The sequence below is a fragment of the Nerophis ophidion genome, linkage group LG11, assembly GCF_033978795.1.
Source record: "Nerophis ophidion isolate RoL-2023_Sa linkage group LG11, RoL_Noph_v1.0, whole genome shotgun sequence".
NCBI classification, from domain to species: domain Eukaryota; kingdom Metazoa; phylum Chordata; class Actinopteri; order Syngnathiformes; family Syngnathidae; genus Nerophis; species Nerophis ophidion.
The window spans coordinates 35,051,829-35,196,007 of record NC_084621.1 but is presented as its reverse complement, the minus strand read 5'-3'; the positions used below and the strand labels follow the sequence as shown (position 1 = coordinate 35,196,007).

At 41.6% G+C, this 144,179-nt stretch overlaps 2 protein-coding genes and 3 long non-coding RNA genes across 5 annotated transcripts; 1 reads left to right on the top strand and 4 right to left on the bottom strand.

Annotated features, from left to right (window-relative positions):
* Positions 1-26,036: 26,036 nt before the first annotated feature.
* Positions 26,037-52,948, bottom strand: LOC133561980 (metalloreductase STEAP4-like). The gene is made up of 10 exons (XM_061915740.1): positions 52,566-52,948; positions 50,373-50,480; positions 39,719-39,789; positions 39,555-39,642; positions 34,553-34,831; positions 34,384-34,478; positions 34,196-34,306; positions 32,843-32,885; positions 32,603-32,767; positions 26,037-26,754 (listed from the first exon to the last, which is right to left on the bottom strand). Exons 1-10 carry the CDS (start codon positions 52,779-52,781, stop codon positions 26,503-26,505), a joined length of 1,428 nt encoding a protein of 475 aa, XP_061771724.1. The 5' UTR covers positions 52,782-52,948; the 3' UTR covers positions 26,037-26,502.
* Positions 52,949-61,097: 8,149 nt separating this feature from the next.
* Positions 61,098-62,746, bottom strand: LOC133561419 (uncharacterized). Its single transcript, XR_009808688.1, has 3 exons — positions 62,435-62,746; positions 62,188-62,332; positions 61,098-62,099 (listed from the first exon to the last, which is right to left on the bottom strand). It is a non-coding gene; the product is annotated as an uncharacterized LOC133561419 (long non-coding RNA).
* Positions 62,747-79,682: 16,936 nt separating this feature from the next.
* Positions 79,683-105,909, bottom strand: LOC133561418 (uncharacterized). Its single transcript, XR_009808687.1, has 3 exons — positions 105,818-105,909; positions 80,004-80,164; positions 79,683-79,908 (listed from the first exon to the last, which is right to left on the bottom strand). It is a non-coding gene; the product is annotated as an uncharacterized LOC133561418 (long non-coding RNA).
* A 5,190-nt stretch (positions 105,910-111,099) lies between these two features.
* On the top strand, positions 111,100-111,818 carry LOC133561417 (sterile alpha motif domain-containing protein 1-like). The gene is made up of 2 exons (XM_061914713.1): positions 111,100-111,460; positions 111,538-111,818. Exons 1-2 carry the CDS (start codon positions 111,107-111,109, stop codon positions 111,598-111,600), a joined length of 417 nt encoding a protein of 138 aa, XP_061770697.1. The 5' UTR covers positions 111,100-111,106; the 3' UTR covers positions 111,601-111,818.
* A 13,912-nt stretch (positions 111,819-125,730) lies between these two features.
* On the bottom strand, positions 125,731-127,195 carry LOC133561416 (uncharacterized). The gene is made up of 2 exons (XR_009808686.1): positions 127,062-127,195; positions 125,731-126,985 (listed from the first exon to the last, which is right to left on the bottom strand). It is a non-coding gene; the product is annotated as an uncharacterized LOC133561416 (long non-coding RNA).
* Between the last annotated feature and the right edge of the window lie 16,984 nt (positions 127,196-144,179).

Sequence of the window (144,179 nt, the reverse complement as noted above, 5' to 3'; positions counted from 1 at the left end):
AGTGAGATCCCACGATAGTTGGAACACACCGTCCGGTTCTCCTTCTTAAAAAGAGGAACCACCACCCTGGTCTGCCAGTCCAGAGGTACCGCCCCTGATGTCCACGCAAAGTTGCAGAGTCTTGTCAACCAAGACAGCCCCACAGCATCTAAAGCCCTAAGGAACTCCGGGCGGATCTCATCTACCCCCGGGGCCTTGCCACCGAGGAGCTTTTTAACTACCTCGGAAACCTCAGCCCCAGAAATAAGAGAGCCCACCACAGAGTCCCCAGGCACTGCTTCCTCATAGGAAGATGTGTTGGTAGGATCGAGGAGGTCTTTGAGGTATTCCCTCCACCTGTCCACAACATCCGCAGTCGAGGTCAGCAGAACACCATCCCCACCATACACGGTGTTGACACTGCACTGCTTCCCTTTCCTGAAGCGGTGGCTGATGGTCCAGAATCGCTTCGAAGCTGTCCAGAAGTCGTTTTCCATGGCTTCCCCGAAATCTTCCAATGTCCGAGTTTTTGCCACCGCGACTGCTGAAGCCCCACACCGCTTGGCCCGTCGGTACCTGTCTGCTGCCTCCGGAGTTCTCTGAGCCAAAAGAGCCCGATAGGACTCTTTTTTCAGCTTGACGGCATCACTCACCGCTGGTGTCCACCAGCGAGGTCTAGGATTACCGCCACGACAGGCACCAACCACCTTGCGGCCACAGCTCCAATCAGCCGCCTCGACAACAGAGGTACGTCCATCGTCCACTCGGACTCAACGTCCAGCGCCTCCCTCGTGACATGTTCAAAGTTTTTCTGGAGGTGGGAATTGAAACTCTCTCTGACAGGAGACTCTGCCTGACATTCCAAGCAAACTCTAACAATGCGTTTGGGCCTGCCAGGTCTGTCCGGCATCCCCCCCACCATCGCAGCCAACTCACCACCAGGTGGTGATCGGTAGAAAGCTCCACCCCTCTCTTCACCCGAGTGTCCAAAACAAGAGACCGCAGATCTGATGACACAACTACAAAGTTGATCATTGAACTGCGGCTTAAGGTGTCTTGGTGCCAAGTGCCAAAATGGACACCCTTATGTTTGAACATGGTGTTTGTTATGGACAATCTGTGACGAGCACAAAAGTCCAATAACAAAACAGCACTTGGGTTCAGATCCGGGCGGCCATTCTTCCCAATCACGCCTCTCCAGGTTTCACTGTCGTTGCCAACATAAGCGTTGAAGTCCCTCAGTCAAACGAGGGAATCACTCGGGGTAGCACTCTCGAGTACTCCCTCGAGTGAATCCAAAAAGTGTGGGTACTCTGAGCTACTGTTTGGCGTGTAAGCACAAACAACAGTTGGGAACCCTCCCCCCACCCGAACGCAGAGGGAGGCTACCCTCTCGTCCACCGGGTGAACTCCAACATGCAGGCTTTGAGTCGGGGGGGCAACAAGAATTTCCACCCCAGCCCGTCGTCTCTCACTGCCAGCAACGCCAGAGTGGAAGAGAGTCCAGCCCCTCTCAAGAGAACTGGTTCCAGAGCCCTTGCTGTGCGTCAAAGTGAGTCCGACTATATCTAGCTGCAACTTCTCCACTTCGCGCACTAGCTCCAGCTCCTTCCCACCCAGCAAGGTGACGTTCCACGTCCCAAGAGCTAGCTTATGTAGCCGAGGTTCGAACCGCCAAGTGCCTTGCCTTCAGCTTCCGCCCAGCTCACATCGCACCCGACCTTTATGGCCCCTGCTATGGGTGGTGAGCCCATTGGAGGGGGGACCCACGTTGCCTCTTCGGGCTGTGCCCGGCCGGGCCCCATGGGTACAGGCCTGGCCACCAGGCGCTTGCCATTGTGACCCACCTCCGGGCCTGGCTCCAGAAGGGGGCCCCGGTGACCCGCGTCCGAGCGAGGGGAATATGGGTCCTTTGTTAGTCTTCTTCATAGAGGTATTCGAGCTGCTATTTGTCTGATCCCTCACCAAGGAATAGTTTGCCTTGGGAGACCATACCAGGGGGCATGTCAGTGGGTTCTGGAAAGAGGTGAAAACTTTGAACCGAGGCAGTATGCCAATGCCATGCACAATTGAGGGTGTAGCAGGAGCTGATAACATAGCTGTGAAATGGAGGCAGCACTGTTCTGCACTTTTTAATTGTGTTAAAAGTGAGCCCTTTGATATAGGCAGCATCCACAACTGTGAGGCTGTTGGAGTCACTGTAAGTGAGGAGCTGCAAGCAATATCCCAGCTAGCTGATAATAAAGCCCTGATCACATAACTGCACAACACCTGAACATGCGAGCCCCAGAGTAGCAGTCCTGCTTTCATCTGTTTTACAGGCCTGATGTCTCACGGGCTGCTGCCTGACTCCACGATGGCTGTCATTCTGGTGCCGGTCATCAAGGACAAGGCAGGTAAGGTGGGAAGCATGGATATTTACAGGACTATTGCACTTGCAAGCATACTAGGATCATTGGGACACGCAAATTCCTCTACCACGTTAGGGTGGCAGCTCAGAGAGGCGTTTCTAAAGTTATAGAGATAATTTTATTAGACCGCTTAAGCGCTTTTCTTACCACTGCTGACAGTTTGTTTTTTAAACTAAGCATGGTACTGACCTTTGTATCTATGCTATGAAAGAAGTGATTGATACGTATAAAGGTAAGAAATCCTCTTTTTTAGTTGGCTCTATTGACGCGTCGAAAGCCTTTGATAGAGTCAACAATCAGAAACAGTTTTTCAAACTGAAAGAGAGGGGCGTGCCTGATAGTATCATCAGAATTTTGTCATATTGGTATACTAATCAGAGCATGCAGATCAGATGGGGAGATAAATGCTCAGCAAAATTTAAGGTTGGGAGCCGGGTCCGCCAGGGGGGAGTTCTCTCCCCTGCCCTCTTCAATCTGTATATGAATGACCTATCTGTCCAGCTTAAAACCTGTAGAACAGGATGTGTACTTGGTAATACTGTGGTTATTCATCTGATGTCTGCGGATGATTTAGCCATCCTATATCCAAGCAGTGCTTGCTTTCAACAGCTGCTAAATATATGTACAGATTATGGTTTAAAATATGATGTGGAAAATGATGCAAAGAAGGGTGTCATCATGATATGTAGAAGAAGAGAAAACAAGGATCTCTCTTTTCCTTCATTCTATCTGTCAGGACAGGTGGTAAGTGTGTGTGATAAAACTAATTATCTGGGCCAAATCATTAATGATCTATAGGGTGATGATGATGACCTATACATACAGCGACGTATGCTGTATACCCAAACCAACATGCTGAGAAAGAAATGCTATTTATGTACTAATGATGTAAAGATCAACTTATTCAGAGCCTATTGCACTCCTTTGTATACTGCCCCCCTGTGGGTAAAGTATAAGCAGAAAAGCTTTCAGAAGCTGCAGGTTGCTTATAATGATAATATGAGGCTGCTGCTGTGAATTCCAAGAAGCGCCAGTGCAAGCCAGATGTTTGTTAGTGACGGGGTGCCCACTTTCTCAGCGCAACCTTATGTATAAGTTTATGTGTTGGGCATCTGAGTTTCTGAAAAAGACATAATCACTGTGTTAACGAACCCTGGCTGCAGTTCTGTTGGATACTCATCTGGACAGTGGAACCATTGGCACACATGTTGGACTTCATGTTAGTTTTTTTGTTTTTATGATTTATTCTTTTGTTTTTTATTGTTTTGTATTGTTTTTTTTTTATATGTTTAATGGATCTTAAGGTCTGCAAACGATTGATGATGATGATGATGATATTTCAGGCTCCATTCAATTGGTGGCAACCAGAGAACCGTAGCAGGTCTTCATCCATGTCAGAGGAGTGGTCCACCCTGGGTCACGACTTGGAACAGTTAGCACCTCCGCCAGACTGGCATCTCTCCAGGAATTGCCCGTGGCCCCCTTGTATCCTCACCATGCAGGACAAGAAGCCGGAAAAAGAGAATCAGCAGGTTAATTGGTCTAAAACAGAGTATATTTAAATGCTGGAGTATATGGATGAGTTTAAGGTGGGAGTTAAATTATTTTACTGAGGTAACATCTCTCTAACTTGTAACAAGAGTCTTGTTGCATTTTTGTCATTGCACCCCTGCTTTTTCTTGTTTTGTGCACGCTCTCCATTTGTTTTCTTTCTCTTCTCAGTTGCCATGGCACTATGGGAGGGTAAGAGGAGCTGAGCTTACCCATAGGCAATCACCACCAGGCTTCTTAAGGTGATTGCGCTCACCCGGTGGTGTTGAATCTTTCTCTGGTGTTACCTCGCTGTCAAGCCACATGTCTGTTCCTTGTCTACTGCTGCCAGCTTAAAGTAGTCCCTGCATATTTTCAGTTTAGTATTACAAAATGACTTTTTTGTGCTCAGCCGCTTCCTTACCTTCCTCTGGGTACCTTTGTGTTGTACTTTGTTTGTACTATTGTTTTCATGGCACAGGATGCTCTATCCTGTGCCATTGTTTTTTGTACTACCTCCCAAACTCTGGATTAAAACTTGATGTACTCCGCACTGCCTTTTCCTCTTTGCACTTGAGTTCCTGCTTAGACACAACATAACAGAGAGATCCAACCAACAAGATAATTCCTGGAAGATGGACCCCCCTCTGAAACTGCCCCTCTTAAAGACATCCTCCAGAAACAGGCAGCGTGTCTCCACCATCAAGAGACGCAGTATGCATAGGTGGGAGCCGCAATCATTCATTTGGCTGCTCGCCAAGAGGCTCGAATGTCTGTGTTTTGAATCACCTTTATTTTTTTGTCCATGTCAAGCCAGCACACCTGATTCTCATTAATTAGTTCTATTTAGTTGCACCTGGGTCCCTCCTTCTGTGCTGGATCTACACGCCGTCTGCAATTTTCACATCCTTGGCGTCACGCTACAAACAGCGCTCACCAAGTCCTGACAGAAATGATCCAGCCACTGAGTGACCCCAAAGAGATTTCTACGGCCCAGCGACTTGACAAGATTTTGGCTCTGATGCCCACATTGAAGCGTTCTCCAGCTTTTCCTCAGGCTCCCTCCCACCCATCCCTGTCATCTGTTGGCCTCTGAGGGTATAGGGGCTGTCTGGCATCCGTCCCTTGAGGGGGGGCTAAAGTAACTGTGCAACTGGCGAGCCATAGCAACTTCCTGCTCCAATGAGGTCATCAATGACGCCGCTACCATGCTTCCCTGATTGGATAACCTTATCAGCAACATTGCTACCAGCAAGCTTTTGTGCTTCTGTGAGGTCGTCCACGATTTTACCATGTTTCCCCGCTGGGAAGACCTCAACGACGTCGCTACCAGTACTACCTTCTACTCCAGTGAATTTGTCCACAATGCAGACACCGTTTTGTTCTATCTTGCAGACGCTGCCATCCTCTCCAGTGGGTGTGCAGACACCGCCATCCTCTCCAGGGGGCCAGCTGCTGTTGCCACCCGCAACTCCAGCGGGTCTGCAGCCGCCATCCTCTTCGGTGGGTCTGCCGCAGTCACCACCCGCAACTCCAGTGGGTCTGCCGCTGTCACCACCCGCAGCTCCAGTGGGTCTGCCGCTGTCACCACCCGCAGCTACAGTGGGTCGGCCGCAGTTGCCACCAGCAACTCCAGTAGGTCCGGTGCTGAAGCACTCGTCTGGTGCTCACCATCCTCGCCTGCTGCAGAAACACCCTTACAGCGCTCGCCAAACTCGCCTGCTGTAAAAGCACCCGTCTGGCTTTCGCCTGTTGTATAAGCGCCCATGTAGCATTTATCTTCCTCCTCGTCGGCCGCAAGGGTGGCCAGTACATGGACATTATCTGCGCCGACAGCAGCACTGCCTGGGACCTGGCCGTAGAAGCTTGGGAAAACAAGGCACCCTGATAAATCTTAATATTTACTATGCTATAACAATCTACAAGGTTAATGTAATCCGCTTTTCCTTCCTCCCGTCCATTTATCTGTCTTCTTTTGCAATTCAGGTTTTCGTTACATGTATGTATTGTTGCATATGAAACAATTGTATTGTTAATAATAAAGTTAATTATTATTATTATCCATGATCAGTTTTGTTATTTATATCTCATTTGTATTGTTCTATTTGTAGTGCAATAATTCATTGTCATTTCTGTGTTATTACTATCTACTTCAATAACTGGTTATTTGCTATCCTTTTTTGTATCGTTTGTACATATCGTAATTGTTTATGTTGTTGTTGTCTCTCTGTCGTATCCCCATCTTGTCCATGCAATTTCCCCCGCTGTCTTCCTTTTTTCTCCATTCCATCCCCTCCTGCGCAATCCAGCTGCGCCAAACATTAAACAAATCCATTTATTGAAGTCAAATACAAATAAGGCAACAAGAGTAGTATCTCACACTTGTCTTTTGTAAATCACGTTTTTACCGGAAATATGGGCATCTACATCAATAGTATGATTTGCCTGAGTAGCTTGAGCAGGACATGTTTGGAAAAAAAAAAAAAGAAGCACAGTTCACCCCTGTCATGTCTGTGCTCCAGCCAGTCAACAGCATTACCTTTGACGTACTGTCACGACTCGAGCGTTTCTCCGGTAAAACGGGTGATGTTCGCCCGTTTCCTGTCCAGTGCTCACTACATTTTGAACTTCATCACGCCGCATTTCTTACGGACTGCGCCAGAGTGGCTTTTGCCATGTCGCACCTGACTGGCAGAGCAGCGGCGTTGCCCACAGACGAGTAGACTCTTTCACTTTTTTTTTTTTTTGAGCACTGGAGCAGATCTTCCAGTGAAACCTCGCACCTCAGATATGAAGTAGCTCACTCATTTCTTCGGCTTCGTCAGGGAGGATGCAGCATGTACAATTGTGGGATTGAGTTTCGCACCTTGACAGCGGAGTGTGACTGGAACCCCGCCGCTCTTTTGGACATATTTTTTCAGGCACTTGATCAACACATCAAGGTTCACATGGTATCAGTCAAGCTCCTATTGGACATCGATGATCTCATTTCTCTCCCCGTCAGAATTGACAAGCGGCTCAATGAGCAGGAGGAGTACCGGAGCCGGCCGCGGATCAGTGCGGGAAACCAGCTTACCACGCCCCTCCCTCGACAGGTTTCCACTGAACCACCCACAAAGCCGTTATTGGATGAACTCATGCAGCTCGGCAGCAATCGACTTGCGTAAGCTGAGAGAAGTCGCCTCCTTTGCCTGCCTCTTCTCCAGGAGAGCTTCAGCTCCGAGGTACAATTTCCGGGTTAATGTCAGTGCTTGATATACATGTGTTCATTGACTCTGAAGCAGATTATTGTTTTCTAGATGGAAATTTTGTGAAGGTCAACAATATAACTGTGTCTACATTAACAGTCCCCAAAGCGATCCAATCACTGGATGGGTGCCATCTGGCCTGTGTAAAACTACAATCTGAGGCCCTCACTGTTTCTGGTATTCATGTAGAGCAGGGGCGCTTACACTTTTTCTGCAGGTGAGCTACTTTTCAATTGACCAAGTCGAGGAGATCTACCTCATTCCCATTTATAATTTATATTCATTTATTTATTTATGAAAGAGACATTTTTGTTAACAAGTTAATGGTGTTTAATAATAATACAAGCATGTTTAACACACATAGATTCCTTTCTTTCATGAAGACAAGAATATAAGTTGGTGTATTTGATTCTGATGACTTGCATTGATTGGAATTAGACAGTGGTGCTGATAACGTCCGCATTTTCAAATGGAGGAAAAAAAAAGTCCTCCTTTCTGTCCAATACCACATGAAAGTGGTTGGATTTGGCATCTCATTTGTCCAACTTGCATACTCGTTTTTAAACACTTTGTTGTGAGAGTAGCATATGTGTGTGGCCCTTTAATGTCTGGCAGCAGGTGAGTGACGTCAGTGAGTGTGCGGGTGGGCAAGCAAGTGAGAAAGCGGTCGCTGAGGGCGGGGGGGAAATACATTGGCATCAAACTCCGTAGCTTGCTAGCTTGTGCACGCTAGCTTTCTGAGACTCTTATTTTGTTAGAACAGGCAGGATGAAACAGGTCTTTTATGGTGAAGACAGGAACTGTGCAGTCGGTCTTTAGAGTTTTGACAGTAGGTACGGAGTCTCTAGAAATAAAATGTGTTTCTCTGCGTCCGCCCTGTTAGTGATTTTTTTCTTAAATATGAGCTCGCAGCAGCCAGCGTCATCTCACAAGATCCTCGGGTGCCGAGAATGTCAAACAACTGACGAAAGTGAAGTCTTGGTATGATTGATGATTGCTCATTTTTATGTATATTTTTTAATGCCTGGCTTGAGATCGACTGACACACCCTCCGAGATCGACCAGTCGATCGCGATCGACGTAATGCCCACCCCTGATGTAGAGGAAGTCAGTTTTTTTTGTTATTCCATCCCACACCCCGTCGGTAGTTCTTAGACTTACCAGGCTTGGTTCACAAAACCCTATCATCGACTAGCACAAACTCACTATCACTAATTGGAACGCTTTCTGCCACTGCTTTTTGCTGCACTCCTACCCTCGGTGAAATCAAAGCTGAAAATATTGACTTTTCTATTGTTATCTCGGTGTTGTGATCTCCGTGAGGTGTTTAGTAAAGACCGTGCCACGTCCCTTCTGCCACACAGAGCATAAGACTATAGTATTGAGGGTGCTGCATTGCCAGCGTCACGCCTGTATTAACTTGTCCTTCAGTGGCTGTTGGAGAATAAATGATCCGTAAAGGAAGAAATGTGTACGTTTCATGTTGCGTTTGTGCCTTTTTGGGGGTTTGTAGTGATCAAGGACATTTTAGACCCGATCCAGCAAACATTTAAGCAGTGGTCGACAAGCCCACTCCTAGCTTCTGCAGCGATTTATTGGCCTTACTAATTTATATCATTGGTTCATTGCCTTTGACTAATACCTCATCGACTATGACTTCGTTTTTGTTTTTTCTACACTCAAATAATTATTTAATTCTGCTCCTGTTTTGGCTCATCCTGATACTGTTTCTACCTTTTATTGTCGAGGTTGACACTTCAGACTCCAGTGTGGGCGAGCTGCACCCCTGCACCTTCTTCTCCCATCGCCTGACAACAGCAGAAATCGGGATCTACTGGCCGTTGTGTTGACTGCAGGAATGGAGGCACTTGCTATTTACCATCTACACTGACTACAACCTGACCAACTGACCACTTACCACCGCTCTGCCCAAAGGATGAACCCAAAACAAGCATGGTGTCTCTCTGACATATCGCCCAGTATCCCGGAAAGGCAAGTCTAACACCCTGTCTAGATTGCACCCCCCAGAAACTGTTGTTCCATGTTTGCATTATTCTCGGAGGTCTTCCGTGGAGTGTGGAGAAGAAAGTGAAAGAAGCACTTAAACGTTCCCCAGCACCCACCGCCTGTCCGGCAAGTCGGCTGTTTTACATCTGAACTTAGTTCAAAAGAGCTATCCTGGCCGCACAACTCTAAGCCGGCTTGCCATCCAGGAGTAAATCATACTGTTTTTATTTGGTGCAGCGTTTTTGGTGGCCTTCCATGAGAAGGGATGCAAGAGAATTTGTGTCTGCTTGCTCTGTCTGTGGCCAAAATAAGCCGTCTCATCAGGCTCTTGCTGGACTTTTTAGGCCGTTGCACATCCCCTCTCGTCCTTGGTACCTGTAAGAAATCACCACCAGGCTTCTTAAGCTATTGCGTCCACCTGGTGGTGTGTGATCTTTGTCTGGTGTTACCTTTCTGTCAAGTCAAATGCCTTCTCCTTGTCTAGTTCTGCCAGCTTTAAGTATGTTCTGTATATTTTCTACAGAGTATTAAAAAATTACTTTTTGTGCTGGGCCTCTTCCTTGCCTTCCTCTAGGCACCTTTGTTTTGTACTTGGATTGATACTTTGTTTTTTTTTTCCGTGGCAAAGTCTACTCCCTCCTCTCAGAGCATTCACCGATCCCAACTGGACTGTTTGGTTAATATTGGAAGATGTTTCGCCGCTCAACCGAGTAGGCTTCATCAGTTCCTTGTCATTGATTGGTCAGATCTAGTCAGACTAGAGCTGAAAAATCTAAGTCTAAGGCAAAGGTCTTCTAAAACAAACCAAACAGTCCATTTGTGATCGATTGAATGCCCTGAGATGACAATGACCTGGATGAATGATAACATTCATAGACACACTACTCCCTCCTGTGCCATCGTTTTTGTACCACCTCCCGAGCTCTGGGTTAAAACTTCTTGTACTCTGATCTGCCTTCTCCTCTTTGCTCCTGGGTTCCCGCTTGGACACAACCTAACAAGTCTTTAATAAAAGAAAAAGTGGATTTAAATGTTAATTTAGTTTTTTCATGCATATGTATTTTGGATTGTTTTCTGCAGGTCAAAGTATAATTATTCTCTGTTAAAAGTACTTTTGTTTAGGTATCTGAAACAGATTTATGAGTTATTCAACATTTTTTATACTAACAATCGCTTCTGTTTTCAAACTGGTTTCGATTCGGTCTTCATTCGACCTTTTGGAACAGGTTACTAACAAAATGTCAGGTATTTCTACAAAATATTTTCTCTTCAGTAGTTTTCCTCCTGTAGGAGGTGCCAAAAATCAATATAAATTGTCATGATCCATTGACCGGATCATGTTTTTTTCACTTTAAGACTCTCTTTGTTTTGTTTCAGGATCCCTGGGTTTGTTTGTTCTAAGTTTCCATGGGTGCTGATTAGTTTCATCTGCCTCTAATTAGTGTTCGGGATGCTCACCTGCTCCCAGGCACTAATCAGAGAGCTAGTTATTGCTTCTTTGCCCGTGTTTCCTATGCTAAGCTTTTCCGTTAGCTTTGCCATAGCTTCCCGTGCAATCGGCACGCTGTTCTTTTTTTTTATATCCCTGACTGATTTATGGACAATAAAGCATTGTCTTACCTGCACACTAAATCTGGAGTTCCATCTGCATCCTGGGAAAGCGATCCGGCATAACCATGCGTCCCAAATGTGACAGTAAATATACTGGTCAGAAAATCCATTGATTATTACTACTGTAAAGTGTTAAGCCAACACAAACTTCTAAATTGGGACAATATGATCAAATCTCTGTTTGCTGTTTAAAATCCTCAATGGGCTTTCTTCACCACCACTCTCACAGTTTATTAACATCAGATCAGCTACAGGCCCGGTCACCTGGGGAGCAGTTAAGGTGGATTGTTTTGTCTCTCTCAGAAGGAGCAGCTGAGGCCAATCCTCCGTCTGTGTTACAGTAGTGCATCAGTGGAACTCCATCCCCACCAGCATTAGAGAGTCAACATCTCTCAATAATTTTAAAATTATTTTAAAGAAATGGCTGATCAATAACCTGCACTGTTCACATTAATGTCTGCTATTATCGATCTTGTCCGTTGTTTCAGCATATGAGCTCAAATGTGTGTGTATGTAAGGAGCTGATTGTAACTGTTGGTCTGCTGTCCATGTGTATCTACGTGCATGTGAATAGTTTTCTTTAGAATTGTGCGTTCATTGTTTTAGGGGAGGGCAAGGGGAGCGGCATGTTTCTTTTAGCGTGACAATATAACATCTGTTCTGGTACCAAGAATGAAAATGATTAGCCTTGTGGCGAAATGTGGTAATTTACAGAAATGTTCATTAATGTACACTGTCTCTGTTAAATACATAAATAAATAAAATGCATCCGCTTGAGAAAACAAATGGATAATTATTGTATCATTATTATAATAATAAATGTTATAGTTACCATTGTTATTAATATTATGATTATATATTTTAATATTTTGTTATTTTGTGGGGGCTTTCAGTTTGTATTGTTACTTTTGCTATTTTATACACTCATATTTGTTTTTTTTACCCTGTGAAGCACAGGGTAAAAAAACATAATTAAAAAAAGCGTGAATAAAAATGTATTATTAAACGTAAATAATACAGGATTAATAATACCAGTATTATTAAGCGTAAATACGATGTATTATTGTTAAAAAGTATAAAATGTGTTAATATTATTACAAGTATCATTAAGTTGTTATGGTCAGCACGTTCCACCAGGGGTTAGTGCGTGTGCGTCACAATACGAAGGTCCTGGGTTCAATCCTTGGCTCGGGGTCTTCCTGTATGGAGTTTGCATGTTCTCCCCGTGTATGCGTGGGTTCTCTCCGGGTACTCCGGCTTCTTCCCGCCTCCAAAGACATGCACCTGGGGATAGGTTGATTGGCAACACTAAATTGGCCCTAGTGTGTGAATGTGAGTGTGAATGTTGTCTGTCTATCTGTTTTGGCCCTGCGATGAGGTGGCGACTTGTCCAGGGTGTACGCCGCCTTCCGCCCGAATGCAGCTGAGATAGGCTCCAGCATTCCCCGCGACCTCGAAAGGGACACACGGTAAAAAATGGATGGATGGAAGTTGTTATATTTATAAGCACATGCCCTACAATTTCAGTCTTGTCTTTCAGTATTTGATGGGGGGAAAAAAAATTATGCAAAATATTCTCTCTCACATTGAATTATAGTATATTATTACACTGAAAAAAATAACTCATAAGATTTACTTAAAAAATTATTGTATTTGCACGCAAATGATTTAAGTAAAATGTAATGCTGCAATATCAAGTAACACTCACTTGCCAGTATCAAGTAAATTCTACTTACCATATAACATAACAGTTGTGAAGATATTAAGTAACAGTTACTTAATTACATCCAAGTTTTGAGTTATATTTATTTAAACAAATTAAGTAAAGTCTACTTCTTTTTCATCAGCAAGAACATCATTTCACTCAAAATTTTAAGTACATTTTGTATACCAAATTTCCTTGAATAGCCGTCGGAGCGCTAATCATTTTAAAACCTCTTTTAACTCCTGCGCTTATCAATGGCGTGCAGGAATTAAAAAAGTGATATTGGAAGAACTTCGACTAAATATTATACTGCGGCTGCGGCACGGTGGTTGGGGATCACTGCTCTTCAACTTGTCATCGCTCCTTATTCTACAACATGCTGTCAATGTACTGAAAGAACGTGTCATCGCTCCATATTCTACAACATGCTGTCAATGTACCGAAAGAACGCAAGCGTTTCGCTGGTTCTAATACGAGATTGCAAAGCATACTTAGTCAACAGCCATACCTTTTACACTGACGGTTGTGATATAAACAACTTTAAGATTCTTACTAATATGCGCCACACTCTGTGAACCCACACCACACACATTTCTGATAAACATCGATTCTGTAACACATTATAAACGCAAGATAAGAATTACCCATAATGCCACCTTGCAGTGCTCTGTGAAGTGATCCTAACGGCCGGAGCAGAGCCAGTCGGCCTGAGCCTGTTGTGCTGTGCGCATGCATCGTTGTGCATTCGTTTCAAAACACGAGATTTTCAGAGTAAAGTTTATGTAATATTTGTAGGTTTATGTACGTACAACTATTAAACATTTAAATAGTATGAGAAAACATAAGTAAAACTTAACTCTTCCCCCATAATTCATGTATTATGTTAATAAAATGTTTAATTTTACTTAAGAAACTGTAGTTCCTACTGAATGTTAAAAATATTAGGTATAAATTATGACAGTTACTCTAATAGAGTTTACAGCTCCGAAAAGTCAATTTTTTCAGTGTAGTTTTCTCAAATTTAAATATATTTGCTCTAGACCAGGTTTCCCAAACGTTCGTCTTCCTGTAATATCCAATTTAGACAGTTCATTCCTCGCTGGGATGCTAACATTCATGCATGAAACTGCTTAATGCAAATATATCTACCACTCCTGCTTTTTAGGTTATTTCCTAAAAACTTGCACAGTCCTTCCTGGTGCGGCTAAAAAAATGTATTTGTAAATGTCCAGTCAGTTGATGTCCTCCTGCAATGGAGGATTCCATCCACTTCTCTCACCCCTGATGGAATGATGATGACGCAATAGCATAAAAAGAAGAACATGCTCTGCCGGTAGATGAAACTTGATGACGAATCAGATGGAGATTAGGACCCTTATTAGGGAGTTGTTGTTCACGGACAGGATGTGAAGGAGTCACGATAACAAGAAAGGCGCTTTAATACAATTCCATTACTTTTTAATTGGAAATGCATTACACAGTGGGAATGCCAACACCAAAAGCATTCACAATCAAGTCTTTGAGTGTGATTGCAGGAAAGTGGATAACAACACTTTGATTGCAGGCCATGTGAAAAACAAAAAGCTCAGACACAAAAGGAGTGGCAGACATTATGCAAACTAAACGTGAATCAATATTGAGAAAATGCAGAGAATGAAGCTGCAGCTAAAACCTTGAGGTTCATCTGTATTCATAGAACATGCTGTTAAAATGCATGTGTAACCCTGCTCATTACTTACATTGATGTATTTGTATAAAGCCTCTTAATCTCCCTGCATTCCAACACATACCCTTTTTTTTAGCAGGGGGGGTGGGGGGAACAGACACCACAGATATTCTCCTCTTGTCTGTGCTGTGATGACAAATCTCATGTAGAAGCAGGCATTATGCACCGGGTGACAGCCACATGTTCAATCCCCCTATCGCTTCTTACTCACAAGATGTGATGCAGCGTAAATAATAAAAAAAAATGTGGCGGGCACATCACAGCGGTGACTGATAAGAAAATGGACCACTTGTTGTTAGGTACAATTCATAGGGCAGCCGGCTTTGATAGGCTGAGTGAAAGGGCCGCCACGTCATACAGCTGAGTTCGCGGTGGGAATGACTTTGCCAATACAAAAACAACATGAAGCCGCGCTTTTTCTGCTGCGAATTTCTTTTGGAGTATATTTGGCTGAACAAAATTTGATCTACTGTGTATATACCACTGGTCGGCCGACCAAAATGTTGAAAGAGCCATATTGGACCAAAAAAACAAATCTGTCTGGAGCCGAAAAAAATTGAACGCTTTCTACAGCCATCCAGCCATCCATTTTCTACCACTTTTCCCTTTCACATAAGCCTTATAAATAAGGCAACACATATTGAGGCGGTAGGCCTATATGAATCCCCTGTCGGCTGGTCTTCCAGCAACATGTGCCTACTAGTAATTTGTGAATCGATTCTAAAATATCGATACCGCCGATACCAGATCTTATGCTACAATATCGATTCTCAAATCAAAATGTCGATATTTTTTCTACTTTAGTTATTTGAGATAATGTACATCACTAACAGCAACGTAGTGTAAAGTATCAATCAATCAATCAATGTTTACTTATATAGCCCTAAATCACTAGTGTCTCAAAGGGCTGCACAAACCACTACGACATCCTCGGTAGGCCCACATAAGGCCAGGGAAAACTCACACCCAGTGGGACGTCGGTGACAATGATGACTATGAGAACCTTGGAGAGGAGGAAAGCAATGGATGTCGAGCGGGTCTAACATGATACTGTGAAAGTTCAATCCATAATGGATCTAACACAGTTGCGAGAGTCCAGTCCAAAGCGGATCCAACACAGCAGCGAGAGTCCCGTTCACAGCGGAGCCAGCAGGAAACCATCCCAAGCGGATGCGGATCAGCAGCGCAGAGATGTCCCCAGCCGATATACAGGCAAGCAGTACATGGCCACCGGATCGGACCGGACCCCCTCCACAAGGGAGAGTGGGACATAGAAGAAAAAGAAAAGAAACGGCAGATCAACTGGTCTAAAAAGGGAGTCTATTTAAAGTAACTTGGAAACATAGGATCTTGTCTAAATTAAACATGATTGGTGGGAACTACTTTGCCTTCCTCCTAAATACGTAATCTGCATGCAAGAAAACCACTGCCGTATTTTCTGGACCACAGGGCCCCCCGGATTAGAAGGCGCACTGCCAATGAGCGGCTCTATCCAGGTCTTTTTTCATACAAAAGGCGCACGGGATTATAAAACGCATTATTGGGGTCATATTATAACCCAACCATCCATCCATTTTCTACCGCTTGTCCCGTTCGGGGTCACAGGGATGCTGGAGTCTGTTGATCTCAGCTGCATTCAGGCGGAAGGTGGTTTACATCCTGGACAAGTCGCCACCTCATCACGGGGCCAACACAGATAGACAGACACAATTCACACTCACATTCACACACTAGGGACCATTTAGTGTTACCAAACAACCTATCCCCAGGTGCATGTCTTTGGAAGTGGGAGGAAGCCGGAGTACCCGGAGGGAACCCACGCAGTCAAGGGGAGAACATGCAAACTCCACACAGAAAGATATCGGGCGCTGGATCGAACCCAGGACCTTCGTATTGTGAGGCAGATGCACTAACCTCTGCCCCACTGTGCTCCCCGTCATATTAGAATTTTTTTCTAAATGTAAAATACTTCCTTGTGGTCTACATAACATGTAATGGTGGTTCTTTGGTCAAAATGTTGCATAGATTACGTTTTACAGATCATCTTCAAGACGCTTTCTGACAGTCGCTTAAGGATGCGCCGTTTTGTGGACGGTCTTATTTACGTGGCTCACCTTCGGCAGCGTCTTCTCCCCGTCATCTTTGTTGTAGCGGTGTGACATGTAAGGACAGGAGTAGAAGAAGTGTCCAAAGATGGAGCTAACTGTTTTAATAACATTTAGACTTTAGCATCTTCTCATTCGTGGCTCACGAGTGCAACAACACCGGATATGTGTCCCGTGAAAAAACATCCGACCGGAACTCTCTGATAACTAAAGCTCCGTGGGTGAATTATGTAAACCCACTACACTGGTAGTTTTAGCACTTTCATAGCGAGATATAACTTAGAACCTTCCGTTTCTTTATATTAGAAAATGGCAACAGCGGAGGATGAATGTCCCATAAGAAGAAAATATTGAAAAAGAAGGAGCCTATCGACTATGTCAGTTGTTCTCAAATGGGGGTACGCGTACCCCTGGGGGTACTTGAAGGTATGCTAAGGGGTAAGTGAGATTTAAAAAAAAACATTCTAAAAATAGCAACAATTCAAAAAATCCTTTATGAATATATTTATTGAATAATACTTCAACAAAATATGAATGTAAGTTCATAAACTGTAAAAAAAAAATGCAACAATGCAATATTCAGTGTTGACAGCTAGATTTTTTGTGGACATGTTCCATAAATATTGATGCTAAATATGTATTTTTTTGTGAAGAAATGTTTAGAATTAAGTTCATGAATCCAGATGGATCTCTATTACAATCCCAAAATAGGGCACTTAAAGTTGATGATTACTTCTATGTGTAAAAATCTTTATTTAGAATTTAATCACTAGTTTATTTTTCAACAAGTTTTTAGTGATTTTTAAATCTTTTTTTCCAAATAGTTCAAGAAAGACCACTACAAATGAGCAATATTTTGCACTGTTATACAATTTAATAAATCAGAAACTGATGACAGAGTGCTGTATTTCACTTGTTTATGTCTTTTTTTCAAACAAAAATGCTTTGCTCTGATTAGGGGGTACTTGATTTAAAAAAATGTTCACAAGGGGTACATCACTGAAAAAAGGTTGAGAACCACTGGACTACGTCATCGGCACGGACGACAGTGCCGGACGCGTGCACATTTTCAGGATTTATACAGATCTCAAATACACATCAGCAGGTACCAGCCGGTAAGAAATGTTGGTTTTGCATACTATTGTGAAACAAAACGCCAGATTATGTGTCTGCTAAAGGGTGCTATTTTGCGATTCTTTTAAACACACCGTAGTAATACTTTAATCTCTGACTACGGTAGCCGTAATGGGTCGACAGTCCATCAAGCAGTTCGACTTCAAAGTCATACTAAAACATTTTGACACATTTTTGAGATCCGTGTGTAATGTTCTATATTTTCAATTGAACGTTTAAAGCAGGGGTCTCAAACTCAATTTACCTGGGGGCCACTGGATGCAGAAACTGGGTGACGCTGGGCCGCAAGAAATGATTTCTTAAGAAAATCTAACATTCACTTTTTAATGAATTCTTCTTTTTTGAATGGCTTTCCCGTCCTAGCAAAATACTTGCAGACTCTCGCGATTTTTCCGGGAATAGCCCGAATATCAGTACCCCTCCCATCAATCTCCCAAGGCAATCATACTCCCTGTTTTCACCCGAACAACAATAGCAAGGGCGTGTGTTGTGATGGCACTGCCTTTAGCGTCCTCTACTACCTGCCGTCTCGTCAACTTTTCCACCATACAAACAGTGTGCAGACCTAGTCACATATTGTATGAGGCTTCTGAAAACCCACGGAAGTGACTGCAAGACATACTTGTTCAACAGCCATACAGGTCACACTGAGGGTGGCCGTCTAGACAACTTTAACACTGTTACAAATATGCGCCACACTGTGAACCCACACCAAACAAGATTGACAAACCCATTTTGGGAGAACATCCAAAACACAACATAAACACAAAAGAACAAATACCCAGAATTCAATGCAGCCCTAACTCTTCCGGGCTACAATAGGGGGCGGGGCGGGGGTGTAAATTGTAGCCTGGAAGAGGGCTGCATGGGATTCGGGGTATTTTTTCTGTTGTGTTTATGTTCTGTTACGATGCGGATGTTCTCCCAAAATGTGTGTTGTCATTCTTGTTTGGTGTGGGTTCACAGTGTGGCACATATTTGTCACAGTGTTAAAGTTGTCTAGACGGCCACCCTCAGTGTGACCTGTATGGCTGTTGAACAAGTATGTCTTGCAGTCGCTTACTGCGACCATGAAAATTGACTACAACATGTGGCTGGCCGGCACGCTGTTTGTTCAGGTTGAAGAGGACGTTTAAGGCAGTGCCTTCACGGTGCTTTCTTACTATTGCTGTTAAGGTGAAATTCAAGAGGATCATTATCCTAGGAGGGGCACTGACATTGGGAGTCTCCCGTTAAAACTGAGGATATAAAAGTATGGCACTATAAAGCGCCATTCATGTAAAACTTGCGGGCCGCACCAACATTAAAATTTTCACATCAAGGTGCGGGCTGCAAAATTACGTCTCGCGGGCCGCGTGTTTGAGACCCTTGATTTAAAGTTTTGGTGTCGTTTACTGGCATCTTATTGCAATGTACACATATCTCTTATGTGTGACTACCATCTACTGGCCACACTTATCATTAAACCATGTAACAAATTAAATTGCTTCGAGGTCGGAAGGCACAACCTGAATTATTCTATACATTAGGCGTACCGGGTTATAAGGCGCACTGTCGATTTTTGAGGAAATGAAAGGTTTTTATATAAATTTTATTTTTAATAGTCCAAAAATACTGTAAAATGAGTCACTCATTATTTGCTTTTCCCTGTGATTTTTTCCCCTTTTTTTTAGCGTTTGAAGGTAATTCCCAAAGACCAGCAACACTTGAAGTACATTAATTTTTAAATTTTATCAGACACTTTAGGTATATTTACACAAAGTATCGGACTGGTATTTCCGATACCTGCCTGAAATTATGTGGTATCAGATCGGAAAGAAAATCTGTATCCCACATCACTTTAGCACCAACATTAAAATTTTCACATCACGCAGCGGGCTCCAGAGAGGTGCTGAGAGGTCAGCCATTCAGGGCCACATCCTCCTGCCTCCTCCTGTGCAGCGAGACCAATGGGAGAAACTTCCCGCCAACGCTGACAAAGTGGCCGTTACAGACAAGCCTGACCCACAAAGTTTCCTGATGAAACAGCTGGCAGTGCATGGCGTGGCCACAGACCCGCTGCGGACAATAACAGTCGAGGCAAGCAAACCAAACCTCAATTTTGTTTTCATCTGACATCACATGGACAAATATAAGACCTTCTGGGGGAAAGTTCTGTGGTCAGATTAAATAAAAAATGAGCTGTTTGGCTACAATACCAAGCAATATGTTTGGAGCAGAAAAGTTGAGGCCTTTGATCCAAGGAACGCCAAGCATGATGGTGGTAGTATTTTGCTCTGGGCCTGTTTTGCTGCCAATGGAACTGGTGCTTTACATAGAGTAAATGGGACAATGAAAAAGGAGGATTACCTCCAAATTCTTCAGGACAACTTAAAATCATCAGCCCAGAGGTTGGGTCTCGGGTGCAGTTGGACAATGACCCCAAATATACGTCAAAAGTGGATAAGGAATGGCTAAATTAGGCTAGAATTAAGGTTTTAGAATAGCCTTCCCAAAGTCCTGACTTAAACATCTGGACAATGCTAAAGAAACAGGTCCATGTCAGAAAACCAACACATTTAGCTGAACTGCACCAATTTTGTCAAGAGGAGGGTCACAAATTCAACCAGAAGCTTTTCAGAAGCTTATGGATGGCTACCAAAAGCGCCTTATTGCAGTGAAACTTGTCAAGGGACAAGGAACCAAATATTAACATTGCTGTACGTATACTTTTGACCCAGCACATTTGGTCACATTTTCAGTAGACCCATAATAAATTAAAAAAGAACCATACTTCATGAATGGTTTTTGTGACAAACAAGTATGTGCTTCAATCACTCTATCACAAAAAAACAAGAGTTGTACAAATTATTGGAAATTCAAGACAGCCATGGCCTTATCTTCTTTACAAGTGTATGTAAACATTTGACCACTGTTATGATCCGCTGCTCGGATCATTTCATATTAGTGTTTTGTTCCATTTTTGTTTTATAGTCTGCCAATGTTTGCCTTGGTTCCTAGTTTAGTCTGTTACCATGGTTGCTCATTAGTTTTTACCTGCCCCTTGTTTTCCACGCACACCTGTTCCTCTTGATGACTGCCCTATTTAAGCCTGCCCCTTTTGTTTTTTCGTCCTCGGTTCCTAATTTTCTCTCAAGCAACAAGTGACAACTGTTTTCCATGCTCTTACTGGCTAGCGTTTACGCTACGCTTTATTTATTCCTAGTTCTCATGTTAGTTGTTTTGTTATCCCTTTTTGTGCCTTTGTGCCAAGTGTTAGTGTATCTGTTTGTTTGCCTAGCTTCCATACTAGCGCCTTTTGTTTGCCTTTTCTGCCTAGCACCAGTATTTTTGTTCTTAGCCTTTTATTAGTTAAATAAATCCTTTATCTCTTACCTTACGCTGGGTTCTTGCCCGACACATCCACGGAAGAACAAATCTGGCATCGCTATGCCCACCAAGTCTCACAGTAGGAACTGAGCATTGAAAGGTTTTTTCGCGTCGGAAATCAACAAGGACGTCTTCGACGAAGGAACGTGAATGGTGCTTCGAGCGATGGAGGCTGGAACACGCCGCTGTACGCCAGGTGACGACATGATGTGGGGCCCTGGTGGTTTCCTGGTCCCGATCGATTCCACCTGGTATGGTTATGTCCCCTCGCTAGCCGCTCGCACTAGTCAGCGAAGGCGGAAGACCCAGAAAAGGGCTCCGCTTCGCGACAGAGATACTCCCACTCCACGACGTCTCCCTCCTGAACACAGCCAGCAGCCCAGGATTCCCCTCCTCAATTGTTTGGTGATCCCATCATACACTTCACCATTCACAGACTGGGCTAACAGTCACCTGGAGTCCGGCGCGGATGACGTCATTTCGGTAACGCCCCCCGGTGACGTTACATAATAATTTTTTTTTAAAGATTCTAACTCTCAGCCAGTTTTTAATGACTTGGACGTTAATAATAACATCAAATACTTTCAGTACATTTTCATTGAGTGTAGGTCATGTCAACAACATTCACCTGCATTTTCGACCCCCCCCCCGAAGGTCTCAAGCCCTGCCCAAGTCAGTGTTTTTTTTCCTCTGTTTCTAAAGGAAATTTTGGACAATCCAGAGAGGAAGAGTCTACCCACCTCCTGACCTCCCTCCACCCACCCTTAAGGACAATCTCAGACCACAGGGAGCGTGTTTGGGATCCGCTTCATGAGGGGGAGCTAGGGCTGGGAGCTGTGCTACTGAGGTAACACAGCTGCGCCCAGCCAAGCCGCAACCTCCAAGGAGGCCACCTTTACCGGATTTTCGGCCAGTCAAACCGCAACCTCCTTCTGGACCTCCTCCACCGGTTTTCTGGCCTGTCAAGCCGAAACCACCCGCTAGACCTCCTCCACCGCTTTTCCGGCCCTCCAAGCCTAGACCACCCGCTAGACCTCCTCCACAGGTTTTTTGACCCGCTAAGCCACAGCCCCCTATGCGCACTCCTCCACCAGTGTTTCGGCCTGTCAAACCGCGGCCCGCTAGGCCACCTCCACCTGCACCACGGCTAGCTGCACCATGGCTAGCACCTGTAGCTAGTCTGATTCCTAGCCCTAGTATAGGCCTGGTTTTCACACCAGTACCTGACTCAAGCCTGGTTCTCACACCAGCACCTGACTCAAGCCTGGTTCTCACACCAGCACCTGTCCCTCACCTGGTTCTCACACCAGCACCTGACCTTAGCCTGGTTCTCACACCAGCACCTGACCCTTACCTGGTTCTCACACCAGCACCTGACACTTGCCTGGTTCTTACACCAGCACCTGAACCTCCTGGTTCTCACACCAGCACCTGACCTTTTCCTGGTTCTCACACCAGCACCCGACCCTTGCCTGGATCTCACTCCAGCACCTGACCCTTGCCTGGTTCTCACACCAGCACCTGACCCTTGCCTGGATCTCACACCAGCACCTGACCCAAAGCTGGATCACACTCCAGCAACTGTCTCTAGGCTGGATCTCACTTCAAGTTTTTGTTTTTGGGACATCTGGGATCTGACCTTTTAGGAGGGGATCTTGTTATGATCCGCTGCTCGGATCATTCCATATTCGTGTTTTGTTCCATTTTTATATTATAGTCTGACAATGTTTGCCTTAGTTCCTTGTTTAGTCTGTTACCATGGTTGCTCATTAGTTTTCACCTGCCCCTTGTTTTCCACGCACACCTGTATCTCTTGATGTCTGCCTTATTTAAGCCTGCCCCTTTTGTTATTTCGTCCTCGGTTCTTAATTTGCTCTCATGCAACAAGTGACGACTGTTTTCCATGCTCTTACTCGCTAGCTTTCACGCTACGCTTTATTTATTCCTAGTTCTCATGCTATGGGTTTTGTTTTCCCTTGTTGTGCCATTTGTGCCAAGTGTTAGTGTATCTGTTTGTTTCCCTAGCTTCCATGTTAGCGCCTTTTGTTTGCCTTTTCTGCCTAGCGCCAGTATTTTGTTCTTAGCCTTTTATTAGTTAAATAAATCCTTTATTTCTTATTTATATATATATATATATAATTATATGTATATATATATAGAATAGAATAGAATGAACTTTATCCTCATTATATTTGCATATAACGAGATTAAAGACTCCAACTTAAGGTGCGGTAATGGGAACAAATATGGGGTGAAATAAATGACATAAGAGGTAAAAAGGAAAAACTAACAATTGAAATAAACAGACTACTATCCAATAAAAATAATAAGCAATCCTGTACAATATACAAAACGCTATAGAAGTACAAAATACAAAATACTGTACAATATACAGAGCAAGACAGGAGTACCGAAGTAATAAATAACAATCGGTGTCGGACGTATTGCACTCGAAGGGTAATATTGCACAGTAGGGTATTAGGGCATTATATTGTATAGAGGTGAGTTATTATTATTACAAGTTAGAGTTCAACATGGTGACAGCTTTGGGAAAGAAGCTGTCTCTGAGCCTGTTTGTTCTGGCTCTGATGCACCTGAAGCGCCTGCCTGATGGTAGCAAGTCGAACAGGTGGAAGCCAGGGTGTGTGCTGTCCTTGGTAATGTTTTTTGTTCTGTTGAGGCAACGGGAGTTGTGTAAGTCCTTCAGGGAGGGCAGGGGACAGCCGATGATTTTTTGTGCAGACTTTATGACCCTCTGAATCGCCTGTTTGTCTGCTTCAGTGCAGCTGGCGACCACAATGTTATGCAGTACGTCAGCAGGCTCTCGACAGCCGAGCGATAGAAGGTCACCATCAGCTGCCTCTCCAGTCTGTTCTTCCTCAGCACCCTCAGGAAATGGAGTTTCCGCTGGGCCTTCCGGATGACCGCAGTTGTATTTTGGGTCCAGGACAGGTCAGCAGATATGAGGGTGCCGAGGAACTTGAAGGAGCTGACTCTCTCCACCTCCTCACCGTTGATGTAGAGGGGGGTGGGGTCTGCAGTGTTTTTCCTGAAGTCAAAGATGAGTTCCTTGGTTTTTGTGGTGTTCAGTGCCAAATTATTCACTGAACACCACGCTGATAGTTTCAGGACCTCATCTCTGTATGCAGACTCATCCCCCCATGTAATGGGACCCACCACCGTTGTGTCATCGGCGAACTTGATGATGGTGTTCTCCGAGTGGGCTGGACTACAGTCATGGGTGTAGAGGGAGTACAGCAAAGGGCTCAGCACACAGCCCTGTGGGGAGCCTATGCTGAGTGTGCGAGGGGAGGAGAGATGGGGGCCACATTTTACTGTCTGAGGTCGGTTGGTCAGGAAGTCCTTAATGCAAAGACAGGTGGGTGAGGGTAGGCCTAAGTCCAGCATTATAAAATAAATACTTGAATTTCAGTGTTCATTTATTTACACATATACACACACATAACACTCATCTACTCATTGTTGAGTTAAGGGTTGAAATGTCCATCTTTGTTCTATTCTCTGTCACTATTTTTCTAACCATATGCATGCACAGCTAGACTCTCTGGCAGAGAAGTAGTCTAGCAAAACTCCTAGCCATAATGGACAACACCTCCCACCCACTATACTCGGACCTTGTTCAGTGGAAGGCTCAGACTCCCAAAATGTAACACGGAACGACACAGGAGGTCCTTCATACCGACAGCCATCAGACTGTATAATGCATATGTTCCTTGACTGCACTTAAATGTAGAATATATTTATTTTATTCATATATTATATATTTGTGGAGAGACGGAGCCGAGGAGCCGACAGCAGGGTCGGACAAATGCCGGTCCTACCCGCAATGGCGGCCAGGAGGCGGGGCGTGCGGCGGAGAGAAGAGGCGGGACGCACTCTGAGCGACGCTCCAGCCAGCCAAGACAGGTGCGTTCACCACACACCTGCGCTCAATCTGCTCATCTGTTGTTGCAGCATAAAAGAGGGGAAGGAGGAACGATCGGGGAGGAGTAGGCGAGGACACGACGGCAAACAGACAACGAGCAAGACGATTGAAGACGAGAGAGAGAGTGAGTGAGTGAGAGAGAGAGAGAGAGAAAGAGAGATGACGACCCCCCGCAACGGACGCAAACGCCGGACGCCGAAAGGCGTGCAGCGGCGGCAAGCAGGAAGAGCCCGCGCGCTGAAAAGTGACGCGATCGGATGGCCAGAACAAGACAGGTTTTATGAAATAATAAACACCAGTCAAACCTGCTATGATGCGTCTTGTGTCCAGTGTCACGGCAACCCACACGGTGACGGCGGCTGGGAGTCCCCCACAATATTATATATATAATATATTATATATATTATATTATGTATTATTATCATTGTTTATTATGAGCGAACTGTGGTGCTGAATTTAATAAAGTACATTCTATTCTACATTCTATTCTATTCTATGTACAGTAGATGGCAGTATTGTCCTGTTTAAGAGTGTCACAAGTTCACAACATTGGAGCTTACGTCAGACAAACTGCTTTACGGTAGACCAAAATGTGACTGCTGTTGTTTAATGAAACTGCCTAACAATAAACTCACATAAGAAACCAAGAACTCGCCCTCGATCATTTTACAGTTATAACGTCATTGGGCAGGCTCGCTCGTTATACTGTGGGAAAGCGGACGTGAAAACAGACTGTCGACACGTCACTCAGGTCCGCCTGGATTTCGGCAGATATTCGGGAGAAAATTTGTCCCCGGAGGTTTTCGGGAGAGGCGCTGGATTTCGGGAGTCTTTCGGAAAATCCGGGAGCGTTGGCAAGTATGCTGTATATATATATATATATATATATATATATATATATATATATATATATATATATATATATATATGTATATATATATATTTTTTTTTTAATCTTTTACCCCCGAGGAGATGCAATAATGATTATAATTATGATACTAATTTATCATTTTGATGATAATTATCCAACTGGGATATGGTACTGGTACGGAACTGCACCAATTTTAGTTCATTTTCAAAATAACATTTAAAAATGAGCTGACTGATAAGTGTGTTGTCCTGGGGTTTTTTTCTTGTATGTGTTTTAAAAAACTAGACTCAGTGTATGTTTTAATGTGTGTAAACATACCGAGTGTGTTGATGTGTGTGTGTAATATTCGGTCCCTGCCTGACCTTATGAGACAAATTGCTAAAGACAACCAAGGTTCAATTGTACATCATTATTTTATTATTTTACCCTTTCAAAAGCTACTGAGTAAAGAGTGACTGGTGCCATAGCTTGTAAGATACTGTCATCACGACTGTGATCACGACAAACTAAAAGCAGCACTAGATTATTTGTGTATTAATACATTCAGTTTACAGTAAAATCACAATGACAAAAACAACATATTTTTGGCACTAAAATGTCATCTACTGGTTCTAATGGGGTGCTATAGCTTGTAAGATACTGTCATCACGACTGTGGTCACGACAAACTAAAAGCAGTACTAGATTATTTGTGTATTAATTCATTCAGTTTACAGTAAAATCACAATAGAAAAAACAACATATTTTTGGCACTGAAATGTCATTTACTGGTTCTAATGGGGCACTGCCCCTAGTATAAAATATGTTTTCAATAGACACAGTAATTCCAACTAAGAACTGTAAGTGTTTTGTTCATGTTTTCTACGCCAAAAGGGTTTTTTCCTCGTCCAGGTCGGTCCTTTCCCAGCCACGGCGGATGCGGTTGATGCTGCGATCCACGCAAGGCAGGAGGAGCAGCAGCTTCAGCGTCAGCACCACAGTGGGCACCAGCAGACTGAGCATGTAGCCCGCCGGAGTGTACCACTTGTACATGGAGGGGTAAAGGAACCTGTCCCAGCCGTACAGGTAGGTGTGGAGGGTGCAGAGGAGCAAAGTCATGTGACCCAGCTTTGACTAGAAAACAAGGAAGTGGGATGTCACCAACTCAGAAACATATATATATATATATATATATATATTTTTTTTTTTTTTTTTTTTTTTTTTTTATTTCATTATTTTTTTTAATTAGTGGTTCAATAGGCTACTAAGTAGGGACGGGTACCGAATCCGGTACTTTTTTGGCACCAAACAAATCCCGCCGGTTCTACCAGGCACCGATCCATGTCAAATCTATTGGTTTCATGTTACTGTACCTGAGTTGCGCGTAACGGCACGCCAGGTTGCGAACTCTTTGCACTTTGGCACTTGGTGATCACTAAAGCACCACTGAGAGCGGACTCAGCCAAACTATCCTTAGGTAATGTTGCAGTTTTTAATGCCAACAAAGATATTGTCCCAAAAAAGGCTCAAATGTAAGTAAAGTAAGGCTCAACTTTTCCAAAAATGTGCTAGTTTGATGCTAATATACATTTGCTTTACTATTAAAATGCTACTGATTAGCATTAGTGATTTTACATGGCAATTTCAACACTTCCGAATGTGTTATTGAAAAATTCAACTGAAGTAGAAGTCACAATCAAACAGCTGGTGCGTAATAAGTATAATACTTACAATAATAACACTTTTTAGGACACAACAAAAGACTAGACAGCAAAGAGTAAACAATAGATACAATAATCAACTATACTCTACTGCCATCTGACATCTTTGACTTGCAACTGTAATTGAGACTCAGAAATGTCACAATAAATAATTTGTTTAATTTTAAATTTTGCAATAAAAATGTAATTTTGTTACGAATGTATAGAATATATACTTACAGTATATATATAAAAAAAAGTTATATTTTGTTAACACACAAAAGTACCTAAAATTGGTACTGTTGCGTTCCGGTATTTATACCCAGGTGGCAGGAATTGGTACCATATTGGTTCAAATGTGAATGTTACACATACTAAGTATGATGCACTTTTTTTTTTCAAGACACCCATCCATCCATCCATTTTCTAACGCTTGTCCCTTTTGGGGTCGTAAGGGGTGCTGGATCCTACCTCAGCTGGACGAGTTGCCACCTCATCGCAGTTTTTCAAGAGACATATTTTAATATTTGATTTATACAATTCCCTTTTAATATATCATACGTGTAGCCGCATACAGATCCGCCCATAGCTAAATTGGGGCCTTAAGCAGAATGTCTCTTCGAGCTTCCCCATTACAAGATTTTTTCACTCTTCGGATGTTCATGTTGTTGTTCCTTTCAGTTTGCTTCTCTCCTTCAGAAATGCTATTTTGTATTTCTTGTTGGTGAACGTTATGATGATGATGATGCTAGAGTTGTAGTGTTGTGTCATTTCTTCATACAGCGGGATCCCAAACCCACCTCCACCCTCTTTGGTTGCAGAAAGACAACCACCTGATGCTACTGTGTGCTGAAGCTACTGTACATCTGGGTGTCATGCGCAGACCTGTCGCAATCAAATCTTTAACGAGTGTGCTTTGCTCCATCGCATCCATTCTACAATTTATCCCAGTGGTTCTCAAATGGGGGTACGCGTACCCCTGGGGGTACTTGAATGTATGCCAAGTGGTACATGAGATTATTTTTAAATATTCTAAAAATAGCAACAATTCAAAAATCCTTTATAAATATATTTATTGAATAATACTTCAACAAAATATGAATGTAAGTTCATAAAGTGTGAAAAAAATACAACAATGCAATATTCAGTGTTGACAGCTAGATTTTTTGTGGACATGTTCCATACATATTGATGTTAAAGATGTCTTTTTTTTAAAGAAAAGTTTAGAATTAAGTTCATGAATCCAGATGGATCTCTATTACAATCCCAAAATAGGGCACTTTAAGTTGATGATCACTTCTATGTGTAGAAATCTTTATTTATAATTGAATCACTTGTTTTTTTTTTCAACAAGTTTTTAATTATTTGTATATATTTTTTTCCAAATAGTTCAAGAAAGACCACTACAAATGAGCAATATTTTGCACTGTTATACAATTTAATAAATCAGAAACTGATGACATAGTGCTTTATTTTACTTTTTAACTCTTTTTTTCAACCAAAAATGCTTTGCTCTGTTTAGGGGGTACTTGAATTAAAAAAATGTTCACAGGGGGTACATCACTGAAAAAAGGTTGAAAACCACTGCTTTATCCACTCCCTTCTTCATTTTAAGGGCCTGACCCAAAGCGAGGTTCTTCTCTCTCATATCATTGATGCCATGATGCAGTGTTTTCCTACTTAAAACAATTTAAAATAACAACAAAAAAGTGAAGTACCGTATTTTGCGGGGTATAAGCCGCCCCTGCCAAAAATGCATAATAAAGAAGGAAAAACAAACATATATAAGTCGCACTGGAGTAGAAGTCGCATTTTGGGGGGAAATTTATTTGATAAAATCCAACACCAAGAATAGACATTTGAAAGGCAATTTAAAATAAATAAAGAATAGTGAACAACAGACTGAATAAGTGTACGTTATATGACACATAAATAACCAACTGAGAAGGTGCCTGGTATGTTAACCTAACATATTATGGTAAGAGTCATTCAAATAATAATAACTTATAGAACATGCTATACGTTTACCAAACAATCTACGTCTAGTCTCTTACGTGAATGAGCTAAATAATATCATTTGATATTTTACGGTAATGTGTTAATAATTTCACACATAAGTCGCTCCTGAGTATAAGTCAAACCCCCGGCCAAACTATGAAAAAAAATGTGACTTATAGTCCGAAAAATACTGTACATAAATAAATAATGAATAACCTGACAGAAACATTGCATCGTGGTTAAATAAATACAATATTTAGTAGATTAAGGAATAACTTAGTAGATAATGGAATTAAGTATAGTGTTTTATGTCCAAGCCAGTAACCAAGGGTAATCTATTCCCCGGATTTTATATTTGATGAATAACTTAACATTTAAACTGTTCTAATTTTTGCTGGAGTAAAAGTAAAGAAAGGCTGTGGAATGAGAGCATGAGCTTCATACTGTATGACCCAGTTACATTTATGAATGATTTGCTTCTCATATAGTGGGTCTGATTATGTTTGTAATGCATTAAGATACAGGAAAAGGTCCACCAGGGTAAGAAAATGCAGCCAACTGCACTTTATAAATATTAGTTCTAATTAAAGGCATGTGGAAATTTGTTTATCAACCCTACGCCTGTAATGTAAAGTCCTCATTACTCACAGCCCATTTAAAAAAAAATCTGCAGTTTATTATTATATTATACATCCCTGGTTTTCCACACCAAGCGCAATTAGTGTCAGTACACAACACATTTTTACCGCACAATAGTGAAGTATTATTACCTGCAGGCAAACTTTTCAAGCGGATACCAAGTGTGCCTTTTCAATTATTTCAAGCACGGATGATTTTGGGGAATCATCAGTCGAGTTGCGGCTTTTTTTTTTTTTTTTTTTTAAGGTGTGAGCCTGCGTCCAAGCTGGCTCATCTAGCGTCGCAGTAATGTGACTGAAACATCCAACAATGTGCTAGTTTGTTTTCACATTCAGTGCCTTTGTGCTGCAACGACTGCCAACTCTGTGGGCTACACAAGGCTGGGAAGTATTTCGCATTTCAAAATAAAATGCCAGTATAAATGGTAAAGAAATGGGCTTGATTTCACTTAAGTGGCCTTACTGACAATCTTCTGGTCAATCAAAAATCGATTAGAACTTTTCATACTGACGTGGTAGCACAAATAATGATAATAGACAAACACCCACATAGCCTTTGGAGCTGACGGCTAGAATCAAAAAGCTGTCAAGAAGACAAAACTGTCTAAAGTAAAGAATTGATTTTAAAAACCCTGGAGGCCGCCAACACAGAAACTAAAGGAATCAAAGATTTAACAAAAAAAAAGGTCATAAAAAGTAATAACTTGAACCGTCTGAAATACTAAAAGATATCAAAAACACTTTATTTAAAAAACAGATGTCACAGATCAGTGGCAATACAATAAAACCAAAAATATGTTTAATGAATAGTAAAGTTGAGGAAATATACCAAAAATACCATAGGGTTGTAAACGTATTTATCCCAGCCAATCGGGAAGTAATTATACAATCTTTAGTGCAGACAAACGATATTTTAAACAAAAAATCATATTAATCACCTTATTACAATTTTGATTATTCACGATTAATCACAGTAAATTACCTGCTTGCATCATTCAAATTCACTTAAAAAAGACCCCAGCGTTTTGATATAAACACAATTTTGTCAGAATGACATTTTATTTTACATTTCACTTGAATGCACATCATTTATTTGCTAAAAACCTATTAACAGATGTATCTAACGTCATTCCAATCATCTCTGCATTGATATATGCACTGACCTGATCACTGGCCCTACAACTACCTCTGCAGCCTTTCAGGTAAACATTCACAGTCAGGGTAAAGGAGCGCCCGCGATCAAAATAAACTGTCGCTAATTTACGCCAATACATGATTAATGCGATATTTTTTTGAGATTAATCGCTTGCATAAAGCTGTAATAATTTAAAAGACATGTTGTTGTTTTTTTGTTGGACCTTTGGTTATTTTTTTTTTTTAAATACCGCGTGTTTAAATATGTACAGTGTATATATATGTAATATTACAATGTTACTATATTATTAATATTTACTTCAAATTCATTCAAATTAAAATAAAATAAAAAATAATACTGTATATATATATTTTTTTATTTTTATTTTTATTTTTTATTTTATTTATTTTTTTTAAATATAATAAGCGGTAGAAAATGGATGGATATATATGAATAAATAGTATAAAGAACAAGGAAACACACTAAGGAATTGAATGTGGGAAACACAATTAAGATATCCAAGTGTTTTTTTTTTTACTTTGGCCCAAATGTAAAAAAACAAAAAACAAAAAAAACAACCTAAGTATTAACAAGAAAAAAATGCCAACAGCCTTTAAATACTCAACTTGAATGAGGGAAAAACTAAATAAAGGACATAAAATATTAAATTGATCACTTTTTCACTTATGAAAGAAATTGGAAAAAATATTATTCAAAATGTATTTTAAAAAATAACAACAAAGACAAAATGTAATATATATATAAAAATATATATGTTTGGTTATCTATCAAATGTGGACAAAATAATTACTATGAAATCGAAGGGCTGTTTTTTTTTTATTAATAATAACATGCTTTAACAAGTTAAATATCAACCAGTGTGTTTGAAGGAAATGTTAATAATATAGTAACATTGTGATATTAAATATATTAGACATATATTAGACATATTTTAACACATTTTAAAAATCACCAAATGTGCCAAAAAAAAAGAAAAAAAATTGTAGTTAGTGTCTTTTAAAGCTCTAATTTGTGCATGAGTCTGTGTGTTTGATAAAGTGTAACTATGTTTTCTTAATGAGAAAATCTTACAACTGACCTGAGCTCTTCAGCTCAGGTCATAATATAGGATTGTGTCATTACACAGACACACACACACGCACACACAAACACACACACACACACACACACACACGCACACACACGCATACACGCTGCCACAGACAGTTGCATAATGACAAGTCTGTTGGTGGGCTTGTGAGTGAAATAACATCTTGAACGCTTCAGTGGTAAAAATCCTGGTTCAGTTCTGACTGGCAGTGTTGAAGATACACAGGATGCAGGGATTTTGCCCAAGGCTTGCGCAATGTGTCTACACTCAGTACACTGGACCTTTGTATTCAGAGTCAACAAACACACACACACACACACACTCACACACAAACACACACACACACACACACACACACACACACACACACACACACAAACAAACAATACTGAGTGACTACCTGTATGAAGCTGAATTCCCTCCAGCTGAGAGCGTTGCTAACTGACGGGAGCGATGTTATTCCTAGTAAGACGTACAGGCCGAACCCCAGAATGCCCACAGAGTAGTAAGAGTCACTTCTCCAGGCTATAGTGTTGTCGAACTCTGACGTTTGGTTCATCCGGATCTTATTAAGACAACAGCACAAAACAGGGGTGTTGTAATTTTTACTTCAACGTAACTAAATATCAACATTTATTACCTTTGTGACAATGAGGTCCGAAATCCTGTATCTCACATAATATCTGTAAAAGTTAGGAAGGCTAAGTCATTCAACTCTGTCAAGATAATGCACAGGCAACATGTATACATAGATTGTATTTAGACGTATTTGTTTTCTTCCTCACACAATGAATGTGACCTCATTCAGTAACAAAAAAGTTACATGAATCAAAATCACATGATCACACTTGGAGAAGAATAATGTATTTAATACTGGCCCCTTTCCATGCTTTCATAGTGTGTTGCCAATTTATAATAGGGATAAGAAAGATTGAAGAATGTGAAATAACACATTGACACTTTTTCCAGTGAGGAAAAAAGTAAGAAACAAGAAATACGAATAAAGAACCAAGTGTTAAAAAATGATGAACATAAAATAGAAAATAAGATTTAAATCAAAATGTGTGTATATATATATATATATATATATATCTATGTATATATATAACACAACGTAACCAAATTTAATTTAATGTGGAAGAACAATTAAGATATTCAAGTGTTTTTTTTTACACTTGCACAAATGTAAAAAATAAATATAACTTAACCATCAATAAGTAAAGAATGGCAACAGCGTTTGAATACTCAACTTGGATGAGGGAAAAAACTAAATAAAGAACATAAAATAATAAATAGATCGCTTTTTCACTTATGAAAGAAACTATAAAAAAAATGCTATTCAAAATATATTTAAAAAAAAAAAAGACAAAATTCAATAACTATTCAAAACAATATTTCGTTGTCTATCAAATGTGGACAACATAATTAGTACGAAATTGAAGGGCTGTTTTAGAGGGTTCCTTCAGGGAGATTTAAATTCCAGCAGCAGTGTACAGAGTTGAGATCAATTTAAAAAGTAAAAAGTAAATAATGAGGGTATAAATAGAAACAAAATAGAAACATATTACAATAAGAATTAAAACTAAAAAGCAACAATGGGAAGAAAAATATAACAATAAAATGAGAATTTTAATATATATTACTATATATTATATTATATATTATATGAAAGATATTAACATTTTTTGAAAATGTTAAATGTTAAAAGATAAGAATAGTGTGAAACAAACAAAGAGCCTTTTTTAGTGTTTAAAAGGAAGGATGTATACAAAGAACACAACACAAAAAAAGTGAATTAAAAAAAGGGAAACATTTCAAAATAAGACAAAGGAAACAAATTATACTTAAATAAATACTTAAATATCATGACACCAAATCAACGTGTGTTTTTGTTTTTTTCCCTCAAACCTAACAACAATAATAAACGTCAATATAAAGTGGCGAGACCTTTCCAATATTTTAATATGAAAATGTGAATCCATTTATGAATCACCTTATTGGGATGATGAGAGTGTAGAGCACATGCAGAAAGGCCAAGGCGAGTGCCAACAGTCCCAACTGCTTCCTGCACAGCATCCATCGGTCCAGCCAATCCGGGAAGCGCCTGGAACAGCCACACACACATGCACCTGTATACTTTTTTCTAATTATAACACCCTACAGATATAATGTCTCACTCACCTGTACTTAGTTCCTCTGTACAGCTGAAGGAAGGCAGCGATAACACCGGGCAGGTAACACAAGGACAACATGATGAGTGACACGATGGGAAACACCTGGAAGATACACACTTCAGTTACAAGTTGGTCCACATGACCATGGACTTTGTTTTTAATGTGCAATACTTCACCTTGTTGGCCAGGGACACCATGATTCTGAAAGAGACGTCCTTCCCTTGATCCACATAGGCGTAGACGACGTCTCTGATAAGCAGATAGAAGAAGAAGAAGGCCAAGAGGCCGACGGTGATCTGGAGGGGCAGCCTCCACTCTGGGAAGAGTTGCAGAGGAATGTCCTCCAGCTCTCTGGCTGCAGACAGAGACCCCCTGTCCAGAACTGTGAGACCCATCTTGGTGGCCACCTCTGCAACCGCCTGCTTTGCCTCTACACTGTTCCCACACAGGTAGACCTGAAATCATTCATTTATAATAAATGGGTAATGCTTCATTTGAACAACTATGTACAACATTTTGTTGCAAGGCAAGCTGGGAATCCCGGATGACTCCCAGTGATGCTAGAGTAAAATAGCAAGTTTATTAATACACTGTTTGGATGTAAATAAAGTAATAATAAAAAACATATATAGAATATTATACAATACAACATATTAGTATATATTATATCCTGTATATATACTACGTACATATTACATATGTTATATTTTATATTGCTACCATGGTACATTTTTAGTCTACTTTATACCTGCATTATCCTTTGCATCCTTACCCTTTTCATCCTTTGTAACTAAGCTACTGTGTGGAACAGTTTCCCTTGTGGATCAATAACGGTTGTTTAAGTCTCAGTCTAAAGCTTTTTTGAAGATTTTTTATTTAATTTTAGACCAAATCCTTTCTTAAAATCATTGCACACAAAACATATTCAAAATATTATAATTTAACAAAACTGAGTATTTGCCAGCCATTTTTCAATCACACTGTATAGAAAAAAATAATTTTATTTGAAAAAAAAAACGCACCTGATCACCACATCAATTAAAACAGAATTTGACTGCTTACATGTTTTGTTGTGTTTCTTAGCTTTTGACAATTAATTGAACCAGGATCTCAAAAATACACTAATGTGACTCAGTTTGAGAAACAGTACCATCATTTGTTCACAAAGTATATATATGAAGCAAATGCTGAGAACTATCTGTCTGATATCATCCATCTTTAATGTATTCACTTATCATTATTTGATAAATACTACCGTACTGCCTGATATTATTCACCCTGAATGTATTCGCATATTACTAAATATAAATATCACCAGTGTTTCTTTTTAATGTATTCATTTATTATTACTTATTATCATATACCCAAAATAATTTAGGTATTATTACTTAATAAATAATATCATATTATCTGATTACCTTTCCCCTAAATGTATTATTTTATTAATATTTAATAAACACTACCACAATTTATCATAAATCTATTTATTTAATATTTATTGAATATGACTAGTTTTAATATTATCTACTATAAATTGATTAATTTATTTAATAAATACTAATACAATCCATCCATCCATCCATTTTCTACCGCTTATTCCCGTTGGGGTGGCAGAGGGCGCTGGTGCCTATCTCAGCTACAATCGAGCGGAAGGCAGTGTACACCCTGGACAAGTCGCCACCTCATCACAGGGCCAACACAGATAGACAGACAACATTCACACACTAGGGCCCATTTAGTGTTGCCAATCAACCTATCCCCAGGTGCATGTCTTTGGAGGTGGGAGGAAGCTGGAGTACCCGGAGGGAACCCACGCATTCACGGGGAGAACATGCAAACTCCACACAGAAAGATCCCGAGCCCAGCATTGAACCCTGACTACTCAGGACCTTCGTATTGTGAGGCAGATGCACTAACCCCTATTCCACCGTGAAGCCCTACTAATATAATGTCTGATATAATTTATCCTGAATGTATTTATTTATTAATGAATATTACCAGTGTATGATATTATTAAGCCTGCATTGATACATTTATTTGTAATTAATAAATACTATTGTCAGGACTGATTTAATTTTCCTGAATGTAATAGTTTATTGTTTAATGAATGTCATCAGTGTCTGATATATCCATTCATCCATCCATTCTCTACCGCTTATTCCCTTTTGGGTTCGCGGGGGGTGCTGGCGCCTATCTCAGCTACATTCGGGCGGAAGGCGGGGTACAGTATAATTTACCCTAAATGTATTACAAACCCTGTTTCCATATGAGTTGGGAAATTGTGTTAAATGTAAATATAAACGGAATACAATGATTTACAAATCCTTTTCAACCCATATTCAATTGAATGCACTACAAAGACAAGATATTTGATGTTCAAACTCATAAACTTCATTTTTTTTTTTGCAAATAATAATTAACTTAGGATTTCATGGCTGCAACATGTGCCAAAGTAGTTGGGAAAGGTCATGTTCACCACTGTGTTACATCACCTTTTCTTTTAACAAAACTCAATAAACGTTTGGGAACTGAGGAAACTAATTGTTGATGCTTTGAAAGTTGAATTATTTTTCATTTTTGTTTTATGTGGAGCTTTAGTCGTTCAACAGTCCAGGGTCTCCGCTGTCGTATTTTACACTACATAATGCGACACCCCTTTTAGATGGAAGACAGGTCTGGACTGCAGGCAGGCCAGTCTAGTACCTGCACTCTTTTACTACGAAGCCACACTGTTGTAACACGTAGCTTGGCATTTTCTTGCTGAAATAAGCAGGGGCATCCATGATAACGTTGCTTGGATGACAACATATGTTGCTCCAAAACCTGTATGTGCTTTTCAGCATTAATGGTGCCTTCACAGATGTGTAAGTTACCCATGCCTTGGGCACTAATACACCCCCATACCATCACACATGCTGACTATTCGTCTTTGCGCCTGGAACAAATCGGATGGCTCTTTTCCTCTTTGATCCGGAGGACACAACATCCACAGTTTCCCCCCAAAAATTTAAATGTGGACTAGTCAGACCACAAAACACTTTTTTACTTTGCATCAGTCCATCTTAGATGAGCTTAGGCCCAGCGAAGCTGGCGGTGTTTTTGGGTGTTGTTGATAAATGGCTTTCGCTTTGCATAGTAGAGCTTTAACTTGCACTTACAGATGTAGCGACAAACTGTATTTAGTGACAGTGGTTTTCTGAAGTGTTCCTGAGCCCATGTGGTGATATCCTTTAGCGATTGATGTCGGTTTTTGATACGGTGCCGTCTGAGGGTTCAAAGGTCAGAGTCATTCAATGTTGGTTTCCGGCCATGCCGCTTATGTGAAGTGATTTCTCCAGATTCTCTGAACATTTGATGATATTATGGACCACAGATGTTGAAATCCCTAAATTTCTTGCAATTGCACTTTGAGAAATGTTGTTCTTAAACTGTTTGACTATTTACTCATGCAGTTGTGGACAAAGGGGTGTACCTCGCCCCATCCTTTCTTGTGAAAGACTAAGCATTTTTTGGGAAGCTGTTTTTATACCCAATCATGGCACCCACCTGTTCCCAATTAGCCTGCACACCTGTGGAATGTCCAAATAAGTTTTTGATGAGCATTCCTCAACTTTATCAGTATTTATTGCCACCTTTCCCAACTTCTTTGTCAGGTGTTGCTGGCATCAAATTCTAAAGTTTATGATTATTTGCAAAAAAAAAAAGTTTTCTTCAGTTTGAACATCAAATATGTTGTATTTGTAGCATATTCAACTGAATATGGGTTGAAAATTATTTGCAACTTATTGTATTCCGTTTATATTTACATCTAACACAATTTCCCAACTCATATGGAAACGGGATTTGTAGTATTACCTAATAAATACTACCATAATATATTATATATCTTTTATCCTGAAATCATTTAGTTGTTATTATTTATTGAATATTGCCAGTTTCTGAAATAATTTAATCAATGTTTTCATTTATTATTACTTAACAAAACTACCATGATGTTTAGTATTATTGACCCTAAATGTATTCATTATTATTACTTAATTAATACTAAGTACTAAAAACTAAATACTATGTCTGATACCACACATCCTGAATTCAACAATTTAGAAATATCTAATGAGTACCACATTGTCTAAAAATGTACCCTGATTTTTATTTGTTATCTATTAAGGTAACATTTATGATATATTCTGTATTATTTACTCTCCTAATTAATGTTTATACCAGTTTGGATAATATAGATTGTATTGGAGAAAGAAAGTAATGCAACTTATATTGTTTTTAGTCACTAAGTGTTGTCCTGTTTTGGACTCCTCTATGTATTCCTAGCATTCCAAAAAATATAATTATCAGTCTAAAACAGTTCCTGTTATTTATGAAATATATCAAAACTGAGGAATATACTTTTTGTAAATGCAGATTTTTGATATCAGCCCTTTTATCGGATCTCATTTGGCATTTGCGTGGTTGCCAGTGTGTAATATTCTGTGATTTAATTATGAAAATACATTTTTGTCTCTTGGGAGTACATACAATTAAAATACTTGACAAATCTTCAAGGAGGAAAATGTTCTTATTTTGTTGAAGAAAGCCAATAAATTAACAACAATTGGTCAACGGTGTTCCAAATATACCAACACACACACACACACACACACACACGCAAACACACACACACAGACACGCACATATGTGCTTTCACAGTCCTATGGGAATGTTCAAACGATTGGACTAAAACAACAAACGCCAACATATGCTGCCATTTCGTAGTACAGAGCGAGAAAGCGAAACGTGGTCTTGGACGGTCAGATCCAAGAGTGACTTTGAGTTAATTGATTCAAGGATACATCAGACGTGGCCCTCGCAGCAAAGACTCCTCAGATTTGGCCGCTGTCGCGTGGAATTGGTTTGATCCAAACTTCAAAACAAGTTAATAATACAATTTGGACGGAGATTCTTTCCAGTTCGACACAGACCATTATTTTTAACTTGTTGGTCAGCACCCCGCCTCTGCGTGAACACATCACACCTTGCCAATGGCTTTTCACTACGCTCTGACCTTGGAATATTATTGGATTAAAATCCGATAAACTGCGTTAACTCAACTTGGTTACCATTCTATCATAGCGGAGAAAATCAGTTTGTGGTAAGCACTTTTCCAAAGCAGAGGGTGCCTTGTACCTGTCTACTGGCATCCGAGGGTCCATTCTGCAGAGTCCAGGCAGACAAGGTGTTAAAGCCTTTCACCACTTGACATCCAGGAAGCAGTCTGGAAAGCAAACATTGCTGGCCATCCAAACATAAGACGGCCTTGTGTTAAAGTTGCATGCTTCGGCGGTGCTCACCTCTGCAGATATGCAGCGTTGGCCTCCGGGTATAGATTCTTCTCAGGGTTATTGCTGACATCCACCAGCACCTTTGGGCCAAGGGTAGGTTGGGAAAATAAGCAAATAAAAAGAGCTACAATTCATAAAATATGACACAACCTTAGGGTAGAAAAGGCACGTGCAGTCGCAAATGTAAGTTTGTATCCTTCTAGTTAATAGGTTGCTATTTGTTACATTGGCGGACATCACTTACACAATTCAACATGTCCGAAAAAGAAGTACGCAGAAGCAGACCCTATTTAGTCTTGACCGTGTTTTTTAGTTTGCATATGTCCACTCTTACACCATACTTGCCAACCTTGAGACCTCTGAATTCGGGAGATTGAGGGGGGGGTTTGAGGTGGGCAGGGCGGGCCGGGGGGCGTTGTTAAGGGGGGAAGAGTATATTTATAGCTAGAATTCACTGAAATTCAAGTATTTATTAATTTATTGTGTATATATATATATATATATATATATATATATATATATATATATATATATATATATATATATATATATGTATATATATACATATTGTCATGTCCTGGTGATCATGTTTAGTTTGGCTATGTTCTGTTTGATTTTTGGATTTTTTCAGTTCCTGTTTTTTCACTTCCTGCTTTGTTTCCATGACAACCCATTAATTTTCCCCTGTCCTCATGTCACGCACCTGATTCATTTGGACTCATGCACCTGTTGTCAATCACCACATCACTATTTAAGCCTGCAGTTGCCAGGCAGTGAGCCTGGCGACATCTCCCTCTATACACCCTTGTTATTCATGCTGATGATCCATGGTGCTCTTTTTCATGCTCTTTTCTCGTTCCAAGTAAGTTTTCTTTATACATGCCATAGTTTGCAAGTTTTGTTTTATGTCCGTAGTTCTGCCTTTGTGCGAATTTTTGTTCATACCCTTTGTTTTTGTAGTACTTTTGAGTGTTAAAATTAAAAGATTTCATTACCTTCACGCCATGTCCTATCCAGTCGCTTCACACCTCGGGAAAACAATCCACACCATAGTCCTAGTCTTGACACACATACAGTATATATATTTGTGTGTGTGTGTATGTTTACACACATGCACACTCCTCTCTACTCATTGTTGTATTTGAAAGTGCAATGCTTTGCAGCCAGTAGCAAATCATTTGAAGGAGCATAGGTATGGGCAGCATTAGTGACATTTATTTTCAAGGAAAGGAGTGGGTTTAGGGTTGAATTGTCCATCCTCGTTCTTTTCTCTGTCACTATCTTTTTTTGGACATTACTACTTGCCGTAGTTCTTAATCAATGCACGATGGGATTCCGGATGTTGTGTGTAAGTATATTAATGTGCCGACTGGAATAAACACACGCTGAGAAATAGCTCTGTGCCTGGCTACTTTATGGGTTATAGATAAACCTATGGATAACGGAGACATACATAATAGTCTCCTTCTTGTTGTGTGTGCAGTTGTGCACTCTCCAGAAGCCGTAGATGTTATAACGTGACGCTGTTTATATATGGAGGAAAAGTGGACGTGACGACAGGCTGTCCTTACTCAGGTCCGGCTGGAAATCGGGAGAAATTCGGGAGAATGGTTGTCCTGGGAGATTTTTGGGAGAGGCACTGAAATTCGGGAGTCTCCCAGAAAATTCGGGAGGGTTGGCAAGTATGTCTTACATTTCAATGTACGCTAGGTACGCAGAGCCAAATGAACTCGCAGCACAAGGGTCACATCAGCACCCAAATAGGCTTGATGAAACCCTTCAAACTAAGGTTGCTCATGTGTGCAGTACTCCCGCCACCCCACAGGGGGTAACCGCAAGGTATATGTGTCACAATGAAGCAGCAGTGGGGTGAGTAGAGGAAGACTATTTGTTAAAACAAAAGACGGCACTATCGTCCCTGGAAAAAAATCTAATTAGATCACGAAAATCTGACTTTTAACAGCAGTAATTGTTTACCATAAATTAATTAACGTGGACCCCGACTTAAACAAGTGGAAAAACGTATTCGGGTGTTACCATTTAGTGTCAATTGTGTGGAATATGTACTGTACTGTGCAATCTACTAATAAATGTCTCAATCAATCAATCCTGTCGGACTGATTAAGCGATGGACACACTGTCCCTTACAAGCAGCAACAACAGAGAAATCCACATGTTAGCTTCATTACAAACCTTGGTAAAATCTTTATAAGTAGATATTGTGCATTATGATATTTACTTTGTTTTGTATTGAAATTGTTGACTTGTGATGTCTTGTTGTGGTCGTGTTGTTGTTTCTTGACTGAGTAACTCTCTGGCAAGAAAAGCTTGTTTAATACAATTAGCGCTAAATTAGATGTCGATGTTGTTTAATTTTTATGTATGTAAACATCTGTAATTTATTGTGTGAATGTATTTACACATAACCTATTTTTATGAAATGTACACAATAGACATTATGTATGTCAAACACACAATAGATGTTATACTATTGTAAAATGTATTTTATGTTTATGCTTTCAGTTTTACAAACCTACATGAAGAAAGATGTGTAAAGAAATTGAACTGAGGAAGGAAAATAATTCAAAAGAAGGAACATCAGTCCTTAACAAAACATCTAGAGCTTCTGTTTCTTCTTGATGTTGACTATCTGTCTCACTGCACATGCTGGAAGTATGTAGCGAGGGCAGAATAATGAACAACTAAGTAAGTAAATACAGTCTCAAAAATAATATAACCCTTTGAGGCATATTCTGACCAAAAAAATCCACATTTCGATGTCGGGCCCCTGAGCCTTTGGGCCCTATTCATTATGTAGTTGAGTAGCTCTGATGTACACTGTGTACTTAACTCCTGGGGGCGCACATTTTGACAATGTCAATGCACACTTGACAATAACAATATTTACCCATGTCCTCTTCTTCTCTTTTTATTAATTGGACATCGAACACGCTGAAGTAAGTCTGATCTGTAAAACGGCACTGATTGAGAGGGGTTTTGCTTCATCCCTGCACACTCGCCATTTGTGGTGTGTTGCGTACAACATCCAGATACTGGCGGTGCACGGAATGTTGCCCTATTCCTCAATGTGAACACAATTGTGCACCTTAAGTGCAATATGCAAATTGTAAGTATGGAAGTGCACGATTAGGATGACACAACCCACTACATTTCTACCCACAGCCATAAGACTCTACCACAACCTAATTTAAAGACTTGAATCTTTTTTTTTTCTTGCCATTGAAATATAATGCAATATGAGTCTTAGGATGACAGTGTTTTTATAATCTGTACATAGAGCAATTGTTTAATGTGCAATATGTATTTAATACTTTATACAGTAACAACTAGGGTTGTTATTATTGTTATTACTCATTTTAGCTTTTTATTGTCTTTTATTAGGTTTAACTTCTTTTCATTGTATGTAAAATCTCCATTGTATCTACAAAATGTCCCCATTGTAGGATGACCGAAGTCTATCCTTTCCTATCCTAAATGCAGACATGCAAACAAAATAGAAACTAAACAAAAAGAGTGTTAGATTTACAAATATTTCATGTGTGTACATTTGGAAACTATTACCGGTAAATGCAATTTGCAATGGAGGTTGAATCACTTGAAGTGCAATAATATTTTATAGTTAAACTTGAAAATTTGTTTTTGTTTCCCAAATACAAGGATGTCGTTTTTTCATAGGAAGGTGCACTTTCAGCATTTTCAATATTTGTAATGATTTATCTGAACATAATGCACTAGCTGATGAAACATGAAACAAAATAAATGGGTTATTTTAAATAAACAAAAAAATGGTACTGAAGCCATTAACTATGGCTGCAACAAATAATTATTTTAATAGTAGACTACTCAACGATTATTTCTTTGATAAATAGACTAGTCAAACGATTATTGTTTATAATGTACTGTATACCTTTGAGTATGACTATGAATCTGTGACTTGATTTTAACTAGTTATTGTAAATTCCTTTGTAACCAAAGAAACATAAATGTGAAGACTCTTCTTCGGCATGGTAATGCCGGTGTAGTTTTCCCGTGGATGCATCGAAGCAGAACACAGCAAAGGTAAGATATAAGGTATTTATTTAATAACAAAAGGCTATGAACAAAAACACTGATGTAAAGAGAAAAGGTAAACAAAAGACGCTAGCGTGAAAGCTAGGATAAAACACAAGGAAAACTAAAACTTGGTACGAGGACACAAAAGAGTAAACAAAAACATTCAGCATGAAAGCTGGAATATAAAGTGGCTTAGCGTGAGAGCTAGCGAGAAAATACATACGAAGGATGAGAGTCGTCACTGATGCGCGTGGGCAAATTAGGATCCGAGAATGAGTAAACAGAAAAGGTGAGCTTAAATAGGAGGGTGAAAATTAGTAGCAGGTGTGCGGGGCGAGACTAACAGGTGGACTGATGTGTAACCATAGTGATGGACAAAAACAGGAAATAAACGGGTCAGACTGAGAATGAAAAAACAAACACGTGAAGATCTGAGCAGCAGATCGCAACAATAAATTGCAGAAAAAAATTATGGTTTTAAATTATTACACCCTGAAGATGTGAGACGGGCTTTTTTGAGCATTGGCAATGTTCAAATCCAGCCTGAAAACACATCTATTAAAATGATGATTGTTTTTTATGATTATTGTTTTTTCTGATTTTATTTTGAATTATGATTGTATATTTGTATTTTTGCTTTCTTATAATTTTCTGCAAAACACTTGTGCCTTGTGTACGAATTGTGCTCTATAAATAAACGTGCCTTGCCTATTAGACAACCACAGTGAAAAATACATCAACAGACTTAGAGTGCAAGTTTATCCTGTAAAAATGATAAGGTTAAGGTTGTTCACCTATAGTAATATAAGTGTAAGCACCAACATTCCTGCGGTCTATCAATTACAATTTTACTAAGTGACTGGTCAACAAAAACAAATATTTGTCAATGTTTTTTTCAAACTGACTAATCATTGTAGGCCTACCAACAAGGAGAGCAGGCCTGAACTGTGGCCTACACTACTCCTGAATATTATTATTTCAATAATATAATATTGTATTTATTTATTTATTTCTTTTAATGTTATGTTGTTTATGTTTCTATATTTTATTAAGCGACTACAACCTAAATTGATGACCAAAAATGTTTGTTTTTTCCAGAGTATAGTAATGCAACATATTTGCCATTTATGTGAATTCATGTAGTAGGAAGATGTTTTTTCTTGGTCAATTGCAATGATATTTTGCATTTGTAGACTTACACACCAACTACACTTCTTTTTGGAAATTTGCCTATCATTCACAATCATTATGAAAGACATGACTTACACTTAGACTTAGACTAGACTTCATTTTTATTGTCATTCAAATTTGAACTTTACAGTACAAATAAGAACGAAATTTTGTTGCATTAGCTCATGGTAGTGCAGGATAAAAAAAAAAAAAGCAATAAGGTGCAGATATAAATAAATAGATTACTGTACAGATAAATACTTTGCACTTTTTCATGTGCGTCCATGTTTATGGATGTATGTTATTTTGTCTTTATTATTCCAGCGAGTTAATCCATTTTGGTGGGAGTTGAGGGGATAATTTAATTATGATGCGTTCAAGAGTCTTACGGCCTGAGGGAAACAGCTGTTACAGAACCTGGAGGTTCTGCTACGGAGGCTGCGGAACCTCTTCCTAGAGTACAGCAGTGAAAACAGTTATTGGTGGGGGTGGGAGGAGTCTTTGCAGATTTTCTGAGCCCTGGTCAGGCAGCGGCTTTTTGCGATCTCCTGGATAGGAGGAAGAGGAGTCTAGATAATCTTTTCCGCCGTCCTCGCCACTATCTGGAGAGACTTCCAGTCTGAGGCATTGCAGGCTCCAGTCCAGACAGAGATGCTGTTGGTCAGCAGGCTCTCTATAGTTCCTCTGTAGAATGTGGTGAGAATGGGGGAAGGGAGCTGTGCTATTTTCATCCGACGCAACAAGTGCATGCACTGCTAAGCTCTTTTTACAAGAGCTCCAGTGTGTAGGGACCAGGTTATATTGTCAGTAATCTGCACCCCCAGGAACTTGGTGCTGCTCACCATCTCCACCGCTGTGCCGTTGATGAAGAGTGGAGCGTGGCTGGACTGGTGCTTCCTGAAGTCAACAATGATCTCCTTGGTCTTGTCGATGTTCAGGACCAGGTTGTTGGTTCTGTACCAGGCAACCAGATGTTTCACCTCCTCCCAGTAGTCCATGTCGTTATTGTCTGGGATGAGGCCCACTACTGTCGTGTCGTCCGCATACTTCACAATGTGGTTAGTAGTTGACCTGGCGCAGCAGTCAGGAGTCATCAATGTGAACAGCAGCAGACTCAGGACGATGACGGAGGTATTTATTTTTTATGTATTCTAACTCGTAAATAAACGTGAATAAAAGTCAGCTCACAGCATAGCCAATGGGAGGTCCTCTATTCCGCCCATAAAACCCAATAATTAACCATCCAAAAAGCGCCACAAAAACTCAATCTACTTTTCGTGACCTGAATATTAACCAAGTATTATTGATATTGTTATTCTAAGGGTTAAGGCAGACAAACTATTTATAGCAGCGCCGTGATCACGAGCTTGTGTGCCAATGTTGACATTGCGTCCTAGCTTCCCTGTTTGTAGAAGTTTATTGTAGATCATAAATAATGCCTCTAACCTGTATATTAGAAGAACGAGGACGTATTGCCACAAGTTGGTAAACTTTGAGAGTAAGTTCAGATCCAGAATGACACAGAAAGACGCTTGTTTACCCATCCCTTTTCTTTGCGAGTATTATGAGACATTCTTCATTTAAATAGTAATATATGAACATCCCAGCAGACAGCATCCGAAATGACAGCAGACATTGTACAGTCAGTGATGTTTTATTATGTTTGTTGACTCTGATAAACTCTGGAGTGAGCAAAAATCAGTGATTTTGTAAAAAAAAAAAAAAAGAAGCAAACGTGATGCATTTAAAAAAAATAATGCACCGCGTTTGTTAAAATTGATCAAAATGTTTAATATTATTATAAATGTGATCATTACTACATTACATATATATTTACATCATGTATATAAAACCTTAATGGAGGTGTTTGAATAATTTTTAAGGGCTTTACAGACAGAATTGAACGGCTCCCGTAGGCTCCTTTGTAAGCGGACTATTGATCGCATTTAGTTATTATTTAGAATGCATTAAAAAACAAATACATCCGTCGTCATGTCTTTACTAATGATTGTGAACGATGAGCAACATTTTACAAAACAATCCAGTTCCCCTTTAAGAAAAAAAAGCAGTTGTAATGTAAAATATGATGAACTACGACGTAAAATATAATTTGACTGTGTTGGCCCTGCGATGAGGTGGCGACTTGTCCAGGGTGTACACCGCCTTCTGCCCGAATGCAGCTGAGATAGGCCCCACCCCACCCCTCCCCCGCGACCCCGGAAGGGACAAGCGGTAGAAAATGGATTAATGGATGGATGTTAGTGTGATACTAAAGTGCAAATAACACATGTTAGCCGGTTTTAGACTGTCTTGAGACCGGTTAATTTGACCCTACTGAGGATGTGTTGTTGCAATAGAATTCACCTTACATTGGTTATTCTATACCGCAACCTTCTACATTAGTGTTCTTGAACGCATCCTGGTGACTTCAAGCTCCATCTGCTGTTTTTACTGCTAAACCATTTGCATTGAGAGCAAATATGTATAAAACGTGTGCCTTTCTTGTAGATAAAATATTGTTTGTGCGTGAAAGAAAAGAGGGTTCTTGGCGGTGGAGCACCCGATTAAAGGAAAATGTTTTCAAAAAATCATTTTTTTTCACAGCTATTTTGTATTCTTTTATATCAACATACTGTAAATACCATTTCAACATATCATTGAAAAGTGCATCTGTTCAGTAGATCAAGCCAAATGATGAAACTCGTATTCTACAGATTCACTGCACCCATCCATCCATTTTCCATCCATCTATCGGGGTCAGGGGGAGGCTGGAGCCTATCCCAGCTGCACTTGGGCGGAAGTCAGGGTACACTCTGGACAAGACGCCTGTTCAACACATATAGACAGACAACATTTACAGTCACATTCACACACGAGGGTCAATCCACGCAGTCACAGGGAAAAAATGCAAATTCCAGACCCAGAGCCCGAGAATCGAACCTAGGACGTTCTCCCTGTGAGGCACAAGCTATACCCACTGATCCAGCCTGTTGCCCAGATTCACTATACAAAGTGAAATATTTCAAGAATGTTTTTCTTAATTATTTTGAGAGGAAGTTAAAGTTAAAGTACCACTGATAGGTACACACAAACTAGGTGTGGTGAAATTATCCTCTGCATTTGACCCATCCCCTTGTTCCACCCACTAGTTAATTAATTTAACCCCGAAATCCAAACCTTGATGCTGAGTGAGAGGTAATGGGTTCCATTTTTATAGTCTTTGATATGACTCGGCCGGGATTTGAACTCCTGACCTACCGGTCAGGGCGGACACTCTAACCACAAGGCCACTGAGCAGATTTATAATACCGCTCAGATAATTTCATTTCACTTTCGGCTTTTCCCTGTCAGGAGCCAATGGCGTAAATGGTTTACCTGACGCATCCCTGGCTGTGAATCACACCTATGCCCTTTGCCATACCGTTACACCACCAAGCATTTATTATAGCTTACAGCCAATAAAAAGGCCAAATTTAATATCTCATAAAATGTGAAAGATTGTCAAATAATATAATGTTGTAAATGACTGGTTTGCCCTCCAGCTAAGAAATAAGCAACAACACTCCTAAAGTTAAAATCCCAATGATTGTCTCACACACACTAGGAGTGGTGAAATTATTCTCTTCATTTGACCCAGAGAGTAAGGTGAGGAGAGCAGTGAGCAGCAGCAGTGGCCACGCCCGAGAAACATTTTTGGTGATTTACCCTCAAATTCAACCGTTGATGCTGAGTGCCAAACAGGGAGGTAATGTCTTGTATTTTTATAGTCTTTGGTATGACTAGGCCGGGGTTTGAACTCACAACCTACCGATCTCAGGGCAGACACTCTAACCACTAGGCCACTGAGTCCTGAGATTTTCCATGCTCTTTTGAGACGCAGCTGTCAATATCATATAACAGGGTCGATACCCAGCTCACATGCTGTGTGTTGGCCTGTTTTGTGTGAAGAAGCGCATGTAACATGTAAATTTATGAATGAAAAAGGATTTCATACGACATTTAAACGCAAATGTATTTGTAGCCGTTTACTGCTCCATCATTGATAACAATATACAGTAGGGAAGAAATTCATATTGGCCCATTCCTGGGTGGATTTCGCGTGACAGGAAGAGTAATCATTTTGCATTGCAGCCTGCTGAAAATAATGGAATGCGCCACTCTGTGTCACACTGTGTTCAAACTTGGATTTGCCACAAAACATATTTTAAGATATTCAACACTCTACTGAAGGGGTAGGGAACCTATGGCTCTAGAGCCAGATGTGGCTCTTTTGTCGACTGCATCTGGCTCTCGAATAAATCTGAGCTGACATTGCTTAACACGAAAAGTAATGAATAATTCAACTTGTAATCTGAGTGTTAAAAATAACGTTTCAAAATATAAAACATTCTCAAGCATTTTTAATCCATCCATCCGTTTTCTACTGCACCTGTTCAAGAAGTTGCGTTAATGGTAAGAAGTTATTTATTTATTATTAGTTAATGTGGAGCTTGCCCTCCTGGGGGTTCTTCAGACCACCAAGCACCAACATGAGAGCCTGTTTCAAGGTTACAATATTGTTTTATTTTTCAATAAGTCTCTCAGTTGCTTTCCAGCAATTAAATGATAAATGGGTTGTACTTGTATAGCACTTTTCTACCTTCAAGGTACTCAAAGCGCTTTGACACTACTTCCACATTTACCCATTCACACACACATTCACACACTCATGGAGGGAGCTGCCATGCAAGGCGCTAACCAGCACTCATCAGGAGCAAGGGTGAAGTGTCTTGCTCAGGACACAACGGACGTGACAAGGTTGGTACTCGGTGGGGATTGAACCAGGGACCCTCGGGTTGCGCACGGCCACTCTCCCACTGTTTTTTGTCTTTCGTTCTGGCTCGCGTTTTGGCTCCAGTCCTAACCCCGTCTCTCCTCCTGGCTGCTGCTTATAACAGAGCAACAAGTGAATGGATAACAAGGCCCGGGTGGGCCATCTATGCACATGTCGCTGATTTTGAGGCTGATCCTGGCAACACCCCGCTTTGCTGCAGGCCTGCAGGCCACGCCCCCTCCACAATTAGCTTCGGAATAACAATGTTATTACAAAGAATAAGAGACCTATTATACTCTAGAAATGTCGGTCTTACTTAAAAATTCACGCGTTTAGTTGTGTTCAGTGTTAAAAAAATATTATATGGCAAAAAGATTTTTTAAATATTTGGCTTCTTGGCTCTTTCAGCCAAAAAGGTTCCCGACCCTTGCGCTACTGGGTAGAGTGTTAAATATCTTGTTCATATTGTAATGTAGTTTGATTAAAGAAAGTATGAAAATTGTTTCACATGAATAAAAAAGTGTAAACATCTTTTTCCTGCCTTGGTCCCAAATATATTCGGGGGAAACCCTGCATATGTAAAAGCAAAAAACCATAAAAAAATACCTTTCCCTCCAGTTGTGAGGTGAGCGTCTCCATGAACTCATAATGTTCTCTGTGTACGCACACAAAGATCAGACTGGCCAACTGGGCAGCGTCAGCATGACTGAACGCCTAAATGACACACACAGAACTTAACATTAGTACACACAAGTCCTCAATGGATTGGAAACAATGACAAACAATAACCACGATAAGGACAAACAAAGAAAAAAACAACAACATAATCATCTTAACACAGGTTTATTGTTATGCTTGCAAAAGGATACACACTATATAACATTAAAATATAAATATGAACAAATTATTTGGTCACAAGAAGAGGTTTTTTTTTACAAAGTAGTATTAGCTCAACACTAAATAGAAACAACTTCATATTACAAAAACGTTATGTATATATTGTGTTGTGTTACATGAATATGACCTTAAAAGTTTAAGGTTCTGCTAATATTTTTTTTTCTATCACTATCACTTTTTACTCTTTGTATTATCTGAAGTGATTTTGTTGCTAACGTTATTTCTCTATAAACCGCTAACTTTCCGCCATCCCCCTGCGCCGAGCATGTAAGCCACGCCCACTCATGTCATTTTATTCAGGCCTAACAACAAATTGTATTTATTATTTTTTTAATTGCTACTATAAATATTAGGTTTATTTGTTATTAGCCTTTTAATTTGTGTCTTTTGTTAAACAACAAAAGCATGACTATTGACTATAATAAAGATATAACAATATGAGAACGTATGAATAAATACAATAAATGCACTAAAAAAGATCTACGCAAGGAAAATGAAAGCACATAACTTATTAAATGTAAGCTAAAATTGGCTGCATTTGTAACATATTAGGATGTTAACCCTTGTGTGGTCCGTTTTAATTTTTTATTTAAAGAAAAATGATACAATTAATTAGTTTTTCCAACTGAGACTCACTGACTTTGACTCATTTTCTGTGAAAAATATATATCAGAATACATATTTAATGACCACACACCACACATTTCTTTTACATATAAGCTGTCCGGGTCCACTAAACCCGGGGCTAATAGAAGTGTGGAAATTGATGTTCTGTGTACCACACACACACACACACACACACACACACACACACACACACACACACACACACACACACACACACATACACACACACACACACACACACACACACACACACACACACACACACAGCAGGCCTAGACAGGAGGAGGACAGAGTGTAGGTACACAGAACATCAAAGGGTCAAATGTGCGAGAAAAAGAAAGCAGAAAGCGTTGACAAACTATGTCGCAACCTTGTGTGGGAACCGCAGGTGCAGAAACACAAAAGAAGAATCCCTGTGGGATGCAGAAACTGTCAGAGAAATTTTCTGTGCAACGTTCATATTATTGTTACTCAGCCAGCGTTTGTGGGTCTGATGGGCCCGTTGCATTTTGTGGCTTTTAATGCCTCACAATCAAACACTTTTATGTTAAAATACTGAACAGATGTTTATTGGGATAAGGTAAACAACCTTGTGCGGTTCCCACACAAGGTTGCAACATTGTGTGTCAACACTGTCTGCTCTCATTTTCTCGCACGTTAGACCCTCTGATGTTTTGTGTACCTACACTCTGCCCTCCTCTTGTCTAGGCCTGCTGTGTGTGTGTGTGTGTGTGTGTGTGTGTGTGTGTGTGTGTGTGTGTGTGTGTGTGTGTGTGTGTGTGTGTGTGTGTGTACACAGAACATCAATTTCCACACTTTTATTAGCCCCGGATCCAGTGGACCCGGACATCTTATATGTAAAAGAAATGTGTAGGAGGGATGTATGGTGTGTGGTCATTAAATACAGTATGTATTCTGATATATGTTCTTCACAGAAAATGAGCCAAAGTCGGTGAGTCTCAGTTTTAATAAACAAATGTTTATTGGGATAAGGAAACATCTGTTCAATATTTTAACATAAAAGTGTTTGATGGTGAATCATTAAAAGCCACAAAATGCAACGGGTCCATCAGACCCACAAACACTGGTTGAGTAACAAAAATATGAACATTACACAAGGGTTAATGCTGCGGGATATTTGCTTTAACAACTTCAGAGTGTCTTTCTAAAAAGTCACACGTTTCCAAATCCACAGGATTTTTGCAACATTGCTCAACTGCAAATGACCAAGATGGAAAGGGTGAAAACAAATTGCTCCGTGTGTGTGTGGGTTACCTGAGCTCCTTCAGGCAACGGGCCGCAGCTGTGAGGTCTGCGGCTGCCGTACACCACCTTATAGTCCGTCTGCAGCAGGCGCTGACCCAGGGAGCGTCCCAGGTCTCCCGTCCCAAAAATGCATACCGGGTCCTGCTCCGAGGTCGCCATGACTGCTGCTGCTCCTCCTCCCAGAGGACGCAGTGACACGCTCTCTGGCTTCACCTCTTTTGACATAGAAAGTCTGACAGATACGGTAAACGATATCTACCGATGCTTAAGTCTGGAAAAAGTTTGGATTCAGTGCAACATAATTCATCTGAGACGCGACTATGTGTCTCTCATGTGCTCGACCATGTTGACCTGCAATGCTGCCGGTGGAGTTCATGTGTTTGCCTTTGCCCCCTCCCATTTTAGGATGGGCTTCGGGTGAAGTCTTTCCCAATTGGGAAAGTCCATGGCAAATGTGTGTCTACTGAACAAAAAAAACTGAGACACCAGCAGGTCGTCTTGCCCTATCTGAAAAAACAACATAATTTCCTCACAATTGCGAAATTCCCGCATTTAGGGGAATTAAAAGCATTTCCCACTCGAAAGACTCAGCCAAGCACAACGTGAGTGTTCTGCTGATCTCATCTTGAACATTAGCCAACGTGATATAATATGTCAACAAAATGGAATTTACCAACCCCCTCCTATTCTGGACTGAGCAACCCCCATCAGCAAACGCCTGATGACTTTAACACGTGTGCAACAAGTCATGTTTGGTAGAAGGGGCAAGCAAACTTTCACGACTGGTCCCTGACTAATTCAGGGATGTCAAACTCTTCTTAGCTCAGGGGCCGCATTGAGGAAAATCTCTTCCCACATGGGCCAGATGGGTAAAATCATGGCATAATAACTTAAAAATACAACTACAACAACTTCAGATTGTTTCCTTTGTTTTTTTTGGCCCAAAACTGAACAAAGACACTCTGAAAATGTACATATCATAAATAATCCATCCATCCATCTACTCCCGCTTATCCGAAGTCGGGTCGCGGGGGCAGCAGCCTATGCAGGGAAGCCCAGACTTCCCTCTCCCCAGCCACTTCGTCCAGCTCTTCCCGGGGGATCCCGAGGCGTTCCCAGGCCAGCCAGGATACATAGTCTTCCCATCGTGTCCTGGGTCTTAAATACAAATAATCCTCTTGACAAAACACTTCAAGCTAGTAAAAAAATTGAGGAAAAAAAAATTGTGCAGTTTCCAAAAGACCATTAAGGCCATGTCTGCACTAAAACGTTTAACCTCTTAAACGAATAATATTTTTTTTAGCCTAAGCCCCGTTTCAACCACACTTAACCAGCCTTTAAGGTTCCCCTCCTCGGACACATTTTTACACGGGGTAAATGGGCCGTGTATTTTTTTAATCTCCGGCACTTAGCTTCGCATGGACTCATTGATCGTTTACAAAGTGAGTTCGGAGAGGAAGTGACGTCAGAAAAAACGCGCCACAACCAGCTTCATTTTAAAATGGTTTTCGTAACTCGGAGCAAACCACTGTAAATATGGAGGCGAGTCATCCAGATGTGCCCGTGTTTCTCCTTCTTCTACATGTACAGACGCTTGTGGAAATCACACATAAATACCTTAAGAGAAAGCGATTGCAGCTATTTGGGATACAACACATCTCAGACGGCAAGAGAACTTTCCAATGTCCTGGTCAGCTGTGATGCTGCTTAGCGCAAAATGTTGTCCATTTGTCGAAGGAGAGTCAACGAGAATGCGGGCTGCCGTGGATAAAAAAGTTAGGGTGTGTTTTGTATTACCTGGCCGTCAAGGGAAGATTAACAATAGAAAACGGCGAATGCATTTGGACTGGCAAAGCAGACTGTATCAGGTATTGTCCGCCATGCATGTCGCGGACTCAACGTCTAGGTCCAGAGTATATAAAGTCTCCAAAAAGGAATGGACAATGAAGGTGAAGACAAAAGAGTGAGGAGTGTCCTGACCGGATATCTAGATCCTTAGATTGATTGTTGTCAAATGTTCTTTATCACATTGTTTATGTGTCTAATACAGATTTGATTAATTTATGAATTCACTACAATAGGGCCCCAGAGCACTCCTCGGCGGCAAGGCCCCGGGGGTAGATGAGATCCGCCCGGAGTTCCTTAAGGCTCTGGATGCTGGGGGGCTGTCTTGGTTGACTAGACTGCAGCATCGCGTGGACATCGGGGGCGGTACCTCTGGATTGGCAGACCGGGGTGGTGGTCCGTCTCTTTAAGAAGGGGGACCGGAGGTTGTGTTCCAACTATCGTGGGATCACACTCCTCAGCCTTCCCGGTAAGGTTTATTCAGGTATACTGGAGAGGAGGCTACGCTAGATAGTCAAACCTCGGATTCAGGAGGAACGGTGTGGTTTTCGTCCTGGTCGTGGAACTGTGGACCAGCTCTATACTCTCGGCAGGGTTCTTGAGGGTGCATGGGAGTTTTCCCAACCAGTCTACATGTGCTTCGTGGACTTGGAGAAGGCATTTGACCGTGTCCCTCGGGAAGTCCTGTGGGGAGTGCTCAGAGAGGATGGGGTACCAGACTCTCTTATTGTGGCGGTCCGTTCCCTGTATGATCAGTGTCAGAGCTTGGTCCGCATTGCCGGCAGGGGTTCCGGTTTGGTGGCCGCGGGATTAGGTCTCTGCTTTTTGCAGATGATGTTGTCCTGATGGCTTCATCTGGCCGGGATCTTCAGGTCTTACTGGATCGGTTCGCAGCCGAGTGTGAAGCGACCGGAATGAGAATCAGCACCTCCATGTCCAAGTCCATGGTTCTCGCCCGGAAAAGGGTGGAGTGCCATCTCCGGGTTAGGGAGGAGACCCTGCCCCAAGTGGAGGAGTTCAAGTACCTAGGAGTCTTGTTCACGAGTGGGGGAAGAGTGGATCATGAGATCGACAGGCGGATCGATGCGGCGTCTTCAGTAATGCGGACGTTGTATCGATCCGTTGTGGTGAAGAAGGAGCTGAGCCGAAAGGCAAAGCTCTCAATTTACCGGTCGATCTACGTTCCCATCCTCACCTATGGTCATGAGATTTGGGTCATGACCGAAAGGATAAGATCATGGGTACAAGCGGCCGAAATGAGTTTCCTCCGCCGGGTGGCGGGGCTCTCCCTTAGAGATAGGGTGAGAAGCTCTGCCATCCGGGAGGAACTCAAAGTAAAGCCGCTGCTCCTCCACATCGAGAGGAGCCAGATGAGGTGGCTCGGGCATCTGGTCAGGATGCCACTTGAACGCCTCCCTAGGGATGTGTTTAGGGAACGTCCAACCGGTAGGAGGCCACGGGGAAGACTCAGGACACGTTGGGAAGACTATGTCTCCCGACTGGACTGGGAGCGCCTCGGGATCCCCCGGGAAGAGCTAGACGAAGTGGCTGGAGAGAGGGAAGTCTGGGCTTCCCTGCTTAGGCTGCTGCCCCCGCGACCCGACTTCGGATAAGCGGAAGATGATGGATGGATGGATGGATGAAGCACTCTGAGTTCCAGTTCATTGAAATACCACAACACTGGATATTGTTCAGATAAGTTAAATTCAAGAACTTGCAAACAAAGCAACACTGGAGGTGACTATGACGTGCGCATTTTCCGCACATGTGTAGTACTAGGTCGCATCGCGCCGGTGGACGGAAGGGAGAAGGGGGTCTGAAACGGTGGCATTGTTGTGTGTGGACAAGGATTAGGTAAGGTGGGATTTACCCTGGATAACTTTATCGAGTTTAGTGTAAACAGGGCCTAAGAACACAATGGAATTAGTCTAAATCTCAGTGTTTTTTACAAACCAATTCAACTTTAAGTCACAGCCCATCGTTGATTGTACAAAAACAATATAAAGCATGTATAAAAACGATTCTATGTAAGAACTACCTCATTTGTCATTTCCATTGTTGACTTTCTTTAAATCTGCACAGAAGAAGATCATTTTTACAGAATTATATCAATGTGCAGTGTCTCAAGCAGCATTTTAAGTGAGTCACCAAGTGTTTATTTTACTCCTGTTTGGTTTACGTTGGGTCGAGGGGAAGGAGTCGCCGCACTGCTTTACCGTGTACCTCTTGCTTGGTATACTTGCTCGCCCCGATACAAACTATTTGCTTTCCTAACAGAATTGCTATTGTGACATCCAATGGACACTTGTAGAACAGCAGTTTCTTTAATTTAAAAATGCATTTAAATTTTACACTAAGCAAACTCATCTCGCAGGCTGGATTGAACCTGTTCGCGGGACTGAGCCAGCCCGCAGGCTGCATGTTTGACATCCCTGGACTAATTGATACAATATGCAAGCAAGCACGTCAATTTGTAAGTTAATCTGCACCCTCGTGCATGTTCCTATATGTGATTAATATGCGGTCTCAAAGGTGAAAATGGCCTTTTATTTTCCCCAGCGGTTCCAAATGCTGCTGTGTTCTGGAGTTGAGGTAAAATACTGACCTTGTGACCTGTCCTGCTCTGTAATTACTCCCTCCGCTCTGCTGCGTCTTTAGCAAGGACCACAGACATGTGACTATGATATAGTGGTGGTGGGTCGGGGGTGTATAATGTATTCCTGATGTGCTGTAATTAGCCCAGGAGCTAAAGAGCAATTAACTGGCTATTCAGCAAGTCCACTTTATTTATGTATTTCATTACATGCATAAAGTCCATTTTGTGTTATTTATATGAATACAAAAAGAAACAAGGGGAGAATTTAAGAATAAAAAATAATAACAGGAGGTAGTAAAAAATCTTAATGGGATTATAAACACTTTGTCCTGATAAATGAGACATCATTTCAAATACAAATACAGCAAAACCTCAGTTTGCTTTAGTAATCTGTTCCAAAAGGTTGTGTTACGGATGTACAGGGGATGACGGCACAGACAACAGGGACATCGTTTAACTCTATGTTTGATTATCCATCCATCCATCCATTTTCTACCGCTTGTGCCTTTTGGAATTGCGTGGGGTGCTGGAGCCTATCTCAGCTGCATTCGAGCAGAAGGTGGTGTACACCCTGGACAAGTCGCCCTCCTCATCACAGGGAAAACACAGATAGACAGACAACATTCACACTCACATTCACACACTAGGGCCAATTTAGTGTTGCCAATCAACCTATCCCCAGGTGCATGTCTTTGGCGGTGGGAGGAAGCCGGTGTACCCGGAGGGAACCCACGCAGTCACGGGGAGGACATGCAAACTCCACACAGAAAGATCCCAAGCCCGGTATTGAACTCAGGACTACTCAGGACCTTCGTATTGCGAGGCAAATGCACTAAGCTCTGTTCCACCGTGGTGCCTATATATGTATAATATATATATAAATAGGAAAATAATATTAATAAACAAGGGAATGGAGTGTAATAAAACCAAAAGTGTATGGTGTGCGACTATGTGTAGTAATTAACTGTTTAGTGTTACCGAAAGTGTTGAGCGAGAGGCGGTCCAAGAGGGCAAGGCTGGCTCGGAGGTCCGTGAGCAGACGTGAGGTCAAGGGGAGGAGAGAGACGTCAAACTCTGTGTCCAGGCGGAAGGTCGATATCTAAGAGCAGCCAGGGAAGCACAGGGAAAACGGTGAGACGAGACACACAGCTTGAAACGCTGGAACGGATGTATGCTGCTGGAAGGCGACAAGGAGGACACTAGACAAATCAACACGACGGGGGAGAGAAACAGAAAGAGAAAGAGTGCATAGAGCTTGCTAGGTTCAGCTTACTGTACAGGACAGGTTGCTACGTTCTGGCACAGGCCTACTGAAACCCACTACTACCGACCACGCAGTCTGATAGTTTATATATCAATGATGAAATATTAACATAGCAACACATGCCAATACGGCCTTTTTAGTTTACTCAATTGCAATTTTAAATTTCCCGCGAAGTGTCGTGTTGAAAACGTCGCCATATGATGACGCGTATGACGCGTGCGTTTGACGTCTCGGGTTGTAGCGGGCATTATTTTCCAGCCCGATCCAAGCAATAAGTAGTCTGCTTTAATCGCATAATTTCACAGTATTCTGGACATCTGTGTTGATGAATGTTTTGCAATTTGTTCAATTAATAATGGAGAAGTCAAAGTAGAAAGATGGAGGTGAGAAGGTTTTAGCTTTTAGCCACACAAACACACGCTGTTTCCTTGTTTAAAATTCCTAGAGGTGAAGTTTTACTATGGACCAGAGCGGTCAAACGAACATGGATCCCGACCACATGTCAACTGGCAGTTTTCGGTGAGAAAATTGTGGTAATAAGTCGGTTCTTACTGGATACATCAGCGGAGCTTGCGTCCTTCTGCAGCTGCGTGACTTCCCTCAGAGACACTGCCGGTCAACACACCCGTGGCCACACCGCTCCAACTTTCAGGTACTATATTATATCACTACAACACTAGCAACACACTAGGCAGATGAGGGATTTTCCAGAATTATCCTAGTAAATGTGTCTAATAACATTTGAATCGCTCCCACTGCAATCGCCTTTTTTTTTTCCTAGTGCTTCACTCTAAATTTCCTCATCCACGATTCTTTTATCCTCGCTCAAATTAATGGGGAAATCGTCGCTTTCTCGGTCCGAATCGCACTTGCTGCTGGTGGCTATGATTATAAACAATGTGAGAATGTGAGGAGCCCTACAACCGGTGACGTCATTGTCTGCTACTTCCGGTAAAGGCAAGGCTTTTTTATTAGCGACCAAAAGTTGCGAACTTTATCGTCGATGTTCTCTACAAAATCCTTTCAGCAAAAATATGGCAATTTCGCGAAATGATCAAGTATGACACATAGAATGGACCTGCTATCCCCGTTTAAATAAGAAAATCTCATTTCAGTAGGCCTTTAAGAAGGCAGATCCTCTCATCAGCAACAAGTGTGTTCACTTGTGTTATGGACGGCGTGGTGAAGTTGGGAGAGTGGCCGTGCCAGCTAACTGAGGGTTACTGGTTTAATCCATACCTTCTACCATCCTAGTTACGCCCGTTGTGTCATTGAGCAAGACACTTCATCCTTGCTCCTCAGGGGTCCTGGTTAGCGCCATGCATTGCAGCTCCCGACATCATTGTGGGAATGTGGGAATGTGTGTGGGTGAATGGGTGAATGTGGAAATAGTGTCAAAGCGCTTTGAGTTCCTTAAAAAAAGGCAGAAAAGCGATGTACAAGTACAACCCATTTACCATTCATTAGTTGCTTGCTGCAACCGGAATGGCGTGCGCCTGGGACACTTGGCGGTGCGACCAGACGAATGCGCATTGGTGTACGCCCGGGCCGTGACAGGTTGTGAAAAAATTAGGGCTGTCAAAGTTAACGCAATAATAAAGCGTTTACTATGACTTCCTTTGACGGCGTCAGTTTTTTTAAGGTGTGTTTAACGCGCATGCATCCTGTGTGCTATTTGACCCTCGGTCCATTCCAGAACGTGTCAAATTTAACGATGTTCAGTTACTGTTGAGCCACAAACTCAAAAATAGCGATCAGAAATGCACATAGAAAAGGCTATATTATGGAAATCCCATGTTCATTCTCCTGACAATACAGGACTACGTTATCTTCAATCGCCATGAGACGATATCATTAGAGCGAAAGTGTGCTGGCGCCCTTTGCCGCATGCAGAGAGGTGAAGCGTTACTTCCGTGTTTGGATTACGGTTGAGTGCATTGATAACCTCAAATGTAGATTGTTACTCTTAAATGTTCAAGTAAGATGGAATAAAAGCTGAGCAGTAAAGAAAGATGGTTAGCAGGAAGTCTAAAGTCACTTTTATCGTAGACTTCACCAATTCATGTCAAGGCACCACTTCTCAACCCAATCACACACTTCCGGCTTCACTTCATATTCTTTACTGCTCACTAGTGTTATCATATTTGAGTTATTGTGCAGAAATATGGGGAAACAACTACAAATGTGGGCTGCATTCACTAATTGTGTTACAAAAAGTTCAATTAGAGTAATAATAGATAATGTTGGATATAGAGAACATACAAACCCTTAATTTTTTTTTTTTGTTTGTTTCTTTTTTGTCATGAAAAATGGAGGTTTTTTGGGTTGGCGCACTAATTGTAAGTGTATCTTGTGTTTTTTATGTTGATTTAAACAAATAAAAATAAAAAAAATGAAATAACAAAGGAGCATGTATAAATTGTGTGGTTAATCTGTGTTGATACGTGATTGATACACATTTTTTTGTGATTAATCAAATGCGATCACTTGTTAAATTTGACAGCCTGAATATAATTATATTTATATTAGTTCCCACCATTCATCTCTATTACAACATGCACTGAAAAGCTCTAATTATCTATTTTTGAGTTTTGAATATGTGTTTTGATGCCAGCTGTGTAAAGATTATAGATAAGGCCACAACAAAACAAACTCAAACAATACAAGGATGAATAGATATAGATGTGGTATGCTTTGGATCCTGACCTATAGAAAGGACTACACTTTAATAATAATGATAATGATAATAATAATGTCAGTTACAAATTTCAAATCTTAAGAATAAATAAAATATTAAAATAAAAATGTGTTGACCTTTAGACATCTTTGGGTTGGAGAGGAGATCTTGCCCCAAGTGGAGGAGTTCAAGCACCTCGGAGTCTTGTTCACGAGTGGGGTAAGAGCGGATCGTGAGATCGACTGGCGGATCGGTACGGCGTCTTCAGTAATGGGGACGCTGTATCAATCAGTTGTGGTGAAGAAAGAGCTGAGCCGGAAGGCAAAGCTCTCCATTTACCGGTCGATCTACGTTCCCATCCTCACCTATGGTCATGAGCTTTGGGTAATGACCAAAAGGACAAGATCACGGGTACAAGCGGCCGAAATGAGTTTCTTCCCCCAGGTGGCGGGGCTCTCCTTTAGAGATAGGGTGAGAAGCTCTGTCATCCGGGAGGAGCCCACATTAAAGCTGCTGCTCCTCCACATTGAGAGGAGCCAGATGAGGTGGTTCGGGCATCAGGTCAGGATGCCACCCCAACGCCTCCCTTGGGAGGTGTTTCGGGCACGTCTGACCGGTAGGAGCTAGAGTTAACACCTAAGAACAAGTTTTAGTAACACAACACCTTTCTTTCAGAGACACGCACTGCTTTTCCGGTGAGATGTAAGCTAGCTACTGAAGCTTTTGCTCCTAAATCACCTTGAAAAAATTAATGCTAGTTGCTAGATTATAAATCACGCCTCGGACTTGATAATAAAAGCCAAAAAGGACTATGAAATTCAACTTAGACTCAAAGACATGGCTCAGAAAACCTATGTTTGTTTGCTCCAAGCATTTTTTACCTGAGGACTTGTTATGGACCAGAGTGGTAAAATATTAAGAATCTAATAAAAGTGTTGCTTAAAACCAATATAAATATTAAGAACCCAATGTAGTGAGAGCAGCTGTCCCAAAATAAGGAAAGATGATTATACTGGTTCACAAATTATTAAAATACAATTAAAAACCAGTCACGTTGTCGACACTAAAATACCAAATGATAACAAATGATTTGGGCAAGGGTACAGTCACAACAGTCGTGGGGGTCCGTATCTTGGCTCCGCCCACTTCCACGGAGTCTTCCTGCACACAAAATTAATATGGAGTCAGGCCACGGGGATAAAATCATCTAAAACCACGGAGACACTATCCAGGCTGACGTCACACTTACACACAAGGCAGGGTTTTTCCTGCCTTTGCTGTAGTTCCGTGCCAGTCTCTGGTAACTCGCGGGACCTACATGGCCGTACCCGTCCCGCTCCGCCTCCTGGTCGCTTCTGGGGGTCGCCGTAGGTCCCTGGGTCCAAATCGCCCCCCTGTCCACAGAAACACACAGTCAGCGTACAACGCACGACCCCGCAAGCCCACAGCCAAAGAGAGTTGGGTGTCCCCACAGATCCAAAACACACTGGACTTACTTGGGAGGCAGATTGTCCTCTGCCCCTGCGTGTTGTGTGTTTTTTGGGGTTGGCTCCGGTAGCCTGCGGGGTCTGCTGTGTCATCCGGGGGGTTCCTTCCCAGCCTGCGTGCGTTCACCCGGTCGCTCTTGGCAAAGCCTGTCGATTCTTCCCCGTTCCGGGCAAAACCTGACGAATCCTTCCGTCGACCCTGCCTTTTTCTTCCTCCTCCTGTCGCTCCTTTTAAATGGGCAGTCTTAATGCTCCACAGGTGCGTCCAATTTCCGTGCCGTTTGATTGGGCACTTTGGTTGTCAGGGGCAACAAGCTAAAAGGTGCAATGTCTTAAAATACCTGCAAAGTCCACAAGAAGTAAAAACATGCAATTAAAGACAATCAATTTCCAAAGTGTAAAAACATGAAATTAAAAATACAATCAAATTCTAAAAAAGTAAAAACTTGCAATTAAAAATACAATCAAATTTTAAAATGTAAAAACATGCAATTTAAAATCCACAGCAATAACACTTAAGGACTTGCATGGCAATAAAACATAAAAAATAAAATCCCCTACTTGTGTCCCATCACAGACTGACAATTGTTCCCATCATCATCTAAACGGGAAAAACAAGTCTTGTGTTGAAAGATACAAACATCCCATCAGTCAACTTCCCAATGAGAGCCAAAATTTTACAGTAAGTGTTTGTTTTATTATGTTTGTGTCTTATATTTCTTGTGTAGAAGTTAACATTAGTGCACCATGGTATTTCACTAGAGAGCGCGATCCGCTTATCACTGAGCATCTAAAACTTGTTACTCATCTTTTGGATATTCAGGCTCAAAAAGACAGGGTTCTGGATCATCATTTGTCCCAAAGTGTTTGTCATTGGCTCTTATGAAGTCTGTCATGATTAGTAGTTGTTGTTGATGAAAATAGCCATTGTTGCTACAGTATACGCTCTGTTGAATCCAGAAATAAGTTTTGGTAATGCTTAAAATACTGTAAATAATACATGTTATCAAGAATGTGTGTGTTACCACTGTACATGCATACTTACAACATGTATATAACATGTTGATGGAGGTTTTTGATGGTTTTCTAGAGGTTTTTTTTTTTTTAGACGGCAAAGATTGTTTCCCCATTACCTCCATCGTCACCACTTTTTTTTTTTTCTATTTAGAACACATAAAAAAGAGATATGTGTGTTCTTGTCTCACGTAAGGATTTTGAATGACAGGCAGAATCAAAATAAAAAACTGTGCTGTTTACCTTAGACAGCTGCTAGTGTTCACGATAAACCATTTTAAAGCCCATGAGAGTCATGTCACTCTGGATAGGCAAGTTCCAAAGTCGTACCAACAAATGAAAAAGTGTAAACAGAAAGAGAAGAAAAGGTTGCTGTGTTATTAAAGGGTTCAAGTTTAGCACCAATCAAGCAGCTCAGCGTTATTTTCCCAGTGCCTCCCCTGGCTAAATTGGGGCACATTCACTTACACTTTTTGAATCAAAATTGTATTTATTTCGGTGCATGTTTTGTACTAAAACTAATTAATTGGAAAATACATTCAATAAATAAATCGAAATATAAAATAATTGTGTTTTTTTGGAGTGTGGCAGGTTACCGCAAAATAACAAAAAATAGCATAACTCATAATAGATTTGCAAACCTTCCTGAGACATCTCAGACCGGGATTTAACCCTTGTGCCACTGCTCACAAGCCCAGCATGGAAGCTATGCACCACAAGGGACTGCGATTGATATTGACACACGCAGATAACATACGTATAATGAAGGATTTTAATATCCATATAAATTGATAACCGTGGTCTTACACAAAAAAATAATTAACCCAAGCATCGCAACTGTAATAGGATAGTCCTAGTCCTTGTCCGAGGTGTCACCACCTCCAAAGTTATGGTAATCCAGTACACTAAAGTAATATTCAATCATTACCTTATAAAATTTGAAGTCCTGACTCATTGTCAACAAGCTACCAATAACCAACACTTTAGCAGGCACCACATTAATGCTGTCACAACTACGACTCTTGCTGGCTTAATGCACTCGGTAATGGCACAATTCCCAAATTATGTGGGGTCTATCGATAACCTTACAAACAAATTCAACGATGACCTGCGCAACGCCATTAATAATATAGCACCGATAAAGCTAAAAAAGGACCCTAAAAGGTGTACACCCTGATTTAAAGAAGAAACCAGAGCTCTTAAATTATCTTCTAGAAAGCTGGAATGCTAACGGCATGCAACTAAACTTGAGTTTCTCCATCAAGCATGGAGTAATAGTTCAATAATTTATAAAAGTACGCTTACCTTAGCTAAAACTAATTACTACTGTAATCTCATGCGCCTCAATAAAAACAATCCTAAATATTTGTTCAGTACAGTAGCATCGCTAACCCAACAAAAGACTCCTCCCAGTTGATCCACTCACTCGACTGATGACTTTATGAATTTATTTAATAAGAAAATCGAACTCATTAGAAAGGAGATTAAAACACTGCCTAGCTCCAACTGGGTTCTATTAACACGGATACGAATATATGTATGACAGATATTGCCCTTCAAAATAATGTCTCTCTTTTTAAAAAAAGGTCATTAGATGAACTCCTGCAACGTATAAATGAGACAAAACAAACAAAATGTTTACTTGACCCACTTCCTGGGAATTTTATTACAGAGCTGTTTGTAATATTACGACCATCAGTGCTAAATATTATACATTTGTTGCTTTTCTTTGGTACTGTTCCCCTAGCATTCAAAAAAGTGGTTATTCATCCGCTGCTCAAAAGACCTAAACTCGATCCTGATCTCATGGTAATCTACCGGCCGCTGTCCTACCTTCCCATCATCTCGGAAATCCTTGAAAAGATCTTTGTACAGCAGCTAAATGAAAACATATCGTCAAACAATCTCTGTGAATACTTTCAGTACGGTTTCAGGGCAAATCACTCTACAGCAGGTGTCTCACGTTATTTTGCGGCCCGCACTTTGATATAACAATTTAATGTTGGTGCGGCCCGCGAGTTTAATATGAACGGCGCTAGACAGCGTCATACTTGCCAACGTTCCCAATATTCCCGGGAGTGCCCCGAATTTCAGGGCATCCATTCTCTCAAAATCCCTGCCTATTTTTACCCAATCAACAATATTCAGGGAGTGCCATAATGGCACTACCTTTAGCGCCCTCTACATCCTGTACTGACAGCATGCAAGCCCAGTTACATGTTGCATCTGACTGTGTAGCACGCACGTGTGTCAATGCAAGACATATTTCATCAACAGCTACACAGGTCACACTGAGGGTGGCCGTAAAAAAAATGTAACACTGTTACAAATATGTGCCAGACAGTGAACCCACACCAAACAAGAAGGACAAACACATTTTAGGAGAACATCCTCACCGTAATACAACATAAACACAACAGAACAAATACCCAAAATCCCATGCAGCCCTGACTCTTCCGGGCTACAATATACACGCCCACGCCCACGCTACTTTTACCCCGCTCCATTTATCTGCATTCGGCTGGCTACTCGCTACTTTTGTTTATCGATCCGTTAATGTTTGTTTTGGTTTATGACAGAGCTTCAACGTAGGATACGCATGCCTGCGTTTCACCAATCACATGCAGTCCCTGGTGACGTTGGACCAATCAAACAGAGCCAGGCGGTCACATGACCCGACTTAAACAAGTTGAAAAACTTATTCGGGTGTTACCATTTAGTGGTCAATTGTACGGAATATGTACTATACTGTGTAATCTACTAATAAAAGTTTCAATCAATCAATCAAAAGTGTAAAGGAAAAAAGACACTTTTTATTTTAACCGTACTTCCCGTTAAAAGCCTAAACACTGATTGCACAGTTCCTGTCTTCACAATAAAAGTGCCGCTCCATCGCGCCTGCGCTAACAAAATAAGAGTCTCGGAAAGCCAGCACAAACAAGCTGGCAAGCTACGGAGTTTGCCGCCAATGTAGTTAGTGTAAAGTGTATAAAAACGAATATGGAAGCTGGACAAATAAGAGGCCAAAAACCAACGACTTTCATGTGGTATTGGACAGAAAAGAGGAACTTTTTTTCTCCTCCATTTGAAAACATGGACGTTATCAGCACTATTATCTGATTCCAATCAATGCAAGTAATCAGAATCAGGCAATACACCAACTTATATTCTTGTCTTCATGAAATATAGGAATCTATATGTTAAACATGCATGTATGTTCATTAAAACACCTTTAACATGTCAACAAAAACGGCAAAATAAATAAATAAATAAATATAAATAAATTATATACTGTATATATAAATGTGTATATATATATATATATATATATATATATATATATATGTGTGTGTGTGTGTGTATATGATATGTGTGTGTATAAATGATATGTGTGTGTATGTATATGTATATATGAGGTAGATCACCTCGACTTGGTCATTTATTAAGTAATTGATAAACGTTGAAAAACTTATTGAGGTGTTACCATTTAGTGGTCAATTGTACAGAATATGTACTGTACTTTGCAATCTACTAATACAAATTTAAATCAATCAGTAAATAAATCAATCAATCAATGCCTACTGAGCCTATGGTGCTGTTCAGTTATTGTGGCTCAATGTGCCTTAATTTTTTCTGTTTTAATGTACTATTATTTAATATATGCTATTGTTTTAGTTGCTTAAGAGATATTCCTGGCTCTGAATTTGCTCATTACCCTGCCTTCCGCCCGATTGTAGCTGAGATAGGCGCCAGCGCCCCCCGCGATCCCGAAAGGGAATAAGCGGTAGAAAATGGATGGATTATTATTATTTTTATGTTTTTGAGCATTATTTGTTGCCGTAATCAGGTTACTCATCAGTTACTCAGTACTTGAGTATTTTTTTCACAACATACTTTTTACTTTTACTCAAGTAAATATTTGAGTGACTATTCCTTACTTTTACTTGAGTAATAAATCTCTAAAGTAACTGTACTCTTACTTGAGTACAATTTCTGGCTACTCTACCCACCTCTGCGTGGAGGCGTGTCTAAATGAAACCAAACAACGGCTGTCCAGCAACTTTTTGCATCTTAATGCCAAGAAAACAGAAATGCTGATTATCTGTCCTGCTAAACAACATTGATTTGATAACAACACCTTAACATTTGACAAAGAAAACAATTGCAAAAAGTGACTCGGTAAAGAATCTCATTATTATTTTCAGCTCAACTTTCTGATCTCAGTCACACATTAAGAGTGTTACTAAAGCAGCTCTCTTTTATCTCCGTAGTATTGCAAAGATGCATTGTATTTTGTCCACCACTGACGCTAAGATCATTATTCATGTGTTCTTAACGTCTCGTCTCGTTTACTGAAACATATTATTTTCGGGTCTCCCTATGTCTAACATTAAAAGATTACTTTTGGTCCAAAATGTGCCTGCTAGACTTTATACAACAGCAAGAAATTCATCCATCCATCCATTTTTTACCCCTTGTTCCTTTCGGGGTCGCGGGGGGTGCTGGAGTCTAACTGAGCTGCATTCGGGCTGAAGGCGGCGTACACCCTGGACAAGTCACCACCTCATGGCAGGCCCAACACAGATAGATAGACAACAGTCATATTACGCCTATATTGGCTAAACTGCACTGGCTTCCTTTGCACTTAAGATGCGACTTTAAGGTTTTAATACTAATGTATAAAATACTAAACGGTCTACCTTCATCCTATCTTGCTGATTGTCATATGTCCCTGTCACGGCCCGGGCGTATGCCAATGTGCACTAATCTGTGGGCTCTGATGATTGCCCCTGCAAGAGTGCATTTCAGTCAGTCCGGCGGCAACAAGCGGCAGCAAGCGGCAGCAAGCGGCTGCAATCACTCTCCAGCAATAAGCGAAGTTGCGGTTGATCAGAGGACTGCCTTCATAAGCCTGCACAACCTGCTATCTGGCGCCAGAACGTAGCTACCTGTCCTGTACAGTAAGCCGTATTCCACGCTGTATGCAATCCTCCTCTCTCTGTGTTTTTTCCCCCGTCTTATTGATTGTCTCATATCCTACTTGTCGCTCCAACAGCAGACCTCCGTTCCCGCATTGACGAGTTGTGTTTCTCGTCCTTTTTTGTTCCCTCTGCTTCCCTGACTGTCTCTTGGATCTTACACCAATCCATTTTCTAACGCTTGTCCCTTTCGGAGTCGTGGGGTGTGCTGGAGCCTATCTCAGCTGCATTCGGGTGGTTGGAGCTTGTTGTATATATATATATATATATATATATATATATGTATATATATATATATATATATATATATATACATATATATATATATATATATATATATATATATATATATATATATATATATATATATATATATATATATATATATATATATATATGTAAAATAGAGGTAAATTGAAGTCAGTGACGTCTCTGCGCCCCAACGTGTCTACATGCAAAAGGATCCCCTGCTGGCCCCACTATGGACTGGACTCATTGTTCCCATTGGGTTGATGTTTTTTTTGCCCTGATTTGGGATTGAGTCGAGGATGTTGTTGTGACTTGTGCAGCCATTTGAGACATTTGTGATTAAGGGCTATATAAGTAAACTTTGATTGATTGATTGATTGATTGATTGATTGATTGATTGATTGATTGATTGATTGATTGATTGATTAAATTTCCCATTTTATTTGTATCAGTGACAGACCAGGAAACTGCTAAAAACAAGTTTCCGGTAAATTTAGAATTGTGTTGTCATTGCACTTGAAAAGTAAAACACAATTACATTTTCATTACACACCCGTTCAAGATCAGACAAACATACAGGATGGACATGATGGGTCGCCACAGTAAAGATGAGAAAAAATTTAAAACATAGGGTAAAGAGGAGGAGAAAAAATGAGGTCCCAGAGAGAACTCCGTTTTTTTTGTTTTTGTTTTTTTTTGGGGGAATGCAAGCGATGTTAATGGTCATTGCATTTAAAAAGTACAACAGTATGCAGTAATGACATTTTTTAACTGACATTTTGCATGTGCTTTTTTGTAGGGCCCCTATGCAAAACCTGTGAGCAGATTTTGAACTTAAAAAGGATGAAGCGCCATTCCAAGCACAAATGATGACAGTGTTAGCGTTACTGTGATTGGTTTGATAGTGCAAAAGTAATTACGTCTATGGAAGGGGTCAGCAACCCGCGGCTCTTGAACCGCACGCGGCTCTATAGCACCGCCCTAGTGGCTCCCTGGAGTTTTTTCAAAAATAAAAAGGTAGAGGGAAAAATAAATTTGTTGTTTTGATACCGTTTGATTGATTGATTGAAACTTTTATTGTAGATTGCACAGGACAGTACATATTCGGTACAAGTGACCACTAAATGGTAACACCCCAATAAGTTTTTCAACTTGTTTGAGTCGGGGTCCACGTTTCTGTAGGAGGACAAAATCGAGGCAAATTTTCATAATTGTAAGAAATCCCACTGTTTATATTAGACATGCCTCACTGATGACAGTATTTGGCCAGCACCGTTTTGTCCTACTAATTTTGGTGGCCCTTGAACGCACCGTAGTTTGTTTACTTACAACTTTTTCCGCGCTGCCACAGAAAGACGTGTTTTATGCCACTCCCTCTTTGTCTCATTTTGTCAACCAAACTTTTCACGTTGTGTGTGAATCTACAAAGGTGAGCTTTGTTGATGTTATCGACTTGTGTGGAGTGCTAATAATCCACGGTAACATGCTATTTAGTCTAGCTGTGTGTAGATATTGCATCATTATGCCTCGTTTGTAGCTATATTTGAGCTCATTTAATGTCCTTTACTTATGTCCTCTGTGTATTTGATTTATATTTGCATGTCTCATGACCCATTTTCCACTGCATTTCTGATTGTCTGTCATGTTCCAGACCACAGCAAATGTTACCCGGCATGCAAAGATTGTAATAAATCTACAAACCCCATTTCCATATGAGTTGGATGTAAATATAAACGGAATACAATGATTTGCAAATCTTTTTCAACTCATATTCAGTTGAATGCACTACAAAGACAAAATATTTGATGTTCAAACTCATATTTTTTTTTTTGCAAATAATAATTAACTTAGAATTTCAAGCCTGCAACACGTGCCAAAGTAGTTGGGAAAGGGCATGTTCACCACTGTGTTACATCACCTTTTCTTTTAACAACACTCAATAAATGTTTGGGAACTGAGGACACTAATTGTTGAAGCTTTGAAAGTGGAATTATTTCCATTCTTGTTTTATATAGAGCTTCAGTCGTTCAACAGTCCGGGGTCTCCGCTACATAATGCGCCACACATTTTCAATGGGAGACAGGTCTGGACTGCAGGCGGGCCAGTCTAGTACCCGCACTCTATAACTACGAAGCCATACTGTTGTAACACGTAGCTTGGCATTTTCTTGCTGAAATAAGCAGGGGCATCCATAAAACGTTGCTTGGACGGCAATATATGTTGCTGCAAAACCTGTATGTACCTTTCAGCATTAATGGTGCCTTCACAGATGTGTAAGTTACCCATGCCTTGGCCACTAATACACCCCCATAACATCACACATGCTGGCTTTTGAACTTTGCGCCTATAACAATCAGGATGGTTCTTTTCCTCTTTGATCCGGATGACACAACGTCCACAGTTTCCCCCCAATTATTGAAATGTGGACTTGTCACACTGGGCTTCACTGTGGCAGAGGGATTAGTGTGTCTGCCTCACAATACAAAGGTCCTGCAGTCCTGGGTTCAAATCCAGGCTCGGGATCTTTCTGTGTGGAGTTTGCATGTCCTCCCTGTGAATGCGTGGGTTCCCTCCGGATACTCCGGCTTCCTCCCACTTCCAAAGACATGCACCTGGGGATAGGTTGATTGACAACACTACATTGGCCCTAGTGTGTGAATGTGAGTGTGAATGTTGTCTGTCTATCTGTGTTGGCCCTGCGATGAGATGGCGACTTGTCCAGGGTGCACCCCGCCTTCCGCCTGATTGTAGCTGAGATAGGCGCCAGCGCCCCCCGCGACCCCAAAAGGGAATAAGCGGTAGAAAATCGATGGATGGACTTGTCAGACCACAGACCCCCATACCATCACACATGCTGGCTTTTCAGCTTTGCGCCTAGAACAAATCGGATGGTTCTTTTCCTCTTTGATCCGGAGAACACAACGTCCACAGTTTCCCCCCGAAAATTTAAATGTGGACCACAAAACACTTTTCCACTTTGCATCAGTCCATCTTAGATGAGCTTAGGCCCAGCGAAGCTGGCGGTGCTTCTGGGTGTTGTTGATAAATGGCTTTCGCTTTGCACAGTAGAGTTTTAACATGCACTTTCAGATGTAGCGACAAACTGTATTTAGTGACAGTGGTTTTCTGAAGTGTTCCTGAGCCCATGTGGTGATATCCTTTAGAGATTGATGTCGGTTTTTGATACAGTGCCGTCTGAGGGATCGAAGGTCGCGGTCATTCAATGTTGGTTTCTGGCCATGCCGCTTACGTGGAGTGATTTCTCCTGATTCTCTGAACCTTTTGATGATATTACGGACCGTAGATGTTGAAATCCCTAAATTTCTTGCAATTGCACTTTGAAAGACGTTGTTCTTAAACTGTTTGACTATTTGCTCACGCTGTTGTGGACAAAGGGGTGTACCTCGCTCCATCCCTTCTTGTGAAAGACTAAGCAATTTTGGGAAGCTGTTTTTATACCCAATCATGGCACCCACCTGTCCCCAATTAGCCTGCACACCTGTGGGATGTCCAAATAAGTTTTTGATGAGCATTACTCAACTTTATCAGTATTTATTGCCACCTTTCCCAACTTCTTTGTCAGGTGTAGTTGACATTAAATTGTAAAGTTTATGATTATTTGCAAAAACAAACAATGTTTATCAGTTTGAACATCAAATATGTTGTCTTTGCAACCCATATTCAACTGAATATGGGTTGCAAAGGATTTGCAAATCATTGTATTCGTTTATATTTACATCTAACACAATTTCCCAACTCATATGGAAATGGGGTTTGTATTAGAAGAAGACAACCTGTCCTTTTCTTTAACTTGGACACACACATCCATACATTTTGTTACGTCTGTTCGGCATTGTGATGCCGGGTTCGATTCCCTCGAGGATGCGTCAAGTGAACACAGCAAAGGTAAGAATATAAACAATTTATTTAACGAAAATGATCTATGAAAACAAAATACTGGTGCTAATAAAAAGGCAAACCAAAGGTTGCTAGCAAAAAAGCTAGGACATACAACAATGAGAACTAAACTGGCACGTAGGCACATAAAAGAGCAAAACAAAACATACAGCATGAGAGCTGGAATGAGAAAAGGGTTTAGCGTGAAAAGCTAGCGAGAATATACATACGATGACAAGAGTGCAGACGTAACTCATTGCGTGAAAGCAAATTATGAACCCAGGCTGAACAAACAAAAGAGGACGGCTTATAAAGTGACGGTGATTATCTGTAGCAGGTGTGCGGGGCGTGAGCAGCAGGTGAACTGATGAGTGACCATGGTGACAAAGCAAACAGAAAATAAGGAGTCGGAGGAATATCCATCCTATTCCTACCGCTTATTCCCTTTTGGGGTCGCGGGGGACGCTGGCGCCTATCTCAGCTACAATCGGGCGGAAGGCGGGGTACACCCTGGACAAGTCGCCACCTCATCGCAGGGCCAACACAGATAGACAGACAACATTCACACTCACATTCACACACTAGGGCCAATTTTAGTGTTGCCAAACAACCTATCCCCAGGTGCATGTCATTGGAAGTGGGAGGAAGCCGGAGTACCCGGAGGGAACCCACGCATTCACGGGGAGGACATGCAAACTCCACACAGAAAGATCCCGAGCCTGGATTTGAACCCAGGACTGCAGGACCTTCGTATTGTGAGGCAGACGCACTAACCCCTCTGCCACCGTGAAGCGTCGGAGAAATATACAAAATATAGAAAAATAAATAGTGTAGATCTGAGCAGCAGATCGCAACAGTATTACCCCCCAACAAAAGACAGATACCAGATGTCTCACAAACCACACACAAAAACTTGAACCCCCTCCCCAAAACCAGAAAGTTCACAAACGAAGGGAGGGCGGAGGGAGGCCACGGTGGAGGGTCGCCAGATCGCATGTCCCCGAATCCACCGAGGACACATCATGTGGCGGCGGCGGGTGGAACGCCGCTGCCGAAAAAGTTTTGGCGGGCGACCTCGAAAAGGCCACATTAGTGGCCGCCTCATAGGATGAGGTGCCCGGCGAGGCGGACGACCCGGGCACGGCCACATCCGTGGCCGACATGGAGGAGGGAGTGTCTGGCGAGGAGGACGACCTCGCAGAGGCCACGCCCGTGGTCGACGTGGTCGACGTGGTGGACGACGCCTCAGCACCGAAATCCCAGCAGGCTTGGAAGCAGCAGACGAGGGTGCGGGGACTGCAGCCAAAGCAGGCCCGAGTGCAGCTGGCGAGGATGATGCGGGTGCTGCAGCCGAAGAAGGCGTCGGAGGTGGCGTGGTAGCCGCAGGAGTCGTCGGAGGCGGTGTGGTAGCCGCAGGAGTCGTCGGCGTAGAAGCAGAGGGCGACGTCGTCGTAGGCGTGACTGGTGTGGACTCCAGCCTCGTCGTCGGTGTCGGCTCCGCGGTGCTTGGCGGCGTGGAGCTGGTACTGGTGCGTGGCGGCGTGGAGCTGGTACAGATACCTGTCGAGGTGCTGGTACCGGCACTTGTTGAGGTGCTGGAGTGGGCTCCAGCCCTGTCGTCGACGCAGGTGTATGCTCCAGCTCTGGAGCTGGTGCTGGAGTGCGCTCCAGCTTTGGAACTGGTGGTGGCTTGAGAACCAGGCTAAAGTCAGTTTCTGGTGCGAGAACCAGACTAGAGCTTGGTGCTGGTATGTGAACCAGCCTCAGATTTGGTGCTGGCTTGAGAACCAGGCTAGAGTCTAAAACTGGTGTGAGAACCAGGCTAGAAAAATAAAGATCGCAACACATTTGGCAGTTTTAAAACAGTATTTTCCAGGAGTTATAAAACCCTTTGAGACACTTACTTAATTTGTTTCCTTTATTATAACACATACATAAGGCGTTTTAGTTTTTGTGGCTCCAGACAGATTTGTTTTTTGTATTTTTGGTCCAATGTGGCTCTTTCAACATGTTGGGTTGCCCTGGTCTATGGTAACAGTAAGTTTTCTGACGTGGTCACTCCCTGTGTTCAGTATTGTTATCGCTTCATTTAAACCTGACATTTTAATGGAATCTGCTTTGGTAGTCAATTGTGTGCAATATACTAAAATAGTGCAGAAAAAATGTAGGAGTCCGATCTTGACAAAGCAGAACCAAGAAAGGAGGCCATCTATGTTCTTTTTGATAAGAGGCCTGTCAGGGCACATAGACCCCACATAACACATGGAAAACGGTAGCAATTATTCATTGGAGAGCATGAAAAAAGGCTTGAAATATTTATGGACTACAATGAAAGAATGTGTGGGAGAGTGTGATTTGATGTCAAGTATAGAAAGACGGATTATTTAAAAGAGGTGAAGGTGTTCTAGGGCTACGTTTCACAAATGGAAACATTTATTTCCAACATGTTTAACACAAAGTTACATAGATGAAGACCATATGTTTTCACTTGTACAATACAACATGTCTGAAAAGGAGTAGGTAAAAGCCCAGTTTATTTATTTCTACCCTACTTAAAAATGTGTCCCATCCCTGTTATGGGTGCTCTGAAACTTACCCCAGCCGATTTTACGCAATTCTGGAGCTGTGTGGTCCCAAGTCAATGACAGGACACATACAGTATGTACAAAAAACCATGTGGCCAATTTATTCTCCAATCAACTTAACATGGTTTCGGTCAATCTTTGGTGTCCACACCAGAATAGAAGATAGATAATAATGATCACACTGTATGTTCCAAACAGGGCCACCCATGGCCTGGCTAAATTGGGGCCCGAAACAGAATTTAATTTGTAGCAGTTAACAGCAATAAACAAAGTATTACTGTATATCACCACTTAATTGATATATGTGAAAACTGCATAGCACTGCTGCATTATGCTCCACTGCAGTGGTTCTCAAACTTATTTCAACAAGTACCAATTCAGTAAAACTTGGTTCTCTAAGTGCCACCATAATGACCAACATTAAAATACAGTAGTGCAGTAGGCCTGAGTTTTCACCAAAAACAAGGCATAGGTTTTATTTGTGTGCGTGTAATTGGTTGTCTGTATCATCTGCGTTGGCCCGAGGATGAGGTGGTGACTTGTCCAGGGTATACTCTGCCTTCTGCTCGAGTGCAGATGGGATAGGCTTCCCCCCAAGCCCGGCAACCCCAAGAGGGACCAGCCGTTAAAGATAAATGAATGGACGCGATAGGTATTTATTTATGTATTTGGCTACTGTAACATTACACATAGTCTGAATATAGAAAAATATAATAATGTAATTAGAATCAAATTAGTGTTGTTCTGATACCAATGTTTTGGTACTGGTACTGATACCAAAATTATGTCGATACTTTTTGGTACTTTTCAATACTTTCTAAATAAAGGGGACAACAAAAAATTGCATTATTGGCCTTATTTTAACAAAAAATCTTAGGGTACATTAAACATATGTTTCTTATTGCAAGTGTGTCCTTAAAATAGTGAACATACAAGACAACTTGTCTTTTAGTAGTAAGTAAGCAAACAGAGGCTCCTAATTGAGTCTGCTGACAAAGCAGTAACATCTTATGTCATTTTACGTTCTATTATTTTGTCAAAATTATTAAGGACAAGTGGTAGAAAATGAATTATTAATGTATTTGTTCATTTACTGTTAATATCTGCTTACTTTCTTCTTTAACATGTTCTATCTACACTTCTTTTAAAATAATAATTGATTCTTCTGTTGTTTGATGCTTTACTTTAGTTTTGGATGACACCACAAATTTAGGTATCAATCCGATACCAAGTCGTCACAGGATCATACATTGGTCATATTCAAAGACCTCATGTGTCCAGGGATGTATTTCCAGAGCTTATAATCATAATATAATCTTTTTTAAAAACTAAAGAAATGTTGCGATGCCAAAAAACATTAACGTAATCGTAGTAGTATCGACTAAATACATTCCTGTACTTGGTATTATTACAGTGGATGTTGGGTGTAGATCTAACATTGGTGTTTGTTCACATTTTGACGCCTGTGAGCTACGGTGTGTAATGAAGAATGTTTAGCTATTCCTTGTCCTGCAGAGATGATACTTGTAAGAAACTTACTTTATTTGTCACCATGGAGGCGGGGATTAGTGATTTGGAAGTAGCTAAAACACTGCAGAATGGGGCTGGACTTTAGCCGCTACTTAGGTAGCCATGTCTTTAAGTACCTCTTCCGGTGGGCGTTTCAGTGTAATAACTTCACCTTTATCATTAGTTTTTAAGCCAAAATGCGCCCTTTTCTGTCTACACACTGAGTCTCCTAGTAAGTACTCCGTAATTGTGCGCTGCCGAACATACTCGTCTGCTTGTAAACCAGCGACGACAACGGGGATGCGGGGGGTGGCGGACCGGTACTTTTCAGAGGCGGTATAGTACCGCATATGATTCATTAGTATCACGGTACTATACTAATACCTGTATACCGTACAACCCTAAATCAAATAAAGTTAATTACACATAAATGTTAAAGTATCACTCGATGGAGCCTGTGTACCACAAGTGGTACACGTACCACAGTTAGAGAATCCCTGCTCCAGTGGCTCACCACAGCCTTGTTTACCTTAGACTTTTGCTTGCCTGACATTACCTCCCAACTTTCCTGAGCACATCATCAAGATTGTGGCCTGCGTGCTGCAGGGTGGGCAGGTGTGACCAAGCTAGGGAGATGCAATGCTGCGGGCCATACAAACAAAACATGTCGGTTTGAGACCCAAGCGACTGACACATGTGCTTGTTGCCGTCTCTCTCTGGGTTCTTATGACGTGTGAAGCTGGGCCCATGTTTAAAAATGGCAACATGGGGGTAAAAAAAAAAAAAAATGCTTTTTTTCTGCTAGAGTGCTTTAAATGGATTACAGAAGAAAATGAAGTCCAGCTGGCAGCTTGGCAACACATGCTATTCTGACTTTGTTGGCTTTGCACACAGTTGGAGAACAATGTTGCAATCTGTGCTTCCCCCGCCGTTGACAGGAAGCATACTGTTTGACCAAAAACACACACCCACTTCGTCCGTCACGTTCCGCTGTGTACATCACTGCAATGCTTTTTAGGGCTTCACAGTGAAATATGCGTCCTTTCTTCTTATCCAGACACACACACTTGCTACTCCGACTGTAAAAGTGGAGCATCCGAACACCATTTGGGTGTTAAAGTGGTCCAGATCCAAGTGCTTATGATTACACAAGTAATGAAAGTAGCAAGTTGGTTGAAATAAGAGTGGGACTACACTTATTTTTGGCCTCCCCTCAGACTCTCAACTACACAGAAACTACTCACATTTTGTTGATTTTTATGCTCATCCCAAACTCTGTTAATCATCTCAAAGTAAGAACTAAGCATCAATTAATTATGCATTTAAAAGAAAACTTTTTGGGGAATTTTGCCCATAGTCTTTAATCCTCATGTGAGACAAGAACTAGCATGTATTTCTCTTGTCTGTGGGTTCTACGGTGATAGTCAAAACAATGCTGATGATGATTAGTCGTTTATTTTGTCCAAAACAGCCTTTTTAAATTTTTATATTTTTTACTTTAAAAACCCCCAACCACGCTTCATTTATATGCCGTCACCTGCAGATTAACCAACAGATAACAACATTGCTATAGTAAGCGCTAAAACCAAGGAACTACTTTTATGGGATAGTGACACAGCTGCTCATGCTAGCTAGATTATAAATAACGGTTGTGGACATAAACTGAGAAGTTGGTCAGTGAGAGCTAATATTGAAAATGACTGTTTTGTCTTGTTTGTAAATGTAAATGGGTTATGGGTTATACTTGTATAGCGCTTTCCTACCTTAAAGGTACTCAAAGCGATTTGACTGTATTTCCACATTCACCCATTCACACACGCATTCACACACTGATGACGGGAGCTGCCATGCAAGGCCTTAACCACGACCCATCAGGAGCAAGGGTGAAGTATCTTGCTCAAGGACAAAACGGACGTGACGAGGTTGGTAGTGGGTGGGGATTGAACCAGGAACCTTTAGGTTGCTGGCACGACCACTCTCCCAACCGCGCTATGTCCGTCCGCCATTTGTATTTTGTTTAGTATTGGTGCTACATACTGATTTATTGTTTCACTTTAATCAGATCTGCTTAGCGTGCAACTTCTAAAGTTTAGCTCATCCTCAGTATATTCAGGCTAAAAAAAATACAGGGCTCCCAAAGGCAAGTGATTTTGCAATGAGTTATGGGGCCGTGGTAGCCTTTTTTGTTGACCAAAGCTTTTGTTTACATAGCTGTTTGATACCCACAGTAAAGTGAGAGAGAGAAACAACTACTGTAAATTGGATCTAAAAAATACAAATCAAAGGACTGTTTACAGACAAACTGTACCCTGTTCCAAAGGCTCGTAGCATTGATACATATGAGCACGTTCATCCATCTATCCATCCATTTCCTATCGCTTGTCCCTTTTGGGGTTTCGGGGGGTGCTGGAGCCTGTTGTCCATTGTCGAAGCGAAATTTGTCTGTATCTTGTCAACAGAATCAGTTTTTATACTTGTGAAGAATTTCAGAATATAAAGTCTGTTAAGGATCATTGTCCTCCGTTCAAATTGCGCTTAATCTACGGCTTTCATCTCTTATGTGTCCGAGTGAGGATGCCCAGCCTCATTTCATGAGCAGGTTTTCCGTAAAAAAACAAGAAACATTGTTATCTGTTTTACTGTAATCACTGCGCGACTTCTCCGCAAAAAAAAAGTCATTTTTTTGTGTGCTTACCCATGACTAAAAGTAAACAGACAACATGCTTTTTTCCAAAATACTGTTGTCTATAGCCCACAGCTAACTTGGCCAATGCTAACAGCCTGCTACTGTAAATGCTACGAGTGTAAGAGAATAAAACATGCTTTGAATCAAACTTGCCAGTCTGAATATGCCATGAACACACCAACATGTACCAGATGATGGTGTTAAAAGTCATCTTTGTGTTGTGTGTGTCAAAGGGAAGGAGGCGACACCAAGACGGAACTGTAGTTTACCAGGTTTATTTAAACCTTTGATAACTGTGTGGGATGTGTATGCTAGCACAAGTGAATGAGTACGGACGATGTGTAGAATTAACAATGTGAGTTTTACCAGGGGACGTTGTCGGTGTGTCTTTCGCCGAATCCAAGGAAGAAGGCGAAGAGGCAGTCAGCGGGGAGGCAAGCAGTTGGGGGCTGGAGAGAGGCAACAATGTCTGTGTCAAAGCAGGGGTCGAGGATCAAGGGAGGCAAGCAGAGATCCGGAAGGAGGTCGTGAGGCGAGACACGATCACAGGCAACAGGGAAGACACTGGGGAGGACACAAAGGACATCAAAACGGGAACAAGGAAGAGCACAAAGGAAGCGAGCAAGGAACGAGGGAGGGGTGCCAGACGTGATGCTTACTCAGGGAGATTGGCTACGTTCTGGCGAAGGTCTCTTGGGTCCGTTGGCTTTTATGCCGCTCCCTCTTATCAGGTCCGGGTGCGCTGATGAGCAATTGCCTGCAGCCTTGTCGCTGCATGGGCGTGCTGCGCCCAGCTCGAGCAGGGGCATGTCCAAGCGCGCTGCCAGCAGAGGAAAAGCGAGTTTCTAGTCCGCACTGTGACAGTTTGATCATCTCAAGACTGCTATCAAGGCTTTTCACTCTCTGTTTATTAGGTCATTAACGTGAGCTCATTGGCTTTGCTTTCACCCATATGTGATCATGACAATGATTGTGGCAGTTAACTATGACGCACGCTTGTGTTATGATTTGAACTTGTTAGATAAAAGAACATAATTTAAGGACAGAGTCTTGCACTCAGGACGCTATACGCTATTTGGTGGCCAGCAAAACCCATTTTGCTATGCGTCCACTACGTCAGTGGTCCCCAACCTTTTTGTATCCGCGGACCGGTCAACGCTTAATAATTTGTCCCGCGGCCCGGGGGGTCCTTTTTTTTTTGTCATGAAAAATGGACGTTTTTATCATTAAAAAGGGAGGTTTCTGTGGTTGGTGCACTAATTGTAAGTGTATATTGTGTTTTTTATGTTGATTTAATAAAAAAAAACAATATATATATATTATTAGTTTTTTTTTAAATAAAAATTAATTAAAAAATTCTTCTGCGGCCCGGTACCAATCGGGCCACGGCCCAGTACCGGGCTGGGGCCCGGCGGTTGGGGACCACTGCGCTACGTCACACTTTCAATCCCTATAAGGTTCTGGATGATCATTTGTCTCAATGTAGTCGTTTTTGGCGTTCATGAAGTCTGCCATGATTATTAAATGTTGTTTGAAGAAAATGGATTTATTTCTCTCTCTCAAATCCACGCACCAAAGAAATTCCAAAAATTAACAAAATTAACAAAATACTGTAAATATTACATGCTACCATGAATGTGCTTGTTATTCCATGGTTACAGCATGGATGTAAAACATTGTCGGAGGTTTGTGGAGGTTTCGTAGAGGGCTTTATAAGAAGCATAACATAATCCTAATTACCAGCATGTTAGCTGTCATGATCGGTGGTCTGGATTATGTTTTTGTTATTTTTTGTTAGTTTTGGATTCTTTTAGTTCCTGTTTATGCTCCCTCCCTTGTTTGTTTCGTTACAGTTGTGATCAAAATTATTCAACCCCCACACAATTTTGGTGTTTTAGCAAGTTGGACATTTATTCCGTATTTTGTTTATAGTCATATCAAATAAATATGTGTCAAATAGACAAATGCAGCTTAAATTGTAACACTGCATTTTACAAAATACCAAAAAAGGACATTTTTCGTAATATCTCATTGACAAAATTATTCAACCCCCTAGTTACATGCATCTTTAGTACTTAGTAGAACACCCTTTGGCAGTAATTACATCCTTCAAACGTGATACATAACCGGACACAAGCTTCTTGTAACGATCTACAGGTATTTTAGCCCATTCGTCTCGGGCAAAGGCCTCCGGTTCATTCATATTCTTGGGCTTGCGTGCTGCAACTGCCTTCTTCAAGTCCCACCACAGGTTTTCTATAGGAATTAGGTCTGGCGACTGTGAAGGCCACTCCAGAGTCTTCCAGCCCTTCTTCTGCAACCACTCTGATGTTGATTTGGAGGTATGCTTGGGATCGTTGTCCTGTTGGAAGGTCCAACGTCTCCCAAGCCTCAGCTTTGTCACTGACTTCATGACATTTGCAGCTAATATATCCTGGTAGGAAATAGAATTCATAATGCCTTGAACGCGCTGGAGATTCCCGGTACCTCAGGCAGAGAAACAGCCACAGAGCATGATTGACCCCCCCCACCATGCTTAACAGTAGGCAAGGTGTTCTTCTCTTTGTAAGCTTCATTTTTTTCTCCTCCAGACATAACGTTGATTCATAGGCCCAAAGAGTTCCAGTTTTGTCTCATCACTCCATAGAACAGTTTCCCAAAACCTTTGGGGTTTGTCCAGATGATTTTTGGCATACTGGAGTCTATTTTCTTGTGCCTGGTAGTCAGAAGTGGGGTGCGCCTGGGAGTTCTGGCATGGAGGCCTTCATCTCGTAGTGTGCGCCTTATTGTCTGGGACGAAACCTGCGTTCCCCCCTCTGCAATGTCCTGTTGTAGTTCCTCAGCTGTTACCCGGGTGTTTTTCACCACTGTATGCTTCAAATACCAGACAGCAGTTGGACACAGCATCCGCTTTCTACCACGCCCAGGTAGTGTTTCCACTGTGCCTTTAGCTTTAAACTTGCGAATTATGCTCCCAACTGTGTCTCTTGGAATGTGTAATGTCTTTGCTATTTTCTTATATCCATACCCTTTCTTATGAAGAGAAATTACCTCCTCTCTTGACTTCTTTGACCACTCCCTGGACTTCACCATGTTGCAAATACATCATTGACCATCTACAAGAAGCTGAGCGTCACATTCTTTTTCAATTAGTTTAATTGTTGCTCGTCATGGTTCTAATCACATCTACAGGTGTTTTCAACACCTGATTGAAAAGACCTTATTCAAATTCTGTTCTTAAGAGTTATGATCTTCAAGGGGTTGAATAATTTTGTCAATGATATATTAAGAGAAATGACACTGTTTGGTATGTTACAAAATATAATGTTGCAATTCAAGTTGCATTCGTCTATTTAATGCATCTTTTTTTGATATGACTAAAAACAAAATACGGAATAAATGTCCAACTTGCTAAAACACCAAAATTGTGTGGGGGTTGAATAATTTTGATCACAACTGTACAATGGCAACTTATTAGTTTCACCTACCTCTGGTGTTCGGGACACACACTTGCTCTAATCAAGAAGACCATTATTTAAGCCTGTCTTTGCCAGTCAGTCGTCCTGGCGTCATTACTTAATTCATGCTGCTTGTTCCATATCTGATTCCACAGTTATGCTAGTTGCTACATGCCATAGTTTGTGTTGCGATCCATTGCTCGGATTGTTCTATGTTGTAGTTTTGATTCTTTTCTGTGTCACATTTTGGTAGTTTGACTCCTTAGTTCCTGTTTTTAGTCTGTTTCCATAGCTACGTACTATTTTCATCTGCCGTGGTTTCAAGACGCACACCTGCTCTGTTAATCACCATCCTATATAAGCCAGCCTTTTCTGTTCAGTCTTTCTGGGATCCTAGTTTGCTTTCATGCAACACTGACGACTCGTATGTATTTTCTCGTTAGCTTTCATGCTACGCATTTATATTCTCGCTAACTTTCATTCTGCGCCTTTTTTTTATTCTAGCTCTCAGGCTAATGATTTGTTTTCCCTGTTGTGTGCCTTCGTGCCAAGTTGTTAGTATTTCTGTTCGTTTTCCTATCACCCACGCTAGCTCCCTTTGTTTGCCTTTTCTGCTTAGCTCCAGTATTTTTGTTCTTAGCCTGTTTTTGTTACCTAAATAAATCCATTATATCTTACCTTTGCTGTGTTCATGTCGACACATCCTCAGAGGAACAAATCCGGCAACAATATGCCACACAGTCGTAATAGTTTGGTTAGTTTTTTCATTTCTATAGTTTCATGTCCTACGTTTTTGCCTTAGCTCTAGCGTTTATCGCACGCTTGTCTTTGGGTTGTTTTCTGTTTTTTGTAATCTTTTGAATTTTGGGAAATAAATATTTTCCTACCTTCACGCCTTGTCCGGAGTAGTCCGATTGCTTCCCGGGAGAATAAACCTCGCAGTAAGCTGCAACCCACCCATCTTGACATTAGCCAACTCTTGTTATCAGGTTTTCCACTATATAGAACGTACAGAAAGGGAAATACCTATTTTCTTGTTTCACATAAGGATTGGGGATGATGGCCAAAAGTGCAGTTTCCTTTAAGCATGAATAAAGTTAGCTTGTTTTGAAAGTTGTTATTTGTTAACGCTGCTGCCACAGCCCTGAAGTCCCACTTCACACTTTGTTACCTTGAAACTAGGGCGGTCAAACAATAAAACATATGAATCACATTTTGTCCATAGTTAACTCATAATTAATCTCGATTCATCACATATTAATTGTGTATATTTTTAATCTTAGAAAATGTACCTTATTAAAAATATGCACCGAAAATGAGACTGAAAAAAAATTTCATTTATTTAAACGTTTGTTGATCACACATTATATTTTTTAACATGTCAACACAAAATGGACACGTTTTTCATTTTTCGTTTTTTCCAACTAATTACTAATTTTCCCACTGAAGTGTCTTGTCACTTGTTTGTCACTCTTGGCTCTGACACATGCAGCATTTGCGTGCGTGTGTTGTTAAAGGGAACTTTTGTTAACTCATTATTCTTAACTTTGACAGCCATACTTGAAATACATCCTTTTAATATTGGTCTAATGTCACAAGTTTATTATATTGATTAATTAATAATTATTGATTATTTGTGTCTTGGGCATGACGTTAAAGTGAATCAGGCAGTGGAGGCTGCTCTATGGGGTCTTGGGGCACAAGAGATTTCGCCTTTACTACTGTTACCCCAGGTGGCCTTTGGCAAAGGCCTAGTACCTGACTGCCCCCTAGCCAGAGATACAACGACGACCTCAACGGCGGAGCAGGCAGAAGACTGTAGATGTAAGAACTACCACAAATGCTGCGCTGGTGGAAGAAGGCACCCCCACATCCATGTGGGCCCAGTTATGGGGAAAAAACAACCCAAGACCTCAACAGTGGAACAGGCGGAGGATGATTGCTAACCCTATGGAGATGAAGGCTGCAGCAGAAAAGGTTCCCCAGTCGTCTTGGACTCCATGCCACTGGATCCTGACCCGGATCTGTCAAGGATCGTGTGGTGACTGTCTGTGTACCAGTCTCCCCACGTTAAAGTCACGCACAGGCATCCTCAATAAAGGGATACCCCCCTACCAGGAGGATTGTCATACTTGCTTCGAGTGACCGCCGATGACGAGAACATTTTCAATGTATTTAAAATAAACCCTTTTGTGGGCTCTCACACTTTGCTACGAGTTGCATTCAGTATTGTCTTTTACCTTCTTTATCAAAGTGCTTTTATTTGCAACTTTCTTTGGCCCAAATGTGGCCCATTTTGCATTCATTAAAAAAAAGCACACAGACTGAGTCACCGTCTTTTGTTAGGGGACTCGATTCGATACAGAATGATATGCATGATACTTGTTTGTTGCGTGCAATGTTTTGTTTTGTGATAATTAATGAAAGAATGTGAAAAACACTTTTAAAATTCTGAACCCCAATCAAATCCTTTGAAAACATGCGCATTCAAAAACCGAGATATCACTATGTCTATGATTGTTCTCATTCAACCAGTTCATTGTCAATCGATCGTAACTGGGACTGTTTGGGTTGTCTTGGAATTTGTCACATCTAGTCACAAGATCTGATCTAAGTCTATGAACACAAACGTCTTCCAAGACAAACCAAACAGTCCAGTTGCGATCGAGTGAATGCCCTAAGACGAGACACCAATAGGATATCCTTACCTTTCTTATCCAGGTTCAGAAAAATCACATGGCTCCAATGTTTGGATGTCATATCTTATCCAATCATGCATATTTCCGTGTGCAGATTTGATGTGTTATGTGTTGTTACTGTAGTTTACAGTAACACTGCAAGGCATTGTGTTAGCTCAGTTTGTGTTTAGATTAAGGCTGTGAATCTTTGGCTACCTAACGATTCGATCCGATTACGATTCCTGGGGTGCCGATTAGACTCAGAATCAATTTTCGAGTCAACACAGCTCTTGATTAAAACCGATTGTTATGTTGATCAGAGGGAGTTGACGGCTTAGACACCAGGGGGGAATATTTTCAAAGATATACATATATATATATATATATATATATATATATATATATATATATATATATATATATATAGCTTAGTCACAGACGACCATGCTAATTTACGCTCTTGTGTCAGGCACCTATTTCTGTTATATGTTTATTTTTATTTTGGTTTTTGGAATGGTACTTTAATTATTATTAATAGTTTATTGTTTTTTATCTAAATTGTTTTTTCATCCTATTTTAGTCAATTATTTTTAATATATGTTCAGTTTTAATGAATGTTGTAAATATACAATGCACTTATTTAATTTTCACATTTTAACTTGATATTTTGTTGATTCGGTACATTCAGGTTTGTTGACAACGCCTAACATGGATGTACAATCCAATTCTTGAGTGACAGTCCCTGTTGCACTTTGCACAAACATGTGTAGAGACTTCGTCCCGCTCCTGCTGTGCAATGGTATTTGCAGTGCGTTTCCTCCTGTCTCTATTCTCCTCTGCGAGCTGGCCTCTCCTCAAATCAGCCTCTGCAATACCCCGTCCAACCGCTTGACGCCAGACATTCCGGTTCCCCGCCTGTGTCCCCCAGCTGTCTAAAGGAATATTACACGCCTTCAGATCTCTCTTGCATGCGTCCTTGAACCAGAGGGAGGGACGACCAACACGTCTGGTACCAGCAGCCAGTTGTCCATACATAATGTCTTTGGGAAGCCGTCCGTCCTCCATCCGCCGAACATGTCCCAGCCATCGAAGACGGCGCTGGCTAAGAAGTGAGTTCATGCTATGGATATTAGCCCGCTGAAGAATGACACTGTGTGGAATATAGTCCTGCCAACTAATACCAAGGATACGTTTGATGCACCGCATGTGGAAAGCGTTAAGTCGACACTCTTGTCTCATGTAAGTAGTCTAGGTCTCGGTTCCATAGAGTACAGTACTGAGATCGCAGGCCTGGTAAACTCGGATCCTTGTATGTTGAGTAAGAGCGTTGTTTTCCCATAATCGTTTTGCTAGTTTAGCTACGATGGTGTTTGCCTTTCCAAGCTTCCTGTCAAGATCAACATCAAGCAAGAGTTTATTGCTGATTGTCGAGCCTAGGTATATACAATTATCTACTACTTCTAAAGTGACACCATTCATCTTGATAACAGGATTTGCAGCACCTTGAACGCTAACATTGACCTCACCTGGGATAACAACACCCAAAAAACAATAAAAAAAAGCCCAGCAGCGACTGTACTTCCTAAGAAGGCTGAGAAAATTTGGTATGCCACCCAAAATTTTTAGCAACTTCTACAGAAGTACGGTTGAGAGTGTCCTTACCAGCTCAATCACGGTCTGTTATGGAAACCGCACTGTTAAGAACAGGAAGGCACTCCAGCGAGTGATTAAAACTGCTCAGTACATATCAGGAGCAGCCTTCCCCTCACTACAGGACATGTACTCTACCAGGGCCACCAGGAGAGCACACAACATCATAAAGGACAGTACACACCCCCAGCACAGTCTCTTCAGCCTCCTACCATCAGGCAGACGATACAGGAGCCTGAAATCCAGGATTACGAGACTGACAAACAGTTTCTACCCACAGGCCATCAGGCTTGTGAATGCTAACTTGTGAATGCTAGCCCCCCCCCCACACCCCCCATTTTTACTTTGTCTTTTTGAACAAAAGACAGGTACCTTGACCACCCCCGAACTGTGAACCATCACTGTAGACACTTTTCACCTTTGATCACTAAAGACACTTTAACTGCTACTGTGACCTAAGGTCACCTCCATATTTATACTGTTGACTGTCAATCAGAATGTGCAATAATGTTATGTTACTTACTGTGCCTTGTATATACATTTTTATTCTTATTTTTATTTTTAGCTAAGTACCGTGTGACTTGTTGAAGGGTGGAATAGCAAAGTAAGATTTTCATTGTATGACAAACTGTCTGTTTAACTGTGCATATGACAATAAACAATCTTGAAAGTCTTGAACATTGGTTTTCTGCAGGCTAACTGTAAGTCCAAACTGTTCACAAGCATTCGCAAAACAGTCACTTGGACGTTGTAAGGCTTCTTTGGTGTTGGTACAAGAGCAGCATCGTCTGCAAAAAGCATCTCTCGGATTAACACTGACCTCCTTTTGGTCTTCGCACGTAATCTTGCCAGATTGAACAATGTGCCGTCAGACCATGTGTGTAGTTTTACCAGTCAGCTTATACTGTTTATTGTCTCATTTTTTTACATTGCCTCTTAGAGTGGTCTAAGGCCATATTGTATATTGCATATTGTGTATATTGTGTTGTCTCTGTATATTGTGTTGTTTCTTCTTTTTTTAAATGCAAAGCACCTCAGGGAAGCAACCTAAATTTCGTTGGACCTGTACATGCACAATGACAATAAAGATCATTCATTCATTCATTCATTCATTCATTCATTCATTCATAGATAGACACCCTCAATAGATGTGTCAAAAGTGTAGGACAGGACTATAGAGAAGAATATTCCAAAAAGAGTTGGTGCTAAGACACAGCCCTGCTTAACACCACTGTTGATAGAGAAGGAGTCCGAACAAGATCCTTCATACAAGACTGTTCCCTTCATGTTGGAATGGAAAGAAATTAACATCCATCCATCCATTTTCTACCGCTTATTCCATTTTGGGGTCGCGGGGGGCGCTGGCGCCTATCTCAGCTACAATTGGGCGGAAGGCGGGGTACACCCTGGACAAGTCGCCAACTCATCGCAGGGCCAACACAGATAGACAGACAATATTCACACTCACATTCACACACTAAGGCCAATTTAGTGTTGCCAATCAACCTATCCCCAGGTGCATGTCTTTGGAGGTGGGAGAAAGCCGGAGTACCCGGAGGGAACCCACGCATTCACGGGGAGAACATGCAAACTCCACACAGAAAGATCCCGAGGCTGGATTTGAACCCAGGACTGCAGGAACTTCTTATTGTGAGGCAGACGCACTAACCCCTCTGCCACCGTGAAGCCCCAGAGATTAACATGCTGAGTAGTTTTGGAGGGCATCCAATCTTTTGTAGAAGCTTGAATAGGCCCTTCCTGCTGACAAGATCAAAAGCCTTAGTTAGATGTATGAACACCATTTAAAGAGGTTGACCTTGTTTTCTACTCTTCTCTTGAATCTGCCTGACTGAAAATATCATGTCAGTCGTCGATCTTCCAGCCCTGAAAACACATTGGGATTCAGGATGCATACAATCTGCAAGTATCTGGAGCCTGTTCAGGATTATGCGTGCATAAACCTTTCCAACGATGTTCAAGAGAGAAATTCCTCTATAGCTATTGCAGTCACTGCGGTCCTCTTTATTCTTATAAAGTGTCACAATAGTGGCATCACGCATGTCCCGAGAACTCCTTCTTCCTCCCAGCAAAGACACAGTAATTCGTACAACGGTTTAAGTAGGGCAGGCTTCCCTTGCTCGATAGCTTCAGGTGGAATGTTATCGTTACCTGGTGCTTTGTCAGATGGAAGTAAATCAATAACTTTTTCAAGCTCTACCATTGTAGGCACTTGGTCGAGTTCATTCATGATTGGTAGCTCCTTCGTATAATTTAGAGCAGCATCAGAGACAGTTGTTTCAAGGTTGAATAGTTCTGAGTAGTTCTTGACCCATCTGACAATTTGTTCTTCACGATTGGTAATCTTCTCCCCTATCCGAGATTTAATTGGAGTAGTCCGTTTTACAGCAGGTCCTACTGCTTTCTTGATACTGTTGTACGTGCCACCGATGTTACCAGATTCAGCACTCATCTGGATTTCTTCGCAGAGCTGCTGCCAATAGTTGTTTGCACACAATGGCAATGCGCTGTGTGGAACAACAAGTACTCTTGAGTGTTGCAAGTGACTGAGCATTTGGACACCTCTTGTATGCCAAAAATGCTTTGCGTTTGGCCTCAATTGCTGGTTCTATGATTGGTAGATAGGCATTAAACCAGTCGTGACTAGTTCTTTCCTTCTTCCCAAAAGTAGAAATAGCTGTATTGTAAATTGCTTCTTTCATGGCATTCCATTTTGCTGTAGCATTATGCTCCGGCAGGTTTTGAAGAGCTTGGTCCAGGTTTGATACATAATTATCCACCTTGCATGAAATTGACATCTTTGATGTGTCAATGCAGGCACGACTCTTTGCCTTGGAGCGGTGAATTTTACGGGGTTGAAGGCGCACTTTTGCGCTCACAAGGGCATGGTACGTATTAAAATCTGCACTACGATAGCTTCTGGTAGTAAGAATGTTATTTAGTGACGACCGCCTAGTGATTATCAGATCAAGCTGATGCCATCAATGAGACCTGGGATGTTTCCATGATACTTTGTGAGATGATTTGCTCAAAAAAAAAAAAGGTGTTTGTAATACAGAGGTTGTGATAGTGCATAGTTCCAGCAGCCTCTGGCTATTCGTGTTCATCGTTCTAACGCCATGGTATCCCAAGCAAGATGGCCATGATGCATGGTCTGCGCCTACTCTGGCATTAAAATCACCAAAGACGATTAAGCACTCATCTTTAGGAAAACCCTTGATATGCTCATTAAGTTGATCCTAGAATTTATCTTTAATCTCCTCAGTTGAAGAAAGAGTAGGAGCATAGACACTGAGAATGTTCACTGGACCTATAACAGTGCTGAGACGGATAGACAGCAATCGCTCCGTACCTCCTGATGGAGGTTCCACTGAGGCCAAAAGTGTGTTTCTGACTGCAAAACCAACTCTTTGCTGACGAGGCTCCTCAGGTTCTCTACTTTTCCAAAAGAATGTATAGTTAGCCTCTCTGAGAGACCCACTGGAAGCCAGCCTAGTTTCTTGAAGAGCAGCTATGTTGACATCAAGTCTGGCAAGCTCCTTATCTATGATGGCCGTCTTTCTGGCGTCGTCCACTTCACGAAGGTCATCAGAGATTCCTGTGCACAGTTTTCGCACATTCCAGCTTGCTAACCGAAGAGCTGGAGTCTTCTTTCTTTTCTTGTTTTGTTTGTCTGGCACCCACTGAAGCAGGCAAACGTTGGCGGGACGACACCTTTTTGACCAGGGGCTGCCTGGCTTAAGGCGGACGGTAGTCGACCGATAATGTCTGTGTCCAGGCGAGGGTCCGGGATCAAGGAAGGCAGTCCAAAACACAGGGGAAACAATGGGAGATCTCAAAGGGGAAGACTCGGGAAGGCACTGCGGGAGAGCAACACGGACGTCAGAAGCACGGAGGGAAAAAGCCAGAGGGAGAGAAAGCATAAGGCTTACGATACACAATGAGGTAACTAATTTCCCGCAAGAATCCTTGGCTCCACTGGTCCTTTATCCAGCCCACCTTCATCAGCCCCAGGTGTGCATATTGCTGATTGTCTGCAGGATTGTCGCTGCGCTCAGCATGAGTGGGGAGCAGAAAGAGGAGTAACTGTGACACTCAGTTGCAGGAGGATAGCGGGTTTGAGTATGCACCGTGACACCGATGTTTGCAAGTAGTATATGGTATTATAACTATATGAAACTTTTTCAAAACAGGGTAACATGTTTCAGTCAAAAAAGCGCCTTCTGGCTGCATGGAGATGGTCTTGAAAAAAAAAAAAATTCTATATGTATTCATATATAATAACAAAACAATAATAATATATGAATCGCTTTAGAATCAAGTCAAAAAAAAGATTTGCGATTCGCATATGAATCGATTTTTAGTCGCACCCCTAGTTTATATTAGGGCTGTCAAAAACAATATGAGAACTTTTGTGAATCATCGCAAAAAAAATATCTAATTAATAATTTATAACTATTACCTCTTATTTTGACCATGGTTAGGGTTACCTGGAAGGTGGAGTGGATTCCTATGAGGTCAGCGATCAGGTCAATGCATACGTCAATACAAAGATGAGTGAGGAGACTGACTGGTGCGTTTACTGGAAAGTTTCAATTCGAAATACACCCTGACGGTACTTAAGATAAAACTGTTACCAAGTTTTGAGCTAATAAATATTGTACATTCATATAAAATATATTTTTTTAAAAAGGTACTCGATGACTTTCTGACAATAAAATTGCATCTGTGTCCAAATATTGCATTATTTAAGTCAATTTAAAATATTCAAGTGTAATTTATCTGATTGAAAATAATTAAAGTAAGAATTTGACACTACTACATTTTTCACTATATATTATAGCAACGAAATGTGGCCTGATATTTATTTCTGTATGTTGGTGGAAGTAAGGATGAATAAAAATGCCTAGGCCAGAGTAAAAAATGTAATAATCTACCGGATGTAATTTTGCAGGGCTGTACGCCTGATTTAAGTATTATGGAGGTTACACTTAACTTGTATTAAGCCTAAACCCACATTGGCTCCTGCTTTCATCTCCCCACACCAACATTGGACATCAGAGTGAGACAGAAGTCCTGGTGGTAGTGAATTAATAATTCATTCATGTGACCACACAGACTGCTGATTTTTGTCACACTGACAGTCATGTACAATTATATTTGACTCTGTGTCCAGCTGTCACTCTATTTCACCCTCTTGGCTGGTCTTCCCACAAAGAACCTTTGGACTATTTCCATGACAGTAAGGGGTTGCTGGCTGGTTTCTTTCTGGGAATTGCCATTGCTTCAATTACTGTCAATCACAGGGTGGTATGCCACCTCTCACATCTGGTCCAGGCTGTAGATGAAACACATCACTAAGTGACACAAGCACTGATGAAGAAAATGTTTAACTATCTTTGGTAAGACCTCGGGGGGTGGTGTTCAATTAAGGTTCCACTGTATTAGTCCACCATTGACAGAAATGCATGCTGTGGTGTTTAGGAAATGAGATAATGCCAGCGGTAACGATCCTCACGAGAGTGGTAATGGGACTAAATGGGAGTTAATGGGGTTACACTGATCAGGAGAGCGTGGAGACCCCAGGTTAAAGCAGCTACTAACAGGACGGAGACACACACACACACACACACACACACACACACATTGATCTACTAAAAGTTTGCATGTACTAAAACACGTGTAACCTGAATAGTGCATGCAAAGCCAATTTACTAAACTTGTGCACTGTAGATAGCATATTTTAAAAGACACAAATATGCCAATTTGAGGTTCTGATTAAAACATTTTTTTTTACATTTTTTAATTCGTGAAAAAACTTCCTGCAACATGGAATGTCTTGCATCTGTTAAGTTTGAGGGGTTATTTGTGGTGTTTTCTGATGATGTTACTTTTGTTCTACTGAACTGCACCAATTTTGTCAAGAGGAGTGGTCAAAAATTCAACCAGAAGCTAGCCAAAAGCTTGTGGATGGCTACTAAAAGTGCCTTATTGCAGTGAAACTTGTCAAGGGACATGTAACCAAATATTAACATTGCTGTTTGTATACTTTTGACCCAGCAGATTTGGTCACATTTTCAGTGGACCAATAGAGAACCAAACTTCATGAATGTTTTTTGCGACCAACATGTATATGCTCCAATCACTCTGTCACAAAAAAATTACAGTTGTAGAAAGTATTGCAAACTCAAAACAACCATTAAATTATGATCTTTACAAGTGTATGTACAAACCCCGTTTCCATATGAGTTGGGAAATTGTGTTAGATGTAAATATAAACGGAATACAATGATTTGCAAATCCTTTTCAACCCATATTCAACTGAATGTACTACAAAAACAAGATAATTGATGTTCAAACTCATAAACTTAATTTTTTTTTGCAAATAATAATTAACTTGGAATTTCATGGCTGCAACACATTCCAAAGTAGTTGGGAAAGGGCATGTTCACCACTGTGTTACATCACATTTTCTTTCAACAACACTCAATAAACGTTTAGGAACTGAGGAAACTAATTGTTGAAGCTTTGAAAGTGGAATTCTTTCCCATTCTTGTATTATGTAGAGCTTTAGTCGTTCAACAGTCCGGGGTCTCCGCTGTCGTATTTTACGCTTCATAATGCGCTACACATTTTCGATGGGAGACATGTCTGGACTGCAGGCGGGTCGGGAAAGTATCCACACTCTTTTACTATGAAGCTACGCTGTTCTAACACGTGGCTTGGCATTGTCTTGCTGAAATAAGCAGGGGCGTCCATGATAACGTTGCTTGGATGACAACATACTCTATGTTGCTCCAAAACCTGTATGGACCATTCAGCATTAATGGTGCTTTCACAGATGTGTAATTTACTCATGCATTGGGCACTAATACACCCCCATACCATCACAGATGCTGGCTTTTGAACTTTGCGCCTAAAAAAATCCGGATGGTTATTTTCCTCTTTGTTTCGGAGGACACCACGTCCCCAGTTTCCAAATGTGGACTCGTCAGACCAGAAAACACTTTCCCACTTTGCATCAGTCCTTCTTAGATGACCTCGTGCCCAGTGAAGCCAGCAGCGTTCGAAGGTGTTGTTGATAAATGGCTTTCGCTTTGCATAGTGAAGTTTTAACTTGCACTTACAGATGTAGTGACCAACTGTAGTTACTGACAGTGGTTTTATGAAGTGATCCTGAGCCCATGTTCTGATATCCTTTACACACTGATGTTGGTTGTTGATGCAGTACCGCCTGAGGGCTCAAAGGTCCGTAAAATCATTGCTTACGTGCAGTGATTTCTCCAGATTCTCCGAACTTTTTGATGATTTTACAGACCGCAAATGGTAAAATCCCTAAATTCCTTACAATACAGTAGCCCGTTGAGAAATGTTGTTCTAAAACTGTTCGACAATTTGCTTACGAATTGGTGACCCTCGCCCCATCCTTGTTTGTGAAATACTTAACATTTCATGGAAGCTGCTTTTATACCCAATCATGGCACCCACCTGTTCCCAATTAGCCTGCACACCTGTGGGATGTTCCATATAAGTGTTTGATGAGCATTCCTTAACTTAATCAGCATTTATTGCCACCTTTCCCAACTTCTTTGTCACATGTTCCTGGTATCAAATTCTAAAGTTAATGATTATTTGCCCAAAAAAATTGTTAATCAGTTTTAACATCAAATATGTTGTCTTTGTAGCATATTCAACTGAATATGGGTTGAAAATTATTTGCAAATCATTGTATTCTGTTTATATTTATATCTAACACAATTTCCCAACTCATATGGACACGGGGTTTGTAAACTTTTGATTACGACTGTATATATATATATATATATATATATATATATATATATACATAAATCCATCCATCTTCTTCCGCTTATCCGGGGTCGGGTCGCAGGGGCAACAACCTAAGCAGGGAAACCCAGACTTCCCTCTCCCCAGCCACTTCGTCTAGCTCTTCCTGGGAGATCCCGAGGCGTTCCCAGGCCAGCCGGGGGACATAGTCTTCCCAACGTGTCCTGGGTCTTCCCCGTGGCATTGGGTGGCATCCTGACCAAATGCCCGAACCACCTCATCTGGCTCCTCTCGATGTGAAGGAGCAGCGGCTTTACTTTGAGCTCCTCCCGGATGGCAGAGCTTCTCACTCTATCTCTAAGGGAGAGCCCCGCCACACGGCGGAGGAAACTCATTTCGGCCGCTTGTACCCGTGATCTTATCCTTTCGGTCATGACCCAAAGCTCATGACCATAGCTGAGGATGGGAACGTAGATCGACCGGTAAATTAAGAGCTTTGCCTTCCGGCTCAGCTCCTTTTTCACAACAACGGATCGGTACAACATCCGCATTACTGAAGACGCCGCAGCCTCACTGGAAATGTGTTCAACTTACTGCCGGCAATGCGGACCAAGCTCTGGCACTGATCGTACAGGGAGCGGAACGCCACAATAAGACAGTCCGATACCACATACTCTCTGAGCACTCCCCACAGGACTTCCCGAAGGACACGGTCGAATGCCTTCTCCTAGTCCACAAAGCACATGTACACTGGTTGGGCTAACTCCCATGCACCCTCAAGAATCCTGCCGAGAGTATAGAGCTGGTCCACAGTTCCACAACCAGGACGAAAGCCACACTGTTCCTCCTGAATTCGAGGTTCGACTATCCGACGTAGCCTCCTCTCCAGTACACCTGAATAAACCTTACCGGGAAGGCTGAGGAGTGTGATCCAACGATAGTTGGAACACACGCTCCTGTCCCCCTTCTTAAATAGAGGAACCACCACCCCGGTCTGCCTCAGCGACCTCAGCCCCAGAAATAGGAAAGTCCACCACAGATTCCCCAGGCACTGCTTCCTCATAATAAGACGTGTTGGTGAGATTGAGGAGGACTTCGAAGTATTCCTTCTACCTATCCACAACATCCGCAGTTGAGGTCAGCAGAACACCATCTGCACCATACACGGTGTTGATAGTGCACTGCTTCCCCTTCCTGAGGCGGCGGATGGTGGTCCAGAATCGCTACGAAGCCGTCCGGATGTCGTTTTCCATGGCTTCCCCCAAACTCCTCCCGTGTCCGAGTTTTTGCCTCCGCGACCACTGAAGCTGCTCACCGTTTGGCCTGTCGGTATCCGTCCACTGCCTCCGGAGTCCTATGAGCCAGAAGGACTTGATAGGACTCCTTCTTCAGCTTGACGGCATCCCTCACCGCTGGTGTCCACCAAGGGGTTTTAGGATTTCCGCCCCGACAGGCACCAACTACCTTGCGGCCACAGCTCCAATCAGCCGCCTCGACAATAGAGGTGCGGAATATGTCCACTCGGACTCAATGTCCAGCACCTCCCTCTTGACATGTTCAAAGTTCTTCCTGAGGTGGGAATTGAAACTTTCTCTGACAGGAGACTCTGCCAGACGTTCCCAGCAGACCCTCACAATGCGTTTGGGCCTGCCAGGTCTGTCCGGCATCCTCCCCCACCATCGCAGCCAACTCACCACCAGGTGGTGATCGGTAGAAAGCTCCGCCCCTCTCTTCACCCGAGTGTCCAAAACATAAGGCCGCAAATCCGATGACACAACAACAAAGTCGATCATGGAACTGTGGCCTAGGGTGTCCTGGTGCCAAGTGCACATATGGACATCCTTATGTTTGAACATGGTGTTTGTTATGGACAAACTGTGACGAGCACAAAAGTCCAATAACAAAACACCACTCGGGTTCAGATCCGGGCGGCCATTCTTCCCAATCACGCCTCTCCAGGTTTCACTTTCGTTGCCAACATGAGCGTTGAAGTCCCTCAGTAGGACAAGGGAATCACCAGGGGGAGCATTTTCCAGTACTCCCTCGAGTGTACCCAAAAAGGGTGGGTACTCTGAACTGCTGTTTGTTGCGTAGGCACAAAGAACAGTCAGGACCCGTCCCCCCAGCCGAAGGCGGAGGGAGCCTACCCTTTCGTCCACCGGGTTGAACTCCAACGTGCAGGCTTTGAGCCGGGGGGCAACAAGAATTGCCACCCCAGTCCGTCACCTCTCACTGCCGGCAATGCCAGAGTGGAAGAGGGTCCAGTCCCTCTCGAGAAAAGTGGTTCCAGAGCCCTTGCTTTGCGTCGAAGTGAGTCCGACTATATCAAGCCGGAACTTCTCCACTGTGCGCACTAGCTCGGGCTCTTTCCCCCCCAGTGAGGTGAGGTTCCACGTCCCAAGAGCTAACTTCTGTAGCCGAGGATCGGATCGCCTGGTGCCCTGCCTTCAGCTGCCGCCCAGCTCACATCACACCCGACCTCTATGGCCCCTGCTATGGGTGGTGAGCCCATTGGAGGGGTGACCCACGTTGCCTCTTTGGGCTGTGCCTGGACGGGCACCATGGGAACCGGCCCGGCCACCAGGCGCTCGCCATCGTGCCCCACCTCCGGGCCTGGCTCCAGAGGGGGGCCCCGGTGACCCCCGTCCGGGCGAGGGAAATCTGGGTCCATGCTTTGTCTTCTTCATAAAGGTCTTCGAGCTGCTCTTTGTCTAATCCCTCACCTAGAACCTGTTTGCCTTGGAAGACCCTACCAGGGGACATAAAGCCCCCGGACAACATAGCTCCTAGGATCATTGGGAGACACAAACTCCTCTACCAAGATAAGGTGGCAGCTCAGAGAGGATATATATATATATATATATATATATATATATATATATATATATATATATATATATATATATATATATATATATATATATATGTATATATATATATATATATATATACATAAATATATATATATATATATATATATATATATATATATATATATATATATAAAACGTAATGAACTGGCCTCACATGCCGACGCAGAAGCAAAGCACTACTGTGTAACAATGGCCACACCCCCATGTGATGTACCCTGTATATATATATATATATATATATATATATTTTATATATATATATATATATATATATATATATATATATATATATATATATATATATATGTGTGTGTGTAACAACCACAGTCGATTCAATAAAATCCCCTGAAGAGCAGGGAAACCTGCAAAACAGGCTTGTAGGGATGAATTAGCATCTATATATATGTATATATATATATATATATATATATATATATGTGTGTAACAACCACAGTCGATTCAATAAAATCCCCTGAAGAGCAGGGAAACCTGCAAAACAGGCTTGTAGGGATGAATTAGCATCTATATATATATATATATATATATATATATATATATATATATATATATATATACAGTATATACAGTATATAATAACGAGCTAGTCTTTTGAATGGCTCATTGAAAGGATCGGCTTTTTAAGATCTGGCTCTCCATAAAGAGCCAGGGAGATCCTCAACCGACGCAGCCATCTGTTCCCTCCCCGCAAGAAGTTCATGGCCGAAGGATGCAAGCTGTCATCGCTGGGGATAAACTTTACATCAACTGACAATTCTACAGCTACTGGGAATTTACACCATTACAGTGTTAACATCTGAAGTACAGTAAGTAATCTATTTTCTCTAATTAACTAATTTCCTTCTTTCTTCTTTGTCCTCCATATTCTGCCAATGCAGTATGATGCTGGTGCGTACAATTTTCAACTGCTAATTCTACGCGTAATATTAGTCCCTCTTTTTTTCTTTCTTTTCTTTCACCTGTCTCCCTTGTTGTTGTATGCAGGAACCCCTAATTTCTTCTTTTCTGTTTATCTTATGTGTTTAGTTTTTTCTCTTTTTTCCATCTGCCTACCTGTTACATGTTGTCCACACACACTACACATTTAGTGTCCATGTCTTTAAAAAAAGATACTTAATAAATCAGCTGTTCCTCAGTAGTTGAGTAGTTGTTTTTACTGAACACTTACACTTACTCAAGTATGTTGTATACTTTTACTTGAGTCATATTGTGTGTGTTTGTGTGTGTGTGTGTGTGTATGTGTGTGTTTGTGTGTGTGTGTGTGTGTTCTTTTATTTCTACCCTTCTTGAGACATCAATAATGAAAAGTACATTCCATATGGTGAACAAGTTAGGACCGAAATCATGGTCCCGATACGGACAACCATTGCATCTGATAGAGCCAAATACTAGAGTCCGTGAACATTGCTCCAAAGTCATGATTTTTTTTTTATGATTTACTGTTTATACAAAAGTAAACATTGACCTGTGAAATGGCAGCAATATATAATAAAACAAGACGGCAGCTAAAGAAGGACTTTCCTATTCATCCCGTAAAAACCCGTGAGGTGAACAGCTGATTTTACGACTTCCAGTGCTGATTTAAGACAACCCGAGCCCTGTATGTGGCCATAGGATTAACAAACACACTACGGTACTAAGACTATAGTGGCCCTTAACTGTTAGCTTGGGTTGGCCAGAATGCGGCACAGGAGCCATCTGGGGTCTGTGACTCGTTTGTCATCGGCCTTAAGCACTTTACAAAAAACAAAAGTGTGTGTAAGAAATTGATCAAAATTGATAAAAATTATATAGAGACATGCTGGAATAACAAAGTAAGTAATGAATATTAAAAAACAATTACAAACATTCATCCATCCATTTTCTACCCCTTGTCCCTTTTGGGGTTGCGGGGGGGGGGGGGGGGGGGGCTGGAGCCTATCTCAGCTGCATTCGGGCGGACTATATATATATATATATATATATATATATATATATATATATGTATATTTGTGTGTGTGTGTGTGTGTGTGTGTGTGGAGTTTGCCCTCCTCTGGGTTCCTCAGAGGAGGGCAATAAAGTGTCACTCTTGTGCTTTTCAGCAATTGTCAGTTGTGGCTGTCTCTCTCTCGCTCTCCCTCCAGCTCCACCTCCTCTCTCCTCTCCGGCTGCTACCTTTTAACAGAGCGACAGGTGATTTGAAAACCAGGCCCAGGTGGGCACCTTTCGCTGATCTCAGGCATACCCCGCTTCGCTGCATGTCCGCAGGCCACGCCCCCTCCACAATATGTATATAGAGACATACTGTAAATAAAGTAAATAATGAAGATGAAAAATCAATTACAAACAAACAAAAAAATTATACTATTTGCATTGTATGTACATATTAATGTTGTAAATACAAATCTTTATATATCTAGAAAGGGTGGTCCTAAAGAGGTAGGCATTTTTTGTAGGTCTCAAGAAGGTAAAACAATACAATAATTTGTGTGTGTGTGTGTGTGTGTGTAAGTGAGTGTGTGTGTGTGTGTGTGTGTGTGTGTGTGTGTGTGTGTGTGTGTGTGAGTGTGTGTGTGTGTGTGTGTGTGTGTGTGTGTGTGTGTGTGTGTGTGGTGTGTGTGTGTGTGTGTGTGTGTGTGTGCGTGCGTGCATGTGTGTGTGTGTGTGTGTGTGTGTGTGCGTGTGTGTGAATGTCAATGTGTACGCTCTTGCAAGTCTTGTGCGCTTTAGCAGCACTTAATGAGACTATCCTGAGTGTCACCTGTGAGAGGTCCTTTGATGAAATGTGTTCTTAAAAAAAGAAAGAAGGGGTATAGAGGGCTCGTAGGGAGGCTGTGGAGAGGACTAAAGATCAGGGCAAGTACAGTATCAATCACACACACACACACCTATGCAGACACGTGTGTGTGTGTGTGTGTGTGTGTGTGTGTGTGTGTGTGCGTGCGCGCATGCGTGTGTGTGTGTGATGAGAGTGATAAATAGAGGTGACCTGGAGGAAATACAGAGGGTTTTGTAGGGGGAAGGGGGGAAGGAGTTGTGCACAGCAGTGAAAAAGGAAGCGCATCAGAAAGAGTGACAGAGCGCAGAAGAGACTGCATTCATTTTTAATCCAGGGGAAAAGTCACTAGCACCCAAAAAAGCAAGACGGATAGTTTTCCGCGGCCACAGCTTGAGATAGTCTGTAGCAATTCAAGTTTGGTTGGTGTGTCACATCTAAACGTTTATTGATTGATTGAAAAGTTTATTGACATCTCAAAGAATTGAATCCATGTAATGCTTTAAAAAGGCAAATGGATGTCACAAAAAGCCGAAAGGCTTGTTTCCATTGTGGTCCATTAAATATTCATCACGTTTGATAAATTCAATAATAAAAGATATATAACCTGTGATGTGTATATAAAAAAGTAAGTTAAAAATGGATAAATTATGCACATATGCACAGTATACATTAGGGCTGTGAATCTTTGGATGTCCCACGATTCGATTCAATATCGATTCTTGGGGTCACAATTCGATTCAAAATCGATTTTTTTTTTTTTTCAATTCAACACGATTCTCGATTCAAAAACGATTTTTTCCCTATTCATTCAATACATAGGATTTCAGCAGGATCTACCCCAGGCTGCTGACATGCAAGCAGAGTAGTAGATTTTTGTAAAAAGCTTTTATAATTATAAAGGACAATGTCTTATCAACTGATTGCAATAATGTAAATTTGTTTTAACTATTAAACGAACCAAAAATATGACTTGTTTTATCTTTGTGAAAACATTGGACACAGTGTGTTGTCAAGCTTGTGCGATGCGATGCAAGTGTAAGCCACTGTGACACTACTAGTGTTCTTTTTTTTGTATAAATGTCTAATGATAATGTCAATGAGGGATTTTTAATTACTGCTATGCTGAAATTATAACTAATTTTGATACTGTTGTTGACAATATTCATTTTTGTTTCACTACTTTTGGTTTGTTCTGTGTTGTGTTTGTGTGTGCTCTCAATTGCTCTGTTAGTTGCAGTTCTGAGTGTTGCTGAGTAAGGTTTAGTTTTGGAATTGGATTGCATTGTTATGGTATTGCTGTGTATTTTTTTGTCGAAATGATTAATTTAAAAAAAAAAAATTGATGTTTTTAAAATGAGAATCCTTTCTGAAACGCACAACGTGGGAATCGCTATTCGAATTCTAATCGATTTTTTCCCACACCCCTAGAATACATGTCAGGTGATTTGAAAAACAATATATACAAACAATGTACCTATACACTATGTACATGACACTATGTACATGACACTATGTACATGACTATGCACATGTTGACTCCAAGAGTGTGCAAAACAGAATGAGAAAATATATATACACTGTAACCACATGTAAACCTGTTTGATGCTTCCAAGAGTTGCTGGGGATCAAAGCTGGTTCAGATCAGGTAGAGGTTGAGTTGAGCCATGATTTTATGGCAATTTTAAAATGTATTAGGGAGTTCGAATTTTAAGGTCTGTTGGTATGGTAGTGCATTCCACTGTGTGGTGGCAAAATAGTAGAATGCATTTTTTTCCCCATGAAAGTCATGAATTTGGGGGAGGGCGAGGCCTGAAGAACTCCCTCTCGTGTGGTACCTGTGAGCAACACTTACTCTGGTGAAATAGGGGACAGTTTCTCTGAGTATTTTGAATACCAGCCACATTGCAATTTGGTGTACTCTTTCCTCAACTCTAAGCCATCCTAATTTGGTAAAGTCGGCTTGAGTTAGGTGAGTCCTGTATGGGAGGTTGAGCAGGAGTCTCACCAGTTTGTTTTGGGAAGTTTGCAGTTTGGTTTTTAGTGGCTTGGAGATACTGGTGAACCATGGGGTGCCGTCGTAGTCAAAATGACACCGTATGAGGGCACCGGCAAGGGTCTTAAGCGTATCCCTGTTGATGAACGCAGAAATCCTGCCTAAAAATCTAGTTTTATTATTGATCTTGGTGATTGCTTTTAATGCCATTTTTTCACACGAGAGTATTGTCCAATATACAACCTAGGTAAATTACCTTTGTCTTTGCTGGTGATTATGGTAGCACCTGCTTTAATCATAAAGCCCGGGGATTTACTTATGTTGTGCTTTTAATCACCTTTGGGATTAATAAAGTATTTCTGATTATGATTCTGGACCCAAATAGGATGGACTCTGTTTTACCCAGGTGTACTGACAGTTTGTTATCGGAAAGCCAGAGACCGACTTTACTTAATTCAGTGCTGAGTGCACTTTTAACCTTCAATTTGTCCCTGTCCGAGGCCAGGATTGCAGAATTGAATTGTCCGCGAATAGGAACAAGTTGCTGTTACATGCTGATATCATGTCATTAATGTAAATCAAGAGTAACAATGTTCCTAGAATGTTCCCCTGTGGGACACCACAGCTCACCTTGAGTGTAGAGGACAGTGATCCATTCACCAAGACCACGTGTTCTCTATCCTCAAGGTAAGATTTCATCCAGTTTGTGGTTGCGCTGTCAAAACCGATTGCCCTCAACTTGTTTAACAGTATTGAGTGGTTAACTGAGTCGAATGCCTTTTGAAGTTCCAGCATAACCATTCCACAGTACTTGTAGTCAGTTAGGTGCAGTAGGCATGTATCACAAGGAGGTGTTTTAAATGTAGAAAACATATCAGAATATGATGATCCCTTTAAATAAAGTAGATTTACCAACATCAGATACTAATGCCCTTTGAACTCTCCTAATGTGTTGTGAATCAAAACACTGAAAATAATCAGTAACAGTTTTTGTGCAGCAGACTTACTTTTGTAATGTTTTAAAATGGTAAGACATCAATACAGGGTGCAGTCTGGTAGCATTGCTGTTGCGATAGTAACTCAGTATTTATACATTCATGTTACCGGAAAACATTTGCTAAAAGCATAAGCCAACCAGTTTTGGCCCTTGAATGAGAAAGATGTAAAAAAAAAAAAAAACCTATGGGCATTCTGTACAGTATATCATGAATAATTTCATTAAAAAAACAATTATGTGTCATATTTAATACAATTTGAAAGCTGCAGTAAATCTTGGCCCTTCCAATAGGACAAGTGTCATTATTCTATTAATAAAATGTGACAAGGAGCTTCAGAAACTCTTATGTTATCAAAAAAAAATACTTGGAATCCTTATCCTCAGTGCACTATTTTGAAAAAAATATAATATTCTTAATTTGCTATTTAGTTTTTCTCAGGTGTTTTGGCGATATTTTATGTTAGATTTAACAAAGCTCTGTCATCCGGGAGGAGCTCAAAGTAAAGTCGCTGCTCCTCCACATCGAGAGGAGCCAGATGAGGTGGTTCGGGCATCTGGTCAGGATGCCACCCGAACGCCTCCCTAGGGAGGTGTTTTGGGCACGTCCAACCGGTAGGAGGCCACGGGCAAGATTCAGGACACGTTGGGAAGACTATGTCTCCTGGCTGGCTTGGGAACGCCTCGGGATCTCCCGGGAAGAGCTAGACGAAGTGGCTGGGGAGAGGTAGGTCTGGGCTTCCCTGCTTAGGCTGCTGCCCCCGCGACCTGACCTCGGATAAGCGGAAGAAGATGGATGGATGGATGGAGAATGGGTGTTGCATTCATATGCTGTCAATATTCAGTGTTTATTGTTCATAGTCCATCCATCCATTCAGGGTGGGTACTCTGAACTGCTGTTTGGTGCGTAAGCACAAACAACAGTCAGGACCTGTCCCCCGAAGGCGGAGGGATGCTACCCTTTCGTCCACCGGGTTGAACTCCAACGTACAGGCTTTGAGCCGGGGAGAAACAAGAATTGCCACCCCAACCCGTCGCCTCTCACTGCCGGCAACGCCAGAGTGGAAGAGGGTCCAATCCCTCTCGAGAGAAGTGGTTCCAGAGCCCTTGCTGTGCGTCGAAGTGAGTCCGACTATATCCAGCCGGAATTTCTCGACTTAGCGCACTAGCTCGGGCTCTTCCCCCCCTAGTGTAGTGACGTTCCACGTCCCAAGAGCTAGCTTCTGTAGCCGAGGATCGGACCGCCAAGTGCCCTGCCTTCAGCTGCCGCCCAGCTCACATTGCACCCGACCTCTATGGCCCCTGCTATGGGTGGTGAGCCCATTGGAGGGGTGACCCACGTTGCCTCTTCGGGCTTTGCCCGGCCGGGCCCCATGGGAACAGGCTCGGCCACTAGGCGCTCGCCATCGTGCCCCACCTCCGGGCCTGGCTCCAGAGGGGGGCCCCGGTGACCCGCGTCCGGGCGAGGGAAATCTGGGTCCATGCTTTTTCTTCTTCATAAAGGTATTCGAGCTGCTCTTTGTCTGATCCCTCACCTAGAACCTGTTTGCCTTGGGAGACCCTACCAGGGGGTTTTATGCCCCCGGACAACATAGCTCCGAGGATCATTGGGACACGCAAACTCCTCTACCACGATAAGGTTGCAGCTCAGAGAGGAGTTAATATTGTAGTTAATATTGTAAATCCCACATTCTTTATTTCCATGTACATTCTGGGTGTCTCATTCAGTAAAAAACATTTAAATTCAATTCCGATTTTTAAGGTAGTCTATCATAACGTTTTTATGGATTCAATTAGACATTATTGTGAGTTTTTGTATTAGTGTTCCTAAAAATAGATATACCGGCCCCCAGACACATTTGTTTCTCTAAATTTGGCCCCCGAGTCAAAATAATTGCCCAGGCCTGATTTAGTGTGTCTGTCTTCATGTATATGCATACTATTTGCTGATCGTCAGAACGGCCACACTACTGGGAGGAGAAAATACAAATATAACAATGCTGTCATGATGGCCGGTATGGCGGAGATGCAAAAGATCAACAAAAATGACAATTTAAAAAAAAAAGGCACACAGGTGTGAAAATGGTTCAAGTTCAAAATACAAAAGAGTAACAAAAAACAACAGCAACAAAAGGTTACATGTGAAACTTTAACTCAGAGAAAAAACTAAGTATAAATAAGAATGAGTACTGTGCCACAAAAAAAAAAAAAAAAACTAGGAAATGGTAGCAAGCAGAATACTCACCAGAAGACAAGTCAGAGAGGAACTGCACAATAACCAGTGAAGGCTGGGACTGGAAATCAGGAAGGCAGAGGTGAAGCTCATGGGAGTGTGACAGTCTGGCTACCAGAGTACTGATCGTCATGCTTAAAAAGGGCCGAATTGTGAGGTACTGTGGCTTCGACCCCGGCACATCCAGAAGGCTCTAGGAAAAAGCAGAGCAAAGGTCCCAGCAGCAGGAAGGGTGGAAAACAAAAACATTAAAGATTTATCACACACAGTGTGATTTAGCAAAACTCAAACTGTTCTATGGCCACTGTTTTTGTCTATATTTAGTACGTCAAGAAAAGACGTTCAAAGTGGCAGTTGCACAAAAATAGCTGTGACAAAGGAGGCGATCTCCCAGCTACATATACTTCTCAATATGTATGAATTGTCAAAAATTAATAATATTAGACATATTTTCTATGCACAATTACATTTCATAGATGCTGTATTACTTAAGGGACTGATTTTTAAGTAAATTAAAATGATGCATTTTTGGTGTCTGCCGGTGTCTATTTTTACTGTAATGATGTAAAAAAAAGTTATTGCAATATGCATTTTCTTCCGTCTGGAACATTCCAGCGTACGCTCACAGATACTGCCAGCGACTCCCATTAGCGCACCTTCAACGTGCTATAAAGTGGGTTCCATTGTATATGCCACTACAGGACTGCTTCTACAAAGCCCAAAATGAATAGAACATGGCTGATGAATGTTTCAAAAGATAGCAAGATAACAGGAATGTGCAATAAATTATGTTTCCACACAAAAACCTAATTTAAATAGGGCGGTCTGCACCAGTTGTGAGTTGTACACGCAGGCTTAGCAGATAAATGTTATAGTTTGCACGCCCTGTTTAGAGCGTGGTGTTTAGATTTTAGTAAATTAAGGCCCTTAGTTTGTGTATGTGTGGTGGTGACGTTAGGTTTAGGGCAAGGAGGAGGCCCTTCAGGAGTCTAATAATAACAATTATAGATGAGTAGTATTCATTAGAAATATACATACCGTATTTCCTTGAATTGCCGCAGGGCATATAGTAATCAGCGCATTCTTAGTATTATCGGCTGGTCAAACATCACGAGTGACACTTCCCCTGTCATCATTTTCAAAATGGAGGAGGCTGCTTTCAATACCGGTAATTTGAAATCTCATAAAGGGAAGAAGATTAAGAGCTATTCAGTAGGATTTAAGGTCCAAGCTTACATCACACTCCAATTTTTACTGCATACCATTGGTAAATGCCAGAGTGAGAAGAGGTTTTAAAATAATTAGCGCATGCTTACTTTTACCGCATGCCTTTGGCAAGCGCAGGAGTGAGAAGAGGTTTTAGAATTGATTTTAAAACATTGCTGTTTGTTTTTAAATCTTCACATGGACTGGCACCTCAGTTTATCTCGGACCTCATCCAAATTTACATTCCTGCGCGCGCTCTGAGGTCCGAGAGCCAGTTCCAGCTCGTGGTGCCCAAGACCAGACTTAAGACCAAGGGAGACAGGGCCTTCTCTGTGGTCGGCCCTAAGCTTTGGAACACTCTGCCCATCCATGTTCAAACTGCTTCCACAGTGGAGTGTTTTAAGTCTCGTCTTAAGACCCACTTTTATTCTTTGGCTTTTAACACTACGTGAGATGTGTGGTCCTCTGTCCTCTGTTGTCCTCTGTATTTTTTATACACTTTGATTTCTATTTTACTGTTTAAAATTGTTTTTAATCATATTTGTTTTTATATTGGTTTTTTATATTGGTTTTATATTTATTTATTTTTTGTTTTTATTTGATTGGTGGAGCATAATGTTTTTTTAATATTGTTTTTAGCATGGCTGTGCAGCACTTTGGAAACGTTATTGTTGTTTAAATGTGCTATATAAATAAAGTGGATTGGATTGGATTGGATTTAAATTCATTAGCGCCCCGGCGGCAATTCAAGGAAATACGGTATATTAGATTGCCAATGGAAATAAAGCATGGTCACCCTTCTCTTTCCTCTGTTCTGCTTGCAATTTACAACAAAAAAAAAGCCTTTCCCAAACCATCAGTCTGTTCTAACTATTACACAAATCCCTCCTGACAGATTATCAGTGGGTTCCAGACACGTTTTACTGACCACCTGCTGTTTGTGATTTTATATTTCATACCCGATATGAACATAAAGATGAACAGAAAAGATGTTAGCTATCCTACCGAGGCCCCTCTCGCTGTTTCGCTCTTATCACCATTTCTCTCTCCAGATTGCGCCAATTTCATACAATTCTCAGACCCGAGGAGATGCACGGCACACAATGTGAGGAAGGCACAAAGGCAAAAAGGCAAGTTGGAAAAAAAATAAAAGTCTCACGCAGCGAAAGGTGGTGAAGGAGAAGCTCCGACACACACACACATGCATCCATAGTTGTGTATATACAGATATATATTTCCAGATGCTGTCAGCAGGAGGACATCAGCTAGAAGAAGCACAGGATGAATTCCCGCCTGCCTCATTCCATCAGAGCGCCATGACACCCTTATTTACTGCCCCCATCTGTCTCCACAATGACTGTCCCTTGCTTGTGTGTGTGTGTGTGTGTGTGTGTGTGTGTGTGTGTGTGTGTGTGTGTGTGTGTGTGTGTGTGTGTGTGTGTGTGTGTGTGTGTGTGTGTGTTTCGGGCTGCTCCACCATGGAGGCTTAGAAAAAACACAACGAGCGTTTGACTTGAAACACTCGCAAAAGTCCCATAAGACAGAGTGAGGAAGTAACCAGGCTTAAGTTTAAACGGGAGCGCAGCCTTAGAAATCCCTCCGATTGATTCTCTTGTTAGGTTGCAATTTATTTTTTTCTTCCCCTCCACTTTCTACTCCAGGCTTTCCGGTGGCTTTCCTTCACATCCATCGAACCGTTTTCATCAGGGTTGGAGCGTCAGTTCTCCATCCAATTCCCCAACCTCATTTTGTCTCTGAGATAAATAGTTTATTTCACACACATGCAGCCTCCCTTACCCCGCCATCTTTCTGCTCCCCAGGGCTGTGGTCATGCATTTTTTTTGCTTCATATTATTACTTTTTTTTTGTTTGTTCTCACCAGCCAGCACTGATCCATGACCAGAGAAAGAGAGGTAGCACACAGTGGATAAAATGAAATGGATATTAGCAGCCCAGACATGCTGTGTGGAGCTCTGCAGACACACTTCTCCAACAACACCCAGAGTAAAACTTACCCTCTTTGCTTTAGCGTTACAACGTGTTCAAGAGGTCAGAATCTTGTGGTCACTGATGGTTTTGAGTTAAAGAGAAATTGAGCTTTCTATATGAAAATGACAGAAAAGGGTGAAAAATAAAGTTAGTATCCGTCCTGTAACGATCTGTCACTTACTTTCTGATAGTTTTTCGTGTTTTGTACTTTGTTTCCTGTTCAGTGCTCTTATTTTGTCATACTTCCTGTTTACTCCGCTGAGCACTGTTTTTGTCACACTCGCCGTTGATTGGCAGCGGTCCTCAGCTGCGGTCAATCAACAGGTCTATTTATGTTTCACTCGAGCACTCCTCAGTGCTCGAAGTTAAAACCTATGTTGGGAACATCTCCATGCAAGACTGCTTTCTGTTTATATCTTTTACTTTGATGAAATTAAAATCATCTTACCTGCTTTCTGCTCTCCTGGATTTTTGCATACTTGAGGTCACACAACTGCAGCCATGCGACATCCCAACAGTAACTTCGAGCCAGAAAATTGTGACCTCGCGAGAATCCCTGTCGGCAATCCTCAGCCGACGTTCTGGACCGCACAATTCCTGGAGGACTTGAAGGCCAGGTTTGTGCGGTCCCAGCCTACAGACGCGGACCCTCTCCCCGCGGCAACGCCACCGGCTTCGGCTCTCCGACCGGCGCGTCCCCCGCCGCCATCTTTCCTCTCGGCTCAACGACTGGCTACGGCTCTCCGACCAGCACGTCCGCCACTTCCTGCATGCCTCGCGGCTCCCGCGGCAACGCTACCGGCTACGGCTCTCCGACCGGCGCGTCCTCCGCCGCCATCCTTCCTCTCGGCAACGCTGCCGGCTACGGCTCACCGACCGGCGCGCCCGCCTCCTCCTTCACGTCTCGCGGCTCCTGCGGCTCCGTCGCCGACTGCGGCTCTCCGACCGGCACGTCCGCCGCCGCCATCCTTCCCGTCGTCTGCTGAGCTGCTTCTCCCTGCTCCTACGCAGCTTCCAGCGGCTGCTCCCCGGCTGCTCTTTTTGCCAGCTCCCGCTCTCTTTTTTGGTCCGCCGAGAGCTCCAGTGGAGCCCACAGTGAGGTCGCTTTTGTCCTCCTGCTGGGACTTGGCACGGGACGTGTCTTCGTCCCTCCTCCTGGTCCCCTCCCGCCCGTCCCTGGTTTTCGCACCGGGGGACTCCGACGAGCAGGCACGTTTTCCCGCATGTGTGAACGGTGTCTGGCAGCCACCTAGTGGAGGGGGGCCCACTATACACTGCGGTGCAGCCAGGCACACAACGCCGGCTCCACGCCTAGCCCCAACGCCGGCTCCACGCCTAGCCCCAACGCCGGCTCCACGCCTAGCCCCAACGCCGGCTCCACGCCGAGCCCCAACGCCGGCTCCACGCCGAGCCCCAACGCCGGCTCCACGCCGAGCCCCAACGCCGGCTCCACGCCGAGCCCCAACGCCGGCTCCACGCCGAGCCCCAACGCCGGCTCCACGCCGAGCCCCAACGCCGGCTCCACGCCGAGCCCCAACGCCGCCAAGAGCAGCACCACGCCGGGCTTCGTCACCGCCGGCATCCGCTATTCCTCGGCCAGCATTTGCTGCTCCTCGCCCGGCGTCATCTGCCGCTTTCACGCCGCCGATGACATCTGCAACAATCACGCCTCCGATGACGCCTGCCGCTTCAACGCCGCCGATGACGTCTGTTGCTTCCACGCCGTTGATGACGTCTGCCGCTTTCACGCCGCCGATGACGTCTGCCGCTTTCACGCCGCCGATGACGTCTGCCGCTTTCACGCCGCCGATGACGTCTGCCGCTTTCACGCCGCCGATGACGTCTGCCGCTTTCACGCCGCCGATGACGTCTGCCGCTTTCACGCCGCCGATGACGTCTGCCGCTTTCACGCCGCCGATGACGTCTGCCGCTTTCACGCCGCCGATGACGTCTGCCGCTTTCACGCCGCCGATGACGTCTGCCGCTTTCACGCCGCCGATGACGTCTGCCGCTTTCACGCCGCCGATGACGTCTGCCGCTTTCACGCCGCCGATGACGTCTGCCGCTTTCACGCCGCCGATGACGTCTGCCGCTTCCACGCCGTTGATGACGTCTGCCGCTTCCACGCCGTTGATGACGTCTGCCGCTTCCACGCCGTTGATGACGTCTGCCGCTTCCACGCCGGCACCAACATCGGCTCCTCAGCCGCCTCCTGCAGAGGTATCTGTTTTGGCTGCAGCCCCCGCCGCTTTGTCTGCTGTCTCCGGGCCTGCTTCAGCGCGCCCGCCTCCACGTCAGCCGCGGATGTGGCCGTGCCCTGGGCGTCCTCCTCGCGGGATGCACTCGTCTCTTTTTCGGCCAATGATGTGGCTGTTCCGTGGCCGCCCGCCCCGCCAGTTCCAGCGGCGCTCTACGCGCCGTCGCCACCTGACTTTCCCTCGCTGGCTGCGGGGACACAAGGTTTGGCGACCTTCCACCAAATCCTCCTTCCATCCTCCCTTACTTTGTGGACATTTTTTTCCATTTTTCTTTTCCAGGGAACATCTGGTATCTGTTCCTTGAGGGGGAGGTCCTGTAACGATCTGTCACTTACTTTCTGATAGTTTTTCGTGTTTTGTACTTTGTTTCCTGTTCAGTGCTCTTATTTTGTCATACTTCCTGTTTACTCCGCTGAGCACTGTTTTTGTCACACTCGCCGTTGATTGGCAGCGGTCCTCAGCTGCGGTCAATCAACAGGTCTATTTATGTTTCACTCGAGCACTCCTCAGTGCTCGAAGTTAAAACCTATGTTGGGAACATCTCCATGCAAGACTGCTTTCTGTTTATATCTTTTACTTTGATGAAATTAAAATCATCTTACCTGCTTTCTGCTCTCCTGGATTTTTGCATACTTGAGGTCACACAACTGCAGCCATGCGACATCCCAACACGTCCATGTCAATGAATGTCAATAACATGGTCGACCATTTTTCTGAACATATTATTTTTAGTCGTTTTTGTGAAAAATGTAACCCTTTATGTTGACACGTGTTGTAGTATTGTTTTTGTCCTGGGCATGACGTTAAAGTTGATCTGGCAGTGGAGGCTCCTCTATGGGGTCTTGGGGCACTAGGAGGTTAACCACTTTACTACTGTTACCCCAGGTGGCCCTTAGCAAAGGCGTAGTACCTGACTGCCCCCTAGCCAGGGATACGGTGATTACCTCAACGGCGGAGCAGGCGGAAGACAGTAGATTTAAGAACTACCACAATGGCTGCGATGGCGGATGAAGGCTGCAGCAGAAAAGGGTCCCTAGTCGTCTTGGACTCCATGCCACTGGACCCTGACCCGTTTCTGTCAAGGATCGTGTGGTGACTGTTAGTGCACCAGTCTCCCCACGTTAAACAAAGTCACGCACATGCATCCTCCATAAAGGGATACACCCCTACCAGGAGGATCGTCATACTCCTTCGAGTGACCGGCGATGATAAGTATTGTTACCTTTGTCATTATTGCTGAGTAAAATAACTCATGTCTAGTTATGCAGCATTAAAACTTCCTGTTCAGGGCTACATACACAACCTGGAGGTTCTGTAACAGCTTCTTCCCTCAGGCCATCAAACAGATGAACGCATCATAATCCCCTGAATTCACCCCAAAAATGGATTAACTCGCTGGAATATAAAGACGATATAACATACATCCATAAATGTGGATGCATATGCAAACGTGCAATGTATTTATCTGTACAGTAATCTATGTATTTATATCTGCTACTTATTGCTCCTTTATCCTGCACTAAAACGAGCTAATGCAACGGAAATGTGTTCTTATCTGTACTGTAAAGTTCAAATTTGAATGACAATAAAAGGAAGTCTAAGAAAAAACACTTCAGTAATAAACAGGGTTGGGATACAATACGATATGCAATACATGGCTCACGATAATATCTCGATATGGCGCTGATGCGATAGCTTTGGAGCAGATACAAACAAACACAAAATTGAATCAAAGTACAAAAGGCATAATGCAAAAACAATAACCCTGTTTTAGTGCAACATGATAGTAAAAAAATTATAAATTTTAGGTGTCTGAGAAACAGTGATAATATTTTAAGATAATTATATTTCCATAGAGTTGAGTACACACCATAAAAAAAATGTATACTTTCTGTAGCATATGCATGTTTTAATAGTAAATACATGTTGTCTAGAGTTATGAGGTTGGAAATAAAGATAACTAAATCATTAAGTTACATTTCTAGCGGATTGTTAAAATGAATGTTTAAGTCATCTCATGTTTATGTGGCTTACTATTAGGACAGCACAGAAGGAAACAAACCCCAAAACCAGTTGTTGGCACGTTGTGTAAATCGCAAATAAAAACAAAATACAATGATTTGCAAATTCTTTTCAACCTATATTCAATTGAATCGACTGCAAAGACAAGATACTTAACGTTCGAACTTGAAAACTTTGTTATTATTTACAAATATTAACTCATTTGGAATTTGATGCCTGCAACATGTGCATCTGAGATGGTATGGGGATGTATTCGTGCCCAAGGCATGGGTCACTTACACATCTGTGAAGGCACCAATAATGCTTAAAGGTACATACAGGTTTTGGAGCAACATATGTTGCCATCTAAGCAACGTTATTATGGATTCCCCTGCCTTTTTCAGCAAGATAATAACTTAGCCACGGGTTGCAACAGTGTGGCTTCATAGTAAAAGAGTGCAGGTACTGGACTGGCCTGCCTTTAGTCCAGACATGTCTCCCATTGAAAATGTGTGGCGCATTATGAATCCTGAAATACGGAGACCCCAGACTTTTAAACAACTTAAGCTGTATATCAAGCAAGAACGGGAATGAATTCTGCCTGAAAAGCTTCAAAAACTGGTCTCCTCAGTTCCCAAACATTTACTGAGTGTTGTTAAAAGGAAAGGCCCTGTAACACAATGGTAAATATGCCCCATGCCAACTTTTTTGCAATGTGTTGCTGCCATATAATTCTAAGCTAATGATTATTTGCAAAAAAATATTATGTTTCTCAGTTCAAATATTAAATATCTTGTCTTAGCAGTCTATTCAATTGAATATAAGTTGAAAGATTTGCAAATCTTTGTATTCTGTTTTTATGTACAAATAACACAATGTGCTAACTTCAATGGTTTGGGGTTTTGTACAATAAAGATGTTAAAAAACAATTCAGGGTGCATCAAAAAATGCTAAACTGTTTGAAAAAATAAGATTGTTATCTTAGCTTTTGTATTATTGATGAAAAAGCAAATAGTTGTTGTAAGTAATATACCTTGACATCATTCAATTTTTATAACATGTTTAGGGCCAATAAAAAACAGCTGCATGTATGTCAGGCAACTCTGGGATTAATACAAACTTGCTCCAAAAAAATGATTTACATCCAAATCATGATTCTTGTTTATTTGCATTGTAGATATATTCCTAATTAAAAAAATATATATATATTTAAAAAAAAAATAATGCTACTGAGACAGTAAGGTTAGAGATAAACAATAATTGAAAAATGTGACTGTAATAAAATATCTGACACCAGTATCTAAAGGGTAACTGCACACACAGCAAAACGATGAAAAATTTAAGTATTTATTATTATTCTGTTAAGATCAGGGATATATATAATGTTCAAAATGTAGATAAAAACAACTAAATAAAAATGAATTAAGAAAAAATACTACTTGTATGAGAATAAAGACCTTTTCCGTTATCATTGTACTTTGTATGAAAATAAATCCACCATTCAAATCTGGATATTACAACAATAATGCTAACATATTATTAGAGTCAGAATGTTTGGTTGTGATTTTTGAATTCCAAAATAATACACTTGTATTCTATTTCAAGTATTTCAAATAGTAAATTATATTACCTGAATAATAAAATATGGCTAATCTGGATGGACTGTTGCTGTGAGGGAATTTTGTATTCAACTAATTAAGTTATGACTTAATTATTTTTTAACTTTAAACACGATTTCAAGTTTAATTATTTTTTTAATTGGAATTTTTTTGTTTTGTTTTGTTTTTGTTTTGTTCAGTATGGCTCCCACACACCTTCATCCAGGATGGATATGACCCATCACTTAAAGTAAAAGAAAAACTGAATCAATTGAGATTGCATTTGGAGAAGATGTGCACTGTAAGTGACATCAGCTAACTGTTAATGCAACATTTTTTTCATTTATATTCAGAGCCTACTTAATTATGTTTAACGCCATGAGGAGGCTGCCAGTTTAAATTGCTCAGCAGGTTGAAAAAGGACATGCTGCACTAAGAACCACATACTGGTTATATAACCACAGTGGGCTCCTCCTCGCCAAAATGATATTTAGTGTTATAAAATGAATGCTGCAGATGTTTTTATGCGGCATGTGGGAAGGAACTAGCTGATTTTATTATTCTGCAGTGTGCTCACACAGCACAAGCTGAGTGTTTTGTTTAAAAACAAGGCCACAGAGATATTAGAATGCCCAAACCAGATGTGCTTTCCAACAGAAAAACTAATGTAGCAGTATCTTTTTTCATGAGTGACAATCGCATTGTCTCCCAAAAGTGAGTAGAGTGATACTACAAGAAGTTTTAATGTTTTTCATGAAAGTGTTTTCAGATCACTAACGACCTCCTTGCCGCAGCAGACTCTGGCCTTCTCGCCATGCTCGCACTCCTTGACCCTAGTGCTGCTTTTAAACCTCATCCTCTCACTGTTCTTCTGGACCGCCAAACAATTTCCCTTGTGGATCATTAAAGTTTGTCTAAGTCTAAGTCCAAGTCTAAGAGCCTCATTCGGGGTCTCCGGCATCGCATAGCAGTAGTTCACGTCTTACATCTCCAATCGCTCTCAGTTTATTCAAGGTAGTATTATCAAGTCTTCAACCTCACTGATCACTCAACGTTCAGTACTCTCCCCTACTTTTTGTTATTTACATCTCTCCCCTTGGCAAAATTTGTAGTCACTTTGTCTTCCACTCCCACTGCTATTCTGACGACACTCAACTCTACATTGCCACTAAGGCTATGTCTACACTAAGACGGATAACCGCTTAAACAAATAATGATTTATCCTATGTCCCGTTTCAGCCACACTAAACCATCGTTTAAGGTTCCCCTCTTCGGACATCTTTTTACACAGGTAAGTGAGCTGTCTATTTCTTGAATCTCCGGCTCTTAGCTTTGCGTGGACTCTGATCGTTTACAAACTGAGTTCGGAGAAGAAGTGACGCCAGAAAGACCGCGCCCCACAAAGTAAGTGACATCAGAAAGAACGCGCCACAGCCAGCTTCATAATACCCGTTCGGTAACTTGGCGGCAACTACTAGAAAGATGGAGGTGAGTCATCCAGAAATGCCCGTGTTTCCCCTTCCTCTACATGTAGAGACGCTTGTGGAAATCACACATGAATACCTTAAGAGAAAGTGATTGCAAATATTTTGGATACCACACTTCTCAGACGGCAAGAAAACTTTCGACTATTCAGGTCAGCTTACTGAAAAACTTTGTCCTTTTGTTGAAGGCGAGACAAGGACATTGCGGGCTCTTCTGGCTGTGATAAAAAAGGTAGTGTGTGCTTTGTATTACCTGGCCGACGAGGGAAGACTATACGGAAAACATTAAATGCAAAGCAGACATTGTCTGCAATGTATGTAGTGGGCTCAATGTCTAGGTCCAGAGTATATAAAGTCACCAAAAACAAATGGACAATGAAGGTGAAGGCAAAAGAGTGAGGAGTGTCCTGAACAGTCAAAAGACGAATGCCGCTTAGAAGGGCACCGAAGCATAGGGAAGGATCTGCAAAAATGAAACTAAAACTGACAGGCTGCAAAACAACAAAACGGAATGCTGGAACACAGCAAAAACTCACGGCAGAAGTAAAAAGCATCCACATGAATGACTATGCAAAACAAAGTCGCGGCAAAGAATGGTAGCTCAGACTCAACTTTAATAGACCAAATTGCTAGCAGAAAGCAAAGGTGCATTGATCAGTGAACAGAGAAAGATGTGAAGCGGTTACGGATTAAACACCAACACAACAGGAAGTGCCACCAAAATAAGAGTGTTTCGGGGTTGGTCACATATGAGGTCCTCTCCAAGGTTCTCATAGTCATCATTGTCACTGGCGTCCCACTGGGTGTGAGTTCTCCTTGCCCACTGGGTGTGAGTTTTCCTTGCCCTTATGTGGGTTCTTCCGAGGATGTCGTAGTCGTAGTGGTTTGTACAGTCCTTTGAGACATTTGTGATTTAGGGTTATACAAATTAACATTGATTGATTGATTGATTGATTGATTGATTGATTGAAAATAAGAGTACAAATAATAATACAGTGTGGGTCCCGGGCCTCTCTGTGGTGGAAAGATTGTGTTATTTATTTATTTTTCAAATGTTTTTTTTTTTTTTTTTTTGGATTTTCACACCTATGTGTGAAGTTCAAGTGTCCATGCACACTCTCTAATGCGACTATTGTTCATACACCATGTGTCTCCCGTACTCTGGAGTGAACTTATTTCCTTTGAGCGCAGGTATATTTATTGCTTTTCTTGTTGTCCTATGACATCACACCAGGAATCTGTGGCTCCTATTACTACCAAGAAGGTCTTGGACCAGATGCAGGTCCCAAGCAAAGAATGACCAATTTTCGGACGGATAATCATGGAAACAAAACTTTAGAATGTCTTGAAGTTCATTCATAAGGCTTGGTGTGTTGATGGAAAGAGTTTTAAATACGAAGGGAAAAGAGCTTTCGGCCCCGTTCAATACTGTTCCAGATCAAAGTTGCTCTTGATCTGGACTAGCAGTTGTGTGGTATACAGTTATATCAAGTTTGGTGTGCATGAATGCAGTGTTAAGAGGTTTGTGTACGCTTTATTATTCACCTTTATTATACCTGCTTCATTATCTTTCATATCATTCGTATTTCGTTCGGGATTCCGAAATAAACCGACATTCTACATTTCCTTACCTACCTTCTTAAATAAATCTGTAGGGGGGGTTTCTTCCATCGATGTACTTCAAAATGTTCTGTTCTTTAATCAGTGAAGCAAATAAACAGTCTCCTCTTCATTACAAATGTTACTTATGTTTTTATCGAACAGTATCTGCTTCCGGGTTGTAGCTGTTCACATGTGCAATATGAAGGCTTTCCTCCGGTGGCACATACTGTTGCGTTTGGACCAGTTCTTCCTCCCAGGGAATTTAAGGTGCTGGTCACTCCCAAGTTCTTTCGATGACACATAAAATGGTTATAAATAAATCCCAGACAGAGTAGCTTATTTTGATATATTTTAATCCAAAGCTTCGGGAGACCAAATCTATGCACGACACATTCAAATCGCATCGCCCTAGTTGATCTGCTAATACTACCCAAGTTTCGTCTTTTACCCTCTCTGACTTGCCCTCCTCCTCCCCCTCTCCCCCTCCTCCTCCAGAGCGAATTCCCATATCTATTCTCCTTCTAAGCCTGGGACATTTGAGATAAGAAGGGCGTTATTGTTGCTAGTTACATTCCAAGTTTCAAGGTCTACGTACGCAAAACAATTAGCTGTTTTAAAAAAATATGACTCGGATTTAAAAAGATATCTATCTCCGTCATTTCCTTACCTACCTTCTTAAATAAATCTAGGGGGGGGGGGGGGTCAAAATGTTCTGTTCTTTTAATCAGTGAAGCAAATAAACAGTCTCCTCTTCATTACAAATATTACTTATGTTTTTATCAAACGGTGTCTGCTTCCAGGTTGCAGCTGGCACATGTGCCATATGAAGGCTTGCCTCCGGGGGCACATAGCCACTCAAGAGATCTGGTTTTCAATCACATTGTTGTGTACTAGGCAAAGGGAAGGAGGCGACACCAAAGCATAACTGTGGTTTCAAAGGTTTATTCAAACCTTTGATGAATGTATGGGTGTGTATGCAACCACTAGTGAGTGAATGCGGACGATGTGTAGAATTAACATTATGGATTTTACCAGAGGATGTTGTTAGTGTGTGTTGAATGTATCTTTCCTCGAATCCAAGGGGAAAGGCGAAGAGGCAGTCAGCAGGGAGGCAAGCATAATGATGTCCGGGTCCAAGCACTGGTCGAGGATCGGGGAAGGCAAGCAAAACTCCGGGAGGAGATTGTGAGGCAAGACACGATCAAGGAAGACACTGTGGAAGACACAAAGGACATTAAGATGGGAACGAGGAAAAACACAAAGAAGGCGAGCAAGGAACGAGGGAGGGGTGCCAGACGTAATGCTCACTCAGGGGAGATTGGCTACGTTCTGGCAATGGTCTCCTGGGTCCGCTGGCTTTTATGCCGCTCCCTCTCGGCAAGACCAAGTGCGCTGATGCGCAATTGTCTGCAGCATTGTTGCTGCGAGGATGTGCCGTGTCCAGACGAGCAGCCAGAGGAGGAACTCTGACACACAGCTGCAGGAGGATTGCGGGTACGAGTCCACGCCATGACACACATAACCCAGGTGTGTTAATCCGTCTTTTGAAAAACCGAAGACGAACGGATTAAAATGTTTCCATACGTTGTAGGAGGCTTATTTATCCATCCAGCCATTTTCTACCGCTTATTCCCTTTTGGGGTCGCGGGGGGCGCTGGCGCCTATCTCAGCTACAATCGGGCGGAAGGTAGAGCTGAACTATTTGAGAAATGGGACTAATTTAGCGCATGGACACGTACTGAATGTACTTTGTAACATTAATTACTCATCACTGAAAAATAAGTCCCCCGCGCTGACATCACCAAAGGAGCTGGTTTATGTTCTACTCATTGCACTCCTCCAGTTTTTATCCATCATGATCTGTGGTCTGGATCTTGTTTCGTTATTTTCTGTTAGTTTTGGACTCCCTTAGTTCCTGTTTGTGCACCTCTTGGTTTGTTTTAGTTTCCATGGGGATTAACTGGGTTCACCTGCCATTGGTTAGTGGTCGGTACGCTCACCTGTTGTCGACTACTAATCTGAGAGCGATTTATTCAGCTCTTTTGCCACACTCGTCCTGGCTTCTTTGTTTGCTTCATGCCACAAATATGTGAGTATTCCCTATCTCTAGTCTATGTCAAGTATTAACTTTTGCATCCAGTGCAATCGGCACGTTGTCCCTTCGGCTTGTTTTCTGTTTTTGTACTTCTTTGATTTTTGAGGAATAAATAATGTTCCTACCTGTACGTCTTGTCCGGAGTTGTCCGTCTGCATCCCGGGGGAACGAACTCCGCAGTAAGCTGTGACCCCCCCCCACACGTGACAGTTATCTGCTTGAAGATGCCCCACAGGTGATCATTTGGGTACAGGTCTGGAAGAAGCATACTTGGCCACTCCATCCCTTTAATTTCTATCTTCCTCAGCAAGGCACTTGTCATCTTCGACATGTGTTTGGAAACTTTACTATGTTGGGAAAACTACCATGCAGCCTCGTTTCCTATGGGAGTGCTGCTCCACAATATTGCAGACCATCTTTAATAAACCGCAGCTCCTCAGTGCCAGTAGCACTCATGCTGTTACGAACTGGTCAAGGAGTGTGAACCCGGGATGCAGAGACGGGAAGCAAGTTTGAATAACAAAAACTAATAAATTTAATGAGTCCAAAGGTGTAACAAAAAGTTATGGGGCAGAAGTGCACACCATGAATACTAATTGAAACAGGTTCCCCAGTGGTTGGCAATGGAAAAGCCAGGGTGCACTAGGCACAGGGTAAAGTTTCTGCTGTCTCAAGGAGGCTAGAAAACAAACACAACAACGTTAGGAAATACAGGAATAAGGAATAAGGCGAAGCAGGCTCATGCACGTAGGAGGTGCAGGATAAAAACTAACCGACAAGACCAGCTGTGGGTGACGAGCTTAAATACTCCTCGGTAGATAGAGTTTGCAGGTGTGCCTTAGTGTCTGCCCCTCGCTGGAGGCTAACGAGCTGAGGAAACAAATCACAACAAAAGAGAAGGCAGGGAAATAAAATCGATTGAGAGGATATGTTAGGAGGGACAAAAACAGGTGCAGAGGTGAACAAAGACTTCAGTTTCTCAAAAGCAGATTGAGTCTCTGAGGTCCACAAAATGACGCTTAATTGAAGTTAGTCTCGTTAATGGTTCCGCTACTCGAGTAAAATTCCGGATAAAGCGATGATAAAAACTTGCGAAACCTAGAAACCTTTGGAGGTGCTTTCTAGAAGTGGGTGTGGGCCAATCAAACACTGCCTGGATCTTTGCCGGATCTGCTCGGAGTTGACCCCTCTCAACACTAAAACCCCAAAAAGGGACAGACTCGGAAGGAAAAACACACTTCTCCGCCTTGACATACAGACGATTATTGAGAATGCATTGGAGAACTATGCGTATATGCTGGAAGTGTAGTTCAGGGGTAGGCGAGAAAACGAGGATAGCGTCTAAATAAACTACCACGAAACAGTCGAGCATGTCACGTAGGACATCATTTATGAGGCCCTGAAAAACGGCAGGAGCATTGGTGAGGTCGAAAGGCATGACTAGGTATTCAAAATGTCCTAGCGGTGTGTTGAATGCCGTTTTCCATTCATCTTCTTGCTTAATTCGGACTAAGTGATAAGCATTGCAGAGGTCAAATTTGGTGAACTGTCTGGCAGTGTGTAGCGGGTTGAAAGTTGAGTCGAAAAGCAGGAACGGATATTTATTCTTAGCAGTAATTTTATTGAGGGCACGGTAATCGATGCAGGGGCGAAGTGTTTTATCCTCCTTTTCCACAAAAAAGAACCCTGCGGCTAGAGGGGAGTTGGAAGGACGGATAAGACCGGATGCAAGCGAGGTGGTGATATAGTCCTGTAATGAAAGTCAGTCGTGTCGAGAAATATCGTATATTCACGAAGAAGGGAATGTAGCACCCGGGAGGAGTTCAATACCACAATCGTAGGGACGGTGTGGAGGTAACGACAGGGCTCCGTCCTTGCTAAAAACTTCCTTAAGGTCGTGGTAAGCAGTGGGCAGGACTGACAAATCGATGACTTCCTCTGTGACGGCACGTGAGGACCCAGTGCAAGGGCATGCGGACCGCAGACAATGAGAATGACAAAAAATACCCCAGTTAATTATAGTAGCTCTAGCCCAGTCAATATGGGGATTGTGTTTAGATAACCAGGTAAGCCCAAGCACAACCGGAACAGAACGAGAGGGAATGACCAGAAAAACGATAGATTCAAAATGGTTTCCAGATAATTGAAGAGATAACGGAATGGTCTGATGGATACCGCTCTAGGTTTATGTAACTTAACAATGGGTATGGAAAAACGCTTAAATACAGACTCATCGATGAAATTATCGTCAGCACCCGAATCAATAAGGGCCCTAATGTCCTATTTCTGGTCTTTATCCCAGGTAAGCGTACCCGAGAGTTGGAGTCTGGATAGAGTCTGACTTGTAGCTGCCAGTAGAGGAGCAGGGTCGGTCACGGGGGGAAGTAAAGCTGGAACGCGGCGAGACGGCGACGCTTGAATGCGCAGCGAAGGCGATGCTTGAGTGCGCAGCGGAGGCGACGCTTAAGTGCGTCAGGAAGGAGAAACTTGAGTGTGGCGGCGGTCAGAACGATGAGGACAGTGGGATAAGCGATGCTCAGCTTTTCCGCAATATAAACACAGCTGGAGGCGAAGGCGACGATCTCTCTCAGCTGAAGCGAGACGATTTCCTCCGAGCTGCATCGGTTCCTCTTCCAGTGATATCAGCGGGGCATCGACACTGGCTATCGGTGTGAAGGTTTGACGCGCTTCATGGCCACTCCCACTATGTGTCGAAGAGCGGAAGTCCTGGCGCCGGAATCTCTCTCTTTCCTAGTCAACGAGGTGATTTTCAATCCTCACCGCCAGAGCAACGAGCTCGTCGAGGTTGTCGGGAGTGTTGAGCAGGATCATATGTTTCCGGACTCGATCAGCCAGACCGAGGGAAAAAACGTCCACCAACGCGGAAGTGGGCCATCCGCTCTCAGCAGCGAGCCTACGGAAGTCAATGGCCAAGTCTGTGACGCTCCGCTGTCCTTGCTATAGACAAAGTAATGCCCGTGCTTCCTCACGTCCTGGTCTTTCGCGCTGAAAAAGGTTCTCCATGGCTTTGGCAAAAGAGGCATATAAGGGAGATTGGCGTGCCCATTTCGCGGTGGCCCAGGCGGATGCCCGGCCACTCATATGGGACATGACAAAAGCCACATGAGTACTTTCAGAATAAAATGATGTTGGCAATAGTTAAAAAAAAAAAGCTCACCCTGGGTGAGGAAGGATCGCACGTCACCTGACTCGCCGGAGAATCGCTCGGGCTTGGAGAGTGGTGGACACGCGCCTGAAAGGGTGTTATCAGGCAACGGAACATCCGCGGGTAGAGGACGGTTCAGTGGAACTGCTGGGTTAGCCGTAGGAGAAGTTATTGCCTGCAGCGCGTTGAGTAAATTTGCCAGCTGTGTCTCCAAGGAATTAAGGGCAGCATCTTGGTGCTGCGCCATGGCGTTGACGCAAGTTCCAACCACGCCTAACTGTTCCTCCTGTTGACCTAGTTTCTTGGCTTGTTGGTAAAGAGTTCTTTGGACAGGGTCGATCTCTGCGAGGTCCATGATGTGGTCGGTTAATATGTTATAGACTAGTCAAGGGGGTGATCCCGGGATGCAGAGATGGGAGGCAAGTTTGAATAACAAAAAAGAATACATTTAATTTATCCAAAATGTGCAAGAATGAGTGATGGGGCAGAAGTGCAGACCATGAATACTAAATGAAGCAGGTTCCCCAGTGGTTAGCAGTGGGAAAGCCAGGGCGCACTAGGCACAGGGTAAAGTTTCTACTGCCTCAAGGAGGCTGGAAAACAAACACAACAACGTTAGGAAATACAGGAGTAAGGAAAATCCACATACCAGGACTGACGAGGCAAAGCAGGCTCATGCACGTAGGAGGTGCAGGATAAAAATTAACCGACAAGAACAGCTGTGGATGACGAGCTTAAATACTCCTCGGTAGAGATAGGTTGCAGGTGTGCCCTCGCTGGAGGCTAACGAGCTGAGGAAACAAATCACAACAAAAGAGAAGGCAGGGAAATAAAAACATAACACATGCAGCACAAGACCATGACGCCTTGTTCGACAGAATGCATGATTGTCCACGTGTTGCTTTCTTTTCAGTGTCATAATGTATATTATTCTGAGAACTACCATCTTCTGCAGCGGACATTTGGTGGTTTTTTGTTGTTGTGTTTTACACAATTCAGATAAAAATAGCAAAACATGAGGTTATTGCGACACAAACCGTCCAGACTTCCCCAAAGTATATCTAAGTTTAATCTAGTTAAGGAACACAACCAAGTGAAGGATGCTCAAAGGCCAAAATAAAGCTGTTCAGTGCATAAACTTGACAGTCATTTATGGAAGTGATGATGCTTGCAGAAAAAAACCCCACATTAAATCGGAGATGGTTACTGTCTTAAAAATGTCAAAATGTGATAGATTTGCCCAAAATTGCAATTGCAGCACTTTAATTTGCAGAGCTGGTCGTTTTGCTGGTTGGAATCTTAGAGTTCTTTTCTGACTTGGCCTTATTGGGTGGCATATTTAATATTGCATTGTTTGTGGTAGATACTTTAATGCTGCTAATAATGCAGTGCTTATTAATTAGTTGTCATCTTGATTTTCCACCTAACATATTGCGATATTTCCTGTACAGTAATACTGGTTCATAAAAATAATACTCAGATTTTGCTGTTTGAGTTGTTAAGTATTCATGATTATGTGTTTAAAACGCAACTGCGCCATTGATTTTGATTAGAAAAATCTGTTTACAAATATATACATATTGAGACCGAATCGTACCAAAAGCTTATCAATTTTTCCCACAAGAATTAATGAATCTCAAAACATTTAGAAATGCAGCACTTTTTTTTTTTACAACCAGATACTTCCTGTTTCTCAAGGCCGATACCAATAACTTATTTATATCAATATATTTACATATTTTTGGGGATTTAGAAACAAAGGTGTATTGGACAAACTGTACAGTCCCTTTAAAAGTCAATATCTTCAATGATGGTAAAGGGCTTAAAGTCATCCAGTACAATCATTTTTATGACAAAATCACAGATCGCTTTAGCCCTCGGGTCGTCTCTGACAATCTTTTTGTGTTTTTCAAACGCTGCAGCGATATGAACAAGCCCTAGGCTTTTCTTTGCGGCTGGCTTTGGGGCAGCATCTTTAGCTGCAGACGTCTTAGGCTTTCCAAACCCCGTCATACATAGCGACAATGCTGGCATGTCAGGTGGATGATAAGGTTTGATGTGTTGAATGAAATGTTTGATGGATCATCAATAGAAGTGATTGATTAGCTCACCATAACCCACCCACAGCAAAGCACAGGTAATTTCCCTTGGCGGGTTATTGCCATCCATCCATCCATTATCTACGGCTTGTCCCTTTCAGAGTTTCGGGGGGTGCTGGAGCCTATCCCAGCTGCACTTGGGCAAATTTTATCTGTATATGTGTGATGTCCTGATTCCTCATTGGCTCGATAATTATCTGTCAACCTGAGGATTCCTGGTTCAAGCCCCACCTTTTACCATCCCAGTCACGTCCGTTGTGTCCTTGAGTAAGACACTTCACCCTTGCTCCTGATGGGTCCTGGTTAGGGCCTTGCATGGCAGGTCCCGCCATCAGTGTGTGAATGTGTGTGAATGGGTTAATGTGGAAAGAGTGTCAAAGCGCTTTGAGTTCCTTAAAAAAAGGTAGAAAAGCGCCATACAAGTATAACACATTTACCATTTAATTCATTCGATCCATACATTAGAAATTATTCATATTTACAGTAGGGAAGAGATTCATATGTCCCCATTGCCGGTGGATCTCGACAATGCACACTGCTGAAAATGATAAAAAGCGCCACTCTACTTTCCAGCTGGCACCGTGGTCAATGTTGGAATTGCCGTACAACACATTTTAAGATATTCAACACTACTGCTGTCCAGCCAGTCTTAATTTAATTCCGCTCGCTCTTCTGCTCCAGCTTTTCGGCTGCATGCATCGTCTTCCTTGAGCTCTTTACCTCTCGCGCTCAGCATCGGCTTCCTTCTGGCTCCTTTCTCTCTCCCTCTCTCCCCCCGGCGTTTACGGCCGCTGCCCTTTAATACAGTGTGAGAGGAGATTTAAATTGTGCCCAGCTGGGCGACCCACGCACCTGATAATATTTGACTCCAGCGCGCCACGCCTCGCTGCTTGCTCGCAGTCCACGCCTCCTCGCCGCCATCTTGGGCCGGGTTCCGGTGTGCCCTGCCTCGCTGTCGGAGTTCTGGCTCCGCCTCTCCACAGACACATTTTACCTTTGCAAGGTCGACAACAAGACACATAAACCCTTTGGCTCCATTTTCTCTGGTAAAAATACAACTACCTTGAAGCGTCTTCTGTAAGCTAATCATCAGAACATCTGTGCAACAGCAAGTGGGGCTTAATTAATATTTCCAAATGACTCAAACTGTACTGAATTCTGTTTAGTATTAAAGACGGTAGCAAAGGGGCAAGACTGCTTACCCTACCACTACTTTTGTTGTACGCACAGGTGAGCTTGCCCGCCAATCTAAAATAAAACTAGTTTGTTTCCAATTTAGTCATACATTATTCAACAATTTGCTAAATTTCTGTTATGGTTTGCAAGAGAGATGACAGCAGACTGACATCAGGGTGCGGTAATGTCCAATGATTTATCATATATATAGTAAACATATATACATATAATAATAATAATAATAATTAACAATACTAATAATCAATAGAATGGTGTGTGACAAAATCCAAGAGTGTATGTGTGTGACTATGTGTGCAGATTAACTGTTAAGTGTTACCGTAAATGTTGAATGAGGACGGAAGGAACGAGGCAGTCCATGGGGCATGCAGGAGATCCGGGGCGAGAGAGAGGCGTCAGAGTCGTGGGACGAGCGAGGAGTCGAGGAACAAGGGAGGCAGTCGAGATCCAGGGCAACGGAAGGAAAACAGGTACACCATGAAAAACTACTGAAACACGGGGGAAGACAAAGGACACATCAAGCCACGGAAAGGAAACAAAAATAGAGCATAAAGCTTCGCTTACGGTTCACCATATGAGAACTAAGTTCCCGCGAGGATCCCTGGGTCCAACTGTTTTTTTACGCAGCTCGCCCTCATCATTTCCAGGTGTGTAGAAAGGAAATCTTCTGCAGGCTTGTAGCTGCGTGGGCGTGCTGCTCTCAGCGCGAGCATGGGTGTGTCCGAGCGCGCTCTCAGTTGAGAGCGTGCATGTTGGTGTGGCCCGCGGTGCTTTCATCATGAGGCACAGATGAGGACGCATTGGAATGCGCCCTAGCCGTGACAATTTCAGCCAGAACAATAACGCACAATAAGCTTTAGTGTGAAATATACTTATTGAAATATTCATGGAGTGCAGGTCTTGTGCCGAATGTAGTTTTGGATTTGCTCTGCGCTTTCAAGACAACTTCAAAGATGCGTTGTCTGATATACTTACAGATGACTAAAATATGACTAAAACTCAAATACATTTTCATCAAAAGCCTATAACTAAAACTGTGGAAGTCGTTCTCTACCTGTTCCACGGATACCACGTCACAGGAGCCAGGCGTGTCGTTTTTAATGTAGATGTAATTCCAAAAACAATCTTTTCAGATGTTTTCCTCTCCAGTCTCTCCCACCCCTTCTCCTTCGCGGGCCGCTCACTGTTAAAGACAACAGATGATTAGGTCACCAGGTACAACCTGTGAAATCTAATCAGCTGCCAGCTGTGTCTCGCCGTCCAGCACATGCTCCGCCACCCTAGCCAATGCTGCTCCGCCGTCAACACCATTGACAGAGGCGGTGACCTTTGCTCCTGCAGGCGCGCTGATCACACTCTCCCTCCACAAAAACAATATTAAAAAGATGTTAAAATGAACACTCCGTCTAGACGCTAAAGTGGATCATGCCCCGCCACTCTAGCCAATGGTGCTCCGCCCTCAACACTATTGACAGAAGCGGTGACCTTTGCTCCTGTAGGCGTGCTGATCACATTCTCCCACCACAAAAACTATATTAAAAAAGCTGTAAAAATTAACACTGCATCTAGAGCCTAAAGTGGATCATGCCCCCCCACCCCACCCTCTTTTGTTCATCATGTTTTATATGTCAAGTAAATCGCAACCAATTGGGCTGTATGAATCCCCTCCCTACTGTAGGTTAAGTCCAATCCAATCCACTTTATTTGTATAGCACATTTAAACAACGTAAAGTATTGCAAAGTGCTACACAACAACATTAAATACAATATTCAAATATCCTTAGCTCCACCAATGACTGAATAAAAAATAAAACCAATATAAAAATAAATATTTAAAGGGTAAAATCAATTAAAACAAATAGAAATAAAATAAAATTTAAAAAAATAATATAAAATAAAATAAAAACAGAGGACCACACAACTCACATAGTGTTAAAAGCATTGAATTGCTTTACTTTCACAGTAAATATGTAAAACTACAGGCAATTTATTATAACTTAGGTACCACAAGGCGCCCTAATTCCTCGTTTAAATGCTGTAAAATCACAGGTGTATCTTACAATAAAGTTGTAACTTTATTGTAAAAACCTATGATATTAGAACTGTGACGTTACAGCATATAGTTGTATCTTTATTGTGACAAAGTCTAAAATCATAGCTTCTCAGTTACAGTAAATCATTGCAGAGATATTTCTCAGTAATTAACTGTAAATTATACAATAAAATTTGTGATTATTTTCCAGGGATTTGCTATGAATTTACTATAAAATGTTCAAAGTGTACATTACATTTTCTATAGAAAAAATATGGTTTTACATGACAAATACATCAACCGCTACTCTTTTCCAATGCTTTGAGCCATGTGACTTTTAAAACGGTGCGACAGATGTTTCTTCACTAACGGCCATAAAGTTTTGTATTGAACAAGTTGCTTTCAGAGACACTGAAAACGTGTGTTATTATTTGGGCTATGATGCCATCTCTTGGACGAGTTTGCTCACTGCAGGTCCTGCGGGTTGAAAATGTACTTCCTGTTTCGTTCCTTGAACCGGAATTATTCGTCTATAGCATTTCTGCTTGAAAGGATTCTTCATTCATCACTGCAAGCATAAGTACTAAACCATCCCGAGTGTGATGTCTGTAGGTGCATTAAATTCATATTTGCTATCGTAATGTAATCAAGCCAGCGATGTTAGCATTAGCAAATATGCTAACACGTTCAAAAACCGTGTTAGTATTATTAGTTACGATGGCATTCTTTTACATTGTTTCAGGTTAGCAAATTTACCAAAACTTCACTGTGTAGTTAACAAGTCTGTTTAGCTGATTGGACAGCTAGCCTCCTCAGCTAGTAGGTCCATGATGATGACTTCTGTTTTTGTCATGATCCGCTGCATGTTTGTTTAGTTTTTGACTCCCCTAGTTACTGTTTTGAGCACCCTCGGGTTTTTGTTTTAGTTGCCATGACTACAGATTGTTATCACCTGCTTCTGATTAGTGTTCGGGACGCTCACCTGCTCCTGGGCACTAATCAGAGAGCTACTTATTTCCTGCTTCTCGTCACACTTAGTCTATCTTTCTTGTTTGCCTATGCAACACATTTTGTTGAGTAAATCAATGTTTCCTGAGTCTTGTTAATGTGTTAAGCTTCGCCACAGCTACCACGCTATCAGCACGCTTTTCTGTCTTTTTGTATTTTAATGATTTATGAGGAATAAATCATTTCCTTACCTGCACCTTGCCTCCAGAGTTCCTACCTCATCTTTGGAGAACGATCCGTGCAGTAAACTGCGATTACAGTGTCAGAGTTTTGTTTGATCAACCGTTTTACTGCCTTGTTACAGGGACAGTTTGGAAACAATTAGGTATGTAAATAAATATTTACAAAATATTTCGTACCAGTGTATGTCTGCTTATGTTCTGGTGTGGTTAATTAATACAGTATATGGTGGATTATTCTGCAGTAGTACTCAATAAGTAGAGTCAACCAGACAGACCTGGATTAGAATAACATGTAAAAACAAATAAACATTATTGGGTTTCATAGAAGCAATATTCAGCTAAGAAGGGCGTATTTGCTAAAACCGAATCCTTGTGCTGCCCACTTTGACCCAAAATGCCCACTGGGGTGTTGAGGGGGGGGGGGGGGGTACTTCAATGAGGTTCAAGCATTATGCTAAAGGGTGATTATCCATTCTCAGAAGCAATAATTAGCATGTGTAGTGTCAGGATTTGTAGACGGCTCTGCACCGCGCATTTAGTTTGACAACTGTTAAACGACATTAAAGCGCCTTGAAGTGCTCATTAGTTATGCCACTTGGACATAACAATTCATACGGAAAAAAATAAGACATTCAAATTGGAAAAGAATGAAGGCTTGGAGGGAGTGTGGGGGGGACAGAAGGGGGTAGCGTTGCAGACCCATTTGCCAGGCGAGGTTGTCGTGTTTTTGCAAGAAGCCAAAAACCAAAAATGGATTCAATGAACAAGCCAAATGAAAAAGAATGAAATAATTTTCTAGTTATGGAAATAAGAACTATTGGTAGGGAAGTATTGCTGGTGGGATTCATCACATTTGCCTTTGTGTGGTCAGCGACACTGAGCTATTAAACCTTTTCTGTTAAACGTCCTCTAAGCGGCCTGCCATTTAACCTTGGTTATATTCCCTCATTATTTATTCATCAACAAAAAGATGTTCGTCTGTGCAGAATTGAATAGCTGACGCCAGTGACATATGACTAAGTGCAGCTCCTATTATAATTAGACTGCTGCTTCATCTGTTAATTTACAAGTATTAACATTTGTGGCATGGCAAAATGGTCACTGTTGATGTGCCCTCAATCAGATGGAGACCTTCATGCTGTGATGAGACACAATTGAATCCACAATTGAATCCAAGCAAGATCTTGTGGCTCTTCCTCTATGGCCGTCTTTGCAGGATTATTTTATTCATCATGCATTTGTATTCTTTATTGTTTTCTGCATGAGACTAGAATTATATTTAATAGAATGTTGGTTGTTCTGATTCAATATTGATATCGTTTATCGGTCTGATACCAGCAAAAAAAGTATCAAGTGATATTGGCTTGAATCTAAAATTGTTGTGATTTTGGACTCTTCCATTCCTTAGTTTGAGCACTTCCTGTTTATCTGATCTCCATGATTTCACATTGCTTCCACCTGCCCTTGTTTCGACGCACACCTGTTTTTCATTGATTGCTTTAGTATTTAGTCCTGCCTGCTACCTCAGTTCCTTCTGGTTAGTTTGTGTGCTACTTGCAACACGCACGTTGGTTCTTCTTTTTGTAGTCACTATTGCGAAGTCTTGCCTTAGCTTCGCGTGCGCTCTGCACGTCTATTTCTGTACTCTGCTCTCCGTGCGTTCGGCACGCCTTTTCTTTGTATTTTGTACCAGTATTATTTTATGTTTTGGATTAAATCTAATCTTACCTGCAACTCCCGCCTGTCTTGGTCCTCTTGCATCCCTGGGGTAGCAACACGCATACACCATGCCTCGCCATCGTGTCAAAAATCTCTGATATACACTCCGATACAAGCAGTTCTGCAAGGTGTTTACGTGCGTAAAGCGCGACTGCCACTTAACATCTAAATGTCCTCCAAAAAGCACACATAGTTGGTCTTTTCTTATGTTTTAGTGAAGTCATATACAAAACCCAAATCCAGTGTGTAAATCATAAATAAAAACAAAATACAATGATTTGCAAGTCCTTATCAACCTATAGTCAATTGAATAGACTGCAAAGACAAGATACTTTACGTTCGAACTGGTAAACTTTATTTTTTGCAAATATTTGGAATTTGATGCCTCCGACATGTTTCAAAAAAGCTTGCACAGGTGGCAAAAAAGACTGAGAAAGTTGAGGTATGCTCATCAAACACTTATTTGGAACATCCCACAGGTGAACAGGCTAATTGGGATCAGGTGGGTGCCATGATTGGGTATGAAAGCATCTTCCATGAAATGCACAGTCATTCCCAAACAAGGATGGGGCGAGGGTCACTACTTTGCTTATGTAGCGTGAGAAAATTGTCGAAAAGTTAAAGAACAACATTTCCTAACAAGCTATTGCAAAAAATTTAAGGATTTCACCATCTACGGTCTGTAATATTATCAAAAGGTTCAGAGAATCAGGAAAAATCACTGCACATGAGCGGCAATGCGCATGACCTTTGATTCCTCTGTATCAAAAAGCGACAAAAGTGTGTAAAGGATTCAACCATAGGGGCTCAGTAACACTTCAGAAAACCACTGCCAGTAACTACAGTTTATCGCTACATCTGTAAGCTACTATGCAAAGCGAAAAGCCATTTATCAACAACACCCAGAAACGCCCCTGGCTGCACTGAGCCCGAGCTCATCTAAGATGGACTGATGCAAAGTGGAAAGGTGTTCTGTGGTCTGAGGAGTCCACATTTCAAATTGTTTTTGGAAACTGTGGACATTGACCAAAGAGGAAAAAAAAATATCTGGACTGGTATTGGCGCAATGTTTAAAAGCCAGCATCTGTGGTAGTATGGTGGTGTATTAGTCCCCAAGACATGGGTAACTTGTACATTTGTGAAGGCACCATTAATGCTGAAAGGTACATACAGGTTTTGGAGCAACATATGTCGCCATCCAAGCAACGTCTTTTTTATGGACGCTGCTGCTTATTTCAGCAAGATAATGTAAAGCCACGTCTTACAACAGCGTGGCTTCATAGTAAAAAGAGTGCGGGTACTACACTGGCCTGCCTGTAGTCCAGACCTGTCTCCCAGTGAAAATGTGTGGCACATTTTGAAGCATAAAATACCACAATGGGGACCACGAAATGTTGAACAACTTAAGCTGTACATCAAACAAGAATGGGAAAGAATTCCACCAGAAAAAACTTTAAAAATTGGTCTCCTCAGTTCCCAAACGTTTACTGAGTGTTGTTAAAAGGAAAGGCCATGTAACACAGCGGTAAATATGCCCCTCTGCCAACTTTTTTGCAATGTGGTGCTGCCATTAAATTCTAAGATAATGATTATTTGCAAAAAAATTAAGTTTGCTTTCTTATTTCTTTTCGAGCCCTGCTATGAGGGGGCGACTTGTCCAGGGTGTACTCCGCCCGATTGTAGCTGAGATAGGCACCAGCGCCCCCCACCACACCAAAGGGAATAAGCGGTAACAAATGGATGGATGGAAATTAAGTTTCTCAGTTCAAACATTAAAATATCTTGTCTTTGAAGTCTCTTCAATTAAATATAAGTTGAAAAGAATTTGCAAATCATTGTGTTCTGTGTTTATTTACGATTTTCACAACGTGCCAACTTCACTGGTTTTGGGTTTTCAACAAGCTCCATGTAGCTAAGATATGTATCTTAACTACATTTTCCAGTAGCTGGGCAGTTGCTCAGCTGCGTTTATAAGGAGTAGCCTTTCCAGTAGCTCATAACAGACACGCTCTTGTCACATGACGACGAGGGAGTTGGAGACAGAGGGACGCTTCAAGCTGACGACGCCGAATAAAAAAATATATACTTGAAAATGGCAGAGGAATTTTCTTTCGCAGATTAGATTTTTCCTTCAGTGATGAAGATGATGTGCAGGAAACCCACAATAATGTGTGTCCTTGGCCATGTCTAGACAAATGTATGTGTTTTGAGAAAACAATGTTCAAAACCTTAGATTTTAGTTGTTTACTCTGGAAACCAAAGTCATAACTGCTCTCTTCATCGAATACGTCCAACACAAATTTAGGAACACACATTAAGGTGAGTTGAGTTCATGGAAAGTTTTACTGCACATGACCAAACAACATAGGGATACAGTAGATGCCGTATTTTGTTAGAGAAAATGAATAACGTTATAGAGGTGGGCCAAAGAAAAGGCAAACTGTGCTGCGACCCCTAGAGGTAGCTGTAGGGTGTCCCCAGCTAAATGACAGATAGTTAAAAGTAATGGACCCTTACTGGGTCCATTTGTACACTCTCACTTACATTAACATAGATGTTATAGATGTGGTCCCATAGATATAAATACATTAAATGTAGCTTTGACGTAGCAAGCTGATTTTGCCGTGTAGCTTGTAGTGTAGCTTGCTACAATGTTCCGTATATAGCTTCCCCGGTATCTTAGCTACATTAAATCGAGAGTATCTTGTAGCTTAGCTCCGCCCTGAGATCAGTAGGTCGTGAGTTCAAACCGAGTCATACCAAAGACTATAAAACATGGGACCCATTACCTCCCTGCTTGGCACTCAGCATCAAGGGTTGGAATTGGGGGTTAAATCACCAAAATGATTCCCGAGCGCGGCCACCGCTGCTGCTCAAGGCTCCCCTCTCCTCCCAGGGGGTGGAACAGGGGGATGGGTCACAAACAGAGAGTAGTTTTACCATGTGTATGACTACTTTAACTTTAACTTGACTACATTTTCCAAGTAGCTTACCCATCACTGACTGTAGGTCCTTTTTTTTAGTTCTATGGTTATCGCGACTTCACAATTTTGCAGTCAATATGCTAAAACAAAATTTTAAACACCACAGTTGGTGTTAAAACCCATGTACTTGCTGTAAATGTGTGTGTGTGTGTGTGTGTGTGTGTGTGTGTGTGTGTGTGTGTGTGTGTGTGTGTGTGTGTGTGTGTGTGTGTGTGTGTGTGTGTGTGTGTGTGTGTGTGTGTGTGTGTGTGTGTGCGTGTGTATAAGGAGAAGGAGGAGAATGTGAGGATAATTTAATTATGGAGCAGATAGAGAAGGTTGCCGGGGTTAATATCCTGCATGCACTCTGTTCCTCCCAGGACACACTAATTGCTTTAAGCACATTAGAAACTTTATAGACTGCGATGGCCTTTTATGGCATTACGTTCCTGCTCGTAACTGTCTGTCTCTCGCTCTCTTTCTCGCTATCTGTCTGTCTCGTTCTCAAACGTAACTTCATCTGCCCATGCTGAAGGCTGTGTAAATTTGATGAGATTTGTGCATTGAGACGCCTCCTTGTCGGAAGCTTGATTGGCAGGTGATTAACTCATCTTAACCCACAAGACTCCTTCATCGTCGCAATAAATGACGCCACATAAGTTTCTCTTGAGGAGTCGTTGAAGGAAAGGGGTTGCAGAAAAAAGAAGCGGAGCATCCTCACTCTCCCTGAGATCAATCCTCTGTTCACACTGCTTCTCTATTTTCACTGCCACCCCTCTTAATGACAATGGAGGTGAATGGGAGGAGTTATTAAAAAGACTTCACTTTTCTCCAGGGACTGCTGAAGAGGAATTATACTCAACTAAGTGCACTTATAGCTACACTTAGGAGTTATTTCACATTTCTGCCTTCATAAATCCACATTCTCTGCAGCAATGACGGCGGTGGAAAAATCATTTCTGGCCCATAAAGTATTTTGGTGTTTCTCCCTCCCTTTTATTTATATCTTTTTCTAAGAGGGATTTGCTGGGAGATTTTCATTAAAGGCTTTGGGCATGCAGGGGGTGGAGGGGTGTGCGAAAATTACAGATTGTGAAGCAGAACAGAGAGGACAAGCTCGAGATGATAATGAAAAAAGATGTGTTGGCTGACAGGCAAAAAGAAGGACAGCTGTAGAGGCCGTGTGCAGATTATTGATTTAAATTAACCCTTGTCAAGGCATGTGCCATTAAAAAAAATGCTGAATCTCATTCTTTGAGGCCCCTGTCAGCCCCCCCCACCCTTCATACGGGGACCCTGACTATACATGCTTGTGCATACCACATATGAACAGATTGCAACCCCTTGTCATTGCAATTATAAAAACAACATTGCTATTTGTTTGTGCTGGTTTGAGCTGTTAACATTTTAGTGTGTGGCATTACGGTTTTTAAGTTATTCTAAAATATATTTTTTGACTTGTGATGTCATCCTGTCCCCTGTCGTTGTCAACACCTCACCAAAACTTTCCCATTTTGTCTTTATGATATGAACGTGTTATAGTTTTTATCTTATTAGCATATTATTTTTCATCGTGATGCACTCCCAACCATGTCAAAATCTCTATCTCACACAAGGACATGAAAAAATATGAATATGGTTAGATATTTAGAGAAAGTGAATAAAAAAATATTTGTATCTTTAATTATGATCATGATTTCTGGTTATGTTAGGCCAGTAGAGAAGGCCTTGCTGTCCCTTTAACCCCTGTTAAAACGTTAATAACATAAAAACTAGGGATGTCCGGTAATGGCTTTTTTTTTTGCCGATATCCGATATTCCTTTTTTTTTTTTTTTTTTTTTGGGTGTTCTTTCCAGCTTTTCAGGCGAATCTTATTGTTGATGTAGATGCCTATATCGGCTGTTCAGATTTACTTTACAAAAGAGAAGTGTAGGATACTTCTCTTGTTGCTGTCACATAGGGGTCGCATTTTAATGCGGGATCGTTCCTCCAGTGCAAACACGGACACTCTGGACAAAAACGTAAAGGTAGGAAATGATTTAATGAATAATGCACCGTATTAAACTGACAGCGAAAAACAAAAGAAAAGCGTGCCGAACGCACGGGAAGCCAAGGCAACAACTTTAGCTCACAGTCGAGAACAAGAACATAAATGTGACTGTTGCTTACCGCAAACAAGGAAGCCAGGACGAGTGATCAAAAAGGCAGGCTTAAATAGTGTCTCATGATTAGATACAGGTGTGTCCCAAACAGAGACAGGTGCAAATCATGTAACCATGGTGTCATATTTTTTATTTATTCTACAATCATGTATTGTGTCTGACTGGAGTTGTCGAGGTTGCCCCCTTACCTTAGCGACAGTGATGTAATAGGGACTTTCCTATTAAATAGAGGAGGCGCGCGGGCTTTTTTTTTAGAATGTAGTTTGGATCTGTAACTAGAGTACAGCCAAAACACATGTCTCCTCATGGGCTCTATTTAACTCTGTCTCTGCATGATTCCTTGTTTCTTGTCCGATTAATAGATGTCATCAGTGTTTGAAACTGACATCTTCTTGGTCCTTTTAGCCGGATTCCAACACTTCTGATGATTACAGCCGGGTGAGTAAAATCAGAAGACCATGGCACCCACATCTCCCATTGAGGAACTGATTTTCTTCACCCCAGGCTGGGATCGGGAGGGCTGATGGGAACCGAGGACAAGAGGAAGGAATGCAGATTTCAGTGAGTACGTTTTGAATTACAAAGAAAAAATAGCGTGTGACTGAGGGTTACGACGCATAGAAGAAAAAAGGCATGTAACTTAGGTTTACGAAGCGTAGAAAAGGCGTGTAACTAAGGGTTACGACGCATAGAAAAAGCATGTGACTAAGAGTTACGACGCAAAAACAAACCCTGTGAATCCTCGGCTCTAATAGGTAAAAAGGCCTAAGAATCAGAAGGAAGGCAGATTCTACAAAGAATGAAAGCTCTGTAAGATTCAACATTGAAAATAAGCCAAATCAAGGACCACGGAATCCAAGTAAAAACCGACAATTCTGAAACAGAAGAGGCCATAGAACGACGTCTGAGTCTGCGGGAACAGAAAATTTAGTAAAACGAGTATGAAAGGTGAAAAAGTGAGAGTGTCTGGGAGTGATCGCCAAAGTTGTGAGAAGTAATAGTGGGTGTGGAAGTCGGATGCTTCCGGGTTCTCGGGACCACCAAGGACAGACATGACAGGCTTTTCAAAGTTTGACAAGTTTTTATTTTCCCCAATAATGTGCAGAGTCTTTGAATGCTTTTCAGCAATTGTCTCTCGTTCCTCTCGCGCAGGGGTCGGGAACGTTTTTGGCTGAGAGAGCCAAGAAGCCAAATATTTTAAAATGTATTTCTGTAAGAGCCATATAGTATTTTTTTTAATACTGAACACAACTAAACACCTGCATTTTTAAGTAAGAGCAACATTTCTAGACTACAATAGGTCTCTTATTCTTTGTAATAACATTGTTATTCTGAAGCTAACTGTGGAGGGGGGCGTGGCCTGCGGGCCTGCAGCGAAGTGGGGTGTTGCCAGGATCAGCCTCAAAATCAGCGACAGGTGCGTAGATGGCCCATCTGGGACTTGTTATCTAATCACCTGCCGCTCGGTTATAAGCAGCAGCCAGGAGGAGAGACGGGGTTGGAGCTGGAACCAAAGCACAAGCGAGGACTAAAGACAAAAACTGAAAGACTTATTTAAAAAAAAAACAATATTGTAACCCTGAAACAGGCTCTCATGTCGGTGCTTGGTGGTCTGAAGAACCCCCAGGAGGGCAAGCCCCACACTAACCAATAGTAAATAAATAACTTCCTACCATTAACGCAACTTCTTTAAACAAGTGCGGTAGAAAACGGAGGGATGGATTAGAAATGTATGAGAATGTTTTATATTTTGAACATTATTTTAAACACTGTGATTACAAGTGGAATTATTCATTACTTATCGTGTTAAGCAATGTCAGCTCAGTTTTATCCGAGAGCCAGATGCAGTCATCAAAAGAGCCACATCTGGCTCTAGAGCCATAGGTTCCCTACCCCTGCCCTCGCGTGTGCTCCAGCCTCCTTCTGCTTCCCGACTGCTGCCTTTAACAGAGCGACAGGTAATTAGACAAACACTTCCAGCGGTGTCATCCACTCACCTGTCACCAAGTCACCAATCTCGAAGCCGGTCCTGCCACACCCCTACTTCGCTGCAAGTGCGCAGGCCACGCCCATCACAGTGGGTTATTGTGGAAACTCTAGGTAAGACACATCCACTGGGGGATAAACTTCCAGCAGAAGCGACATGTACCACAATAATAAATTAAACCACTATCTTACAACAAAGACAGAAGTAATCCTTATAAGTTCGGCTCTGTAGGGGACAACGGATTACTCCAAATTCTCAAAATGGGAAAAGGGACAAGTAAACCAAAGGTTGGTCCAAAAGACAAGTTAAAATGTAAAGACTGGAAAGCAGTAGAAAAAAGAAATCCAGACATACTGAAACCAGACCTCAAAACATGAATTTACTGGTAGTAGGTGATATTGTCAAAGTAGGTGATATATTAAAGCTGCGGGAATCAATAATACAAACATTGCGGAAATTAAAAAAAGAAACTGGCCAGAATAGGGTGGGAACACTTGGAGTGCTGGATGAGGATGGCTCAAAGTGCTAAGGAACAGAAAGAGAGGGAAAGAAAAGGAACAGAAGAGGGAAAAGAAAGGGCTAAGAGAGATGAAAGTTAAAAGTAAAGTACCAATGATTTTCACACACACTAGGTGTGGTGAAATTTGTCCTCTGCATTTGACCCATCTCCTTGTTCACCCCCTGGGAGGTGAGGGGAACTGTGGGCAGCAGCAGTGGCTGTGCCGGGAAGCTTTTGAGATAGGCCCAGTTAAGAGAAGAAATAGGCAAATTGTAGGGGAAGATAGTGAGGAAGAGGTACAGACAGAAGCCACCACACCCAGCCCTTCAACAATAACAACATGTAGATGAGCGTTAAACCAATTAAAAAATCCACCGCCATACAATGAAAGTGTATCGGAACAACCAACAGTAAGATCAAAAAGGGACCCAAACAGAACGCAGACCTGAAATGTTTTTTTTTTTACAATCTATTCCAACCAAAATATTAGATAACAATGACAACAACAGCATTTATACCCTCCTACATGTTGGTGTTGTGGGAAAGAAGGACACTTTGTACAAGACTGTCCTTAGAAAAAAAAAAAAAACAACGATAAAGGTTACTTAGCATTACTGGGTCAGGAGACATCCAAATCTCCAAAGACCGCACCAAAAGACAAAGAAAATGATCAGCGTGATCATAAGGACACACTAAGTTATGAGAACTTAAGTAAACAAACAGCAAGTAAATAGAAATAATAATTGAAATAAATGTCAAAGAAATCAATAAGAATAATTAAATGCAAAATGGAATAAACCAATGCGTACGACAGATAATGTTAAAATAATGAAACAAATAAAAACCTACATTAATAACTATAATAAGAGTCGATATGTATAGCATGATAAAGTGATATAAATGTTTATAGGCAGAAAAAAAGGAAAAAGAAAAACGCTCTTCGAGTGTTCGCCTTATTTCTTGGGATGTGCACGCACACACACACACAAAACTTTGGGTTAGTCTGTGTGTGGCAATTGGGAGTGGAGGTTTGAAAATGAATTTATTATGCCCGATATAATTCGTAGGTTGTATTATTTATTTATTTTTTTTAGACATTTGCAATTACACCATACATCTGGGTGCTGAGCTAAGATAAGATAATGGCATAAGATAGAATATAAAAAGAGGCATGGCAATCACAACAGCTATCAGTTACCTTTAGACTTTTGATAGTATAATGCAATTAATAAACGAACGAGAATAAATGCATGTTTTTGTTCTGTAGAATATTGCACACGACAGGAAGTTACAGAGCACAAATGAAAAGTGTGGCATGACAGCATGCTGGAATGTAACTGACGGACACAAATGATAGTTTAAAAAGCCCAAGACGCAAGAATCTGTAAAATAATGACATTTAAATGATGTGCTGGGTAAATAGCACTATTTTCTCAGTCGGTGCAAGTGCAAGAGAATGACTATAACCATTACGATTTGCTTTGAATATTGTTGAATAATAATTACAAATAAAAATTATAAAGAAATTGAAGAATGTCTCTTCTGAGTTATAAAATTATAGTTTAATTCACTCATAGACAGTTTTAGTGGGTTTAAAATGTTACTTAAAATTACATGAAGTAATAAATATATTATTTGAATTAGGATTATTGAGTACTGTTTATTAGGACGATAAATGCTGTAATTTTAAACATCATATGCAGGATTTGGACACATTTGACAGTGATTGATATCAATAATGCATTCTTTTCGGTACCAATACATAAAGAAAGTCAATTATGGTTTGGATTTACTTATAAAGAAAGTCAGACAATCTATCCACAAGCAATTTGCATGCAAGCATGTCCAAATTCAACCCTCCAGAAGGAGGACAAAAGTCCTGATATACGTAGATGACATATTATTAACATCACCGGATAAGGAAACCTGTAGAAAAGATACCTTAGCATTATAAAATCATCTACATTGTGAAGGACACAAAGTAAGCAAAATAGAAGTCCATTTGTGCAAAATAGAAGTAAAATATTTCAGACATTCTCTAAACAAAGATGGATGCACTATTGTGGGAAGCAGAAAAACAGCAGTACTACAAACACCAAAACTACAAACAAAGAAGCAAATTATGTCATTTCTAGGATTTACTAATTACTGTAGAAGTTAGATACCAAATTACGCTGAAATAGTAGTTCCTTTAAGTAAATTGATGTATGAAAAAGGTCTAAAATTCCACTCTACACCTGTAGAGTGGAATTTAGAAGTTAAAGCAGCATTTTGTGAAATAAAAATAGAATAGGACTTGCGGTTGTTACAGAAACTGAAGTTTTGAAAGCTATCAAATGACAATCAAATTACGCAATGCAAGCTGCACAACTAGTTGCACTGAAGCATGTAAATTAGTGAAAGATCAAAATGTTACAATACACACAGATTTCTCAACAGTACACATATTTGCACAACACTGGCAAAATAGAGGAATGATAACGTCAACAAGTAAACCTGTAACACATGGAGAACTATTAAAAGAATGATTAAAAGCGGTACAGTTACCAGCTAAAATAGCAATGTGAAAATGTGCGCCACACATCAACGGAACGGACGCATAATCACGTTTGCGGACAGAACAGCAAAACAAACAGCGGAACAAGAAATACAAGTTTTTAAACTACAAACTAGTGACATGAATAATGATATACTAAAAGGAATGCAACAACAAAGTACTCCAAAATAAAACGATAAAAAATAATAATAATAATAAAAAACATTATTGTCTGGTCATAGTAGATGCATTTTTAAAGTGGGTAGAAATATTTCCCAAAGGAAAAGCAGATGTGCTAACAGTAGGAAAAGCATTATGCAAAGATATAATACCGAGATAGGGTAGAACTAAATCTGTACAGTCACAATGGACCTCATTTTGTAAATTAATTAATCAAAAATAAAAAACTATTTAACCAACAGGAAGCAATATGTGAAGATGTGTTAAAATATGTCAAAACGGCTAGATATATCTTGTGGTGTACCCCAGGGATCAATACTGGGACCAAGATTGTTTAATCTTTAAATAAACGACATTTGTAAAGTTACAAAGGAGTAAAGTTAGTTTTATTTGCAGACAACACAACTGCTTTCTGTTCAGGAGAGAACATACAGAAGATAATACAAATAATAACAGGAGAAAGGAACAAATTAAAAAAAATGGTTTAATAAAAACAGACTATCTTTAAATCTCAGTAAAACTAAAATAATGCTATTTGGTAACAGTAGAAAAGAGCATCAGACACGAATACAAATAGACGGAGTAGATATTTAAAGGGTAAAAGAAACAAGATTTTGGGGAGTATTAATAGATGATGAAATGAACTGGAAATCTCATATACAAAACATACAACATAAGGTGGCAAAAAACATTTCAAATATGGGGAAATAACTACAAATGTGCGCTACATTCGTTAACCGTGTTATAAAAAAGATCAATTAGACTGATACATAATGTTGGATATAGAGAACATACAAACCCTTTATTTTATTGAGTCAAAAATATTAAAGTTTGGTGATTTGGTAAAATTGCAAACAGCTAAATTTATGTACAAAGCAAAGTATAACCTGCTACCAAAGAATGTACAACAATTCTTCTCAATTAAAGAGGAGAAATATAACCTTAGAGGGAAAATCTAATTTAAAACATTTGTATGCACGTACAACACTTAAAACCTTTAGCATATCAGTATGTGGAATTAAATTATTGAATGGATTAAGTAAAGAAGTTAAACATTGTACTGATATGATTCAGTTTAAGAGGCTGTTCAAATTAATAGTGCTTACAAAGTACAAAGAAGAATTATGAGAAACACTTTCAACCTTATTGATAATAAGATATTCATGCATCTCAGTATGTTAATAATGACTGAATTAATTGATTAAATATTACAAAACTGTTGTGTATACTAATTCACAGATGTTATTTTATTATTAAAAAGGTCAGTAAATGAGTCTATATATTTGCAAACGCATCTGAAGTGGGTAAGGGGAAGGATTAAATACTTAAATGCTTCTTCCTACACCTTTTCGGACATGATATAAAGTGAAATTATATGAAACTGTGAAATACTGTGTGTTCATTTTTGAAATAAAACATAGAAAGAAAGAAATAATATAGGATCATTATTCCACATAGATGTAAAAAACCCCTGTGCTTGTCTTTCTCAAAGTGCAGGACTAGTGGAAGGGAAAATGTAACAATTAAAAACAGACCAAAGAAATGTATGGAAGAAACAAAACGTCCATGGACACAATGTACGGATTTACTAAAATTGTACATGAACATTACAAGTACAGCCGCATTAAACGACAAACAGGAAAAGCTAAGGCAAGAACGGACTATGCTGTCTGTTTGATAGATCTGACCCTAAAACCCAAGTCCAAATATAACAACTTGTGTTCCATGGATAGTCTCATGGGCCTACAATGAATCACTGATGTTTTCGGTAGCTCCCAATACAACCATTACAACACTATTTCCTGTAAGAAACTTAAAAGGATTCCCACCACGGGAACAGACTGGCTAAATTACCGGTGGTTAACTCAAATGCTATCCAATACAAAGGAAATGGGACACTGGTCACTGTATATATATTATATAATAGTATACAATATATACATTATTATACTTATTTTGTGTCCGGTTTTGTATTTGGTTTGTATGCTTGTGAATCTGGGCTATCCATTAAGTAAATACTACTTATTATGTTGAAGGGGGCAGGAAATATAAGATTTTCTTTCATTCTGTTCCTTGTCAAGCATAGGTGTGTAAATATGTGTTTAGTTGCTAAAGTGTAATTGTCTATTGATAATGAATGAATGAATGAATTACTTGCCCCGGGAGATAGCGAAGAAGCTAAGTTCTTTAAAAGTCAAATAACTCTGAAACATCAAGGCCCAAATCTAGTGTTAACCATATCACTCCTTGATGGACAAAATAGACCACCCAATGCCACACTGTTCAAAACATCCAGATGGGGTTTTCAATTATGGGCATGGTCAAGTAGACTACACCCATATTTCCCGATGATTGTTTGCATAAATCAAACCATGCGCAACACCAAACAACCCAGAGAGAACACCTATACTAA

Bases quoted from the DNA above. Each gene is read 5' to 3' on its own strand.
- LOC133561417 (XM_061914713.1), top strand. From the start codon at position 111,107: ATGACGTCTGCCGCTTCCACGCCGTTGATGACGTCTGCCGCTTCCACG. The intron at 111,461-111,537 runs GTTTGGCGACCT...TTTCTTTTCCAG, and splicing joins GCTGGCTGCGGGGACACAAG to GGAACATCTGGTATCTGTTC.
- LOC133561980 (XM_061915740.1), bottom strand. From the start codon at position 52,781: ATGTCAAAAGAGGTGAAGCCAGAGAGCGTGTCACTGCGTCCTCTGGGA. The intron at 34,832-39,554 runs GTACAAGGCACC...GAATGATTTCAG, and splicing joins CCTCGGATGCCAGTAGACAG to GTCTACCTGTGTGGGAACAG. The intron at 34,307-34,383 runs GTGAGTGAGACA...TGGCTGTTCCAG, and splicing joins TACAGAGGAACTAAGTACAG to GCGCTTCCCGGATTGGCTGG.